Raw genomic sequence first — 119,744 nt, forward strand, 5'->3', positions numbered from 1 at the left:
GGCAGTAGTGCTGCGATCCCTTGACACATTTAATGATAGCTCTGTAGCTAATAAGAAAACTTAGTGTGAATAAGGCACAGAACAGTGACAAAGGTCTGGTTTTTATCCTAGGTTACTATTTCATATAGGTCCTTTCATAAACTGATCAGGTTTCATCCTAAACATACCCTTCTGTTCTCTTTAGTCTCCTTAATTTGCTTTCCAGGGAGTTAAAAATTTTCCTAACTTAATTCTTTCATGAGGTCATTTCAGCTTTTTCACCAGTGTTGTCTTTCATTTTAAATCATCTTCACTCAGTGAATATTTTCTCCTTTCCCTGAGATGTGTGTCCTGATGTATTTACATGGAGCAGCTGTATTACTTGATAACTTTGGTTAGGAAGGATAAACAAGCCAAAGTCTTGCCAAATTCTTCTGCATTAGTAATATCAAAACAGGCTTGTGCTTGCCTTCCATTGCACAGATGTGCATGACCAAGTAAAAGAATGGCAGTTGAAAGTAAGAACCAAAAATACTGTGGAAAGGGGGAATCCACTCAAAGCCCTGTAAATAGGGGTGAAAATGTGGTTGATGGAAAAAACACAGTAGGAATTTGATCTGAATGGAAATATAAAAACATTTATATTCAAATGTTCTACAAAGAAAACTGAGACAAATAGTTTTAGTCTACATAGAAGTCACTTATTCAGTCCTAAATTAAGTGTTTAATTTAGTTGTCTTTTAAATTATTTGGTCTTCTTTTAGGCCTTGCTCTCTACTTTCTCTTTTAGAGAAGAACTCTGTAGGCTTCAGGTAGATAATGTCAAAACAAACAATTTAGCAATACCAAATATTTCATTCTGAAAATGTTAAAATTAAATGTTTTGACATTTCCCCAATTTATCCTCCTCTTTTGCAGTCTTAACTATTTAGTAGATTTGACATGACCTCACAGTTTACTTAACTAAGATGTCCATTTTTCTAAAAGTTACTGATATTCAGAACAGAAAATGGTCCATATCTACCTACTGGATCTGCCTCATCTTACTCTTCATCCTGTCAAAAAAGGTGGTTTATAGCAGAAGCAGCAAAGTGAATGGTAGAGGGTGAACAGGTTTCACTTATTATCTGCTTCTCCAAATACAAAAGCTAAGAAACATCAAATGTAGTAGCAGAGGGCAGATTAAAAAAAAAAAAGGTATTTTTACCACAGAGTTCATTTGTACAAAATATTACGAAGGCTAAGAAGTTTACAAGGAGCAGAGGGATAAATTTATGGAAAAGAAAGCTTAAGACGATGGCTGAAAACACAGACATCACCTGTGGCTCAGAAAGACGCCAAGCTGCAAACTGTTGAAGGCAGAAATAATGTTTTGGCAAATGGTTGTTGCATGCTCCCTCTGTTCCCTGTGGATGTACCTCTGGACATTTTCTGAGGAAGGATACTGAGCTAGACAAACCCTTGATCTGACCCACTCATCTGGTCTGAAGTGCATTCGTGCAAATAACGCAAAAGAACAGAATTAATGAAAGAACCAAGCTCGGCGCTCTGCCTGTTGAGCACAGCTGTGTTTCAATGGTACAAACCTTATTGAAAATGTCACATTTGATGTCTTCAATGCTCTTCTGAATTCCTATTGAAAAGTGAGCAGCTGCCCATCTAAGAAGATTTAACAACCTGGATATCACCTGTTTTATTTCCCTATTGGTAAGGTTATGATAGCTTGACCCATCAAACTGTTTACTGTGCCATACCAGTCTCCTTTACATCTTTCTGTCTTATGAAGGGATTCAGATATGTTGAAAACAGCAGTGTCAATAAATAAGCAGAAGGCATCTGGTAATGTCTTCTGCCAAGAAAAGGAGAGTGGAGAAACCAACATAATTTAATTTAGACATTTACTCAATAGCTTTAAGCCCATCAAACACCAATATTTTATAGTTCCCTTCACTTTACATAAACATTTAGCACAGCATAGGCATGAAGCTGCTCCTCAAACCCTGCTTTCCCCACTCAATGCTGATTTCATTGCATCCTTTAAGAAAAGGGCTGGCAGCATTACTCTGCTTTCTCTTCTGAAATGAGCAGAGAGAAAATTAAATTGATTAAGGGTTTGTTTTTTTTTTTTGAAGCCTCAGTCCTTTAGCTGGGTTCTTAAGCATCATGGTGACAGCTGTTGGTCTCAATTGAATATGTAACCTTGAAAAACTACTTGAAAATCTGTTCTGTGATTCATAAATAGCATGTTGAAATCTTTATCAGTGGAGTTGAAGAGCCAACATGTTGATCACTGGAAGAAGAGTCAGGTTACAAATAGGAAATACCTGGTTTTGTAACACCTGTAATAGCTTTTCCATTAATTACGCATCAAAAGAGTAATTGTTTTTGCCACTTTTAGAGACATAGGAAGTGTCTTCTCAAAGAAAAAGATGGTAATGCTACACTATGTTTAAAAGTTAAATTAATTCTTGAAGCCTTGATTAGGGATCACTTTCTAGAAGTTCATACACATTAATAAAAATACAGCTGGTATCTTCTGATTCCCAGCTGCATTAAAAATTGCAAATATTCAATATTGTCAAAATAGTATTTTGTCTGTCAACAGCTCCTGATTTCATTACTGGAATGGCATAATCCGATAACTGGGAGTTTATTATCCATGATGGTGAAGGGGGTGACAAATGTCACACAGCAAAAATCAGGGTAATGTTGCAAAAGAAACATTATGCGATGACTCACTGCTTAAGGACTATGTTAATTAAATATTAGTCAGGGCCTGAAGTGCCACATTGAGAGCTCACTTCAATTTGTGGCCCCAGTTACTGCTACAAACAGTTGGAAATGTGCCCAGTGAGACACAGAACACTGCTAAAGTACTTGGGCACAGCCCTTCAAGTTGGGCATGCTACTGCATGAAGGGAGAGAAGATGAGGAAGAAAAATGAGGGTGGAGAAAAACAGAGGAGCCATAAGCATTTGTGCCACAGGGAGACACTACTGTAAGAGGAATAGTGAGAGGCAGGTAGGTGTGGAGAAAAAAAGAGAGGAGGCCACTGCTGTTAGGGAAGGTGCCAAGAGAAATGGTGGGCTCAGGATGAAGTCCACCCCCTGCCTTGCACTGCAATAGTCTACCCTTGCCTCTACCCTAGTGCTCCCAATGCAGTGCCAGCCACTTTAGACTGGGCATTCCCCCAGTGAGGCTGGAATTCACTTTCAGACTAAAGAAGAGTTCTAAACGAAGTCAGCTGTTGGAGCTGCAACTGGGAAGCTGTCCCTGAGGGTTTTCTCTAAAGTGGGATGTAGTACGGATGCAGCACTGGTTGCTACGTGGGTGTTCAGGATGTCCCACCTGGGTTCCTTATTTCACCAGGGAAAGGTTTCATTTCTGTTTCTCAATTCTCATTCTTTAAAATGAGATTATCTTCCCTCCACCCTAAAGGATTTTTTGACAAGAAATACGTGCCTGGATATTCTGGTTATAAAAACCACATGGAAAGTTGCAAAAGGAAATTAGTATCTTTTTGTTTTCAGGGGAGGCTTTAAAGTTTTAAAGCAATATTGGTCTTTCACTGGATGAGGCAAAAGTTGATGGTAAAAGACAGCCTGCAGAAAAAGTATTTAATAATGCCTGTGATAATTAAAAAACATGTAATAATGCCGATGAACAAGATGTCTGTCTGACGTAGGATTGTGCAGTGCTAACCTTAAAATTTCAGCATTCATTTACTTCTGACTGGGTAGCACACACAAGAGATATCTCAGACCAACAAATGATAGAGTGAGCATACACCCCTAAATTGCTCTAAAATATGCGGTAGGTCTTTGCATGTAGTAAGATGAACTTTTCTGAAAGTATCTTTTTTCCAAGGTGCTCTCAAACAATTCAGGGATTGGAATCTCAGAAAGTACATAAGTAACTGAAATTACAAGTTGCTTCACTGTAGCTTTGCACACCAGCTAGCTCACAAGTACAGTGGTAGGGTTAATGAATCCATATAAACTTTTCTGATATGCAGTCATACATCTACAAATAGACACACACATGAACACCCCCACCTCTCTCAGTATAACTTTCCCTTTGTCTGAATCTCTCTCATTGAGGGCATTTTAGAGTTTCAAAACAACCTTATGTACTCCTGCACTGTATTTTTCATCAAAAATGTTTTCCAGTGTTTGCCATTTCCTCCTGGTTTGGTGGCCTCTGCAAATCTGACAAGAGGGCACATTCTCCTGTCCAGACTGTTGGTAAAGCCGCTAAATGGGACGGGTCACAGGACAGACTCATGCAGCATCCCATGTGCTAATGGCCTCCAAGGTAGAGTGTAACCCATTAAATGTGACCCTTTAAGCCCAACCATGCCACCAGTTTTCCTAATTTTGTTTTACCCTCCTGCAGCTCACAATGCCCTAACTTGAATCACACTTTTTTTATCCATTTTCCTGTCCACCACCCTATGTAACATCAAAACATCAAAAGTCTGGTGGTAACAAACGTTGATAAGGTGTATATAGGAATTTGTGTTCTCCTGTGAGACAAAGGAAGTTGCATCCTAATAAATGTCCTCACAATAACACTAAGCAGTCTTATTAATGCAATGATTATGAAAATGTCAGAAGGCAGACAATAATCTAGCTTTACATGGTGTAGGAACACAAGAAGACAACAGTCATTAGTAGAGATGTTGAAAAAAAAGAAGATGCTTTAGGAAAAAGGCACTGAATGCTAATTCTCTGCTGCTCATCATTATTTCAGGGAAACTGGACTCTTTCCAAAGTCAGGCACTTTATGCATTGCTGTGCAACAATGAAAGAGCCATTTGGGGTCAGCAGTAGCTGTAAAATGAATGGACAGCAAAGGAGTGCCTCATTACTCAGCTTGACTGAAGGCAGAAGAATATTTGATGATCACCTTTATATTCTGCCTCTGAAGCTGACCACAACTAAGCTGAGCCAAAATGTTGATGGCTAATGGGATGCCACTGAGATTCAAATGTTATGTAGAATCCCATGGTATGTGAAGTTAGAGCCAGTAACATATTTCTGTGTTCTAATTAAAAACAATTACAGAAACTTAATGAATACTATGTTAGTGCAAAACATTGTCCTAACAAGAGAAGATGGAACACTTGTGAGAGCTAAAAAAAGGCCCAGCTGGCCAAAGGATCAAAAGGTCAAACATATTTCACCATTGCTTTTAGTTTCCTGCAGGAATTATAAACAGAAGGATCTTCAAGAAATTTAAGCAAGAAAAATAGCTACAGCAGCAGCTGAAACTACAGTGGGCAGAGGAATTTCAATGGCATTCATTGTAGCCTGAAAGAAGAAATTGCTCACTTCACTGGGTGAAATGTATTAACCTCTAAAAGGCAGCAAGTCAATAAAAATAATTTAAGACTTCTTTCTGGCCTGTAATTCGTGAATCTATGAATATCAGATGACACCTGTGTACAGCCAACTGCTTATCATTCACACCATGATCTGCTTTGTTTCCTCAAGTATTAAAAGGACGATGTTCTTTTTCTATATCTGCCTTCTTGCACATCTTAAAGAGTTTGTGATCTTATACCAGAGACTCTAACTTGTTGCTGCCCTCTGTGTGACCTACTTGGAAGCTGTGAACTTGGGATACATGCACAGAATCACAGCTGTGCTGCCACCAGCATGTGATAAAAGTGAGACTATAACTAGGTCCCGGTTCTTTTAATTTTACCAAATTTTTCATTCCAAACTATGGATTTCCCGTAAGTCCCATAGTTCTCACAACACTACCAGGACAAAAACAGCAACAGTGACTTCAGACTGTGACCCCTGGTCTAGTCCCACCACAGGACACAGAAGAAGCCAAGGGCATCTTCAGGTGAAACAATGCCTTAGCCATCAAGCTTTGAAAAGATCTTCTGTGAGCTAAGGAAGAAAATGTAAGTGCCTCTTAGGGACATTGGGAGACTTAGGGAGAACAAATGGTTTTCCAGAAGTCAGACAGATGGGAAGGGTGACAGGCAGAGAGGGGGATGTTTGGGAATCCTCTCTTGGTGCTTAAGCTTTGGTGTTATGGAAAGCACTCTCTGTCTCTCTCCTGCTGCAGCAATCAGCTGCTTCCCTGGAAGATCAGAGCAGATTTTATTGCCCTGTGCCACAGCCCTATCAGAGGAGTCAGTTTGCAACTTGTGAAATTCCAAGGGTTTTCTGTTTTCACCTCTGCTGCTTTTCCCTCGCTTTTTCCACTGCAATCTGACAGTCACCTTCATGTGCAACTGTGCACCCTAATACCTCAAGGGCACTGGGACAGAGCTTTGTACCCCTCTATCCAATATGCTGTCGTCCTTCTGGCTTTGCACTCCATGCTCTGGACCACAGCCATGGCCATTGCATTGGATTTCTTATGAGAAGCAATTGCTACCACTGTGTGAACCACTCTTTTTGTCTTTCTCTTCCTCGTCACCCTTTGTATTGTGGCTTTTGATGCATAACACTATGTTGGGGAACATGAATTGCCTAGTAGCTGTCAATAGGAGACAGTCGTGATTTAGGTAGCCAACCAGCATTACCCAGTGATACATTTGCAAAAAGCCAAGGAAACCATTAGCATGGGCAATGTGTATGTAATCAAATCATGCTCTGAGCAGTATGATTAGCACAAGAAATAAGGATGATTGATAAAGAGGTGGAGTGCATCAGGGTGAAACCATGTAGTTACGTAGAAAGAATATCAGTGAGAGAAAACCAGACAAAACACCAGAGACAAAGACTCTTGGGGAATGCCCACTACTACCACCAGTACCAGAACAATCACGTTATCCCCAGATAGCTGACATGGAAGACTCCTTTTCTGTATCCCTTTCCCTTTCTTCTCCCTCGCATTCCATTGCTCCTCCCTTTTTTTCCCTTCCCATTTCCTTTTCCCTTTCTTAAATTTGTGTATCTTTCAATCTTTCCTTGAAAATAGCCATTCCTGCCAGAGCTGATGTCCCTCAGTTTTTTTATATCATCAGTCATATACAGACACTCTGTAAAACATCTCTGTGGATGTTGGATAAAACAGCTGGGTAATGAGCCACTTCAGTGACTCATTGCTGCTGCCTGGGGTGCATAGGGTTTCCACTTCGAACTTTTGTAACAATTTTCTGTGAATTAATACAAATTAGCACCTAACAAGCCTAAAAGATGTTGTTTCTTCTTGTCTGTTCTTTCTGCATAAAAAAACTCTTGTCCACAAAGTTCGGTATCTTTGTCTCTTGGCCAAACACTTCTTTCAAAGAACTGTGCTATCTGCCTCTCTCACTTTCCTCTAACAGCCTGTAAGAGTTCCTGCTGGATAGTTACTGTCTCAGGAGTACTACAGGTCGTCTCTGAAAACGGTTTTGTTACTCATTTGTGGGAGGCGGTAGGCACCAGCAGACAAGGCAGCATACAGAGTCTCAACTCTACTGTGATGTGCTCCTGTGCATGACTCCCTTTTCTGTGTTTTTTGGCAAGATACGCCACCTTTAGGCCTTAGTTTCTTTATCTGTGGTAAACAGAGCATTGATACAAGGTTCTTACAGTTCTCTGCAAAGTATCTTGACTCTAAAGATGAGCAGGGACTTAGATAAGTATGGGTGTTTTTGTTAGATTGAGCTTGTCAGCAATTTAATCTTCGTGAAAAAATAGGTCCTAAAATTAGACCATTGTGAGGTCAGCTTATTTTGTTTCACCAAATCTAGGAACTTGGTGACAAAGGACAAAGGAGCCTCCTGGAAAATGCATGGAGAAATTCCTGGTCAGATTCTTCTGCTGTTCTTTTATACAGTCTATTCTAATTCCCTCATTCGCAGTTAATTAATAGAAGTGTGACTTATTTAATCTGATTTATCCATATAGAAAGTAGGTATCTATTTCAGACATCTTATTTTCCACTATAGTTGAGAGGGAGACACTCCTGGATGAGCAGTCTCTCCAGCTGTTGGGGTACTACCATGCACAATGGTATCTTAATCTGGTATCTGTTTTTCTACTAAACCTACTATAACTGCAATGCCCTGGCATTATTTGTACAGTTTTGTAGTTGCATTTCTTTGGTTGCTCATTATCTTTTTGTGAAAAAGCAGTCTGCTGGAATCTCCCTTCTCAGTTTTTTTTCAAAATATGTCTTGTTCAGTGACTCCAGAAATTCTTTTTATTATTCCTTAAATTCATGATTTGACATGTTTTCCACATATGTGGATTTTTTTCCCATTTCAAGTACTTTGTATCTGAAGATCATCTATTTATTCCTTGTGTGATAGCCTGAACTTCTTCTAAATCAACCATGTTCCATAACACAGTGTCATAAGCAAGTTTTCTCAGCATGTTTTCACATTTAATCCTAAAAGAGTGAAAATAGTTAAGACATCACTCACTGGACTGCTCCTTAAGGAACTCCACTCCTGACTTTCTGCTGTATAGTGCATTCCCCTTCAAAGGCTGTCTCTCCTCTATCTAATTCCTATTCACCTGAAATTCTGCCACTAATTTGCATCTTTTCCAATTTCCCATACGGCTGGTAGGCCAGACAGATGACATCAATGCCATTTCTTTTGTCTAGAAAGTAAGTTAGCAAAGAAGGATGTCAGGCTATTCAAATGCGATTCACATTCAGTAAACCCAAGCTGCAATTTATCTCATTCTCCATTTTTTAATTGTCTTTAGTTTCTTCTTCCATGGAAATATGTGTCAGGGCCCTGAGGGCACTCATAGCACTTAATTGCCTGATCAGTCTTGCTGGAGGCCTCCTCCTACCCCTGCCAGCTCCTCCACAACTGCCAGCCCTGCTTGTTCTCTGACAGTATTTTCATAAACTTCTCATACCTTTGGGATCAGAATAATGGGCCTGTAGTTACATAAAGAACCATCCCTAATAGCATCGCTGGGTTTTTATAATTTCACTAACTTGAGATCTGCAGGGATGCACTGCTATTAGACCAATAGCTTTGTGCCTTCTCAGGTTTCTTTACAGAGAAATCTGTAAAGATCACACTCTGTCCCTGACCTGAACTCACCAATTTCACTGAAATTTTTGTGTGTGCCTCAGTTCTGTTAATTTTTACTTCAACATTCTTAATCACAGAGCTATCCTGCCTTTGCCCATATGTTGAGTATGATCATCTTTAGTAAAAAGTAAGAAGTTGTTAGTAAACAACAACAATGCTTCATCAGAAAACTTCCTGTAGACCCCCTGTCAGTCAGGTTGTTAGGTATATGCCAAACTTGGAGGCCATTGAGAAAATTTGAATGTTTAAACACTTCACTGTACTGGAAACCTGCACCCAGTTGCCAAGGTTGTCACAAGATTAGTGACATTCTGCACTTCAGTTCATATAATGTAGTCTTCAGGCATCTCAAGGAGCTGACACAGGTGTCAAGAGACACTTTCCAAGGCTAAATATTGGAGCTTGCATTTTAATACAGTACATTATTACCAGCAAATATTCTCATCTAGCAGCCATGCACCATATGGTTATCTAGTTCCAAGCAGATTGCTAACCTCAGACTGCCTTAATTCAAATAAATCATGGCATTCTCTTAATATATTGGAGACTGCATCTGTTATCCTGCACCTGTCACTGCTGCAGCAATAGAATGATTTATGGTTCTCAACTTCAGGGTGTTATGAAGTGGCAGATGGATAGACGCACATGCCACCATCAGTTTGGGGACAGATGGAAGTGTAGCAATGTCATAAACTTCAGACATCTCCTGATAATATCAAAGCTCTTTTTTCTTTTGGAAAACACACCTAGAAACTGGTTACTCACCAACATTCACATGATTGTTTGATAACTGCAACTGTACTTAACATCTGGTTTAACTCGTCATATATGACATGAAGTTCACTTTAAAAGTTTTTCCACATTGGAGAAATTAAGATAGTTTTGAAGTGCAAACAAGAAAAACCTCTCTAATTATCTGTTGTTTGCAACTCAATTTAAAGGTGATTATGGCAGAATTGAGTGAGTGTGTGTGTGTATGTATAATACACCTTAGAGAAAACAGACCTCCTACTTATTCGAAAACCAGCAATGAAAAATATTCAGAACTTGGCAAACAAAAACAACTGCAATCCTACTTTTAAGTTCCTCTTTCTTAAAGATAGGATTAATTTCACCTAGCCTTAAAAATCTAATAAAAAGGTGTGTCTCCTGTGGTCCTATGGACAATGAAGGCCAGTTCCACACAGGTTAAAAATATGTGTCAAAGAGAACTATCTTTTAAGTAAGTGCAGAATACTTTTTTGTTAATTGTATTCCAAAATTTCATCACTTAAAAGAAAGTCAACCCCAAGACTTTTCTAAACACTAAGGTTAGGAATATATTAAGGTTAGGACATAGCGTGACTTGCTCAGTTTAAATTACTAATTCATCTGCTTGCCCTATTTTTTTTTAACAAGGTCCTTGCCCTAGCTTTCATGTACCAGTTGACTGAATAATCATATATTACCAAGAACCTCTTGTTGATTCTGCTCTTTTAAAGGTAATTAAAGGTAGCTGTTAATATTTTTGATTATAGACTGTTTTAAACACCATGAAAATAATTCAAGTAGCTTGAAGTATTTCCAAACATCTCGAAGACATTTATTTTGAAGAGTCTTAATATTTTTCATTTTATGATTTAAACTTCCATAATTATCCCATTGTATGCTTGGAGACCAGCAGAACATGGTTTTCTCAATTATCACATAAGCATATTACCCAAGACAACAAGATGAGCTGGATTAGAAACACATTTCTATAAAGTCTTTCTTCTCTTTCATGATGAAATTGGAACAACTGAATTTCTAATGCCATGTAATGTTACACATTAGTACAGGCAGACTATTTTTGTATCTGCTTTTCCTTCATACCAAGAATCTGTAAATGACACATAAGCAGGTCCAAAATTTTCTGTAACAAATTGTTATACATGAGTCTTCCATTCACATTACTTTTTTGATTGTTGCTTACCTGGTTCCATTCCAATTTGCTTGCTTCCTCAGCAGCCACCAAGGGACCTCGAAAAATTTCAGATTCCTCAGCTTTTGAGCTCTGTGACTACAGAGGATTAGACACGACAGCTAAATTAACTGCTACTTCAGAAAATTATTGGCCAGCTAATGAAAGAGCACTTGATTAGTTACCTCTACATTTTGGTTCTTAAGAGCTTCATCTTATCCCAAACAAAAAAACCTGTTAGAGCTTCAACTGCAAAATTCCCATTCTCTTCTACAGGCCACCAACCAGCATACTGTGGAACAGGACACCTCTAGATCCCTGGAGTATATCTGCAACTAAATAGTAAGGAATTTTGACTCCATTAAAAGTTCTGGAGTATTAATTACTCAACTGTCTTCTCAAAACTATTTTTAAGATGCAGAATTTGCTTTTTCAGCAAGCTATGAACTAGACAACATGCACTAACAGATGTTACTATACATCTCAGTAGACACCTCACAGCTCACTAGAGTTTTCATATTTGTTTGATGCCATGCTGCAAGATTTTCAAGGTTTTTACATAGGCAAATTTGCATCTAGAGTACTTTAAAGGCTTTTCAGAATGGCCTACAGACATCTCATTCCAGTGATTTCAAACATGCTTTTGCATTCTGTGTAATGAAAACAAACATTTCCGAAATTATCAGCATTGCCTCTGTGGCAAATACTCTGCAACAGGAGACCACGCTCTGTAGAGTAGAAGTTTCTCTATAAATTACGTACAATACTGATGTTCTACACTTGGGCTTTAGAGCCTAGAAGGTATTCAAAATGCAAAATTATTGTCAAACTGTGAGCACATTAGCACTGTTTTCAAAAAATTGCATGTATGGATTTCCATTCCTAAATGCAAACTGGTCTTCAGTATAACATAAATAAACTTCAGGACAGCGGGACAAATTCTGCCTTGACAGAAACACAGTAAATTCTCTGTAGTTTCCTGACAATTAATAAATTGTAAATCAAGACAGATTTTCACCAGAACTGAGCAATGGAAAAGTACCAATCTTGGAGAAGATATAAGTTAATTTTTCTATTAAAATTGAGCTGGCTCAGACAAACCACAACTCCCAGGCAACAGCTTTACCCCTAAGAGAAACAAAAATACTATGGCAACCTTATGCTTTCAAGTGAAAATATATTCTCCATGTTATTAGTTATTTAAGGATGGATCCAAAACCTGTGGAAGCCTGCCATGTATTTTAATAGACTTTGGAAAGTCTTTCAGAATCATAAACAGATTCATAGCAAATAGAAAATACTACAGGGAAGCAATCTCAATGATCATTCATTATTTTAGAAAGCCTACCACTGGAAAACTACCTGTGGAAGTTACAAATGTATTTCTGATTTACAAAACCACATATGGAGAGAAGCCTGCACACAGAAATAAACATTCTTCATGTTTTATCTTCTGTTTTCTGCATTGTATACATAGGCTCTATCAACCTGAAACTCAGCTGCCTGAAGAAAGCACAAAGTTGGTAAAAATTATGAATAAAATAGAAAAGGCAAAGAGATCATGTCTGAAAATCTGAGAGAAAGCTTAGCTGTTTCAAATGTTTCTGTAGGTTGCCAACAATTATATACAAATGGACTTGTTTAAGAGATCAATGGTTGTCATATTGATATTCTTGATGGAAATTACTAATGTAATAAATTCTCTAAATTTAGTCATAATTTTTGTGATATTTAGCGATATTCTAATAGTTAGTTCTAGATTCTTTGAATACAGTAATAATGTTATAATTCCAGGCTTAATGAGAAGCTAAATTAAGTTTCTAATCCCTAGACCTAAAGAGAAAGCAGCATGCCAAGGCACAAAACCAGTAACTAACAAAAGGATCAATTAAATCTACAGGGGGGTTTTATCCCAAAGCATACTTTTTAGAACTACTAGGATTTAGCAGCTGTTAAGAACTACTGTTAAGAATATAAAAAATGCTAATCTTGCATAACCTGGGGTCTCATATACTCATTATATCATTATATGATTATATTCTCATTCAGGCCTTGTTAATCAATGTAATTTGGGGGCTGGAAGTAGGAATTTGTTCGTACACCAATTTTTTTTATGCTACTGGAAGTCCTTTTATTTCCCTCCTGAGATGTATACTTGTCTCAAAAGAAGACTGGAATCCCAGGCAGTGCCTCCAAAGGAGTCATTTGAGCAGTCAGTCAAAGAGAGAGCAGTAGCAAATGATAACACTTGGTTCAGACAATATGATCTGCTGGGACAAGTTGAAAGAATCAAGATTGTTTAGACTAAATGAAAGAAAAGACACCATATTTGTATGTTTTTTCACAAAATGTTGCCAAAAGCAGAAAAGACTAACTCATTTTGCATTCCTTTGATGGACAGGATGAGAAGTCCCAGCATTAAACTGCAAGAAGGCTCATTTAGGTTTGATATTTTGTCAATGTAATTTGACGTGGTTTCACAATAGCCCTTTAACATGTCCCTCACAAACCCTATCACTGAATGTGTGTTAGGGAAAAAGCAGACTTATGGAGAGGATATTCCTTATTTTACTGGTAACAGAAAAAAACATACCGCATTCAATTCTAAATATAAATAGCTTCCTAGTTTCTTTAAAATGTGAAAAGAAAAAAGACCAAGAAGGCAGAAGAGTAGGAATTTGGAGGTGACTTACAGATGCTTTTTCTGTAACCTTCAAGTGTACATTTTATCATTATGAATTCATAATTAGAATTATAGCCATAATAATGCAGGATTCCCCACATGCTAGAAGAATTGTTCCATCATTCCCAACCAATTAACAAAAATTAATCATTCTTTTCTTGAACCACACTAATCCAATCCCTTTTAAGACAGTAAGATCTAATATATACACTCAATCACAAGTTTCATATAGCAAGAGTTTAACATAAAGGCCTTATTATGCCAACCACTGAAATTATAAATAAACTTCTGCCAATTGCAACTTCTTTTTTTTTAATCCACTAGAAAAATTATGTAGTAACATTAATTTACTCTTTTTACTTGGAGATATCAAAATACTTGAGAAACTTTATCCTCACAACAATCTAATCAAAGACAGCAAAGTGTTAGTGTGACCTACTTAAATCATAACAAAATTGAATGACAAAGACTAAGTCACTTTTCTCAGATCATGCAGAAAATAAGTGGCTATCAATAGAAAAAAATCATTCTTCTTTTCTATTCACTAGATAGTGCTTCCTCTCTAGCCATGATAATGTCCTGATTGCTTATTTATGGCAGAATCGTGCATAAGTAATTCCACTACATTGCAATAACTGATGGAAATAAAATGAGAATCTGGTCCATCAGGTGTGGCATATCTACTTCTGCTGCCATTTGCTCTTTCTCTCAATTTTAACATACAAATTTGGTGTTCCATTAGAGCATCCGAACAGACCAAGCTTTCAGAACATCCAATTCTCTGAAGCTGAAAGTGGAATACTTCACTAGGGAGAGAACAGGCTCAATGCAAGTGGTTAAAGGTCAGCTGCAAGATATTCTGCTTTCTAAACTGCATGTGGAAATCGTATTACTTGTACAGTACAGTAATAAAATAGCTGTTAGACAAAAGTAGCAATGCAGAAACCTCATTGTGGTAATACCATCTTTCAGTAATGTAATTACTTCATTTATCTCTCACAGCTTCATTTAGGTTGGAAAAGATCGAGTCCACCCCTTAACCCAATACTGTAAGTTCACCATAAACCATGCCCCTAAACACGCCATCTACACATCTTACACACCTCCAGTGATGGTGATCCTACTACTTCCCTAGGCAGCCTGTTCCTGTCAGTGCCTGACAACCCTTTCAGTGAAGGCATTTCCATTTCTTCTCGTCCTGTTGTTTGCACCCAGGAGAAGAGACTGGTCCCAACCTCTCTACAACCTCCTTTCAGGCAACTGTAGACAGCTATGAAGTCCCCCCCAGTCTCCTTTTCCCCTGGTTAAGCATCCCCCCACTCTGAATTGAGCTTATGCTCCAGACCCTTCCCCAGCTCCATTGCCCTTCTCTGGACATGTTCCAGCACCTCAATGTCTTCCTTGCAGTGAGGGGCCCAGAACTGAGCACAGGATTGGAGCTGTGGCCTCAGCAGTGCCCAGCACAGGGGGACGGTCACTGCCCTGCTCCTGCTGCCCACACCACTGCTGATACAAGACAGGGTGCCACTGGCCTTCTTGGCCACCTAGACAACAAGCACTGGCTCGTACTGAGCCACTGTTGACCAGCACCCCAGGTCCTTTTCCACCAGGCAGTTTTCCAGCCATTCTGACCCAAACACGTAGCACTGCCTGCGGTTGTTGTGACCCAAGTGCAGGACGCAGCACCTGGGCTTGTTGAACCTCATACAATTGGCCTCAGCCCATCAATCCAGCCTGGGCAGATCCCTCTGCTGAACCTTCCAGCCCTCCAGCAGATCAAGTCTGCCACTGTCTCTGAACTTACTGAGGGGGCACTTTACCAAGATTTCGTTTTGGTGTATCCTAGTGAATTAGTCTTTGCTAAGTTTATATTTAGTTGTCTTCAGCATACTTTTGTCTCTTGAAGTTTTAAAACCATACTAGGTTCCTGAATTAGTGTTTCTAGGCTTCATCCATACCTATTATAGCATAGAAGCTAAAAAAAAAAAGCCTTACACTTTTCATTGACATTCAATAATTCCAATTTTTCCTTGTCATTCTGGAGTGATTCTTAGATGTTTTTGAATGCTTTGAGGACTCCAGTTTCAAATCATCCTAACAATGCCTGTATACCAACTCACGACATCTTCCACTACACCAGACTTCTCAGAGCCCTGTCCAGTCTCACCTTGAATCTTTCCAGGGATGGGTCATCAGCTCCAATCTGTGCAACCTTTTCAATGTTTCACAGCTCTCATAAAAATTACTTTCTTTTACCTACTCTGACCTGACCTCTTGCAATTTAAAAACATCACCCCTTGTACTATCACTTTCTACAGGTCCTGTTAAGAAGTCTCTCTCCATCTTTCTCCTTTTAAATACTGAAAGGCCTCAACGGGCTCTCCCTGGAGACTTCTTCAGGCTGAACAACCCTAAGTTCTCTCACCCTATCTTCATATGAGAGGTGCTTCACCCTCTGGTCATCTTCACATCCCTCTTACACACCTGCACCAACAGGTCCATGTCTTTCCCATACTAAGGACCCCAGAGGTGGATACAACACTGCAGGTATAATCTCATTAGAGTGGAGTAGAAGGGCAGAGTTGTCTGACTCAGCCTGCTGGCCATGCTGCTTCTGACTCAGCCCAGGATACATTTGGCTTTCTGGAATCCAAGCACACATTGCCAGGTCATGTCCTGCTTTTCATCCACCAGTAGGCCAAGTCCTTCTCTACAGGGCTGCTCTTGAACCAGTCATCCCCCAGCCTGTATTGATACTAGGGCTTGCCCCAGATCAGGTGCAGCACCTTGTACTTAGCTGCTGTACTTGTACTCTCATGAGATTCCCATGGGCACACTTCTTGAGCTTGTCCAAGTCCCTCTTGATGGCATCCTGTTTCTCAGGTGTGTCATCTGCACTACTCAGCTTGATGTCTGCAAAATTCCTGAGGGTGCACTCATTCCCACTGTCTGTGTCATCAATGAAGACATTAAATTGCACTGGTCCCAACACAGACCCCTGAGGGACACCATTCACCACCATCTAGACACTGAGACATTCTGCATTAACCCTCTGGATCAACTATCCAATCAATTCCTTTCCCCCTGAAAAATTCATCCATAGAATCCATCTCTCTCTTATTCTGACAGGAGGATGTTGTGGGGGACCATGTCCAAGGTTTAGCAGAAATCCAGGTAGATTACACCAGTAGCTCTTCCCTCGTCCACTGTTACAGTCACTCCATTGTAGAAGGACACTAGGTTACTCAGGCTCCTCCCTGTCCTCCATGTGCCCCTATGTGTCTTGCTGACACTTGAACCTTTATGCTTCATCCTATTAAGCCATTCAGATTACTTCAGATAGAAACAGATCTACAGCAGATGGAAACAGACTCTGGTTCCTCAAATGAATGGTTTTTGTTCACCTAGAAGAATAAATGCAATAGGTTTTGTCCAGCTCTGCTTTCCTTCTTCCGAATTACTGTGCAAAGTAGTTGTATAGAGTTGTATAAATAGCTCGGTGGCTTTCATTGAGTGCTCATTTAGCCATTTCTGCACTGCTTCTCAGAGGCCTACTTAATATGGTTAAGCAAATACTTTTGAAATGTCTTAAACTTCCTTCAGTGAAAAGCTTTCAACAGAATACCAGTATTATAAAAGTGGATCCATATATTCCTTTGAGAAAAAAATACCACAAATCAAACAAGAGAAGTGAGTTAGTTTTCTGTGATATTTTTCAAATAAAACTATATCTTTAAGAACACAAAGGTGTTTGTTATTTTATTTCTGAATTCTTCACAATGACTTGACTTTTTGATATTGAGCTGCCCATAACAGTTCATTGTTGTGACAGCCTCTTATTTCTAATAGCCCTTTAACATCTCTGTGAACTCCAGTCTCCCATATCTTTTCACAGTAGGATCTATATATTCTCCCAGCCCCAAGGGCACTAACGAGTCTGTAGTTCTCTTTTTCTCTTATTTTGCTTACTTCTTCCAGGAAGACAGTGTGATGAATGTCTCCCTGGAAAATGTCAGGCAGCATTCATTCCACTCTAAGTCAGCCAAACTAGTTCCCTTCCAGATTTATTAAATAAAGCAGTCCTTCTATTACTACCAGCACTATTATTACTCATTAGTTGTACTGAAAGAACACTGCAGCACCTCAGTTCATCTTAAGGCACTCCAGGAACATATAGCAAATAACTGAACCTGTTCTCATGAAAAATAAAAAAAAGGGAGAAACAACAGATATGACTAATACATGAGAGGAAATGCAAACTAACCATAGGAAACATTTTATATCAAATTTATTACCGAGGGGAAAATAGAGACAATGAATGGACTTCTGGTGACAGGTAGGCAAGCTATTCATTATATGTAATTTCAAACAAATGCTGTCTTTTTCAAAATATGAACATGCCAGTCTGAAAAAGGCAGTGCATCCTGGAGCAAAGGGAGAATCCTGTTTCTTTTCTCCAGGCACGATAGCTTACAGCAAAGCAGACACAGAACCTGCAACACATTTGTAAATTCCTTCCATCCTATATTGTGATTTTAATTACCAGATGTCCATGTTCTCCCAGCTCTTCACAAACAGCTAGGTATTTGGATACTGTGATGTCTTTAAGGGCATAAACAGACCCTTGAATCCTTAAAAGTCCCTGTTGAAACAGAACTTCACTGATATTACTTCTTTTCAGGAGTTCACATTTTTTTCATGTCCAATATAATCTGCCCTCTGGTGCATTCACAGTTCATCCCTGAACAGTGAGTACGGTCACAGTGTTTGAAGGGCAGTAATATTCTGAAAAATAATATTCTGAAAAGAAACCTCAAATGGCAGTGTATGGATGCAGATTTCACTTTCTCCTTGGTGCCTCTAGTGCAAGCTGTTTACTCTGGCATATTTGAAAGACCACACTGTTATTTGTCCTAAATCGTGCTACTGATTGATTTGATAATCACACCAAGTTCTTTCTGTTTCTTTCTGTCTTCAGTCCTAATAATTCAACTCATTTATCAATGGCAGTGAAAGAATGGAATGCCTCTTGCTGTGCAGCACTTGCAGAAGTACAAGTCAAAGAACTTTATGAATTTACGTGTACAGAAAATGCTATGAAACACTCAGCATGGTTCCTATATGTTGTATTTATGAATTCACTACAACTATTTACTGTAACTATTCTATTTTGCCCACTTTTCTGACTTTCACTGTATTTTCAGAGCAGTCCTTGACACAGATGCATTCAGCCTGCTGAGGACACCCTGCCCTAATATCCCCACTGAAAAGCAGATCACCAGAAATAAAAACGTTAGCTTCAATCCTTTGTCAATTATAAACTCATATTCTGTTGTTAAGAAATTAAATTTGAGGAACACAGAAGCGTGTGATCTAGAAATCTACCTGCACCTATTTCCTGCAACATTTAACTGAATTTTCAGTGAAATCATCACAAATGTAAATAAAAAGGATCAGTGTTCATCTGGAAAAACTCTGTTCATGGTAACCATTTGCATCCACTTTCAAACCTCACAGCTCCTTGAAGAATTACTCTTTATATTGCATTGGACACAGTCTGAACCAGTGTGACACATTTGCCTGTGCTGGAGATCTTGACATACCACAACACAAGAGTCCCTAATCTCAGACTCAATATACAGTTAATTTAGAAAAGGAACTCAGCTTGCCATGCAACAAACTTAATAGGAGGTGCAGATAAATTCTGAAGTGTCTCCAAGACCTGTAGAAAATAGCACTTGATCAACAAGGACAGCTGATTTGAAAAAAGGCGTGCAAAAATGAGCCACTAACACTGGAGGCTGTATTCATGGAATTTGATGTTGCAAGGACATAATTATTTTTTAAGTTAATTATAAGAGAAAATAGTTGGTTTACCACATGACAAAATAATGCAGCTAGCAAGGCAGCAAATGTACTTCTATAATTTGGCTGCCTTTATATAGGTCCTGCATCTTACAAACCTGTAAGATACCTCTGCTCTGCAGAGGTGTGGTAAAATCTGTGTGGTAAAATCTACAGCAAATACTTTTTTATTTTCTTTGCACCTTCAACAAAACCAAAAAACTGAGAGAAATATTGTAAATAATGCATAATTATCTTCATTTTGTATCTTATCTTATCTTACAAATACTTTATCTTTTTATCAAATAGGGGTAATGGATTTTTTCACTATAACCTTTTAAGTCTGTATGTTCATAAAATTGCAAACTGGATGCAAGTTTTACATTCCTCTTATTTTTACAGTGATTACTATGCATTTTGCCATAAGTATTTGTTCATTTTTTCCTTCCAGTCCTACTTCGGTACTGAAGAATCTCATGTACTGATATACAATTTGGTCCACTACAAACCAGTGAACAGGGCACTAACATATTTTGATCCTTTTAGTCTCAGAGAAGCAAAAATATTAATACATACTAAATTTATAGGCTTGAGTTTAGATGTTTCAAAGGAAAGGGAAGAAAAGAGGCACTATCTTAGACAGCAAGACAGCTGTTATGTTAAAGTACAGTGTCCCATAGGATAAGGACTGCCACAGCCCCTGTGTCCTTTGAGGAAATTCTCTCTCTTCACAAGTTCAGACTGTGCCTATTAATGCTACAAATGCCTTGTTTTCATCCTTCCTGTTGCACGCTGTTCATACTTTCTCCTGCAAATAAAGCATACCCTGTAATCTGCTTCTTGAGCAGAAGTAAAAGCAATATATTCAAGCCCTGTATCATCCTAGTTTCTTTGATCACAGCTGGGTGGCAATATAGACTATAAATACTAACGACTTATAACAAAAAAATATTCCCCACACATTCAAACACATTTACCTACCATTTGTATGCCTTCCCCAAGTTACATGAAGAAAGGCTTCTTGGACAAAACAGTCTTTTTGGATAAAACAGGAGTTAAAACCAGTGGGTACCAGATAGCCATGATACTAATTAGCTGTGATTTTATTTAAAGCTTTTGTCTACTTCAGCCATTTACATTGCAATCTATCATTAGATTGACTCTTCTTTTTATGGATATACTTACATTGCAGGCTCTGTAAACCAGTTATAACAATGTTTTTGAAAGTAATTTAGTCTTTAAGTGTATGAGGCAATGAAGACCAGGATGCAAGACTCTTTTCCTGTCATCAAAGCACATCCTCTTTCCACCAGTCTGTAGACTGTCTCTCTTTAGTTTTTCTCTCTGGTTTTGAATTCTTGTACACACAGTAGCTTGATCTAGCTCCAATAAAAGCAACAGAAAGTACATCCTAACAGAGACTCTCCACACTTTGGAGGGGCAGTTTACAACAACTATTTTTTTCTAAAATTTTCTAACCTCAAGGTTATGATGCAAGAAATATCTCACAGCATTAGTGCCAAACTCCAACATTTGGCCTTCTGATTTCTGAAAAATACAGAAATTAGACATAAAGATATACACTCTGGCAAAACCAGGTTCTGAGTCAAATATAGCTCTGCATCTTGTGTTTTCTATTGCTTTCTGCAGTTGGATACTACAGTGTGATATGCAAAGTCAGAACACTGTCAATGCAGTGTGAAGGGACAGTGTAAGAGAATTTTCATGTTAATTCTTCTGCAAATGGACAAAGGAAAGCAACAGTAACATTATGTAAACTGTGATAATTTATAAATACTTCTAAAATCCTTTAGTCATTATAACTATCAGTCTTTTTTAATTTGTCATCAAAAAGAGGAGACAATAAAGTGAATCAAAAGCTTCAAAATGTATTAAAAATGTGGCAGCCATTGAATACAATGTGAGACAATGGGAGAGGAAGAGGAGTCCAGAAAAGCTGGTGGTTATTCAAGGATCACCTCCTTCAGGCTCAAGAAAGATCCACCCCAACAACTTAGAAATCAAGCAAAGGTGGCAGGAGACCAGTACAGGTGAGAAAGGAACTCCTGAGAGAACTCAGATATAAAAAGAAGTGTACAAGAAGTGGAAGCAGAGGTGGGTTAGGAATGCCAAGACCAATCCAGAGTTGAATCTGGTGAGGGATATGCAGAGCAACAAGAAAGGTTTTCGCAAGTACATTTGCAGCACAAGAAAAACTAGGAAAAACATGATCCCACTGCTGAATGGGACAGGGGAACTGATGACAAATGACATGAGAAAGGATGAAGTTCTCAATGCCTCTGCCTCAGTCTCTACTGGTAAGCCTAGTCTTCAGGAATGCCAGCCATCACAGGCCAGATGAAAAGTCTGAGATCTGAGGGAAGACATACCTTCAGAAGAGGAGGATCAGATGAGGGACCCATTAAACAAACTGGAAGTCAATGAGGCTGATGGGCTGCCCTCACAAAGTACTGAAGGAGCCAGATGATGTCACTGCAAGGCTACCCTTAATTATCTCTGAAAGGTTAGGGTAGCTGAAAGAGGTTCCTGAAGACAGTAAGACAGCAAATGACACTTATCTTCACAAAGAGCACTGAGAAAGATTTTGATAACCAGGCAGGTTCATCTGAGTCGCAAATAAGATGATGGAGCAAATAATGCTGAAAAATATTTCAAAACTTATGAAGGACAAGAAAGTGACCAGGACTAGTCAGCATGGATTTACCAAGGGGAAGCCAACCTGAGAGTAACCTAACTTGATGGATGAGGCAAGAGAAGTGAATGTTGCTTAGCTCAACTTTCATATGGCTGTTGACACTGATTGTCTCCCTTAACATCCTCATCAACAACAAAGATTTGTCTTTTCTGTCTGTTTGTTAGACAAACAGACAGAAGAACGGATTGAAAACTGGCTGAACAGGTAGGTCCAGAGAGTTGTGATTAGCAGCAAGAAGTCCATTTGGAAGGAAGTCACTAGTGTTGTGCTCCAGAAGTCAATACAGGGACCTGTGTTTCTTTAACGACCTGGGTGCTAGGACAGAGTACACCTTCAGAGTTCAAAAATAATACAAAACTGGGAGGACTGGCTGCTAAACCAGACTGGTGTGCTGTCAGAACAGATTGGAGATGATGGATGAGAGTAACCTCCTGAAGTTCAACAGAGGGAAGAGCCAAGTCCTTCCCCTGGGGAGGAATAAGGCAGTGGACCAGTTCGTGCTGGGGGCTGACTGACAGACTGACTCACACACAGCTGACAAGGCAGACAAGGACCTGGGGGTCGCAGCAGACAACAGCGCTGACTGTCAGGCAGGAAATGTGTTGTGGCAAAAAGAGTCAGCAGCTTCTAGGGCTGCATTAGGAAAAGTGCTGCCAGCAGGTGGAGGGTCCACCAAGGGCTGGTGAGGCCAGATCTGGAGTACTGAGCCCAATGCTTCCCAGTACAAGACAGATATGGACTTATTGGTGTGAGTCCAGAGCAGGGCCACAAAACTGATTAAGGGAATGGAACCTGTTTCATAACAGGAGAGGCTGGGAAAGACAGGACTGTTCAGCATGGAGAAGAGATGCGTCAGGGAAATCTCATCAATCAATAAATATAAATACCTGGTGAGAGGGAATGAAGAAGAGGCAGTAAGACTTTTTACACTTATGCCTGCTGAGATGACGAGAGGTAATAGGCACAAATTAAAAAACATGAACTTCCATTTGCTTTTGTGCACCCTACTTGAACAGTGGGATTGGACTTGATCTAAGGACACTCTTTCCAAACTAAACAATTCTGTGGTTCTGTGACAAAACAACAATGAAAATCAACTGATTTATCCTGAAGTGACACTGTTCATAAATTAAGACACAGTAAAACATGCTGAATGCCTCATTCTCATTAAATAAAATAATAACTTGGTCTTACAGAAAACCTAGTATTTCAAATGACTGAAAGAAAAGCACAGTGTTTCTACAGAAACACTATGTAGCTCTGGAAACCAAAATCCTCTGTAGAATTATGAGTATCAGTCATTTCGAATTATATTAGAATACGTTATTGTAAGGAAAGATAGCAGAGTGCTAAATCAAAGGAAATACAAATGCTGCTCTCTTTAAAAGCCCTGCTTTTCTCATTAAAAGCCTTAAGAAAATTCAAAGCGTACAGAACTTGCTATTATTTAAGCACAAGATATCTAGTTGCAACTACCAAATGAAGATGGTCAGGTTGAACAGTCTGGCAAAAAAAGAATACATTTTTAATGTAACATACCTCCTATGGTGTTTGTCATATTCAAGCAAAGTGAAAAAAATAATCTGAATTTTGAACTGGGAATATAGTCCATGCCTTCTGTATCTGTTTTCTCTGTTTCTTGATTTAAGTTTTAGAAAAGGCATCTCTGTATAATGTCTGATAAATGAGGAGGCTTGAGATCCTGTGTACATTCCCAGGAGTCACTACAATGCAAATAAATATCATGGAGGGGACAAGGTGAAAAAGAGACAGAAACAAAGAAATAAATTTAAAGCATAGTTCCTGTTTCTGGTTGGAAAAGAATGGAAGACTGATGCCTGAGCTTTGGGAGAGTCATAGCATGCTGGAAAATCTAACTAAACCATGGATCCACAAAGTCATGAATCAGAAAGCCAGAATGATCTTTTACTCTCATTTCCAAAAGAGAAAAAAATCTGATGGTTCAGAGGTCAGGCAGAAGAAGGCAGAATTTGGATGCCTAAACACTGATGCCCGGTATTATAGTAGACACCATAAGGTAACTAAAATACCTAGCATGTATGAAACATAAAGGAAAATATTCAGGGAGCACAGGAACCCATACAGATGAGAAAGAAATCATTAAGGGGCACATACCATTGCATTATTCACAGTTGAAGAGCTTCAAAAGATAATAAAAGGCTCCCTATATTTCAATATACAGTCACAGAGAAATAATCACCTAAGAAAGCAGCACACACTCACATTAACTTTGTGCCTGAACTAAAAGCTAATCCATAGTATTGCACAAGATAATGACTGTTTAAGACGTTAGAGAAATACTCACATGTATTCACATGAATTCTTGAAAAAAGCCCTAAGGATTAGGACAGAATTATTTAAGCCACTGATTATTGGTACGACTGCAACCTTGGCAAAAGATCTGCCAGTAATAGAACAGAAAAAGCCTGGGAGAATTATTGTTGAAAATTCACAAGTTAAGACATATACATTACAATGAACTGTAGAAGTCTCAGATGGGTTTGTTTCCATACTTCCCTTCATCCAAAATTATAAAGTAAGAATTAAACCTTCAGCTTCCAAAGCAAAGTTTAATGAATAAAATAGCTGACAGTTATTTTTACTTGAAGAGGAAATGTGCCTCTCCCAGTCTGAAATCACTGTTCTCTGAGAAAAAAATGGTATTCTAGAACCAGTGTTGTCTGAGTATGATCTATGCAATCCAAAGCAACGAATACCAAGTTTGCCAAACACTTCACAGATAACTAGCTACAATTTCTAAAAGCATCAGAAAAGAGAATGAAAATAAGGGAATGTAAGAAAATCAAAAAAGCCACACAACCCTAACTGCAGTACTATCTTCTTAATCAAAATTAGTTATGTGTAACTCATGTAAAAAAACAGTAACTTCCAAGGGAAGAAACCTTCTCCTTCCTTAACTGCTGTTTAGAAACACCCCATTTAGATCTCAAAATAAAATGTTCACAAATACACTGTCAATATTAATCTGGCTTTGGGGTTCTCTGAGAGGTTGCAGCTCTCTATAGGCAAACCAAATAAACAACACTTGAATAACTACTCTTAGAAAAATGTCACTTTTCAAACAGGTGTTAAGTACATATCACTTCCCAGTCCCCCACATTCAAAACTGTATTCAAAAAGCAGTCTTTTCGAAAAGAAAACAGCAAGTCAAGGAATCAAAATTCTATTAAATAACATCTTTCTCTTTCTGAGACATTGTTTTGACAAGCTTCTCTATATCATTTCATTAGCAGCAGCATTTTTAAAGAAAGAAATGTCACATTAAGTAATAGGACTACATATTCAAGTTACCTGTGTATTTTCTGCTATACTAATTTCTCAACATGGTGGAAAGTATCACATTGATGTGGAAAGTGTTTCCTGAGTCTGAGATTCAGTTCACTTAGCTTTAGACATGTAATATACAGTTTTCTATGTAAACTAGGCATCATATCTTTCCTTTACAGTCACTGGACAGAAATAAGGAATTTGAAGGCAATTTTCAACAACCTCATTTTAGTTGTAAACATAGGAACAGACTAATTGGGCCTAGGATGCTTATCTCTGTTCACAGACAGAAAGAAATTTCAGCTGTAGACAACAACTATGTAGATCTTTCCAGGCCTTGAGACTTAGTTTAACTTCATTTGACCTAAAATAATAGAAAATCAGCATGATTTATAAACAGATTTTGAGGAATATGTTGCTACCTAAATGACATCTAGATCTTTATGTTAATTGTTTGTTTAAAGGTACAGATACCTTAAAAACACGTACCTACCACACACATTTTTATGGAATACATATATTATAAAACTGATACAATGTAAGTGAAAAAATGGCACCCAGTTTGTCTGTTTTCTATTTCACTTCCTACATATCCTTTATCTCATGTTAAAAACATAGTGAAAAAATTATGGAATATAAAGCATGCCTTTTATTATTGCAATCTTTTTTTTGTCTATTCTTCATCTGTATCTTCACCTTTGTCTTGACCTAGTTTAAGACATCCCTGCTCCTTCAGGAAGGAAGGTTGGACTCAGCGACCTTCAAAGATCCCTCCCATCTCAAACTATTCTATGATTCATCCCCTTATATTATAAACTTCCTATGTGAAGAGTCTCTTACCAGAAGCTTCCTTAATTGGGCTTGAGGCCTAAACCAGCCTCAGTTACTTGCCATGTGTATTGATGTGGACACCAATAACAGAAACATGTGAAATCGCTCTAGAACTGTTGACATACTATGAGCCAGCTGCTAGACAATAACTTCTTAAAAACTCTAGAACACAATTCAGCATCCAGAACCGACTTCTAGAGAAAAGATATTTCAGGAAATAAAAAGAATGCAATTGAACTTGACTAAAATAAAAAATGTTCATACAATTGGCTCCGAAGAACTATAAAACATTACTAAAATCTATGCTTGTCCTTGGGTAGACAGGTGCAAGGAGTTATTGAGGTACAAAGAATGAGGCCTGGGAAAAATCATTAACAGCCACAGGTAAGCAAGAAAAAAAGTAAATTCTTAGTAATAGCAGGGAACGTCTTTAGTGAAGCTAATAGAAGTTGTATGTGCAAAATGAAAGATAACAAAAAGGGAGTTGTAACAGGAAACTGCTCAATATGGAAATAATCTACTCTCAATTGACCACTGATTCATTTAGGAATTTTGCAAATGTAGTTGAGAGAAATCCACTGCTTGATTCAAAGGTTTAATCTTAGGCTACATCACTCCATGTTCCACCAATTATTCACTTGGCCTTCCCCAAACTATGCACATACGAAACATATACCAACAATAACTCACTTTCCAGACAGTGAGAAAGATGCAGAATTATAAGCCTGAGTGCACACTAAAAATGATAGAAGATATTTCCAAATTCACCATTTGCATAACAACATGTCAAGTTTCATAACTAAGAAAAATAACCTACTATACCCTGAAAAAATGCAGAAGGCAGAAGCAGAAACGTTCGCAGGTTTGGCTCCGTGTGGAACTAACAGATGACTGGCCATGTGGCTTGGAAAGGCTCTTAGGGAAGAAAAAAAACCAAAAAAACGGAGTAACATTCCCTTCCCAAACCTTAAGGAAAGGACAGCAATGTTGTGAATCTGTTTAGACAGAGCTCTCTGATGCTGCAAATATGGTTACTCTTTCTGCACTGATAGAGTTCGACACCTCACAAGAACACATGCTTTTTTTTCTCTTTTTTTTGCAAGAAGAACATAAAAAAATCTTTATCAGCATGTCAGCTGGTGCTTTGATCTATGGAATTCTTTTCAGCAGAAAACTCAGTGGGAAAAATCCTTTACAGTCTGTAACAAGAACCATCAGAGCAGCTTCATTTTAAATGGTCAGAACTGGCTGATTTTTAGCACAAAGATGCTTAACTGCAACAAAGACATTCACAATGTTTCTACACAAATAATCTATTATTTAAATAAATATATTTTAAAGTGTATTAAAGATCTAATTTTCAGATGTGGTTGTGCTTAAAGGCCATATAAAAATTCTAATATCCAACTGATTCTGAAAATCTGAATGCAACCCCTCTGATTTCAATGGAACTCTAACAGTCATTTTGTAAAATAATCAATGATATGTGTTGAACTATACTGGAAAGCAGGATGAAAATGCAAAACACCTTTTCATTACAGCATATTAACAGAAACATTAGTTTGGCTTAGATTTATCTTTCTCTGTCAGGCAGGATGAAATTGCATTAAAATACTTTTACCTAAAGTAAGAAGGACAATCCATGAATGAAGAATGCATATGAATAATTAACGCCATGGCCACTGAGGTATTAAATCCCAGACAAGAAAATTATTGGATGAGATGACTTGTTAACCAAGCCAAGACTGTTTCTTTCATATTCCATGCACAATAAACAGGAAATGGTCACTGCTGCGACAGCTGAAGATAAAGGATAGATGAACAAATGAAAATACAATTAATAGTATCTCAAATTTCTCTATCTGGAAATTAATCCAAATAGTTTGCTGAAAAGTGTATGAAGCCTATGATAAATTTCAGAGTTGAGAGCAGAACTCATGAGTTCAAAGAACCCCCTTCTTCTCTAATTGTTAAAAGTTACCATCATAAAATTTGGGCTACATAGTTTCTTTTTTTTTTTGCAGTAACCATACATAAAATGGCCAAAAATCCATTGCTCTCAAGCATCCTCAGATACTTCAGGTGATTTTTTTTTTGTCTTACTGAATAGCCACATTGACCTAAGTGAATGGTTATGGCAGGAAGCATGAAATGTTACAGAAAAATTGCTACATGTAAGTGTGGCTGGCCCTATCTAACTGGTCTATATACTCTGTAGAAATAGGAATTTTAGGCATTGGAGAAATGAAACTAAGAAAATATTGGACACCACCAATGGTGATGTAATCTAGATACAGATGACTGGAAGCTGGCCAATGTGATGCCCATTCATAAAAAGGGTAGGAAGGAGGATATTGAGTATATGTCCTAGTTTGAAAGACAGGTGTTTGCCAAGGAGAGCAGAAGCTTCCCTTTGGACTGAAAAAAAAATGTGATTCTTCCGATTATTATAATTTTGGAATTAAGAGAGCTCTCAGGCAAAGATATGGGGGTAGGAATAACAGTTCTTTACTAGTTTATCTAACAAGACAAACAAGAACAACAGCTATGAAATTACCCACAAACAGAACAGTAACTCAGTCCCAGTGTTTTTTGGCTGCAGGCACCTTTTCCCTGAGCTGCAGTTCCCGGTGCTGGGGGCGGGCGGGTCCCGCAGAGCCGCAGGAGGGCTGGGGGTGATGGCAGAGCTGTCCCAGGGGGAGAGAGGGATGGAGAGAGAGCTCTCCGCTCACGGTGTGGGTCCTGGTGCTCAGCAGAGTGATGGATGGTGGTAGTTCACAGTGAGAAGACAGCCGGGCAGGTCCGACAGCAGTGAGGATGGTTTCCCGACGCTGGGATGGCAGGGATGGACACAGGCGGCGATCGTCCTTCTCGTCCCAACTCCACGGGGGAAATGGGCCGAGCCAGAGCCTTCCGCTTCCTCTTCTGGCTGTTTGAATCTCGCGGGGTTCCCTCTTCCCTCCCGTCCCCTCCCCCTTGTCACCAGGGCCCAGTCAACAGGTATCTTAGCATGACAATGGGGAAAATTCCACAGAGGGAAAAGGGAGAGAACTAACCCCCAACAGTATACAATAGGTAATATTTAGTATATAATAGGTAATTTTAAGCCAGTTAGCATGACCTCAGTAGCGAGTAAGGCAATGGAAGAGTTTATATTGAGTGTCATCACACAGCACTTACAGAATGGCCAGGGTATCAAACCCAGCCAGCATGGGTTTAGGAATGGTAGGTTGTGTTTGACCAACCTGATCTCCTTTCATGACCAGGTGACCCGCCTGGTGGATGCAGGAAAGGCCTTGGGTGTTGTGTACCTGGACTTCAGCAAGGCCTTTGTTGCTGTCTCCCACAGCACCCTCCCGGAAAAGCTGTCAGCCCGTGGCTTGGACAGGAGCACTCTGTGCTGGGTTAAGAACTGGGTGGATGGCCGGGCACGCAGAGTGGTGGTGAACGGTGCTGCATCCAGCTGGGGACCAGTCACCAGTGGTGTCCCCCAGGGGTCTGCGCTGGGGCCAGTCCTGTTCAATGTTTTTATTGACGACATGGATGAGGGTACTGAGTCTTTCATTAGTAAATTTGCAGATGACACTAAGCTGGGAGCGTGTGTCCATCTGTTGAAAGGTAGGAGGGCTCTGCAGAGACCTGGAACAGCTGGATGGATGGGCAGAGTCCAATAGGTGAAGTTTAAGAAGTCCAAGTGCCAAGTCCTGCATTTTGGCCACAATAACCCCTGCAGTGCTATAGGCTGGGGACGGTGTGGCTGGACAGTGCCTAGGCTGAAAGGGACCTGGGGGTTCTGGTCGACAGCTGACTGAACATGAGCCAGCACTGTGCCCTGGTGGCCAAGAAGGCCAATGGCATCCTGGCCTGGATCAGGAATAGTGTGGCCAGCAGGAACAGGGAGGTCATTCTTCCCCTGTGCTCAGCACTGGTGAGGTCACACCTTGAGTGCTGTGTCCAGTTCTGTCCCCTCAGTTTGGGAAGGACATTGAGATGCTTTAGCGTATCCAGAGGAGGGAACAAGGCTGGTAAGGGGCTTGGAACACAAACCCTGTGAGGAACAGCTGAGGGAGCTGGGGTTGGTTAGCCTGGAGAAAAGGACACTCAGAGGTGACATCATCACTCTGTATAACTCCCTGGAGGGTGGCTGTACTCAGGTGGGGTTGGTCTTTTTCTCCAGGCAGCAACTGACAGAATGAGAGGACACAGTCTCAACCTGTGCCAAGGGAAATATAGGTTGGATATTAGGAAAAAGTTATTTATGGAAAGAGTGATAAAGTACTGGAATGATCTGCCTGGGGAGGTGGTGGAGTCACCATCCCTGGATATGTTTAAAAAAGGACTGGATGTGGCACTTAGTGCCATGGTTTAGTTGATGTGTTAGGGTACAGGTTGGACTCCATGATCCTGAAGGTCTCTTCCACCCCGTGATTCTGTGATTCTGTGAAATAACCAAAAATCACACCAGTGAGGTCTATCTGCCTATTGAAAAAAACCTCCTAAAGAATGATGCTGTTTCAGTCAGCAGAATCTAGACTGGATATGATGATGATTAGAATTGGCCTTTAAAGATTACTATGGCTTTGAGAGAAGTAGGTAAAGTAGAAGGTTCTTTATAATACCGTGAATTGAGTGGGGGAAGCTATTTTTAGTCCTCAATTTTATATTTGGGTTTTCAATTTAAACTAGTGGGAATGTGGAGAGCTGAAAATATTGCTTTAATATCTCCCCAGCTGTGAACTTTCTCTGATAAGATGGAAAATACTAATATCACCTTATATGTATGCAGCTGCCTTTGTCCCAGAAGATCCTAGGACATCAACAAGCTATTCATAAAGAAAAGTATATTCACTCAATCATAGATTGCAGCAATCAGGTATTAGTTAAGAATACAAAACAAGTTAGAATAGGAGACCAAACAAGGATATTTTGAGCACTGATCTCACACAAATCCCTGTGCTTACAGCTCATGATTAGACAACCCTCTAAGATAATAACTTAATTATTCAGCAGTTGAATTTGAAACGTAAGCAGCATCAGAAAGGGAACAAAAATTGAGCCTTTCCTGAGATGTAGAGGATGCAGAATACAGCATTTTTAGTCAAAGGTAATTTTTTATCTCAGTGTTCCTAAACATGTGCAAAGATGTGCGAGGTTAACAGTGGAGGATATGGAAAGTTTTAAAAGAGATAGAACTGGAATTGTTTTAAGGCAAAGAAAATATTCAAGATTGTGAAAGGATCACTATAGAATAGATCCATGGTGGCTCTAACAGTACTAAATAGCCATGTTATTTAACAAGGTAATAACCATGTTATTTAGTAGTTAGTAATAAGTAATTAGCAATTACAAACTAATAATAATTTCATTATTAGTAATAACCACCTTATTCAATTATTTCAAAAACAATTAAGTTCTTACTTAACCACGATCTTTTCTGCACACCTCTGTCAACAGTATATATGTTTTTATGCAACATTATGAGAGTAGCTAATGAAGTTCGGGAAATTCTATTCAAATGCTCTCCTTCATAACTGGGGAAAAAGTCTGAAAGGAGGATTGATTCTTCATTTAGTATTTGTTCAGTTCTCTGTTTCAGATAACCTGTAAGCCTTTCCTGCTCCAGTAGCTAGGCAGTGCTCCATGAAACGGAGTTTGCTTATATCCACAAGGGACTTGACAATTAACACAGGTAAATCATTAAATTGCACCAAAAATCATAAACATTGTGTAATAGATACGATTTCTCCTTCAAATTCTCCTTTTCCCAGCAACAGTGTGTGTACAGCTAGCAACTAACATCCCAAACAGCTCCCAGTACACAAAGGTGATTTGAGTCCTTACTGGCAGAATCTCATTCCTCCTACTTTAAAAACTACTGCTGTCCAACTCCCTTCCTCCTGTGCTCCATACCTTCCTTGTCTTTCATCTACTCAGTCCTTCCTCAGGCTCTCTTGGCTTCACCCTTAATCCTGGTGTTTCTCAAGCACCACACTGATATCTGTGAGGACTGCTACAGGACCATCTTCATTCTCAAATCTTGTGCTTCAGATAGGACAAAGCAAGCAGATCTCATTGCTCAAAGGCCAGAGACACTATTAAAACCAGGGCTGATTTCTTTCCTTTTTTCTTGTTTACCACTTTACAGCAATGGTAGCAACGTCTGAAGTATGCACACACATGCAAAAACACACAGAAAATCCTGATCTAACTGCTATTTCCTAGAAAGAGCAATGGAAAAGGTAACCTGTCAGAAGCTGAAGTTCATGATATTCAACAGTGATGTTTCCCATTTCCTTGTTTCAAAAGCAGGCTAAAACCCTGGCAAATTATTCATGAGAAAAACATAAAATTTGAAAATGTCCAGTAGCCTGAAGAAACCATTCCCTGAATATACACTTTGCTGTTGCTATCTTCATTGCTTTGCCCTAAGACCTGATGGAGGTCAGGTTGAAGATAGCAAGTAGCAGAAGGCAGGTTTGAATGTACCAGTGAGGAAAAACACAGCCCCTACCCTAGTTGGCTCAGTCAAGCTGGGGCAGGGAAGTCAGCAAGACCAGCTGCTTTGAGGAGAACTGTGCCTTATGCCCCAGAAATGCCAATCAAAAACTTGGCCAAGCAACCCTCAAGCCATGAAGGGGCAAAGGCCTGAGTCAGCTGTAGCATTCTGATTGCCTCTCCTACTGTGTTGGAAGAGGGAATACTTCAAGGATACCTGCCAAAAATCTTTTTCTCTAGACAGTCAAACTCCCAAAACAAGTGTAAGATTCAGACATCTGTGTTTGTGCATGTTTGCACACCCATGTGTCTGTGTCTTTCTCCATGGGTCCTGCACATTTTTCCCCACTAATTTGATTAGCTACCCTAAATAAAAAAATAAACTGACCATGGTTTGTATCTGTTTGGCCAGTTAACCTTTTGGATAATAGCATAGTGCTTATAATATAATAATTAGTTATGCCTGCAGTAAAGTTTCAATGTAGTCTTATGAGATGGTGGTGTTCAGTTTGGGAGGGAAAATCAAGGATTAAGGCTCCACCCTTAGAAGTAATTGGGTTACTCTGATGACCAATCCTCATTTTCAGCTTGTAGAAAATGTAGAATATTTCTGTTAGCTCAAGTTTTCTAGGAAAGCGTTGCATGCCTTTGCCTTTTTTACCAGCAAGGTGAAGCGAAGTTTCCATTGCTGCTGGTGGTGTCATACCTTTGGATGCAGTTGGCCCGCGAGGAGCACTCACACTAACTCAAGTCTCATCACTGTGAGCTGCCAACTGTTAAGCAGAAGAGCATGTTCAAGCAGATGCAGTGTTTGCTCAGCCCAGACTCAGCCTTGAGGGTGTAAATGCTCAGAGCAAGCATCTGCAGAAGGCAGAGACAGCCAGCAAATACTCTGCTACTGTTATTTGCTCTATGACTAGAATTATGGCTCTCAAGGTCAGAAGGGTGAGTTTAGATGTTAGGTTGATAAAAAGGTCTTTTCTGTTTCTAGAGAAAAGCAAGAGAATGACAAAGCCAATATCCTCCATGCCTGCCTCAGAGTCCCCAGCCAAATAACTCTTTATAGTCAAGTTAAATGGGAGCTTAACTTTTCCAGGCAAGCCAAACAGCTCAGGCCTCATAATGCACTTCTATGGAAGGCAACACAGCAATACTTTTTAATTGCTCTACCATTCTACCCCAGTACTAATTCTGAAAATAATGACATTCAGATAATTAGAAAGCTAAACCATGACTCCAAAGATGAAATAAATAAAATTAGTTAAGGCAGAGCACCTGATCACCCAAGCATAACCTGAAAATATCATCTTAACATAACCAATATAGCACAGTATTCCATAGGAATACATTCTTACGCAAGTGAGCAACGTGAACTCCCTTGGTATCTCCTCAACTGCTATCTCTGAAACCCCAAACGACAACTTAAATGTCAGCACTGTTAATTATTTCTCTACAAGGCATTTCAATGGAATATTCACATAATGTGCTTGAATCAAAAAATAAAAACTTGTATCTATGCAACATTACAAAACTTGCAATTATCTACTCTTAGGCCATTAAATTTAAAAATGACCAAAAATATTTAAATATGACCAGCTTGTAAAATTGTTAGCATAGCTGTGCCATTGAAAACTAAAACCATCAAACCATCATAAAATAATTGAAATTCAGGATGAAAACAAACCACAGTTTGTTTCCACAGTTTGTTACATGGTTTGTAATCCCCTCAGACAGTACAAAGTCAAATTTATGCTTCTAGAGTGTTTATTATTTTTCTATAATTTGCTTATCTTAACCAGAATAATTTTTAATCAGTTCTTATGTCAGCATGGCACAATATAGAAACTGAGGAATCTGTGGTAGGATATATAGCAACACATGAAATGTACAGTCTCAAGTTTAACAGTCTTTTTTTTTAATTGCAAGATCACAGACAACACACTATTTCATTTGATAAGTAAAAACAAGTTAACCAAGAAGTATTTTTGTCTACAGAGGTAGAAACCATCCACATGCTGTCAAGCCATAAAGTATTTTTATATTTTTATGTTTCAGTAGGAATAACTACAAAGGAAAGACTATGCCATCCTAAAAGATGTTGCAGTGATGCTAAACACTGTTATGAGTTTCCAGAAAAATAATAGGAGCAAGCTTTAAACAAGCAATTGTTCTTTTGTGCAGACAATATCTAGCATTACACAGATAAAATTCAACAAAGATCTTAGGTCAAAACAATGTCATGCGATGCTCCAGGCTTGGGTCAGAATGGCTGGGAAGCTGTCCAGTAGAAAAGGACGTGGGAGTGCTGGTCAATGAGTGGCTGAACATGATCCAGGGTGTGCCCAGGTGTCCAAGAAGGCCATTGTCATCCTGGCCTGGATCAGCAGTGGTGTGGGCAGCAGGAGCAGGGCAGTGACCGTCCCCCTGTGCTGGGCACTGCTGAGGCCACAGCTCCAATCCTGTGCTCAGTTCTGGGCCCCTCACTGCAAGAAAGACATTGAGGGGCTGGAGCGTGTCCAGAGAAGGGCAATGGAGCTGGGGAAGGGTCTGGAGCACAAGTCCTGTGAGGAGCAGCTGAGGGAGCTGGGGGTGTTCATCCTGGAGAAAAGGAGGCTGGGGCGGGGGGGGGTGCTTATTGATCTCTACAACTCTCTGAAAGGAGGGAGCAGCCAGGGGGGGTTCAGTCTCTTTGCCCAAATAACAAGGGATCGGACAGGAAGAAATGGCCTCAGAGTTACAGCAGGTGAGGTTTAGATCCTACATTCAGAAAAATTTCCTCACTGAAAGGTTTGTCAAGCACTGGAACAGGCTGGCCAGTGTAGTGGCAGGGTCACTATTCCTGGAGGTTTGTAAGAGATGTGTAGATGTGGTGCTTGGGGCCATGTGGTGGACTTGGCAGTGCTGGGTTAAAGGTTGAACTCCATGATCTTCGAGGGTCTTTTGTGATTCCATCCTATGTGATTCTAACTTTATTTTCTGTCATCCTTAGAGACTGACACAGAAAGACTAATTTTTAATTATCACAAAAACAGGCCTAATAGTACCTTTATCTCCTGTCTGCATTCTCCCAGAGCACTACCCTCAGTTTTCAGGTTTCCTCTTACAAGACAAAGTCTTACAATTCTCCACTCCAAGGTTTCAGCCTACAGTAGGACATATCAATTGGTTTACTTGGCAAATCCTACTAAATCCAAACTCTTTCTGTTCCTTCCTTCAGTGATTTCATAAGCTGCTTAAGAAAAGAGTAGTTTTCAATTTAAACTAGAAACAAAATATTTAGAAACAGTACTCTTCATCTATGTCTGTATTATGTCAGGATTTATCAGCTCCTGCCAGTAAGAAATCCCTCTTGCAAAGGTTCTTTTTTAAATGTCATTCTTCTGTTACTGCTTACGTCTTAAGGATCTTTTTCATAGATTTTATTGTATCTCAATGACTCCTGCATAGTTGTTGATGGATGGCTTATACTCAGCTATTCCTTCTCTTTTGTAAATTAAGTGGGGGTGTCCATATGCATTCAAACTAATATATAGAATGCAATTAATAAACTTTTATAGAGCTGCTATGAATCTATCACATAAATATCACTAAAATAATGTGGTTTCTATGCTAAAGAAATGAATTTGTTTCTTATGAGAACAATGCTGAGTTTACTGGAAAAAATATTCAATCAAATCTGCAATCTGAGATTGCAAAGAAAGTTGTGAATATATCCTGTAAATACAATCTGTATTTAAATACACAAATGCACTTAGTTTTTACATGTTGTAACATACTGCGCTACAAACCCAACATGCGTTGAAGAACTCAAGTGATAAATGCCTAGGAAGGATAACTAGTAGGTATATAATAATTTACCACTGGAATTACATCTAAATTATGCTACTCCTTTAACACCACCGTTTTCATTCTACTCTGGAAATATTCTATGTTGAATTGCGTGTTATTTCTTTAGTATTAGAAACTCTCACCCCCCAGGAACAGAATCCAACATCTTGACTCATTAAATTTCATTCCATTAATCATTGCCTAATGCTCCAATCTGAGATCCCTCTGCAAGGCAGCTTCCCAGCTAATGCCTAGTCCCACTTGTTTTTTTAAACAGACCAGTGTTGTACCTTGCCTTGTTTGACATTTGTTCACACTCCGTTGTGTACCTGCCCTGATCTACTCTCTTTTTTTTCTGCAGAAATGCGCTTACATATTTCCATGAATTTTAATCTAAAAGCCTAAAAGCTGATTTGAAAATAGCTTTTTTTTTTGCTTTTGCTTTTTTTTTCTGGCTGGCTGGCTGGCTGGCTGTCACAATTTGTAAGGCATGTTCTTTAAAGTCAACAAGTAACAGTTTTGAGTCTCATAAGACAAGCTCTAGTCAAGAGACAATGTGGATGAGCAAAAGCAAATAGAAAAGGTCAGCAATTTGATATGGAATTTTTTTTTAATATAGGGGAGTGGTATTTGGATATACATAAGAGAGTTAGAAAAACACCTCCAGCTATTGGCAGTGGAATTGTCAATCTAAAAAGCTTTGAAAATGTAGCTAAGTAATTTAAAAATTATTTTTCTGTATTTTTTTAAGTTGCCCCCCTCCCAATTCTATTTAGGCATGACAGATGGAAGTTAAATTTCTGAATAGCTGATTACCACTGGGAGAGGGTAAGACAGGGAGGAAATTAAAACATAGACACTGGGAATATGGCTGAAACGTTCATTTCAGTTGAGCAGATGAAAAAATGGAAATTTGCTGGCAGTTGCATTAGAAATTACTTTTCGTATATAATACCTTAGCTAATCTTAAACTTCAGTATTTAAAATAAATAAATAACCCCAAATTTCACTATTTACTCTCAAAACCATTAAAATTATAAGAATTTAATTATATTTGAAACATTAACTCAATTGCAGTAAGTAAACAATGAAGAAAAGTGTAATGAAGTATTAAAAGTGTAATGAAGAAAACTTTTTCAGGGCTTGGAGTGCAGCATCTGGTCCCACAGCTTTCTCCTGTCATCCTGAGGGACTTGGCTACAAGGGAAAACTCTTATTTTCTAGAATGAATAGGCAAACCTTATTAGGGAGTTCCTATCACGTGTGCTAGGTGACCCTGCCTTGGCAGGGAAGTCAGACAAAATGATTTCCTGAGATGATCTCCAGAGGTCCATTCCAGTCCTAATAATTTAGTCATTCGGTGACTTTCCTGAAACTCTGCATATAATTTTATTTAAGTCTCTTATTGGAAAAAAAAAATTGTATTTCATAGCTTGAAACAGGATTTCTGCTGACACGAAAACCATCTGCCACAGCACAGTATGTACAAACCCAGTGAAACAGATTATTCCTTAGAACTGGTACTAAAACTGCTGTTCACTTGCCTAATTTCAGTAAACATATTAAGAAAAACAACGCCAAAGCTGGACACTTAGTGCACAGAAATAGACTACCAGGTTCTGAAACTGTGAAATTTCAGGACAATACTTACAAAGTGAATGGTACCACCCTGGTAGAAAAACTCACTGGTGTTTGAAGAGATGTAAACTCCCCCAAATTATTACTATAAAGAGCTGAAACAGCTGTGATTCCTAAAAGCATTTTGTTGTTCAGTAAGACAGATTGAAGGCCACAAGAATGGAAAGACATCAGGCCAAGGTCCTTAGCAAAATAATCTGAAAATCATTTGAAGCCCTTTGACAAAAGCATAGCCAGTCATTGAGGGAGGAAAGGGTGATGTTCAACCTTTTCACTATCTAGTAATAACAGTGTTTTAAGGGGAAAAAAAATAAAAAAGAAAAAAACACCTTGCCTACTGATTTCTTAAATTATGTTAAAGGAAAAGTACATGTTCTTTACGCCGGGTGAAATTTTCCAGTGGTGAAATTCACTCCAATTTCCTGGATCGACGGAGGGAAGCGGGCAGTGACCGCGGATGCCCGCGCCGCTCTCCCTGCGCCCCTCGGGGCCGGTGTCCGGCCTGTCCCGGCCCATCCCTGTCCCGGCCCATCCCTGTCCCGGCCGCCTTCCCGCCTCTCCTGCCGCCCTCCGCGTTTCCGCGGCGACGGGCGGGAGCCGCGGCGGGCCGGGGGTGGCCAGGCTGCGGGGCTCGTACCGCGGCCACAGCGGCAGCGGGGGCGGCAGGAGCGGAGCGGGGAGCACGGCAGGTAACGGGAGGGGAGGGGCGGCCGCGGAAGCCCGGGGGGTGCTGTGCGTGCCCCGTTCTCCTCAGGTGCCCGGCAGAGCCAAGGCTGTCCTTCTGCCGGCGCCACCTCAAGTGTCGATTTCCTGTGGCTGTTCCTGTGGCAGCATCGCCTCTGGTGCGTGGTCCTTTTTCAGCCAGTGCCCCTCTGGCAGTGTCGTCCCCTGTGGAGACGGCGGCCTTTTGGCAGTGTCGCCTCAGGTGCCTGCTCCCTGTGGAGCCTGCAGTGCCATGTGTTGTTTCCCTGCAGTGCCATGTGTTGTTTCCCTGCAGTGCCATGTGTTTCCTTGCAGTGCCATGTGTTGTTGCCCACACGCCCGTGGGTACTGCTACCCGTGCGCCTGAGAGCCCCACTGCCCTTCCCCACGGGGAATTCGGGCTGTTTCTTGCTCCCCCGTCACCCATAATGTTCCTGCATGCAGGCAGGCATGCCCCCACGTCCTCGTGTCCTGATGGACCCACGGAACCGGACTGGTCTCAGCAACAGCGTGGTTCTGATCTTCCTGACGAGGTATTGGAGGGCTGCCCGTCTCAGACTGCATCTCCAGGCAAGGGAGTGACTAGTCCATAGGAATCCGAAATTGTGTTTGAGAGCAGCTTTAGCCTGGGTGGAGGTTAATCACGGTGTGCAAAGGTACAAGTGTTTGATGAACGCAGCCACGGATCTATGGCAGATTCAGATTCGTGTGCTTCAGAGCGTCTTCGCAAATCATTGACATCACACAACAGGGAGTGATCGGCACCAAATTTCCGTATGGAGACCCAGGGCTAGGTTCAGGCTAAGCACCACCACTGGTAATCTCAGTGCTGCACCAAGGGCGAGAATTGCTGTCAGAGAGTTGATTTTACTCCCGAAGTTTTTGTCTCGCCCATTCCACCCGTAATTAGAGCTGCACTCCTTGTTTGCAGTGAAAAAATTGCATAGTATGAAAGGGAAGTGTAGAGCTATCCAGTTTGCACTACTTGGCAATGTAGATGAATGCATTTAAGAATCTGAATTACTTCATTTTTGGTGTTTTAACAGATTAAAACGACAATCAGTGTTATGGAGGAGGACTTAGAAGTGTTCCAGGAACAAGATGTGACTAAGTATGTAATGACTTACTGTTTTGGGAGTTGAATATATATTATGGAATTGTATTATGTAGATTTATTAAAAATGTGAAACAAAAAAATATTAATGATTTTGGAAGGAAACTTGATTCTCTATTTCTTCTGCTTTCCATGCAAACTGGAGAAGTTGCTGCTAATTAAGACGGCATCTTATTGCTTCGGCTAATACTCTCCTCACTGTTTCTGTTAGTTATGTGAATGTTTAAATATTCATACCTGAACCAAGGGGGGGTGGGTGGAAATGAAAGCTATGTGGGGTTTTATTAAGATGTTAAGAAATGTTATTTCAAACTTTTTTTTAAAAGTACTTGAAGTTGCTAGGCTACAGCAGTATAAACTTACATATCACTGCTCTTAAAACATTAAGATTCTTGAAAACAAGATTCATTGCTAAAGCCCAAGCCTTATTTTGCACAGATAATAACTACAACTGTTCTCCCCAAGCATTAAGTGCACTTTTCATAAGAGCACATAATTTTTTATTTTTGCATAATGTAAGTTTAGTTCTTTTAATCTTAATAAAAAAAAAGTTAGTATTAGTCAATCTAAAAAACATGTTATCACAAAATCTTTCTAAAGAAATGAGAACCTGAGTAAGATTTCATGTAGGACCTCATCCCATTCAGCATCCTCAAGGAACACACAAATATAAGAAGTACTTTGCACTTAATGACTTAAACAGAATGTTTATCCATCATAATTTTGTAAGTAAGCTTGCTAACTACTTTTCAAATAAACCAGTTTATTCTGTCATTATTGCCAAGAAACAACACAACATGATATGGTTCGCATTAAGCGTAAAAGTATTTTTTAAAATAAAAGAGACATGATCTATTATACCTTATTCTAGCCCAGGAAAGTTTTTAATTGGATTTAAAAGTGTGCTGTATCATACTGAAGAATAATGCATACACTTTTCATGATAGCTATAAATTGCTGCAGCAAAATATTCTGATCAGTGTGCCCCCCCCTTTTTTTTTTCCTTTGAGGGAATTCTTTTTTCATATCATAGTTATATGATTTGTAAAAGTAGCCATATAAAAACTTGAATTAGAAAACCCCAAAGGTATTGCTACTCTTTATCTACAAGTCAGAAGCCTATTTCAAAAATTCAAGATTCTGCCTTGCCTTTAATGAATATATGAAATTTCAGGCTATTGCAGATGAAGCATAAACCATAATTCTTGCTAGCTAGTTATTTCCATTAACTATACAAAGAATCTGGAAGAGTAGTTTAGGATATACCTTCACTGAAGGGAAACTATTTCAGTCTATGCTGACAGTATTCCAGGGATAATGCAGAGCCTTTTAAATTTGGGAAAATGGCTGAGTAATGGTGGTGAAAATCATGACTATTACATTGCAGCTGCAAAGACTCATAAATCACAAATTGTCTATCCATAGAGGTGTATGATTCAGTATGGCTGAAAGTTGTTAAGTTAGTTGTAGTTCTTATAATGGAACTTTGGGGTAGAAGATTCTGTCACAACTGGTTTGTGTATTTCCTATTTTTAGAGCAAGGCTTGCAATAATAAAATGAATATTGACTGTAGAAGCTGTGGTAAATATCCAAACATAATGAATCTACTATGCAAGATTGAATAAGTTCTGCTTGTGTTTGCCTAAATATGGCCATACTTATTTTTCTACTTGTGAGCAAATGTAAGTAATAAGGGAAGAAAGTATAAAGTCAAGACAGACAGTATGAACCAAACATTTCTTAAGTCATCTGTTTTTAAATGACAACTATTCTATAGTGTATGGACAATACCATTGTTTCTAGGTCTCATAGGAAACAATCAGAAAAATGCAGACCTGTGCAGAAGTCCAAAGCAAAAGTTAGATAAATAGAGCTAGAAAGGTCTAACTAGTGCAAAAATTGTTCGTGATAAAGAAAAAGGCCTGGAGGTGGTAAAATCTTCTATCTGGATTTTTGTCTAAATTTGGAAACATTTTGTTTTACATGAAGATAGTTATTAATGACAGTACAATATGACTCATGTCTATTTTCACTTACATGGAGACAGAATAAAAGAAGACTAAGAGTTTGCCTATACCACTTTAAAATGAGATAACTTGAAATGTTATGAGCTGTTTCAAAGTAAATGAACCAAAAAAAGTAGCTGCCACTTGCTGAAGTACAAGTCTTTACTTCCCTGTGTGACGAATCCATTCGATGCATGCGTTCAGCGAACTGGGAATGCTGAATCTGCATGGGTAAAAAAACCCATGCACACTTCTTTACTTAAAAGAAAATTTGTTCTTTGTGTGTTTGCTTACATTATGGCTTTTTAAACAAAAGAAACCACTGCATTCTACATCCAGTAATCAAAATAAATTCTCATGACTGTGGTGCCATATAATCATCCATATTCTGAGGGGGCTAATTAGCATTCTTCAAAACATTAGTGGACTAAAGTAATAATTCCTGCAGCAAGCAGCACCTCTCTTCTAGTGGGTGGTGATGACTGCAGGTCTGTGTTCAATACCAGAGCCTTGGTACAGAGTAGTTTTGATAGCAGAGCAGCAGCAGTAATGTACAACTTCACGTACGTATTTCCTTTTGCAGCTACAAGTGTGCTTAGAGGATCCAGGTAAGGAATTAGAGAAAGTGAAGATAGACTGAGATGCTCTTGGCTCTTTCAGAAGGGATTTTTCTGTCAACAGCTCCCTTTTATATAATGGTGGCCCTAGGTTAAAGAAGCATGCAAGAACTGTTAAGAGAAAAATCTTTAGCAACAAATGCAGTATTTGCTGTGTGCAGGAAGATATGAAACAGGCAGGTGAAATTTAATAGTGGAGGGTGTCAGCCATGGTGGAACTAACTGAAAGGGTAATCTGATGATCTAGGCTAGAAGATGTATTCTTACTGTCATAACAATATTTAGATTATCCATGTGGTGCATAATAAAGCTAGTACCTGTTTCTGAAGGCGGAAATCGCATACCTGAGTCATTGCTGGGGGTTCACCAAAGTGTTGCCATGTGACATTAGAGGAGGCTAGAAGTGCAGAGGTCTTTACAGCAGTATCAAGGAAAAGGTAGTCTTGATGTAGCAGGTAGACCTGATTAAGCAGTATTGCTTTATCTTCTGTTTTCAAAATCCCTTTTTATATTCCTCCCAGAGGCAATCAAAGTTCACCCATCATTAATGCTTCTTCTGAGATGGTTTCCAGGCACTTGGGGGGTGGGTGTTTTTCTTTTGAGAGATATGTATTGCTTGCTTGCACTTTGGTTGTTGTCATCCTAGGATTAGTATTAAATTCCAGAACTGCATTACCAACAGTTTTAGCATTAAAAAGTCATTAAATTTATGTGTGCATTTAAAAAGCCCTTCCAAGCTTAACATTGATACAATTACAGTTTCAAGGATTTGTGGATGTAACAGAAGTTTTAAAGAACTTTACTTTAAAAAATCATGCTGAGTTTTAATTATTATATAAATCTAACAAATTCGCTCAAATTTCTTGTAGTAATTAGCTAAACAAGGGATGTGCACAATTTAAGCACCAAATAAAAGATTTGTGATAAACCCATATCCACATTAAGGAGCTGGATTTTTCAGTTTAATGCAGTCAGAAATTGAGCATGCAGGCAGACTCAGGATGGATGAATTGATATTCCACCTACATTTGAAGGCATCATTTAACTTCATTTTTTTCTTCCTGTTGTTGGAAAATGGTTCGTTTGATCATAGTTAAAATAGAATTGTAGCAGTGTAAATAAATGTTTGTTTTTTCCCATATTCTTTATTTGAAAAAATAATTCTCCTTATGTTTTTAGAGCTTCTCCATGTGAAGCTGAACTTCAGGAATTAGTGCATCAAATTGACATCATGGTAAACAGAAAGCAAGTAGAATGGGAAAGAAAGATGAGAGCTTTGGAAGCAAAGATGGATATCCAGGATCAAGAATTAGCAAGTACCCAAAGCAAACTGGATCAAAAAGGTCAAGAGGTATTTAAGAATATCACATTCTATTAAAAAAGTATTTATTTTGGTAGTTTCTTGTTAGTATGCTTTAAATTCTCTGTAAGGAGACTGTTCTATCATGTTAAAATACCAAACACTCCTTAAAGGTCACTAGTTATCCTTAGTGTTTTGTTTTAAAGTATGCTTCTGTTCTGAAAAGTGATTGTAAAAATGTCATTGAAAAATCTCATATTTCTTCTATTTCCCTAAAGTCCACGTCAAATATTCTTGGGATAGCTGTAAAAATATAATTTGATGTTTTTTTCTAAATGCCAGCACTTATCATTTAATCAAAAATTTTAAATGGAAGAATGCAGTTCAAAAAGGTTCCCAAAATTATGTCTTTGTTACTCCTATTTATACCTGATTTTTAACATTTTACATTATAAACTGTATTTGTATGATAATTTTTATTCATTGTGTCAAGACTTGAAATGTGTTACTACTTAGACTTTATTACAAAACTTAAAGCCCCAGCGTACCTGATGTTGACTGTACTTCACAGTCGTTTCTGCTGAATAATTATTCAGAAGCATCAAGAAATCTTTGCACAGCATTCAGTTCTAGCTCAAGCCTGCTGAATTTAGGTGTTTACATGAGGGTATACTTGTGTGAGCTAGGTGGTTAAATTGCCTGTGGGAGTTTTGAAAATAGAGTGACTCTCCCTAATGAGCAATTAAGAGCTTGCCCTTAGTCCCTTGCAGAACCAAGAGAGTAACTCAGGTAGCCCATCTTCAACGCATCAGTTTATTTGCTGTACAGAGACATTATCTGAAATACTTAAGCATATTCTACCAAGCTTCCAACTTTCCCTCCAGAAAAGCACAGGTGCCATGTATGCTGTCTGTCACATTTCTCAGGTCTCTGTGAAAGTCAGTAATAATTCATAATATTGCAAATGGCACTGCACTTAGGGAGCTGAAATGAGTCTAGAGTATCTTCTGGTAGTTTGTACATAAATACTGGGTGGTGATTTGTATCATTTTATAAGCCATGTAAGGAAAATTTTCACAACGGGGAACAGCATAGTTGGGTTAAAAAAGCTTTCAGAAATGGTCTTTCATGACAGACGTACAATATTATGATTAAATCATAACATCAGCGTGCAATTAGATTTTTTAGTATAAAATCCCTAATTTGATGTTGATACAATCTGGGTCTGTGGTATGCAGTTTTATTATCAAGTTACTGAATTAATACTTACTTTTAATATCTCTCCTTAAAGCAGTGGTCTTCTTTCAAAGTTTCAAATTACTTTCCCAAAAATTATGTATTTTGAAAAATGTCAGAAAAGGTACATGTGAATGCTTATTTTAACTGTAGGTGGGACTACTTCAACAAGAATTGGAAAACTTACAGATAACTAAAAATGAAATGATTCAGAGTTATGAAACTCAGCTTCAAGCACTGAAATCTCAAGTAAGAAAAATGTCAGTTTCATTATTTTGTGATTGCAGTACAAAAAACTTACACATGCCAGATTGTATAGATGTGCCATTACGGATTTGGGAAAGATGAATTGTGTCATACAAATGATGATGACTACAGCTTTCTACCAGGCTCTGTTATAATTTATATACTGTCGTGTCAAAACTCTTTGGATGGATTTTGATGTGGATGTGAGATCTGTTATGAAGACAGATACTTGATTTTCTAGCTTCAGACTAATAAACTAAAGCCTTGGTGAATGAATAAAATAGGTAATTGGATTCATGCTAATATGAGTCTGATGCACGTTAGGGATTTAAAAATTTATACTGTGCTTATAATGTATTTGCTATACTTTTTTCTGGCTTTAGTTTCTCTGACTTACTCAACTGTTAAAGTGTCCTGATAGTTTTCCAGAAGGTATAGATTTCCATTGTATCAAAACTGGAGTAACCCACATTATGATGTTGGGAGTTTGTTCTTTATTTATTTCAGAATGTTCTTGCAGCCCAGAAAGCCAGTTGTATCCTGGGCTGCATAAGAAATGTGGCCAGCAGATTAAGGGAGGTAGTTCTCCCCTTCTTTTCTGCACTGGTGAGGCCCCACCTGCAGTGCTGTGTTCAGCTCTGGGATCCCCAGAATGAGAAACACTTGGATCTGTTGGAGCGAGTCAAGAGGAGGCCACAAAGAAGATCAGAGGGGTCTGGACCATCTCTCTGGTGAAGACAGGCTGAGAGAAAGGACAAGGGTTTTAAGCTGAATGAGAGCATATTTAGATTGTACCTGAGAAACAATTCATTATTTTTTTCAATGAGGGTGATGAGACATTGGAACAGGTTGCCCAGAGAAGTTGTGGATGCCCCATTCCTGGACATGTTCAAGGCCAGACTGGATGGGGTTTAGAGTAAGATGGTCTAATGGAAGGTGTCCCTGTTGATGGCAGGGGAGTTGGACCAGATGATCTTGTAAAGGTCCCTTTCAACCCAAACCATTCTGTGGTTTTCTGATTCATTTTGTCTGTGTTTGCTCTGCACCTGTGTTTTTCTTTCTTCAGTATTTTCTACTTCAATTATGAACCTAAATTCTTAAAAAACTTGAGTTGATTCTATTTCTCAGATTTTAACAACTAAGGTACACAACTCTGCATTGTTTTTCCTGCTACTTTTCTGTTCCCTTCACTGGATTCTCCTACCAGAGACATAGAGTTATAATTCAGAATTTCCAGTCACCACACTTATTACATAGTGATATCAGATTGCATAAATTTGATATAATTATTTTCATTTAGAAGTCATAGTACACCTGAGTCTATAAAATAAATAAATGTATTACTTATTTTTGATGTTACTTTGTCTTTAATTTTTTTTTTACATATGAAAATGAATTTGGAAATCAGCTCTGTAAGTAGGCAGTGAATGCTTTGTACAAAACAATGGCTGTTTTGTAATTAACACTTTTAATCATTTGGGAAAGTAGATAGAAATAAAAGCTGGTTCATAATTTACAAAATTACAGAAAAGTATCATCTTAGCATGATTATTGAGAAGATAAACATCACACTATGAAAAAGAGTATGACATTTTATGCATAAGTAGTAAGGTATCTTTAGCAATGCAGAACTATCTTCAAAAATATGGTAAAGCTCTCTTTTCTTTATAACATTTGCTGCAGTATTTTTTCACTTCTTAATTTTCTTTTATTCCATGAGAAAAATGCTTAGGTTTATGTTACAGCTTGTTGCTGGTATCTTCACTGAAATAGAACCTTCTGAAACAGAAAGTCCAGGCCATTTTTCATAAAGACTTTTATTTTTGAGTTTTTAATTACCCTGCAAGTCCTTTAGATGGACAAATACAACCTGTTTTCTCTTTTATTTTTTTAAAGAACCTGATATTTTCTAATCTGCAAGCTTTTCTCTTTGAACCTGGTTATGTTTCTTGCCCAAATTCTCCTTTTTATTTACCACTCAGACCACTTAACCTTTCTTTGAGTTTCTTGATTGCCTTTTCTTCTGTCTTTATGCAAGAACTTAGGATTTCTAGCTCTTAAGAACATACATTGCCTTCCCAATCCATGTCTCTAAACATTTCATTCTCTCTCAGTCATCCTATTTATTTTTCTAAAGGTTCCAGCACTGATGCTGTTTGCTTGTTATTTTTCAGTCCCCATTCCTCTCCTTGACCAAACCATACTTCTTCATGAACTATCCACCTCATTCACCTTGACTGAAAAAGAAGATTGTTCAATGCCTATGTTAAGTGGCCTGCCTTGATTCTCTGTGTGATAAACAGAAGTCTGCCTGTCAAAACAATTCCTAGCACCTATGCTAGACAGTAGGACTGTCCCACTCTGCTCCTCTAGTTTTTGCCACATCTCCTTACTTTCTTTCCTGAATTACAGTGCTGCAGTGTGTGCAATGGAATGGTTTTCATGTCCCAGATTCTCAGCTACACAAACCCACATCTAAAGTATAGACCATCTGTGACAATACTAATCTTCACCTTACCTCCTTTGATTCCCTTCTTTTGGTTTTTATTCTCACTTGGAAGTTTTACCAACTTCTAAACTGTAGAATCCTACAAGCTACAATTTAGTTTTGCACAAATCGTGTGTTACTATCGACCAATAGCATTGTATCTTTCTCTACAGACTTATTCTTAAAATACTTCCCAAGATTTATTCCTTCCTAATCTTGATAGAAATAGTAAGGATCACTTTTTGTAGCTATCAGAATGCTGGGCTATTCAGAATGAATTTCTTTCCTGTGGTCCTGTGTGCTTTTTACCCTTGATACTGCTCAACCAGCTATTTAATGAGCAGTATTCCCTCTGAATTGATTGTGTGCCTGTTGAATGCAGTGAAATCTATGTTTTTCTTGTATTAGGGAAATAATTCCTCATATGTAACCTGAAACTCCTAGGCCACACTGTTGCATTCATTCAAACATGCAGCATTTTGTTGTAACTAAATAGCAAAAACTTTTGAGGTTCATCTGCATTACTTTGAACCTTCTTTTTTTATTCTTTTCTTTTCTTTTTTTAATTAATGTCTAGTAGTTATTCTCACATTGAAAGTGATGGAAATCTCTCAGCAAAAGAATGAGGATCCATTCTTGCTCTAAGAGGTTTGCAACTAATTTCCTCGCCTAGACATGTGAAAGCTGTGTCTGAACTATCCCAGGCTCCCTTTAGAATCACCAGAAAGAAATGGACACCCCCAGAACACAATTCATGTTAGTGTAGGACACGAATTTAAGATAGCTGAAATGACTAAGCATTTACAGACAGCTTTTTCTGATGCAGAGTATCTCAGGCTTGTATGTCTTACTTTCAGAAATCTAAACTAAGGTGGGTTCTACCCCAGAACTCATTAAAATGCCTCTTTTTGTTTTTTTTTAATATGTACAACATGCAAATAGAACAACTTTTTATTTTTTAAAGCAAATACCTGGTCTTAAATTGAAGGATTTTTGGCTCTTAGTCTAATTTGCAGTCATCATAACGTCCAGACTATAATTGGTCTTTAATATCCTACTGTCATTAAATATCTAAGACTCAAACTAAATTTTCTCATTTTGGCCACTCTGTTCCATTTTAGACTGATTTGCTGAACTGTTGGATCCTGTACTTCCTAGCCTTTTTAGCATAAACATTCCAATACCTGTCTTATCTGAATTTAGTCTTCCCAGGCAGTTCACATATGCCATAATATATTCAAGAGACAAACTGTTATTTGAAAAAGGATATCTTTCTTCCAAGGTCAATGAGTTCCATGTTGTTTGAGCCTGGATACTCTCACTCATTTTAAATATTTTATCTTAACTCTGTTCTCTGGCAAAGTCAATTTCAAACATAGGCAGCTTCACTGCAAGACTTCTGATTTGGTTTTGAAGGTGATAACTCAGCTCTCTATGCCCATGTTACAGAATTGCTATTCAGACATTTGAAGTTGGTGAAATCTAATCTGGGCCTTTTCATATCATGAAACTTTCTAATCCAGGACAATCTGTCTTCTAGTCATCTTTTCAATTAATTTTTGCTATCCCATATTAAGATTCTCAGGTTCATTTCAAATGTGTCTAGGCAGTTTCCAGACTATTTTTTAATACATTTTGGTTCTGTATCTTATACATGTGAGAGTCAGATTTCTTTAAAGTCATATATACTTAAATGCAAAGGAACTAAACAACAAAAGGCATCACCAGTATTTATTGTAAGCTTCTTTTCTGCACAATATTCAAAAGTTCTTTCACTCAACTTTACTTGAGACCATATTTTTAGTGTTTCCTTTATCGATATCCTTGGGTTTGCTTTTTTTTTTCAAAGGCAAATGTACATATTCTTACTAAACAGTATCACTTTTCTGTATCAAACCTGTTGACAGGGGCTAGACAGGCCCTTTGTTTTGTGCAGTGTAGTGAACTGATGTGAAAACTGGCTGTTTTTGTGGAGAGGCTGGTCCTTCTCCTGGTACCTTTTCTTCTGTGCCTCTCACTCTTAAGCCAGGCTTTCATGGTGACATCAGCAGGCAGTGTCTGTTGTCTGTTTAGTGTCTAATTCTGAGACCCACACAGCAGTACCAGAAGATTGCAATCATCCCACACATAACATTTCAACAATTTTCATCATAAGAAAGGAACGCACGAGTTCAGAGTGTATTAATGATCTTTCATTCTGACTAGTGAGGCACCCTTTAAAAATGTCAACACAAGATGGCAGTAAACAAGTATAGAACATTCCGTATGAACAATGTAGAGGAAATGACTCTGTGAGTAACAGTTCCATGGAGAACTGCAGTAGAATTAAGTAGCTGAACTCATTTGATTGGTTAGTTAACATTTCTATGAGAGCTTAGTCTTGTTCATCTGTGATAACTTTTAAAATTGATTTTAAGTTTATTAATTGATTTTTGTTACATTGATTAAACATTTAGAATGCTAAAGCTGCAGTTGGTGATTCTAAAGAAAATTCGGCCATGCGGTCATCCTTGATAGATTCTGCATATTCAACTCTACTTTTGTTTTTAGTTCTCGAAGTTGACACATAGTTACGAAAAGCTACAGTCACATCAGTTGAAACAAAAAAAGCTCAAAAGTAGGGAAAAATATGAGGAAAACTTGGAGACATCATCTAACCCAGGGAATTATTACATGAAACTGGAGGTAAGAATAATTTATTATTATACTTTGATTTTAATATGCTTCTAGATCTAATTTTTGATTTAAAATCGTAAGCTTTATTTCGCTCATAATTCTATAGAAATTATATAATTGTCTTGCTTTGGCAAGAATGGTTCTTAGTTTTAATATTATTTAATACCAGTATTTTTTGTAAGTGTCACTATAAATAAATGTTGCTGTTTTCCTGATGAACAGATGTGTACTGGATAACACAATCTCTTGAGGCATGAGGGCTTGTACATATGCAGGATACTGTCACATAATACCTACCATTAATTCAAGTTTTATAGACCTCAGGACAACCTTGACCACATTGAGCTACATAGAAAAAAGAATTGGAAAACTGCTTTTTACACATACATCTTGTCAGCACCCATTTGCCTGAGGCAATCCATGACCTTGACCTCAGTGCCTGATTTCCCTAGGCAATGTATGAGGAAGGATTAGGCACTTAAAAATACATCTTCCAGAATCCAGCATACTGACTGGGGACTAGATAATAGATGCTGGGGACAAAATTCAGTCATATTCCCTTTATATTTGGACACAGGCTGGATTTTAGTGGACTTACTTAATACAGGAAGACACTGATTTTTGTTCATAATTCCCAGCCTTGACTTCTCAGAGGTTATTTTATGACCTGTGGAGTAATGAGGTATTTATTGGACCAACAGGAAAGTTAGGCAAGACAGAGAACTTGTAGAGAGTGTGCCCACAAGTGGTGTCTTCTCTCCAAATACTCCTCTGGCTGCGTTCTCTGGGGCAGAATCCGATACCCAGTATTATTTCTTTTAACTGAGCAATAGGATCTGCTAATTTTTGATGCTTCTATTTTACCTATCCAGTAAATCTCCTGATATGCTGAGCTAAATGAAACAACTTCAAAAGGAAGAATTCCAGACCTTGTTGAAAAATAACATTTGTCTGTTAGGTAGAAAACTGACATGGGAAGATTATAATTTCAGGTTCTGTATTGAAAGATTTTTACACCGAGTCCTCTACTTATGGGAAGAACAGTCTAAACAGTAATCTGATGAAGCATAGGATAATCACAAAATTTGTATTTTCTCTGTCCATCCTTTATCAAGAGCATAATGAAATACTGTGTGCTCCACATGCTTACTGGGCTGGGTGCTGTAGGCAGAACAAGGGGAGTTGTACCAGCTGATAAGGGAGCTGCTTGCCCAGCTGCTAAGCATTGGGAGGATGCAAACATTTGTGATGTAGATTTATGATGTAAATGATTTGGACACTTTGAGGATTTTGCAATCAAGAAATTCAGCTCTAGTAGATGCTAAGTAATTTCCTACTTTTAACTCAAATTAAGCAGGGTCTTAGGATCTGTATTTTGGACTTGCCTTTTGTGTTATTCCATAAAATACATGACTAACTTCTGCAGCCTCCAGGTTCCTGTATCTACATAGACACCTCTCAACTCTACATGATGTTGGCTCTCTTCCACATGGAAGTTCTCACCATCAGGAAAGCTACAATGCTTTGGACTGCAGCATAGCCGCCAACATCAGCTACTACCAGAATAATAAATGGGTTGTACATCTATCAGTGATATATCACTACTGTCAGCTAATTTGAGAATAACCTTACTCAAGATTAAAATGTGAAAATAATGTAAGACAATGCTATAATTTGATTAATTATGCAGTATGAAAAATGAGTGCTTGGAATATATTCAGAAAATTTGAGTATTCAGGAAATAATTACTGTGGTGAAAATTTACTAAGCTCAGCGGTGCTTTAGTAAGGCCTTGAACCTGCAGTCCTCATTAAGTAGTCTGAAATTCCATTTGTATCATGTTTTATAAAACAGGAAAATGTTCGTTGTTTTAAATGCCAAAGCAGATATTAGGAAAGCAATGAAAGAAGATTTGTATTAATCTATTTTGAGAAATAATCAGGCTTTTTCAGTAGGAAAAAAAAAAACGTATTGTTTTAAATTTGGGGAATATGCCAGTTTAGCTTAATTATAAAATATCATCTGTTTTTTGGAACAACATTTCCATTAGTTTTCAATATAAAATCAGTGTACTGTTATTTTGCTAAAAAAGAGCAACAACTCTAGTAACTGAAGTTCTGCTTATTTTTCGGATACTGCCTTTAAAATGTGTTTGTGAACATATAACGTTTGGCATGAGTTTAAAGCAAATTCAAATACATTATAAATATGAATGTAAGTGCAAATACAAAAGCAATATTAGATAAAATCTAATATCGTAGAAATTCTTAAACATTTTTTTGTTTAAATAGGTGAATTCAGAACCTGAAGCAGCAATTTTAAAGAGAGCAAGCAGTAAAATATATTCAATGTAGATGCTGTCCCATTAAAAACAAAGGTGAAAAGTGAGCACTTTGTGTCTGAATATCAAGGGTTTGATTCCCTGCTGATTCCCCTGCTCAACACTGATTCAGCTTTAAAGTCACAGGAACTGCTACCCAATAAAATGTGTGAATCATAATAATAACTCTAATGTCTTTTTTTACAGTTTTTTTTCAATTATTATGTTTACACTCATTGTTCTCAGATCAATAGCCCTTAAGACTGGTCTTTCTCTGGTGGGGATGACTGGATGGCTGGTTTATAGAATTGTTCTTTTTAAAATTTATTTCCAAAATTATGGAAAGATTATATATTAATTTAAAAATACATATTTCTTAGAACAATACAAATTACAAAATTCTTTAGATTCAGGAAAATAGATATTTTCTCTATGTTTACTAGCCCTGTTTTTTCTGTCTTTCAGGAATTTAAGCCAAAATCACAAGAATCAGAGAAGAATGGGACAACCTGTGTAAATAGCTCTGTTTATGTAGATATGCAAGCAAAATTACTGTCTGAGAAATGTAATTTATTTCAGGTAAAATTCCTACCTTCTTACTCGAGGAAGAAAATGAACTCTGCTCAGCTAGAGCTTACTTTAACTTGATTTTTAAAAACTAAGCTTGCAGCGAATCTTTCAGTGCATGTCTATATTGGTAGTGGATATATACTGGAAGATGTAATGAAACATGCAGTTATTTTAATTTAATTTTTCTCTTGGAAATGAGAAAATTAATAAGGATCACGATGAAAATGATAACATTTCTTAAAAAAAAAACCCAAACAATTACAAAAACCAGTGAATGCTCCTTTTTACTTTTTAAACATATTATGGATATAACTTTTCCATGCTATTTACTAACATGCAATTAATTGTGACAAGTTATTAAAAAGTATCTTACCAAGTAAAGAGTGCATGCCATTAGGGTGTTGACACAAGTATAAAGTTCCTTCAAATCTGATTGCCTTCATTTTTTTGAAGATCATAAATACGCACTAGTATCATTTATGCAGAAAAATGAATTTTCATATGCTACTCCAGAATCACTGTTGGAGTTGTCTCTTGGATCACTTAGCCATTTTATTTTTCTTATTTTCAGCCTTCTAGTTACCATGCGGTTCCTTGGTTGACTTTATAATTGTTTTATGTGCCAATTTGCTTATTGCTTTTTTAAAATATTTTTTTTAATTTCTTCTAATCCAGAAAAGAATGTTATTTAATGATGTCATGATAATGTATCCTTCTCTTAAAAAGAACCACAGAAAATAACTTACAAATTGACTGGGCCACAAGACAGCTTGAAAATTAAGTAAGGAGAAGCCAATTATGTTGCTCACTGGTAATTCCCTTTTCCACTGTTTCTAAGCTCATTGGATCTTAAGCTAGTGAAATGCTTTCTTAACAATTCCTATGAGACTCTTTACACATATCCAGAGTTTCCACGGATGACAGTTATCTTTTGGGTTTAGCTGCTGAGAGCATTATATTTCAGCAATTGAACTTCCATACAAATGTGCTAAAAAAGCAAATCTGTGACTAGACAAAACTATTGACTGATGATGTGTTGATTGTACAGATAGACGAGTCAAAATAGAGTACTCAGGGTGATCATTCACATTTTTCTGTTGAAGCTTTCATTGCCATCAGTGAACTTGCTTTGAAGACAATTTCCTTCACAACTTTAACATAATACCAACTGCTTTTTGATATACAAGTCTGAATAACTGTTACCTGTAGCTGTTTCAAAAGTGTTAATTGTTCCTGCATCTTTGCCTCAAATTCATCTTTCATGAGACCTTTGCTTTACAGTTGAAGTCTAGCACTGTATTTTTCACAGGATGCGTTGACACGTTGGTATATCAGAGTCTATAACTTGGATGTCAAATGGACCTTAATTTTTTACCTATAGAAATGAAACTAAACCTGCAAATTTTTTTTTTGCTTTTTATTTGATAGGCAGCCAGTGGTCCATTCTACTTAGGTCCTCAGCTAACACAAATTATGGGGACATAGTCAATAACATAAAAAACTGTCTGAAGTATGACTTTTTGCAGTCCTGGTAAATGAAATATAGTATTTGTAACCCTATTTGTATTTATTTTATTTTTTCTTGCCCAGCTTGATCTCTGTACATGATACACGATTTCCAGGTCATATTTTGTTGTAATTTTTCAAGTAATTCTCAGTCTTCTGAACGATTAGCACTGCTTATTAATCTCCCAGTAGTGGGATCCATGTGGATAATTTTTTAAACAGCAAAAACAGTTGCCATAGCAATTATGCTTCTTCACAATGCCTGTGGATTCAGAAATACTGGCAATACCAGTTTTCTGAAGTTTTGTGTTTAGGATTTTAATTGGTAGAAGAACCTGCATGGGGTGTAGGACTCTGCCAAATGTATGAATGATTCTTCCCCAAGTTTAAGGATAATGATCTCAAAGAAGTACAGTTCCTGTAGTAACTGAGCTGTTTGTACATGACCTATGTAATGGTGGCCCTCTAGTCAAAGGTTAATATCTATCCTGAGGCACACACACACACAGCTCCTACTGAGTTCAATGAATCATAGAGGAACATTTCTCTCAAATTATTTCTCAAAGGTAGCTGCTTTGAGTAGGTCATCATAATCACCTTTTTCACATTTGAGGTTCATTAACATTAAGTAATAGGAAAATACACAGCACAGGAGAAAAAGAAATCCTTGAAAACTCCTGTGCCCTTGAAGGTTCTTGGAACATTTTTTTATTTTTTTTTACTGCGGGCAAGTAAGTCAAATTGTTTGAATTGTGCCATCTTTTCGAAGCAAATCCAGGTGAAGATGGGAATAGCCTTATGATTTCAGCAGTAATGAATTGGTCCTAGCAATTTATATACAATTACTGAGTTTAATTAAAAATACTTTCTTGTTTTACAGAAGCAGACACAGAATTATCAACTCCAAATACGCAATAAGAAACAAAACCAAGAAGAGCTAATTACCTATACCCAGCCCAAAAGTGAAAACGATGATTTGATTATTGAAAAGCTAAAGGAAATTGTGAATGAAATAGCAAGAAACAAGAATAAGCTGGTAGAGGAAAATATGAAACTCCATGAGGATCTAAAAATGTACCAAAATCAGTGTCAGGTAGTAATAGTTTTTTATGATGAACTCTGGAATTGATGTTGGAAAATCAAGGTGACATGCCTACATAAATGTACATTAGGTCTATTCTGTGCATGAACACAATAATCTGGGAACAGTATGGGTTGGTTTTTTTAGTAAAACAGGAATAAGTTTGATTTGTAGTAGTATATTTTTTTCTCTTGTCTGTGTATCTAGGGTTTTATAAGTCTCCTATATCCACAGCATCTACATGAACTTCCCCTAGTTTGGTTCCTTGTATATAAAAAACTTCTGTGAAATCTCTTTATGTGATTTACACCTTGTTCATTGTGCTGTATAGCTAGTAAATAAGTATATACAAACATATATGGTATGCTATGTTAGTTTTGAAAGGAGATTATGCAGTCAATTTTAAAAATTGTTAAGTGTATGGCCATGTAGAGAACCATCAGGATTTATCTTATACCTAGTTCACTGGTTTTCAGCATAGCACTGATCTATGAAGACAGCCATTTGCTCCTCTTCTTTTGGTCATGGTATATAAGTTCTGACAAGATTGAGACCATACAAGAGCTTTACAACCTTTTTTATTATCTGCATTTGAAACATATCAGGAATGAGATTCTTGTTGATATTTTTTTCTGGTGACATATGCCAGTTATGCTCTTGCTTATTAATGTAAGCACTTCTATGTTCAGTAATATATTGAATGGCCTATAGTAACTTCAAGTCTTTTTGGAGAAAGATTTGTTTCTGTTTGTAGACAGTCTTGCAGAATGCTAACAGCATATACAATATACTTTATAGAAATGAGCGTATATGTGGCAGAGGATAATTTCAGGTTGTGTTGTCAGAAGAGCCAAGTCCATACATGCCATTTGCACATTGGTTCACTGAGTCTTGCCTGTATACAAGTTACCAGTGTGCAAGCAAAGCTTCTGTTTTGTTAAATGGCCTGTTAAAAAGCCTGTCAATAAAAGCAGTGGGACTAGAATATGCAGAGGAACAAATCATGGCACACATGGATACAGACTGTACGAAAGAGAGATTGTGCTGTAGCCTTGAAGAAAATCTTCAAGCAGGAAGAATTTTGCAGTCATATATTCAAGAGAATATAGGAGCCGTAGGAAGCTTGAAGACACTTTAAGTAGAGGTGGAGCTAGATGTGCATAACAGTGTCATCTAAAAGGCAGAAAGTTGCAGAATAACTGTGTTGGTGGTATGGAATGCTGCTATGTTAGAAAAGCTCCATTTGGAAATAGCTGCATAAGGGAAACACTGATGTCAATGTATGGTGAAAAGGGGTAGCTCAGGAGAACTATTTTTTAAGACTGTCTGGATGAGAGAAGAAAGTACAAGGCCTGTTGTCAGCCAGAAAATGTAAGCAGGCTTACATGAAGGACAATTAGGTGGAGGATGGCAATAGCTGGACGTGGTATGGCTAAAGGAGGAAGGACTAGATGGGAATCTTGGTGTGGAGAACTGATGGCAATGAAAGCAAGAATTGTTATGCCTCATATATTCCTTTATGCCTGTGATAATTTCATGTGTGCTTCTAATTATTTCACTTACACTATTAATTAGCAAATAATAAAGTGAAATGGAAGAGCAGTTTGTTGACTTTACAGAATGTACTAAGTTTATACAATCTAAATGTAGACTGTAATCTATTTCTCTACCCATGAATTATCTGACAAATTTATCTGCAGCCATAACATGAGAGGTGACATGAAATCATCGCACAAGGGGCTTGGTTCCTGAAAAGTCAGCATTAGGTTCAGCTGCTAGACACTGATTTATGTAAAAATACACCATATAATTGTATTTAGAAGGTTGAACAGTGTATTGAGTTTGTGTTGGGAAGGTTTTGGTAATGGGGGCTCTCCAGGAATGGCCTCTGTGAGAAGCTGCTGGAAGCTTCCCCCATGTCTGACAGAGCCAATGCCAGCTGGTTCCATGATGGGCCCACTGCTGGGCAAGGCTGAACCCATCAGCAGTGATGGGGGCCCCTTGGGGGTTAATGTATTTAAGAGGAGGGCAAAAATAACCCCGTGCAGTGGGGAGAGAAGAGTGAGAATATGTGACAGGAACAGCCCCACAGACACCAAGGTCAGTGCAGAGGGAAGGGCAGGAGATGCTCCAGGCACCAGAGCTGAGATTCCCCTGCAGCCCCTGGCGCAGCCCCTGGTGAGGCAGCTGTGCCCCTGCAGCCCATGGAGGTGCAGGGTGGAGCAGAGATCCACCTGCAGCTCCTGGAGCATCCCAGCCAGAGCAGGGGGATGTCTGAAGGAGACTGTGGGAAGCTGTGCTGGAGCGAGCTCATGACAAGATCTGTGGCTCTGTGGAGAGGGGAGCCCACACTGGTGCAGGTTTGCTGGCAGGACTTGTGACCCCACTGGGGACCCACCCTGGAGCAGCCTGTTCCTGAAAGACTGGGCCCCATGGAATGAAGCCACACTGGAGGAGTTAATGAAGAACTTCAGCGTATGGGAAGGACTCACCATGAGTGGGTTCATGGAGGACTATCTCCTATGGGAGGGACCCACACTGGAGCTGGGGAAGAGTGTGAGGGTCCCCCGGAGAAGGACGGAGCAGCAGAGACAAGGTGTGATGAACTGACCACAGCCCCTATTCCTCATACCCTACAGCACTGGAGGACAGGAGGTAGAGAACTGAGAAGTGAAGTTGAGCCTGGGAAGAAAGGAGGCATGAGGAGGTGTTCTAGGATTTAGTTTTTGTTTCTCATTAACATGCTCTAATTTGATTAGCAATAAATTAACTTCTCTGAGTTGAGTCTGTTCTGCTCTTAGCAGTAAACGGTGAGTGATCTCTCCCTGTCCTTATCTCAAGAAACATAGAGCATTTCTCCTGTTTCTTTGCCCTGTCCAGCTGGGAAAGGCAGTGACAATGTGGCTGTGGTGGGTACTTGGGATCCAGTAAGGGTCAACCCACCACAAACAGCTTTCAGCAGAATTAGAACAAGAGCTGATCAGGAAATTTTTGGGACTTTGTTTTGGTTGGCAAGCTAGTAGAAGCAAAACCTTTCACAAAAGGAAAGAAATAATGATTTTTTTCAACTTGAAACAGACTCTTTACATATATAGAGAGATATTTTCTAAACAAATTCTAAAGTTTTCTGCTTAAAAATTAATTTCAATTTTAACCAGATGCAATATATATTTTCTAAAATAATAAGTGATGCATATCTATTTTTTTTCACTGATGTGTGAAACTGTGAAACTCTTGACCTGAAGTTCTGTTTCAATTATTATTGCAGCTGCTGCTGTCGCTGTTGTTGTTCCTGCTACTATTTTAATTCACAAGAAAAAACAATTTATGTAAATATGTGTGATAACTTCAGTCTATCACAGAAAATATTACTTCTGCCACACAGTTGTGCAGAATTTATTTCCCTTAGCCACCCCTAAAATGAAATCAGAGGGGTAACAATTTCCCAAATTCATATGTTGTAAAACAATTGTGGGTATTTCTTGAATGTTGGAGTCATGAAGATGAGAATAAGCAAGGCTTACCAACAACTTTAACAGTTCATTAAGCTTTATTTCACTCAAATATACCCCAAATTGCATTTTGGTGTTTAAAAAAGCTCTCTTGGCCTTAATGTAACAAAGGATAACATTAATGCATCCATACATGCAGCCTCCCCCCAAAAAAAAACCCAAAAAAATGCAAAAGCACTTCATATCTGTCTTCAGCAATCCTTTCAGCCAGAGGTAGACCACAGGCTTCTTGGAAGGAGGGTCATTCTTATAGGAGGCTCTAAGGGAGATAAATCTTTGAAGTTCTTTGCAGTGCAGTTTCTGGAATGCAGTTCTCTTTTGAAATGTTCAAGGCTTTATTTTTGCTCTTAAAGATGGAAGGTATATTCAAATAAAATGAAGAAATTTTGAAAAATGTGAATGTTTTTAATGTAATAATTTGAAAGGTAAAGGATCAATATCCTTGGAAAAAATCTTACTTTTTTTTAATCTGAAACATGCTTTTGGATCTTAGATGAGAAGAAATACATATTCTCTGGATATTACTATTGCAAGCACTGATTATTATTGTTACTCTTGTTATTTGTGAGTTATATTTCCAATTTCATATATTTAGTATATTTCCAGTATATTTTTGTGAAATTCTGATTTTTTTAAATTCATGTTTTATCATGCCAAATGTACTATGTCGTCAGGTTGTCTAACACACTCTAAGTCAGAAATTAAAGATTAAACAGAATAAGATTTGTCAAATCCCTAAGAAAAATCTTTTTTGATGGTTTGAAAATTTTGTGATGTTCATTTAAATAAGCAATTAACTCCATGCAGATGGAACTAGTTTTGAAAAAGATTTATGCAGCCCTGTAGTTTCTAAAGTTTATAAATTTGGAAATGCTGTTAGAAAAATAGAAAATGGAAGCCACTTATTGGCACCAATTCTGGCATGTGAAACATGTTCCAGGATGCAGAACCTGTTAAAACAAGCAAGCTATATATTTTAGATGCATTTAGTACAATAAAGAACTTCTGAATTATGTTTCCTATGATAATTTCAGAGGCAGATGCATTGGAACATTGCAAGGGTTAAAGAATATTCAGAATCTTATTTTTAGACAAGAGGTGCTGACATGGAAGCAATATGTTTTTCAGAATTTAAAATCTTGTATGTACAGGTATTGAATATGATGTGTTAAAAACCAGCATTTTAAGCCGTCTAATTTTATTTGTTTGTGCATTTACTTGTTTCTTTAGAATATGGAGGCAGATGTCTCAGTAATGAGAAATGAGCTGCAATCAAGGGATGGTCTCTGGAGAAGGATACAACTGGAATGCCAAAAGTTGTATACAGAATTATTGAAAATCAAAGACTATGGAGATACACAGGGAATTCAAATAAAGTATGTATGGTGAAGACATATTTAAATTAACAAGTACTTCTGAGCCAATAACTTTTTCCTTAGTTTTAAATTAAGTGGTTTTGAGATGATACTCTGGATTCAAACATCAGCTTCTGAATTTTAGACTGGATATTTTCACTGACAATTATATAAGACAATTTCAAGCAATAGATGCAGACTGTTAAAAGACTTTAATGGTACCTAGATTTTTACAAATCAACGCATTTCAGGTGTTTCTGCCTATATCTTGACAGTCTTTCATTTTCTCAGCATTAGAACACTTTGGAAACAATGCAATTAAGATTCTTCCTTACCTCCTTTGAATAAAATCATCATGGTTTTATGGCTTGTCTTAATCTGCTGTAGCCATTTCAAATTATACAAAGTAGCAGTTTATAAGAGCTTTCAGGATTCTTTCTGCACATAGTTGTATTGTCCTTATTTCCTAGACATCTCCCAAAATCCAGCCTGGTTTCGGCCAAATGTTGATTATGTTTGGGAGTATTTTTTCATCAGCAAGTAGGTGTTCTACAGTTTTACACTGTGGAGAGGATACTGCGAGGTAAAGGGTATTGAATGTTCTGGTTGTTTCATCTTTTGTTTATTTCTTACTTAAAGGCATCAATCATCTCCTGTTCAGCTTACTGAGCAACTAGAAAATAAAAACACTGAGTTATTGCTATTTGCAGAAAGTCAAGAGCTCCAAGAAGAAGAGCTGAACAAGGTATTTAATATGATTTCCAGATCTTAACTGCAGTATAGGATTTTTAGTACAGAGTACTGGACTTGGGTATGTGCATATACTGTAGAGAGCAGGAGGATGCATTGTAGGTTCAGGAGAGCATGAAATTTTTTATATGAGAAAGATTTTGTATATGGCTGCATTTAGTTGTGCAGCTGTAAAATTGACGTTCTGATTCTGTGCCTACCTGCTTCATTGAAGTAATGGAAGAGACCATGCCTATGCATTACTGTGATTCACATAACACCGTGCAACTAAGAAAGCCTGCAAAGCTCTGATTAATTATTAGTCTGTAGAGCTAAGCTGTAATTTGTAGGTGGTCTCAGAGGTAGGATATGGAAACAGATCAACTGATACAAGTCGCTGTGGCAGGTACTCACACAAGGCTAAGTTTAATCAGGTACCTGCTGCATGGTCTAGGGCAGAGCTCTCTCTTTGGAACTGTGCATCACATTGCGTTGCACATTTCAAAAGTGCTGTGAGCGAGCAGCAGTGGCATGGCACTGTGGAATGGGGTACGGCTTGGCAGGCTGAAATACTTCGGAAGTAGAGGATGCACAGAACTTGTCGTACAAGCATGTTGTGGTTTTGCCAAGTAGCAAGCAGAAATCACAGAACTGATAGGGTTGGAAGGGTCTAACCCCCCTGCCACCTAGAGCAGGTTACAGGAATGCTTGCCAAGTGAATTTTGAATATCTCTATTTGACTGCATCTGACTTGGGTTCATCAATTTTGGCATGACAGTCATGATCTACTTCTTAGGTTTTTTCATCTACACCTATTTTTTTACAATTCTAGTATTTCTATGCTGTTTGCATAAATAAAAAAGAAATGCACTCTGTTACTCATGTATATTACGCAGGAATTGTTTAAATTGTTTCAGAGGTTGTTATGCTGGGTTTTGTTGTTTTGTTTCTTACAAAATAAAGAATCTGTCAGTACTAAATTGTTGGTTATAGTAGAAAGATGAGGGAAACAATTTTTGTGTGGATTCTTTAGAGAACTCTTCATGGGAGGTATTGAAGAAAGTTTGACCTTAAACTTTTACATGTAATGGCAGGAGCAATTCTCATAAAGTGATTTGCCGTATATATCCTTTATTTCTAACATAGTTTCTTATTAAAGAGCCTCTAGATTGATTTATTTATATTGCTCCTAAGTTAATTGAAACTTCATCAAACTTCTTTTAAACCTATCTGAAGTGCAGTATAAATAAATCATACTTAAATTTATTGAATGGCTATTCTTTATCTTGTATTGCAATTCTATACATGATTTTTATTACTTTCTTTTAAAAGGTCAATTGAAGTGTATTGTACTTTGTTCATTTCTAATATTAAATAGGCAAATAAAAGTACAAGAGAAGTGTTGAAAAAAGATGTGAAAATAAACAAAGCTCTGTGCACTGACTTCCAAAGACATTTTATTTTACGATCTCAGAATCTCTGATTCCGTTAGAAGAGTTGGTGTCTTGGAAGCAACAGCAGAAAAAGTCACCGATAAGTAGCAAGTGATGCAATCATATTTACTGCACAGCATTTTTTCTTTTTGAAATGTATTTGCTACAGATAAGAAACCATGTTTATCGAGAGGAGCAGTCCCATTGCTCTGAGCAGGAAAGAATGAAGACAAAAATCTCTGACCTGACAGAGGAGCTTCATCAGAAGGAGATCACTATAGCAACTATCATGGAGAAAGCTAGTCTTCTGGAAAGACAGTTAAAAATGGAATTAGAGACAAAACACAAATTGTTAACAAAACAACAGGTATGCAAGTAGGCAGAAGCAGCCCATATCATCTTACTCCACGCTATTGATAATGATATTCATTATCTGTGGAAAAAAAAGACATCACATTTCTTGCTGTAATTTTTATCAGTGGTGCTGTAATATCTGTGAAGTATTACAAAAGCAGCCAGATTGATAGTGGAACAAGTAAATGTCAACTGTGCATCTAAATTGAAATTCATTCTGACCATCACATCTATTTATCATTTTAACGTGCAAAAGATCTTGAAAAATTCCAGTTTATGGTTATTACATATGCTTTAAGTTTGTTGTTTTTCAGTGTTTTCTAAAGCTTTTTGACAAATGTTACAAATCTGCATAGAAAATTCTAGTAATTTTATAGCTGGAAACTGGAAGGTACCAGTGGGGATTTTTATGGCAAATTTTTGTTTTAAAAACAATTTTTCCATCTTTGTTACTTAGTTTGTAAAGCAATAGAACCATCATATTTAGAGGTTTCTAGGTATCTCTGTGTTTCGTGAGAGGGTCATTACACATGGAAAACTGTGATTGAAGTAATACTTTACTTTTGACAATAGCAAAGTTAGTGTTTGGGGAAAATGAGAGATATCTCCTGCTGTTTAGTGTTCTTTACCAGATATTTCCATATCACAAAAAGAATAGATAAAATTTCTAGACGTCATGAATAGGATTTCATCAAGTTTCAGTGGCCTGTCAAATCTGTTCCTCATTCTATATAGTAACTGCACGTGAGCTTCCTGTTTTCCTAAGTCATTACTTCTTTCAAAAAGGTCAATAAAATCAGAGGTGTTGTATTTGTATATATTTTATAGATGGTTTAATACTTCTTCCTACTTTGGTATTGCTATATTTAAAAATATTATAGTAAATTTTGTAATTCTTAGCATACGTTTTGTAAAATTAAGCTTAAATATATAGATACTCAGTGTTATTCCAGTTGAGAGTAATATTCTTGCTTTTTAACTAAGAACTTAATCTTTCCCTAGCTCTTGGAATTCCATTACCAAGTTATCAAATCTGAAAACACACATCTAAAAGAAATGGTAGAAAACCAGGAGTGTGAATGTTGCATGGTAATTTTTTTTTAATCTATGAAGTATGCAGAATAGTTGCTTATATTTGTTGTAAATGTAGGTTAAAATCATGGCAGATTTAGAGATTTCTGGCTTGCATAGATTAAATAAATAAAAATAAGGTGTGCATCATAAAACCAAGAGGTATTCACACACAGCCTGAAGATGAGTATAGATAAGAGTAATTTTTACCTTAACTGTATGAAACTACAAGTAAGCTAAATTTTTCAGTAACTGTCTAGACACTAAACTATTTCTGTGAGCTTATTTTTTTGTAAGTGATATAACTTACTTAAGTTTAAACAGTCATCATTCTCACTGACAAAAATATGTGCCTTTTTTAATATCTTACCCCTTTGTTCACATGGTATTTAAATAGCAGTGTAAAAAACGGACATATTTTGCTCCCACCCAGCGTATTTTCAGAGTTCGGTACTTATATCTCTCCAAATGGCAGAGTTTTAAAATTTAATTGATAAAAAGTGTGCCATAAGATTATCTAGACCTATGGTTTATGAAGGTATAATAAATAGAATATATGCTGTTTTCCACAAAAAGCTTCAAAACATCGCTTGCTTACAGAATATATGCTGTAAGTTACTGTATCTGTCACTAAAAAAAGCACACTGGAATGTTGTTTGGAAATACTGATGTAGATACATTTTGGGGAGATTTGTAGCCTTTTAATTGTCATGACAGAACATCATGTTTATCCACACCCTTAAAAGAGCATAGATGTCCATCAGTGATATCTTACCTACACATACATACACACTGTTATGGATAACTGTATGTGTGTATATGGTCCATTTTTGTGGAAGCATAGATGGATGTGTGTGTGCATGTCTATCTCTTCTTTGCAGTGACACTTTTCCTGAAGATTGAGAAGAGCTGCCTGACAAAGGTCCTTGGAGACGTCACATGTTTGTTATATTTTAACAGTAAAATCCAGTTAACACATATTCCAAGGTCAATACATATTTCAGTAGATTTGTGGACTTAAAAATTCTTTCCTGCTTTACTAATGTATTGTGAGGATCTAAACAGTAGAGATTGTGATGTATTTGATATTATGATTCCAGGGATTGGAGAGATTTTTATGGTCGTGTTTGTGCTGTACAGTGGAGCACTACACAGACCTCTGAGACCATGCCAGCCTAAGTCAGTATGGTGTAATGCCTCATCAGGCAGGGTTACTTTCAGGGTTTAGATGCCAAAAGCAATGTAGCTGGGCCAGCTCAGTTTTGGGGCTCATGCCATTATGACTTTACTGCTGATTCTAGAGCTATTAGTGGTAGGATGACTTAGCACTTTCCTTCTCCTCGTTCCTCCTCCCACTTGTGAGATGTAGCTGAGCCCCTGCTCCCCCATAGTTGCACAAAATACTACATTTTATTATACCTTCTGGCATTTCCATGCCAGCTTGGCTCATAAATTCCCCCTAAAACTAAGCAAGGCAAGGTTTACAGGAAGAGATGGCATCAAATCAGTGCAAGGAATAGACAAGTTTTCAAATGCAGGAGCACCGATGTGCCAGGAGTGTACTAAGAACCAAATCTGTAATGGGTTACTGAGTTCCAAGAGAATGAGGTAAATCTAGGAATATATGAAAGCACAACTTAATGAAATGCATGGAGTTTTAGTCTTTTGTGTGTAATCTGATAAACTTTTTGAGAATTTCCTGGTGATGACAGTATATTGTTATTGCAAATACATTACACAATGCCGTGCAGTACTCTGCAGAGAGACAGTTCCAAAATAGCTGTCTCAGGTGTGCAGCATAGGCTTTGTGGATTAAGTGATACAAGAAGAAAAGGAATATAGTATCCTGGCTAGACAACTTCCAGAGCTAATCTCCATCTTCCCTTCTTGAAATCCTAGCAGATGGAGCTCTTTAGCCCCTGATCACAATGCATGTGTGGCTTGCACTTTCAGTATTTTGCTTTGCATACCATGTGGGCTAAGCCAGCTGAGAAGCAGGGTTTAGTGACATGGACAGAGAGCACTGTGCTGATGTAGCTTTACTCTCTGCTTCTGAAACTGAAGGTGACTGTCTCAACACACATATTAAACTGTGCCTGTACACATACTCTGTATCTAGTATAGTAATGAACTCCTATTATTCTGCTTGTTATTTTTGGAGGAATTGTTACTGGAGGGAGCAATACAGTCTGCAGCTATAGCTGTTATGGTTGCTTTTATATCATCAGTTTTACAAAGCAAGCAATAAATTTACAACAATAATATTTTGAATGCATGTTTGCAGAGAAATTTTAATTTGTTCTATTGTGTAATAGAGGCTGTTATCCCTTCTTTTCCATTTATCCACTGTGATTTTTTTTTTTCCGGAGGCAATTCTCTTGGTTGGCCCTAAATGTTGCATGATTATATATGGTAGCTAGGTCTTTTCTTCAGCACAGAACATTGTTTTGTGTTTGCTTGTTAAAAATATACCCATTTACTGTGGAAAAAATAACTACTTAATGATGGTATTATCTCCTTTCACAGTGCTTAGATTTATGTAACAAAGAACATGGAAATTTCACAGCTTCTGTTCACAAAATGAAACATGAGAATTTGAGACTACAAAATAGCCTCGTTAAACTACAAAATGACACAGAAACATCCATACTGGGTTGCATGGATACATATAAAGAAACAGAGCACAGCTACCAAACCCATTCAAAGATGCAAGGAAAGGAAGAGAGGTAATCTTTAGATTGTACACGTTTATGAAACTTCTTGTAAGTGTTTTGGAAGGTCAGACTGGGCCAAACTGTCATGTTTTTTGCTGCTTCTGTTCATTCAGAGCTCCCACCAATATAAATATCAGACCTAGTTACTACATTTTTAAGGACTTCCTACATTTTTCTGGATGGCTAACAGAAATTGGCAATAAAAGAAGTCCCTGAAGTGTATATTCGTTTTAGTATTTAGCACATGAAACTTTAAAAACCTTTTATGTGCTGCTCAAGCTCTTCTTAGTTCCAGGTTTTGCAAAATACAGCATACTGTACTTTTACTACCTAATAAAAACAAGACAAGGAAAGGATAGAAAAATCAACAAGAGAGGTAAACTTCTTGATGGGAGGTACTCTTAATAAGCAATCTGAACTATGGGGCCCTGCTGAAAAGCTTTGTGTCCTCCAGTTTCATTTGTTGGAAGTTTCATTAAATGTATTTTAATGCCTTTCTGATTTCATTGTTCTTGGGTGACCTGATTTTTAAAGGAAACATAATTTCAGATGCCCTAAGTAAGTCATTCCTAAAATAAACTCCTTCTTAGGGAAAAATAATGAGACTTGAGAATAGTCAGACTCATAGAAAGGATTGTAGTGATGACTTTCTTCTTATTTCCCTGTGCTCAGTGAGCCATTGAATTGCCTTCAAATATATTATAATCATGGCATTGCAATTAAGAAAACAAAACAAAATGAAACAAAAATCAACAAACTCCCTGCTAAACAGTATTTCACAATACAGGAAAATAAAAATTAATAGGAAGCTAAATATGTTGATTATTTGTAATGAAGAATTGACATGATAGAACTAAAACAGTTCTGTGAAGTTAAAATAGCTGGAGCCAGATTGGACATGTTAAGATTTCAAAGTCATACATTTAGATTTTGGCAAAATGTTAAATTGTTTTCTTTCTCCAAAATAGAGAGACATCCCAGGATATGTAGCCCTGTTTTTGCCTAAAATTTCTTTTTAAAGAGCATTGTTTTGTGTTGGAGATAGTATTCATGTGTATATAAAAAATGATATATTATATACACACATATATATATATATATATATGCGTATACATTTTGCATGCAGAACTGTTTCATGTTAGTGCTATCATGTCAATTCTTCATTACAAATAAACAACATATTTAGCTTCCTATTAATTTTTATCTTCCTGTATATACACACACATACATACACCTAACTTTGGAAGTGGCAGGTATGCCTGATTTCCTATGAAGTTTCAAATTATGTTGAAGATGTTGCTGAGACAAATACTTGTAAACTGGGATACAGATTACTCTGAACAGTAGAATAATCTTTCTGCACAAAATTGGTCAGTGCAACTTTTGCTTGTGCTTCAACTCCTCACAAGTGAGGAAAAATGAAGATTTTTTTCCCATTTTCTGAGGATTTACACTTGCTGTACATAAGAGACTGTGAAATTTAATTTATGAGAACATAAATATTTGAGACAATAGAACTATGCATGTAATTTGCAGTATTGTGATTTCATAGTTGTTGGAAGATCAATCAAAGCTGTGGGACACCTGTGAGAGTTGACCTTCTCAGCAGAAATCTCAGCCAGACTACTGAACACAATATAAATTACTATTATTATTATTATTATTATTATTGTTATAGTAATTAATATGATGAAACAGATATATTGAGCCTGGATTTCACTATCTAAATCAGGCATTAGAATTCCTAAATGAAAACTATTCAGATAAATAAGTACACAGGTTTTAAAACATGCAAATTTGACATATACTGTGTATGCACATCACCTAGCCAGTGTTTTTATGACTTGGCCCTTTCTGTACTATCAGTTCTCTGTTCCCAAGCCAGAAACTACCTCAGGATTTTTCCAGAAAACTAAAATTAAATTTTCAACCGTCAAATGTATGCAGATAAACTCGGAAGTTGATGTTGGTTAAGTTAAAATCTGGGGTATGTTTATTTTATTCTGAGTGTAAACCCTGTTATTTCTGGTTTAATTTGCAGTTCTGTTTCCATGGAAATTATGGCACTGGAGAAAGGGCACAAAATACTTTTTTATATGGTAAAAAATTAGAAAACGTGTTTGTGTAAAGGATGGGTGTCTATTCTACAGTATTTTTCAGTTGTGTCTCTCAATCAGTACTGGAACCCTGGGCACAGGCACCATCATGTCTTAGAGAGGAGACCTCTAGAGAAAACACAGGAAATTGCAGGAAGCTATACTAGCAGTCCAAAAAGCGGAATGATTTCTTCTTTCTTTCAGTATACACTGAATTTCCAAATATTAGAAATTAATATATGCAGAAATAGCATATTTTTGCTAAAAAAGGTCTGTGCCCTCATTCTACCTATAACCACCTTAATTAATTACTGTTTTCTTATGTAATTATTTTACTTCTAATTGCCATTTACATAAGCTTTCCCTACCATCAAGATTTCAGTCCTTTAGTTAGACCTTGACCATATGCAGTTGATTTAAATTTGGGCATGGTCAAAGAGGACTTTCTCTGATGAAGCTGATTGTGTTCAGTTTGTTTCTTCCAAAATTAAAACACACCTGTGAGTTCCGAAATAAAAAGCTATTTATTTATCACAGAAATACACAGAAAAATGGGTAACTGATCAAGCCAAAGTGCACTTTGTGGGAAAAGTAAGACTTAATTCCTGCTAAGGTAGCTGGGGATCTCTTAATGGATGTGTGTTTGCAGTGAATATCTGTGTTAAGAAGGTTTTCACTACTCCTTGGAGATCATACAACTCTTAGTCACACTCACTATTGTATCAGTTATTGCAATAGATAAAGTGGAAGCAGTGAAAACAGCTCTTCAGGAAAAGGCTGTTTATCAATTTTAAAATCAAACTAGCCATTATGCTTTCCAGGTAAAAGCAACAGCACAAATTCTTGAAGACATTCTGGTCATTAAAGGTCTGCAGTTTTCTTTCTCAAGATTGGTTATGTCAAACAGCAAAACTGTGTAAGGAATTTGGGGTTTTTTGCATCACTGAAGTCATTGGCCACACAAGGACCAGGCAGATTTTATCTATGCGTCAGGAAAAGTAAATCCTGTCTATATAAATTTCCTTTGTGAGGAGACTGTTCTTTCACTACATATCCCCTATGTCACCAAGTCAACAATGATATTATTTGTGTGGTATGTGTACATGTTAAATACTATATGACAGTAATCACACAGAAAGCATAAGTTGTTCAGCTGCAGTAGTAGTGTCACAGTAGTAGTGTCATTGCATTGGTAGTGTTAACAAATGGACAGCTTTTTACAAATTTGCAGATTTTATTTAAAGTAGATCTGTGTTCTTCAATATTATTTTGCACATCAACTGTTAGAAGTTTAAACCACAAATGTGAAAACCATCCAGAGTAAAGGCCGAGTATCCATATCAAAGCAGCCCTAGAAATTCCTATGGATCACACTAGGAATGGGAGAGTGGGAGTTCCTTTTAAAGAAATCTTTCTTTTTTTTCTTTTTTTTTTGGGGGGGGGGGGAGGGGAGGTGTTTTTATTATCTAAAGGCTACCATAACGTAAGTCAAGTAGCCACTCAAGCACTCAAGTCTGAAAATTCTGTTCGCAGAGAAGTTATAACACAACAGTAATAATTGTTATTAAATACACAGAGAAGCAGTTCTGGGGGAAAAAAAGAACACAGAGCACATAGACTTTACTATGGGTTTAGAGAGAAAATTACTTCCAGAAAGGTCAGAACAAGAGATTTAAAAAAAAAAAAAACCCTGTGATTTTATTATTCATGCCATCTATCTTCAGTTGTGGTAGGCTTTTTTTCACAGTGCCCTTCATCCAAACCATAGATGGAATGGATTTCAAAACAGGAAGAAAAATAAATAAAAAAGGTATTCTCCTGCACCCAAAGATCAGAGTATATTTATGTAAAGAAAAGCATGAAAGAAAGGAGAAAACTCTGCCTCCATAAAAGTAAACATTTTAGTTGATTTAGAGAACTGGAAGGTTTGGTGAACAGTCTCAGTTTTATGTCAGCATGTATAAATAATACTATTATTATAGTAAAAATAAAATTATAGTAACAAATAATAATACAGCATCATGCTTATAATTTGCTTTTCTGTAGAATTCATAGTATCTTAATCACAGCTTCTTTTATTATCAAAGAAAAAAACTATGTTTTTCATTCGTCCTCTGAGTTGTTCTGCACAGTCCATGAATACTCAGTTTCATGTTTTAGGGCTGTTGTGGTTTAACCTGGCAGGTAAACAGTACACAGCCACTTGCTCACTCCCCTACTCACAAGGAAAGAATTGGAATTTTAAAAAAAGTACCATTCATGTGTTGAGATGCCATTTAATAGGACAGAAAAGAAAGGTAGTAGTAATAACAACAATAACAATAATAATAATAATAATAGTGATGCTGTAATTAGAATATACGGAACAAGTGATGCCCCGTGACAGCAGTGCAATTGCTCACCACCTGTCATGTGATGCCCAAGCAACCTTCCCCCAACTTTTTATTGCTGAGCATGCTCCCATATGGTCTGGAATATCTCTGTGATCAACTGGGATCAGCTGTCCCAGCTGTGTCCCCTCCCAAATCCTCATGCACCCCCAGCCTTCTCTCCAGTGGGGTGGGGTGAGGAGTGGAAGAGCCTTGGCCCTGTATAAGTGCTGCTCAGCAGTGACTAAAACATCCCTGTGTTACCAACATTATTTCCAGCACAAATCCAAAACACAGCCCCATAGGAAATACTGTGAAGAAAATCAAATCCATCCCCGTGAAAACCAGAAGGGCTCATGTAAAAGCAGGTCCATCAAGGCTCCACAGCCAGTCTCCCAACACCAAATACTTAAATTAAGATTAGAAAGTGGTGGTGTGATCTTTCTGCAGAAAACAGTCTTTTCCCTGCACTTGGCAAGGTTCTTCTATTTAAAAAGATAAAAAAATAATGAGTAGCACTGCATACTCTTGAATATTTATTAAATTATATTTTAGTGGCAGAGAAAATGCTCTTTAAAAGCTTTTATAGCTGCATTTCAAATTAGTAGACTGTTTTAGGATATTTGCAATGATAGAATTTGTTCAGAACACTATCATTTTTTAGTAGTTACCTCCCAAGAATAAAATTTCATCATAAGCACAGACCTCAATACAGTGGAAATTTTCATCTCAGCTAGAAACACTGTAAGATAAAATTAATAGAATCTGACATACTTTTTTTGCATGTTTTGGTAGATAACACAAGGAATGATGCAATTGAAAATTAGTGTCATTTCACAGACATCTGGCCAAGCCAGTCTCAAAATTTTTCTCCTTTTACCAATACGGTATCAGAATTGTTCAGTTAACTATTTTGAATGGGAAGAAAATGGCTTTCTTTTTTTTATGTTGATATTAACCCTAATCGTTTTTGCTTTACATAAATATAAATTATTAGAAATATGTAGTCACACACCAATTCTGATCACTGAGATACAAGCATTTTGGAACATCATAATAAAATGCTAAAAGATTATTTTTTGGTCTTGAAGATTTCATTTATTGTTACAAAAGCATGGTATTGTACAATTTTTTTTAAAAGTGTATTTTAAAAATCTAATTTTTTTAATATTAATATCCAAACTATTATCACTAAATCAGTGGGAAAATTATCCTTGCAGTAAAAATGCAGAACCAAGGATTCCTGTGCTGTTTTTTGTTTAAGTTTTTATTCTAAATTCCAGCCACTTGAACATAGTTAAGATAATTTTAGATCAAAATTGACTAATTATCCAACCACTAATAAAAGCTTTTTTCTCTCCTCTCAAACTTTCCTATTTCATTTCTTCTGTTTGTTTGGCTAAATTCACTCTGGTTCCTAGACATGGCCAAAGGGTGCTTGCATTGCTTTTCCCACTGGAAAGCCAAAGGCATGCTAGCCATTATTAAAGGATGGGTAACAAACACTTAAGGAGCATTGGTGTCTTCAGTTCCTGAAGTGAGTTTGTGTTTTAGCAGATTCTGCCACAGTTAGAGCAACCAAGACAAGGTTCTCAACCTAAGCTCCAGTGAAAGGGTTTAAATTAGGGTGGTTTAATTCATAGCTGAAGCAGACAAGAGAAAGCACACTCAGACTTTTACAGTAACCTAGGTGGAAATTGCTAAATTGCTGCAATTTGGTAATGCTGAATCTTATGCCCCTAACTCCATGCATGAAGCAGTTTGAACAGCTAAGTAATTGAAATTATGTAAACAAATAAATTTTAAAAACCCTTGGCTTTTCTGTGATAGCTTATGAGTTTTAGCCGGGTTTCATATTTATTTTTTTTTTCTTTTAGATCTTTCCAAAATAAAGATTCATGGAAAGTGGAATGTCAACAGACTACTATGCTTGCTGCTGGTGGATGCCACGGAAACTGCAGTCCTGCTTTGTATGGCCAAGGCAGTATCACTGGTTCAAAAACTGATAACACTTTATCTTCTCATCCACTTCACAGAGGTCATGAAAAGAAAACATTTTATAAATCTCCATTACCACCAGTAGGGTATCCTTTGGGCTTTCCTGGGCCATTCCCTGAAGTGAGCAGAAAAGGCAGCATTCAGAGCCCTGCTTACAATGCAGAAGGAATAAAATTATCGGTAAGTAACTATTTTCCTATGACACATATATTCTCAAAAATCCATCTGTGGACCAAATGCAGCCTTGGAGGAGCCAAAAATTAGATCACTCTTGTTGTTATTTATACAGTGCCAGTCCAGCAAAAATGGATATACTTTATCCTAACAGTAATGCTGTTTTTCCAGAGATTAAGCATCCCCTACTGAGCCATACCTCTGTTCTAATAACGATGGTGATAATTACCTGCCATTATGTGACTGTGAGAAAGATTTCTACATTTCAGCTTACTGGCTTCTATATTGGGGCACTTTACATTGTGTTGCCTACGTAAGAGCAATCTGCTTCAAGTATTTCCATAATACCTGCAAACTTGCTGCCTTAAGTGCCATTAGACAAATCAAGTTCCTGTTTGGTCTACATCTCTTTGATTGATGGATGAAATCAGAAAAATCACAGCAACAATTTTCCATATGTTAGCTGTTGTATTTGAAAAGAAACAAATTATTAATGTGATCCTTATTTTTCTTGAAGTGCAAGAGTAATAGGACAGCATTCTTTCTTTTAGTTTTCATAGGCTGGAGACTACACCCTTCATGACAAATGGGACAAATCCCACTTTGCCTAGGACAACTTAAGAAAATCTTGCCATAATTATTTGGCTTTAGCACTCCCTTTGAATTTGAGCTTTATCCTCTTCCTTAGTTTCTTCTCCCTTAGGCCTCCACCACATGTCACTATTGTTTTGCACTTGACAAATCAGCACTTTCCTGACCCTCAACCATGAACCATACCGTCAGTAAGCAGCAGAATTAAGAATGTAAGTGAGGAATGAACTACAGGCCTCCCTCTGGCGAGCTGTGATACACGGATCTTTGTAACCAGGAGATCCTCAGCTGCAGGTTGAAACTATAGAGGGAGAAGAAGGAAGACTTCAGCATTAACTAGGTGGGATTGACTGGCAGTGGTACCTGTGGTTGTTGTACCCCAGTTCTGCTGTTCACTTCAGAAACAAATGCACATTTTTTCCTATCAGAGACATGGCTGCTGCAGAACTATCTCCATAGTCCAGAATCCCACTGTTGATAGGAAGAACCATAATGGTGGAATGCCTGGGAAGCAGGGATTGCAGTGCACCCCTTCAGTGACTGTCGTCCCCTGAGTTCTGTCCCAGTAGTCTGAGAACAGTGAGACCCATGTAATCCCAGATGTTTGACCTCACTTTCACTTTAATATTCTTCTCTTTCACAGAATTTTAAGTAAATGGCTTTTGGTTTCTCACAGCTTGAGACATTTCCTTTTAAACTGCAAATCATTAAAAGAGTCATTTGGAGTTTTCCAGACGAGTCTGATAAACACCAGTTCTTCTCTCTTCTGTCAGAAGTGTCAGACAGAGACACCAAATCACAAAGCTTCTGTTTCCAGAAAGCCTGGGAAAAATGTCCATTTTGAGGCACTTCTGCAAGCTGCAGGGAAACTATTTCCCAGCTGGCAATCAGGTCAGGGTCAATGCCAAGACTTCCACCAAGACTTGGTGTGTGGGCAAAGTACGTAACAAAACCATTAAGCAAGAGATATTTCTCACACAGAGTCTAGATCCAAATCAGTGGCATTGAAGCAGGTACAAGTTTAGACCACTGAAATTAAATTGTCACTCAGGCTGACATTGGATACCACAGCTTTAGTACAGAAATCATTCAACAGTCTGTTACTCCAGAGTTCTGAATTCAAATGCAAAGCTGTTGCATTGAGGAGAAGGAGGGGGGGGGAAATATGTTATGTTATGTTATGTTATGTTATGTTATGTTATGTTATGTTATGTTATGTTATGTTATGTTATGTTATATCAGAGTTCTTTGACAGAGTTCTGAGGTCTTCAGGGGTATAGAACACAGGAACAGGGCCGATGTGAAATCTCCAGTATGTTCAAAACTTCAGAAAATGTTATAAGGCACTACTTTCCTAAAGAATACTTGTAGCACAAATAGAAAACACCAGATTTCCAGGTGATGTCTTGATACCTACCAAAATTACTCTCTTGTTACTGAGGGAAGAGAGAAAATAGTCTGTAGGCCTTTAGACAGTGACTTACATCACTCCTCCTGGTAGAGAATCTTCAGACAAAGATTAAGTGTTCTTCTTGAAACTCTGCCCTTTCACATTCTTACTTAGAGGTTACATGTATAGAGAGAGCCATTCTTTCCTTAAATAAGCTAGAAAGCTCAGCTGGGATTCACTGGAAATTCTCATAACCCCAAAAATTCTCGTTTCAAGGGTTTTCAAATCTAGGGAAGTACTTTTTCTCTGAACAATACTTTATGCTGTGCTCTCTTTCTCAAATGAGCAACTTCAGAAAATGATTGCCTGATCTTTTAGTCATAAATACTTTCTCATGTTTCTCTTCAGATGATAGACAGTTGTGGTTTGTTCTAGCTTTCAAGACTTGGAAATAAAAGACTTCATCTGTAATAATTAAAATTTAAATTAGGCATTAGGGAATTTTCTAACAGTAGTATGGAAACTTGCTTAATAAACAGATTGCAATGGAAAGCTGTGGAAATTCTACCATTGGACATCATTAGGAATTATTTTGGCAGTCTTGATCCTACCCTGAGGCATGCTATAGTCCATGTCTCTCACTCCTAGGTATTACTATTACCTAGCTAGGTAGGCCCTCTAAAAATCTTCAATGTCACTCAGCAATTTTCCAGGCATCTCAAATTTAATTTTCATCTATGAGAAGAAGCAACTTTAAGACGGGCATCTGTACCTGCTGCCTAAGATGTATTGCAGTGTAGAGTTAGAGGAAACAACTCCCAAAACACCCCAGATTTAGTCACTATGAGACTAAAATTAGCCAGACCAATTTCTGCTCTCGGTATTATAAAACATTCCCTGGAAAGCAGAAGCAGCTAAGCATGAGAAGACTCTAACACTGTGGTTTGGCCGCTCATTATTTGACCAGTAAATGTTAAGATATCCCACAAGTTAAAGCTTTCTTGCTGCCCTGCTGAAGGTGCATCCAAGAATGCTCGGACAACTCATGGGGCAATTAAGAGATTACTTCTAGGCAAATTAATTAGGCAGATCTGTCTCTCTCTGTGTGACAGCTATAGCTTCCTGAAAGACTCCTCCCCAGCAACCCAGAATTAATTCTTAACCACTTTGGGTAGTTATTATTTAAGGAGAATACCTACTTAGCACATATTTCATCTATAAAATATGCATCTCTGTCAGGTGCACTCCTTCATTTCCAGCAAATGATGAGGAAGAAAGGTGATTCTCATTACTGGTATATACCAAAGAATTATGAGATCAGCTAGCACTGTAGAAATGAAAGAGTAAAGGCCTTGTTGCCTTATTACCCAAACAAGCTAGATGGAAAGCTTATGAGGAACCCATCCCTATTCAGTTTCAGTTAGAAAACCAAAAGACATAAAAGCAGTAATATCTGAGAAAAAGAAATTCAAAACCAAGGACCATGAATCTCATCTGAGACATGGATTAAAGCACTTTCTTTGTAGTTTTTCTTCCTCAGAGGCCAAAAGTAAAGACAATAAAGAACATAATGAAAGAACAGACCAGAGGCTTGGAAAGCAAAGTGCTGCTAACAAGGAATGTTGCCTTTTAGACTTGCTTAGATAAAACCTTGTCACAAAGTGCATGAAAAACAATGCATTAGGGACCTATCTAAAATCATAGTCTGTGATGTCTGACCCTCAGGTAAGGAGCTCTGGGGAGCCATGACCTGCTTATGCTAAGTGATAAACATCCTTCTCTCCACTCTAAGGAAATTCAGAAATGTCTCATTTGGAGTTTACAGTGCATTCCAAGAAGGAACACATCAAAGTACTAGTTGAAGCAAAGGACATTAAACAGTTTGGGAAGACAGCTTGATTGTGAGGCCAGTCTTTTTCCAGTGACAAGTCAGTAACTATAAGCACTTGTTGTCCTGAATCTCTAAGAATCTTTTATAACTTGTTGTGAAGTTTCTGAGACTGACATCTGTGTAAATCTGCAGTCCATGAGGAAAAGTCTGACATGACATTTTTCTCTAGGTGATGACTCCTATTAAATTTGTAATTCAGATTCAGATTTTCCTAGTTTCTCATGCTTCTCAATGCAAGTATTTTATTTGCTCAGCATTGAATCAGAGATTTCATAGCTGGTATTCAGTAAGGGAAACACACGATGATTCCTTAAGTGAAGCCTCCAAATCCACTGTATTCTTCATAATACAAAAGCCTTCTTCAAATAATTTAAAATAGTACTAACAATTCTGTCGTTGAATCTTGACATCACAAGATGTATTTGTGATCTAGCCCATGAAGGAATAAATGGCATGTAGCCATGGCATTCAGAATGTCAGGAAAAACTCTTCATATGGGAACAGTGATAATTTGTGAATGGGAAATCATGCACGTGTTTATGAAGAAAATTAAAGGCAGGGGATGTCCCTCCATTTTCTAAACTTTAGAGGAAGTACATTCTTTCTTATTCTTGCTAGTACAAGGATTGAGAGAGGGGTGTTATGGTACAAAGTGTTCCAATACCTTTAGGTTTCTTATTCATACATGTCAAATTAAATCACTTTTTCTTGCCCATCATTTTAAAACATTAATTTGGAGAGATTGAGAAAAGGAAGATTCTGCTTTTTCTGTGAATTTCATTTTAGAAGCCGTGTACATTAGGAAGCCTCTCTCACTCAAGAAGGATGGTATTAAACTCAGAATTTATTTCCAACTATCACTTCTGTACTTTGAAAAGGAAAGGGGTTTCCTATAGGAAATCTCTGAATTTCATCTCAGAGTCTGCTGCAAAGAGTTTGGATGGATTGGTGCTTTAGAGCATTTTTCTAATTAGTATATTTTAGCCTTAAAAGCTGCTAAATAGCAGTTTTCAGTGAAGTTGAAAACAAAGTCCAAATCTGTCTCTAGTTGCTGTGGAAATAGGGAATACCCCATTCTGATACAGTGGAGCCTGGAGTAAAAATTTATGGATATAACACAATTGGCCTTTACCACAGACCATCTGAACATTTGAATTCCTATTTGATGTGATGACATATAAACTTCAAACATTTTTGAATTCTAGAAAAGACCCCTGAAATTCTAGACTAATACTTTAATTAGTAACTAAAACTATTTAATGTTGTCTTTAAGATTAAACATGTCAATCATTTTTCCCACTATATGACAATATAAAGATAGTTACCTTTCTTTTCATATTAAAGCTCCTATAATAAGTTTATTTCCTCAGCCATATCTTAAAAATTCATGTCATCAGATTACATTTATCTCTACAAAAAAGCATTGAATGTATGTAAACAGGCATAGTATCTTCAGGAAAAAAAAAATATATTTCATATTTCTTTTGATAAAGATATTCCAATGAATGCATCTTATGTATTAGCAAGAAAATTAACAAAAATTGGTGCTTAAAAATTTAGAACTTGTTCCAGCAAAGATTCACACGTCCTTCGCTTTATACAACTCTGCATCCCATGACAACCATCTAAAGGCTGATTATTGGTAAGGTTTGTGTCTGAGTCTACTAAATGCTCATTAAATGGAAAGAAGATTTTTCTTTTCTTAAGTAATTAAGTTAATTACTTACAGCGAACAAAAATTTAGTACATTCTTCAGAATGTCAGGACTTGGACTTAATAGTACTGAAATGAGCACAGGTTTTCTTCCTTTCTTTAGAAAGCATCATATCACAGAAGCAAAGAGCTAAAATTCCAGGAGAACATCAGCAGTATCCAATACTAATTATACTCCCTAATTCCAAAAAATATTATTGTCCTCTGCCCTAGTCTAGATTATACAAATAATTCTGTCTAGTTGGAATATTTAAATTTTTAATGGCCAAGCTACATCCTAATGCTATGAATATGAGAGGTAATCAAATACAACGTTCAGTTCATGTCATTTAGGCACATGGATGCCTTTTAAAATATATTGCTTTTAAAAAGGTGCTTTCTTGAGGAGGTGTAAAGCATTATAGTATTATTAGCTACTATAGGTCAAGATGTTTTTCACATCTAGAATTTGATAATGCAAACACATTGTAGCACTTGTTGGTTTTTCCTAACCATGATTTTATATTCATTGCTCAGTCTCCCCCTGAGATGTCCTTCCTTGCAACAAAAGAAAAGTTCCTTCAAGAGGAAGAGAAACATGCAAGAGAATTTGAAGAACGTTTAAATTTACACCTTGAAGAGCTGCAAAGATATTTTGAAAATACTCTAAAAAAATATGCCAGGATGCAGCAAAGCAGGCATACTTAAGCCAGTCACACAATTAAGAAAAGCAAACCAAGTAATCACCCATGAGTTTCTCAGAACTAAAATCTGCAACTAGCTGCTTAATGTATTTAGGCACATTGCCAATAGTATGTATTTGTAACACCAAGTTTTCAAGAAAATTATCATTACCCTACAGATTTAAGTATATTGTAACTTGACTATATTACAAAATAAACTCAAAACATATTCTAAAATGTATAGGTGGGTTTTGCACAGTTAAATTGTGTGCAGAAGAGACCCTGTTGCGGCACTAACATACTTACAATTCTGTAATGTACAGAGGGCTAATAAGTGGAATTATTCCACTGAAATTAGAATCAACCAAGAGAAATTCTCTAGATTGTACAGAAATATAATACAGCCTTTAACCATGTCTCAGCTCCTGGCATGAAAAGCTTATCTACGCTCTGGTGATTCTTGGCTGTGGAAATAGCCCCTGGGCCTCTGGAAATGCTGCTCTGTAAGAAGAACATTAAAAGGCCAAGCGCATGTTTTAAAGCCACCCATATTGCCCCTTTTACCAGACCTGTAGACTTCAGCAGGGGCAGAACCTGATCTCAGGCACTTCACATTGAGATTTTGAAATTTTTAAAACCTGTATTCAAAAGCACCTATTTTGGATTGAAGTTTTTTTACCATGTTGGTTCATTGTTTAACTATATTGGAACATTGAAGAAAAACTTTAACTTCAGACATGTGATCAAACTTAGGTAAGGGCCTAAATTCTTTACATTTTCCTACATCATGGGAAAACATTATATAACTGCGCAGAGTTAATTCAACTCCATGTGCCAAAAATCTGCATAATATTGAGATTCTTTTTATTTGCAATTCATACTGAATTCTATTGCTGTGCAAGCGAAACAGAAATTACAGACACTGTTGATGAACCACCAATTTCAGTGAATGAGATATTGAAGAACTACTTTCCACCACATACTGTTGCCAACTTCCTGGGAAAATCTGGATAAAAATAATACCAGGCTGTCAAACTGCTCCAGTTTATGAGTAAAAGAAGTCTCATTAATATTCAGGACCATGGCTAAAATGTAAATTGTTTTTTGATGCTATATTTCCACTAAGGCAAAATACTCTACATCATACTTACACAAAATACCAAGATTTTAAATACCAGTTTGGCTCAGCTTGCAATAAAATGAGCAGTGAAGATGAGGACATCAGAGAACCTTTTACAGGAAAATTCAGGAAAATTACTAGACTCAGCTGGAGGAACAAGGACTGAATAAAAAGATGACGGAAGGACATCTGAACAAACTAAATATATACATATCCTTGGCTTAGGGGGAGATGAAGTTTAAAATAATTAATAAAGAAATTCAGAAACCTCTGAAAATAAAGCTAAATTTTAAGATCTGTAGAAGCAAAAAGACAGCAAAATACTGTCTTTCAGAAGAGCAAAATAAATAGCCAGTTAGCCAGAGTCTTTTGCCACTCTCAGATTCAAACATACAAGATGACAGTCTGCTCCAGATCTTCAAAGAAGTGTATGTGTCTGCCTCCACTTCAGGTCTGAGAAAATCTCTCAAGGTATAGGTCTGTGCAATGATGCAGAATGAGTGAATGAAATTGTCAAAAAATGGGTACAATGGGTTTTTTTCCTAAAGCTTTTAAAGATCTGGGCAAGCTACTGATTTTGGCTGATAAAATTTTAGGTTTCAGCTTGACTTTTGTGAAGTGCCATATAAACAACTGCCTGTGAGAAGCACTGAAAACTGGGAAGTACCTGTATCTGAGCAGCCTGCTTGCTGCTGTTGTTGCCCGCTCAGAGAGCATTGTGTCACAAATGTGCTGAGACACAATGGATCAAGGTGCCATTTTTTTAACACCTACTTACCAGAAAGGTTGTCCTTCCCTTTCTCAACCAAACAGCAAAAGTTGCTCATGTGACAATCCCCAATTTAAATAAGCCCATTGCTACCACAGTATAGCTGGAGCCACAGCCACTGGTTTGAATACTTTAGTTGCATTAAAAAGCAGAAGCTCAACTGAACTGGTGAGAGGTTTCTGAAGGAAGATGCATGTTCCTGATGTTATCATGCCACAAAAACTTTAAAGAATGATGGACAGCAGAAATAATAAAGTCTGAGAATTATTCATTTATGAACAGGGGTTGGACATGGGTGTATACTGTTAGAAAAGGAATAATCAGAAGGGTCCAAGGCTATAAATTCCTGAAAACACCAATAAAAATGAAAAAAAGAGAAGTATTAATCATTGGGCTCATTTGACAGGACAAGGTACAATCTTCGGGAGCTACAAATTGCCAGAAAAATACAGAAAATTTATATTCGACTTTGTGAAGAGTGAAGCAATGGAAAAATTTTTTAAGCTGTTGAACTTTGATGATTTTTCAAAGCTGTACTGAAAAGCAATTTTTTGGCTCCCAATTGAAAGACTTGTTTTAAATACAAAGAACAGTGGTTCAGGCTGCCACCAGCTTTTTTTTTTTTTGGCTGAAGGAAAAACAGAGGTCAAATGCACGCAGTTGCCAACATGTTTCATCGAGATGTAATTTTGAAATAGTTGGTGGAATAAGAGCTGCCAGAGTATTGTTGTCCAATTCACTCCCCAAACTTACTCTGAGGGAGTTGAAACAGCAGTTACTGAATACTAAATAGCCATTTAAAAGTGGCTCACATGAAAGTTGGATATTTAGCACATTTTCTTCCATTTCATACTCTCTCCTTTTTTGTAAAGGAAATATAGGAGTATAAGAATGGAAGAGTGTGCGACAGTGGGTACTCTGAGCCAATGTAGAGAGGAATGCAAACTAGCAGCAAAACACAGTGCCAGATGAACACAAAAATGAACAATTACAGGCATGGCTCTCTTGCTTTTACGATGGGTAGACTTAAACAACGGCCAATAAATCTCTGCTGTGAACAGAGATAGTAGAGGAAGTGCCTAACCCCCAGTGTCACTGTCACTGGCTTTATTGTCCTGTAACTGGTTCTAATTCCTGGTCTAACAGCAGTGCAACAGCACACAGAATCAAGCCCACCAGCACTTAATTCAAAGCTCGAGTAAACACCAGTGGTGGGAATGAGAAGGAAGCTGTCAACAGAGAATGGTGAATGCATGAGCCCCAGGTGACTTCACATCTACGGGCTGTCATGCCAGTCATCAAAGCCTGGATTACACAGCCAGCTCAGGTACGTGCTGAACTCCACTCACTCCTGCTGCTCTCTGCTCCTGCGTCTCCCACAGACTCAACAGCTGGGACAGTGCACTGGGGAGAAGGTCTGTAGCTTGTATCATTCCCCTCTGGCTTTACAACCTACAACAGCCAATTATGTAATTCACAGTCCTTTTTCTCTCCCATTTAATTCCATTCAAAATAGCTATCCACTAGATTTTACACACCAACTGCCTTCTGCTAGGGAAGTTTGGTTTTTTTTCTTCTCACACACAGCTTCTGCTGAGAAAATGCTAGGGCTAACCAGTGTGGGAACTGTGTGTTGTTTTTCCCTCACTGTGGGGATTAGATTTCAAAGTTCACTGTGTTGGAGTTACTGTTTAATCACAGGGACACCCTCAAATCCATAAATAGGCTTTAATATAATGTACTGCATCTAAGTTTCTGCTAGTGGATTGAGCAATGCCCCTAGACTGTGATAATGCTGCATTCCTGTGTCCCTTCCTAAACCAACAGAATTATCTGTTTCTTTCACCTCTTCCACAGCTACAGGAGTGTTCAAAGTTGTACATGAACCATCTGGGCACTGAACATAAACAGTCTGAAAACGGAACAGTGCGTCTTTTCTATTGTGTGCATTTGAACTGAACATCAGCAAATAAGTAAATATTTTCTTATGGATGGATTGAAATATGAGACCAGAAGCCAATCTCTGAACTCTTAAAAGACATGTAGTTCTTCCTTCAGACCACAGGCAATGCCACTGGCTTTTCTCACTTGGCTTTGGGGAGCTGGGGCCATGTGTAACACAGCTGGGCATTTACCCCACTGCAAGAATACTTGACACGATCGCTTTTGTTTTCTTAGCACTTCGCAGACATTTATAAAACTCCCTTCAAACCTTGATGTTTAAGTATTTGACTCCGATTTGATTTATGCTTTGAAAAACCGAGTTTAAAAAACTGCTTCTATAACTTAATTTATCAGAAGGTAATGGCAGGTTTTTAATGACTTCACCTGATAATGAGCACTCTTGGAAACCGTAAGACACTGCAGAAGAAGTGTCTCAGCATGAGTTTTCTGGAAAATGCTTGTAATAAATCATTCAATTTTGCCCACAAGCTACTGTATGCTGGGAAAAGGTTTGAAACCCTATTTCTAAAATATTTTTGAAGGCAACTGACAGTTGGAGTAATATATACAGTTAAAAAAACAGAGGCACAGTTACACCTTCGGCTGAGAAGCTCATACAACTTGACATTTGGGCAACCACCATTCATTTACTTCCCCATTATTACTCAGTGATTTTTGACAGTTTCTGTCTGCAGAGGCTTCATACCTTTTTTCCAAATCCCCATTCTCATATTCAATACTAGTAAAAGGGAATTTGGTAGAAAATGTCAGAATCCAACTTCATTGTTTACTAGAGAGAAGTTTTTTTAAGTTGAACTGTGAAATCAATTCCAGCTTCTACATAAGGAGCCATTTGGAAAGTGTAACATTATTTTCCTCTGAATTAGCACTCAGTAAAACTGCACATTCCAGAGAACTGAAATACACAAATTAGCTATAGGTTCATATTAATAGACATTTGTCTCTGAAAAATTATTACTATGACCCAAAGAATTTACAGATGACAAGAGATAAAGGAAGGGCATAAGAAAAAGCAGCAGAAACATTAACATCTCATTAGAGGAGTAATCATAAATGTTATCTAACCCAACTGACCTTCTACCTATTTAGTTGTTATCAATCCAGTACATCAGTTCATCGCTTTTATGTCACAGACTGAAGTCTTGCAGAAAAGGAAGGTGGGGCAAAACTACCTAAGGACTCTGAAAAATTTCAGGGAAGGCTCTCTGAATTATAAAATCATTACCTGGGCTCATAAAAAAGCCCTGCAGGAAGAAAGGACTGAAATAAGCTGCTACTCAGAGATGGAAAAGTCATAGGCACTTCATTAGAGCCATCATAAAGTATTACAGAGTAAGAAGAATCAGAAAAACCCTGGTTGAGAATCCATGGAAGAGGATGATGAGGAATCTATGCAAGAGGTTATCAGAAACTGCACTTCTATTCCAGACACCAAAGACACCAAGTACCCTGCAGGACACGTATATTTAAATTGCATACACTTTTGGTCACTTGCTCAGACACAAATTTTATTCAAGCTGAACAGCTCAGTTGAAAAAGGTGCAAACTACTAGAGCTCCATTGCAGCCATCCCTGACTGAGGATACAATCAAAATAGGACATGGATTTGGTGCCGGGAAGAACAGAAACAGCTGGGAGATGACAGACTAAGCAATTACCTTTACAGATTGATCATTTCAGAGCTCCCCAGCTGAAGGAAGCGGTTGTCAGTGCAAAGCACAGATAATTCCAGTGTCAGCACACAGCTCGCTGAGCACAGGGGTTTGCCAGCAGACTCCCTGCTGGTCACTCAGTGCATAAAATGCTCTTGCAGTCAGACCACGCTGGCCATGCTGTCTGTGCAGTTCGTTGTGCAGATATCCCAACTATGATGCACGCTGCAGGGGGGAACAACCTCACAGTTCATCCAAACTCTTTTCTTTATGTTTTAGTAAACTTTGTATTTCAAAAACATCTTGGTCTTCAGGGCCACTTTTATTCTAGACACTCCTGACAGCACTAGCACAACATCAGGAGCCATGGCCACCCTCGCACAATCAGGTACTGCATCATTCCCAGTGGAGCTGGTTAATAGCCAGCCATGGGCTCACCCTGCTCTGGGAACATGGGCCTTAGGGCAAAGTATATTGCAAGGATCTGCATTTGTCCACCTGAGTGAGCTTTTCTTTTTGTAAAGCAGCTTTGGCTGGCAGCAGCATTCTGCACAGGAGCAGTACATGGGGGTGATGCAAGAAACACAACACCCTTTCACTGGCACCTCAGTGAAGAGTCCTACTGACTTCACTGGCACTATCTCCAAGCCAAAAGACTACACATGAGGGAAAGACTCAAGGGGTCTTTAACTTTCACTACAGAAATATTTCTTGCCATGCACCAGTGCACCATAGCATCACATTCTTCCTTGCTTGGCCTGCATTTAAGCAGCAGTTTTCAATCTCCTTCCCCAAAATCTTCTGAAGGTTAATGACTATTGAGTGCCTTAAAATACTTGGATGAGAAAGGGTTGTAGTAGAATAGAGCGTCATTGACATATTTTGATGAGAAGTAGCTTAATTTCCTAGAATTAAACTGCCCAAGCTGTGGTCACAGCTTCATTCCAATGAGAAGATGGGGGGCATGCCACAGGACAGTAGCTCACTTCAGCAAACAGATCAGAGACCAAAGTTATGCTATTAGTTTTCCATTTTTAATAGAAGAAATAATCAAGAGCTATATGCAAAACCACCTTTTTATTGCCACTTACACAGTTTCAAATACTGAACATTCAGATAAGCAACCATCTGTGTTTATGTAGTTTATTAGTTACTTCACCGTAACCTGGCAGAATCTCCCTGGCCAAGTTCTGTAAGATTCCATCCAACAGATCCTGAAGTACTCACTGTGCATGTTGATATCTTGCACCAAAAAGAAATCCTTTTTGAGTGAACTATATAGTAGTTGATGAAAAAATTATTACACAATATAGGCTTTCACAATGTCACATTTTTGTTCAAAATAATTTGAAGATTCCAAGTAAGACTTCTTTTATTCAAAAAATAAATATATCCTTTCTGAATCAAAGCACTTCATATGACATTAAGTACAAAGAAGAAATGTACTTCTTTGGAAGTTCTGAAATAGACATACAAGAGCTCATGGGAGCAACATTATCCGTAACAGTGATAAAAGCTGAAAGCTGATTTTTTACAAATTTATAGCAGAACACGATTTCATTTTACAATATAGAGCTTCAAACAGCTTTAAGAAAAACACCATTTTTAAAAGTCTGAAAGGCACATAACTGGGCCATAAAACGTACTGGCACATTCACTAATACGTTTTATGTTACATTCCTAAAGAGAATCCATGGGACTCTAGCCAAGAGAAAGACTGAAAATACCAGCAAGATCCTTTGCAAAGTACTAAAAGAGTAGCAGAGTTCCTTTTGGCTCTTGGTAAAATTAATATCCCAAAGCTAGAGAGTCTGAAAAGCTGCATCATTCAGTTGTATTTGGACGAGTCGCTACATAAACAAACACGACAATCAGCAGCACTACGACAGCCAGTGTGGGGAGCACCACGGTGGTGATCTGTTGCCGTGCCTCTTGCATTGCCTGTTTTCTCTCCTTTTTATCTTTGGAGGTCTCTTTTTTGGGTTTTCCTCTCAGCTGCCTCATCCTCCTCTTTGGATCTTTTTTTTTGCTGAAATGTGGCACCAAAGAGTGTGGAACAGCAGAAAATTGTTCAAGGTCTTTTGAAACAAGAGGCTGAAGAATTCTGTCGAGTGGTTGGCTGCGCAAGAAACTGCAAAAGAAAGAAGACAATTCTTTTGAGCAAGATCTATGCATATTCCAGTAATTAAAAACATCTGCAGCTCTACTTGGTAAATCTCTCATCCAATGGACACCAATGCAGTCTCTTTCAAGGAAACAATCATGGAATTCAGCTCATCCACATAACACTTTGCCCATAAAAAACAAAGCAGCCCATCATGGTGTGCATCCATCCAAGAACCCTGAACCTGTTCTCTGTTAAGCCAGAAACAAAGCCCAGCACCATACATTTTATCCTCCAAGGCAAACACGGTAGCACAGCTAAAGACTTAATGAAAATAATCCGAGTTATTCTTCCATCAACAGGGTTCCAGCTGCCCCTTCTTGAAACAGCAGGAGGCTCATTGCTCAGGGGCTGTGGCTCCAACAAACCTGCAGAACAGGGAGGGGCAAGCATACACCCTGCCACAAGCATTTATCATCAACAACAGGTATTTATTGGCATAAAGGGTACTCCAGCAGGAAGAAATGGGGAGAAAGAGCTGCTTAATTTAATACCTCTGGTTCTGCTGCCACACAACTAAGTCTAAATCAGAACATGACTCAGTGCTGTTACTGTTACTGCAGCTGTCATTGACCATAGAAAAGAAGCCCAAGCGGTAACAAGTCTGCTAACAAACCACTGCTGAAGACAAGCAGTCATCAATAAAGTAGAACGTAGTTGTTCTAAAGCACCTCCTAGACAATTATTAAATACAGAAATATCTACAAAGTGAGATTAACAAAAACACAGCACAGTACCAAAGCCTCTTTGAAATGAGAGTTAGTAGGCGCTTAGTATTTCTATACCCAAAGTTTTTTGCCCCTGAACTGCCTGGGGCTGTGCAATTCCCTGACTGCACAGTGAGGGTCGATGCCAGCCATTGGTTATATTCTTCTCCACCACATCCCCCAGCAGTTCTGCCATGGCACAACAGCTGGACACAGGTCACATGTAAATAAACAAAGACTGGAAGGGTAATAATTACTGGTGTCAAATACTAAGTTGAATTGAAGTAAATTATGAACTCAGGTTCTTACATCACTCTAATATACTCAGAATAAAATGTATGAAGACATAAGTGGGTTACTGCAACTTCCTCTTTTCTTTCTCTCTTCTTTATATCAAAATGTGAAGATAATTTTAATGTGCTGCTGTAGGTGAGGACCATATGGCAACAAGCAAAGGTGCAAAGCTCAGTTCACCTCAGACAAAATTTCCTCTTGATGTGTCATCTCTGGTTGATGCTACAAGTTGTCTTATGACTACTTTTTTTCGAAAAGAAGAGGTTTCACTGAGAGTGAGATGCTTTCTTTTGGTGTTACTGCACAATCTCATTCATCAACCTGATCACAAAAGCAAAACGGAACTAAAAAACACTCACAGACAAAACAAGAGTCTTCACTTAGAGGTTATGTGCAGTTACAAAGGACTTTTCATCCTTTCTCACAGTAACAACCTGCCTGCTGTGAATCTCATCTAGGCAATTACTTTGCATCATTTAAGGTACAATGTGAAATAACTCTGCTAAACTTTAACTGTCTATCGTAGCAAGCCAGAAAACCAGCAACAAGGCAAAGAATCAATACTTCTGGCTTTATATGGTCCATCCTGGATGTAATCTAAACAAATAAACAAAACCAAAACAAAAATAAAAAACTCCACTCCCAACAAAAAGAAGCTCAAGCATGACAGGATCTCAGTGTTCAGGTGGATTCATCAATTCTGTATCTCCTGCCTGTAGATCTTTCAGGAAGTTGTTTTTTGATCATAAACTTAGCAAATTCAGCTTGCACTCTGAGGCAAACCCTTCATTTCGGTTTTGATAAAGTACAAAAGGGGAATTTTGGTGCCTAGGATATTTTTCAAAAGAGGAAACAATACAATTCAAGTCTTAAAAAGAATCAATTCCTTCTGCACAGTACAGCTTTAGAATCAAAATACGTAACATTTAGAAACCAATGAACTTTGTGATGGGGAGGTAAACAGGAATTGGATGGTGCAACTGAGCAACTACGTACAACACCCTGTCCCCATCTTTAATCAAATGGGCTATGTGATTTCTAAACTTCCATAACTTTCTTCTCAGCAAATCCTCAACTCTCCCTGACTCAGGGCAGAGCTTTTGGTACTACACCACCTGCAAGCCATGGGTTTCTGGTTTGGTGGTGCTGTTTATCACTTCTCTAATTTGCTTCTGAATTTTCTCTGAGGCAAAACAAATTTTTTACCCCTTCTATTTCCATTCCCTCTCCTGCTCTGCTTGCAAGATTTATTACCAAAATCTAGAAAAACTATTATGCAGAATAAAGTTTTACACTTGTCCTTTGGGATAATTAGCCAACCAGACCATTTCAAGCTGTATTTTGGTATTGTTTTCTGTTTTCACTGTTAATGTATGTCTATGGGATTTGTATCTGGATTACCCACAAGACCCAAGAAGTGATGGACAGTAAAAGCCTCTGGGACTTTCTGTGTACCACAGTAACAAAAGAAGAGTTGCCATGAAACCAATCTCTCTAACAATAAATGTATGCCTTGCTCTGTGCAGCATCACTTACTATCCAGACATTAAAAACATCAGGATGTTTTTTTTAAAGTTTCTTTTGAATGAATATTTCATTCTGAAGCAGAATTTTACCAAGTTAATTACATACACTGGCTAACATCTGACAGCTTAGAACAGAAAGCCTTCTTGCAAACGTCAGCACCACTTGAATTGCAAGCTGACACTCTCCAGTTTGGGAATCTGGCTTCAATCTGCAAATACATTTCCAGTAGACTGTGTTACTTGGCTTTGCTACTGGCTGAGATGGACTAGCACAGAAACTGACCCAGAGTTTTCAGAAAAATGAGCTGTAGGGTTCATCTTAACTGAACTATAAAATGGAAGTGGTGAATCTCTTCAAGTGGCTGCCAGGGTCCTGCTGCCACCAGATGCCCAGCCATGACTGCCAGGATTGGACAGTTGCTGCAAGAAACAACACTTTTCCACAGGAAAAGTCCAGGATGTTGTAGATTCTGCTATGTTCATCCTGGAATGAAACAGCCCTGAAAAACCAGATGGATACGAGGAAACTCTACAGCCCATGCTGTACAAGCACATTCAGAGTGCTTTACACTGCCAAGCCTCTTACCAGCCCCCGTGGACTTCACTGACTACTAAAAATTATGGGAAGAAAGAAACAGATCCATAAAGCACATCAATGCAGTGACAGGGGCAGGATTACAACATTAGGGTCTTGTTCTTTGTGGCATGCACAGTCCATGAGAACAAATTATCTGACATTACTGAGCTACATCCTCTCTGAGCCAGCAACCACCCTGCTTGTGCTCTGAGAAGGCTGAATGCCAGTGAAGAGAGGAAAGAAGTAATACAGCATTGGGATGGGTGTAATTAACAGTCTCATTAGCACTGGTCATTTAAAACAACTCAGAGCAAGCCACTATCAAAAGGTCAGTGAGAAAGTGATGTCCCACAGGTACTTCAGTCTTGTGCTAACTCAAACCTTGGACGAGCTGCAAAAGAACTGGAAGCTCACCTTTCCTCCTCAGACAGAAACTGAGTCTCTTTTCCATGCAAGTCTTCCCTGGTGGGGGGGGGGGAAACTCACTGCCACAGGCTGCACACATCCCATCCTCCTAAGGCTACTTCCCACGGGTATTAACTGCTCGACTGGCCCAAACATCTGCCTAGGGGGAAAACTATCACCAAACTGGTTCAACTACTGCCTTAACTGGAAAACCAGCAACTCCCTCAACTGGGACACAACTAGAACACCAACAGAAGGGATTAACACTCTAGCAAAAGTGGCGTACTGTAGTCCACATGACAGCAGCCTGGCACTAGCCAGACATAGTAACTTCACCTTTTATCAATCTTGAAATCTAAAATGCATGCGGTAATGAGGTTATTTTTAAGTTCACTACAGCAAAGTTTCCCCCAAAAGCAGAAACCTGCTGTCTAGAAATAAAGAATTTTGATTGCCAAGTCAAGAAAATGAGTGTTGACTTGGTAAAGTTGTTTGAAATGCTCATCGCACAAAGCCTACAGCAGCTTGATAGTGAAGAGCTAAGGTTTACAGGAGAAAAAAAAACAGTAAAAAAATCAGGCTACTGAAGAGAAATCTAAAGACATCATTCTTCAATGTAATACAAATTCACTAATTTAGTATTCTGGGTTGCCTACTAGAGCAATCACATTCCTCCTTGCCCATCATCAGCATTGTTTTTTATATACAAAAAGTGTTCTTCATTCTATCTTCTGGGTTAAGTCACTCTGAGCTGTTTCTGCAGAGCTAACGTCAAAACCTAAAAACATGAATTGGTGGAATGAGTCACTGAAGTCACTCATACCAATGCTGAAGCATTTGCCAGCATCTTAGACCAAGTCAATTGTGGCTAAGCAGGCATAATTTTATACCAGAGGTCTATAGTGGAACCTGTAGGGACTGATATCCTTCAAAATATACCAACAGTCTTCCAACCACATCTATGCCAGTCTGTTATCTCCTTTTTTTGGTAAAATTAACCATGACCTTCAGTAATCTGCAGTCAAAAGCTCCTCACACCACACAAGACTACTCCTGCAACTGTTAAACAGCAGCCTTGACTCAGGCTACACCAGTGCTTATGGAGTATTGCAAATTTGCATATCCTTCCACATGCAACACATGCACAAAAGATTTTGTTTATCTTCACTTAGGATAACTGCATGCCTTGATGTCTGAAGAACTTATTATCACCAACCTTATAGCATGAATGTATTAACCATGTTAAACTGACTAATTTTTCTCCAAATCTAAAATTACAAGTGTATGCAAGCCAATTTGGCTCAACCTGGCTTCATGATCCTGCTACTGACACTGCAACATTCCTGGAACAGCAAAACAACTTCAAATTCAAACAATCTGACAGGAATTAATTTTTATAATTTAAATTTTCCCTTAGGGGGATGTATGTTACTGAGACATTAAAAATAAACAACAAACCAGCAGACAATGCACACAGACATTATTCAGACTGCCTGCCAGCAGTTGGAAAAAAGTACACAAGACATCTAAGCAGACAATACTCTTCAGATTATTTGAGCATTAAAAAATCCCCCCAAACCAGTAGTACCCAATCACCAAGACACACTAGCATAAGAGTTGAGAAGAACCCAAACCAACAAACTTACCAGCTTGTTACTTATTTTTCTTGCTGGGCTGATTACTTCAGGGTCACACAGTCAGAGCTGCTGCATTGGAGGCTGGAAGAACCATTGGGCCCAATAACTGGAAGGAGGAGGAAGTAGGGACCCAAAGGGCAAGAAGCAGCTTGGCCAGCAGGGAACCACTGCTCAGCGCTGTGTGGTCATTAAAACAGGAGCACTCCCCATCCTCGTGACAAAGACCATCCTTCCCACCAGGGAAGGATTGTTCCTTGAGTGCTGCTGAAGGCCCAGGCCACGGCAGAGCATCCTCTCCTTGCACAGCCCCAGCAGAACAGACACAGGGGCTGTGTGCAGCCAGAGCAGCAGTGTAGGGCCTCCTACACACAAAGCTTTAGTCTCCCTTACCTCACGGAACTTCAGCTCCCTGCAGCCAAGGTGGTGACTGCTGCAAGGAGATGGCAGCTCCTGACAGAGCAGAAGGATCCCTGATGTGCTGCCCCAGCCAGCATGGAGCCCAGAACCCACAAGTTAGCTGAAGTAATACCATTCTTATTTCCATCTTTAATAGAAGTGGGGTCTAAGCAACAGAGATCCTTTATTTCCTAGCTTCGAAACCACGCAAATGTTTTGGGGTTTTTAAATGAATGACTGAACTGCGTGTAATTCTCTTGCACAAACCATGGGTACTATTTTAATAAGGGATAAGTCTTCTTTTAGGCTACCCCACAGAATCACAGAATTACACAATCAAATGGATTGGAAAAGGTGTCTGAGATCAAGTCCAACCTGTGACCAGACATCACCATGTCAAACAGATCATAGCACTAAGTGCCACATCCAGTCTTATCTTAAACAACTCCAGGAACTGACTCCACCTCCCCGGGAAGCCCATTCGAATGTCTAATCACCCTTTCAGTGAAGAAATTCTTCCTACTGTCCAGCATGAACCTCTCCAGGTGTAGCTTAACATTGTGTCCGCTTGTCCTGTCACTGGTTGGAAGAAGAGACCAACCCCCAACCTGGCTGCAGCCTCTTTTCAGGTAATTGTAGAGAGTGATAAGGTCACCCCTGAGCCTCCTCTTCTCCAGGCTTCTTCTCCATGAAATACAGATTTATTTTTTTTATCATTACTTTGTAATTGATTTTACCTTGAGGTGACATACCACATTTTGGATGGGGGATTTGCCTTCCTGAAACTCTTAAGGTTTGACTATTGCAGGAATAGCATCAGCAAGGTCACCAATTTCTAAGGTGTTTTGGCCAGATTAGACATGCAGCTAAACAGGAATTTTGAAAAGTATTTCAGTGGGAGTCTGGAACATATGTACAAGCAGGAATACCGGTGCAACTCTGTTTTACCTCACATTTTAGTTCTGGCAGATACGTAAAAAATAACATAACCCTTACATCTTCTCTGGAGAACATGGTCATCACTTTGTCTGGCTATTACCCAGGTAGAACTTGCAGCAGCACTTGAACCAGTTTGCACCCATCTCCCATGCAGAGACAAAAGCTAAATCTGCCCCTGTGTTTGTGCCAGACCCATTAGGCACCCAGCACCTTGCAAGCCTGGCTCTTTGCAGGAAGCTTTTGGGGAGAAAAAAAGGCAAAAAAGCTTGACTAACAGTTTTTAGGCAACTGCAGTAGTAAATGTCCAGCAGTATTTCCATCGCATTCAAGCACAATTATTACACCTCATTCTTACCACTAAATGTAAAATTGTTAAAAAAATCTTCATTATTTGACTGGTTCTATGTAATCACTTATGTGAGTGACAGGGCAAAGATCTGCCAATTTGACTATGAGTTCTGAACCCTAAAGACTAGGCCTGCCCAAAAGATTAGCAAAATACTTCAATCCTAGTCACATCCTCCATCCCTCTCCCAAACCTCCCCAGACAACCCACTCTGAGCAACACAAAAGCAGCTCCATGATAAGGTGAATGTTCCAGCTACAGGAGAGTTTCTTATGGTACTGGAACAGAGTTCTGTACAAACACTAAAGAGGAGAACTTATTAATTGCTTTTAAAAAACGCTGATTTTTAATTTGTACAAGCCATCTCCTAACAAAACAAGCAATGACTGCAACAACAGCCAAAAAAATAACTTTCCTTCTCCATGATCAAAATGCTTCTGGTCACCCATTCCTTTTAAATTGAAGCTGCACAGCAGAATTCATGCATACCTGAAGATAACGCTTGCAATGCTAAATTTGAGATCTTCTCTTTCAGTGACACTGTCATGATTTCAGAGTCTGCTAAAATGAAGAAAAGCATTAAGAGAAAAATTTTTGCTCTGTGAAAAATGGATTTTCACATAACAGCAGTTCTTAATATCATAAAAATTTACCTCAGTCTATTTGACTGTAGCAAGGAATTATAATTAGCAAATAAAAAGAACCCTGTTTTCAAGGGTGAAAGCTTTTAATTATACATGTAGCAATATGGTACTATTAAGATTCTGTTTGAAGTCAGTTTAACATCATTTTTTAGTGAGAGGTGGTGGCTTTTTTTCTAAAGCTGAATTGACCCATCATTACTGCAACATCACATTTACTGTAAATGCAGCTTTGAGAGTCTCCAAACTACTCACAGCATTTGGAAAATGAAAGCCATCACTGAATGCTGCCAGAAAGTCAGAGAGAGCAAGGCCACCAAAGCAGAAAGCTATTTCCATATGATTCTCACAATTCTAAGGACTTGGGTATAGCAAGCAATCTCCATCAGAAACAAAGAGCTGTGGATCTCTGCATTTGGGGAGACATATTTAAACAGAGGCCAGGCGACCTGCAGTGCCATCCTATCTGCCCTGAATGCAGCAAAGAAACTGAGAAGAAAGCAATTAAAGCAAAATAAATAAAAAGGCAAGCTCCTTTGCTCCATGAACAGGTGGATAAATAACCTGTATTTTTCCTGGTAGAGAACCACCAACATCAAGACAACTTTTCCAACAGGCAGTCCAGTGAAGAAATACAACTAATGTTTACTGAAAACACAAGAAAAATAAACATGCAATTTCTACCACTGCATGAATTAAATTCCTAGGGGAGGCTGCAAAAGAAGAGCTTGCCATTCTGCATCTCTACAGCTACAGATGATCTTGCACATAAATGTAGTAAACCACAACATCTAGCATATGACTTGGTATTATGTGTTTGCTCAGCTGTTTTTATAAAGGGTAATTTTCTCAGCTGTTCCTGACAAGGCTCCTTTGGATACAAAATATTTATCTTTCCAGTGTATTTACAGAAATTCAGTCAGTTTCTAAACAGCTACACTAAATAAATAACAAACTATCACTGGTGTCAGAGCTCCTCAAAATTTAAGTTCTGTTTTCCCAGACCAACCTATGGCATTTGCCAGAAGGGGCAGCAACAGGAATCTGGTGTGAAAACTTTCTGTTTTCCAGTCCAGCTGTGTCAGCCCACCCGGATCTCATGTGTCACCAGTCACACCTTAAGCTGAACTGTCACCAGAGGGTAGTAGCACTCATCTTCTGACATGATGATGACCTGGATGGGAAACACACTTTTCCTACATGAGGTCTGGTTGTTGCTTCCCCTGTTCAAACAAAGTTGTTCCCAACACAGTCATTCTGTGAGACAGCGTCACTATAAACGCCTTTGAGACAGATCCCTGAGGCATGTGCCAGGCACAATGCCAGCATGACCGAAACCTGATGTTACAGTTCTGTAAGGCAAACAGAAGAGTTGAGGGACTGTCACTGCTTTTCATTTCAATTCTACTGTCTTTAGAACTTTGGCACTGAATTTTCAGTGCAGGCTAAAGACTGGCAGGCAGAAAATCCTTGCCCAGAGCAAGCAAGGATGGAATGTTAAATCTAAAACCACACAAACCACAGAGGCAAGAGCTGAGCCTCAGTGGAAGGGGTGTGTGTGTACACACCCATGTGTGCACTGGAGAGGGAAAGGATGAAGAGTGAGAGAAAAGCTGGAAGAACAGTCCAAGATAGCATAAATCTAGAACATCTCGAAATGTGTACTTCCTGACCACAAGACAATCTGGATCAAAACTATTTGCGAAACTGTTTCTTCAGAAGGCACAAAGGGAAATCTCACTCTTCTAGCTCAAACATACAGAACTATCTGACACAGGAATAAGCAAGATGAATGTGCACCTGGGCTCCTGAAATCCCCCCCGAGAGTCCCACAGGAGAAAATGGACAGGAGTGCACTAACAGCACTTACCATCTCATTCTATACAGTATCTTAGAGGTATTCACAGATTTAAAGCAAGCCTGCTTTTATCTCGGAACATACTGAATAAGGGGTTCAGATCTCAATCTCATCCCCTTTGGGGATTGTCTGAAGTTCTGGTTTTTCAAGCTTTTCTTGGCACAGATAGTTTTCAGTAGGAGGCTGAGGAAAGACTGCTGGCAACAAGCCTGTCTCTCCCTGCTTTTACATGTGCCAGGGAAGGACTGTATGACACTAGAGAGTAACTAAATCACACAAAAATCGACCTAAATACAATCAATGAAGTGGGTACCTGTTACTCCCCTACTTACTCACTTTCCAAACTTTATTTTAGAATTTATGCAGTGCTCCATTTGGCAGATTTCATTCCCACCTCTGTTGCATTCTACACACTCTCATTTGATCTGGATAATCAAGTTATCAATGAACGAAATAAAAGCCTCCACCTTACACTGGAAGAGCACTACAGGTTTAGGCTAGAGCTCTTCCTCCAGCAGCCAGAAATAGACACCTTTCCCAAATTCCTTACAGTTACAGTAATGTTCTCAACATCAGTGTGAAAACAATGCCATCAGGACACCTTTTTTTGAAGGGGGTGGGGGAAGATAAGAACTGAGACTTGCAACACAGGATGGGTGGGGAAGTTTTTCTTCCTACTACTGGCCTCAGTAAAATCTCATTCTGTTTACTCCCCGGCTTAAATCTGAAGTCTTATTACATTTCACTAAACAATCCCACATTATAATAAAGCAGTTGGCTGTTCCTGCCGTGATTGATAGACTCTTTGCAATTATTTAAGGGGAAGGCACATAATTACATACAGCTGGATTAGGCTGATCAAATCCCTGTTAGCGTCTGTCAATATACACATAATAAGACAGTGTGACATTAATGTAAACTAATTTAAATGCAGAAAGTTTAATTAAGACTTAATAAAATTACAAACAGAACAAAGAAGGTTTTGCACAGTCCAACTAAAGGGAATTGCTCAGCAAAGCCACCCTATAAACACAAACCTGTTTTGCCTCATCAGCTCTGCAACACTGGTTCTTGCACCACCTATTTATATATTCCTATTTACAGTTCTACTGCCAAGACTTTCCCTCAGCTCAAAAACTTGGAAGCAAAAGCAAATGCTGTGGAGCCATGTGTCTAACAGAGTCCTGAGCAAGCCCAGGTAGGCAGAGAAGGATGTCTCAGAAGCTCCTCTACAACACTCAGCAAACATCCATTGATTAGTACCACAGTTCAACACAGTACAGTACAAGTAACCTCCTTTTAAAGCACTTAATAAAACAGAAATATCACCTCCCCCTTTGCAACACTAGTCACATTCACCCGTCTCATTTAATCCTGTACAGTCTTCCTTCTAGTCCTCCTTTTCCACTCAGGTTGTTTTTAAAGCAATCTGTTACACTCACAGGTCTCTCATTATCCAGTGATACAGGATACTGCATTAACCCCAGTAAGTTTAGTGCAAGTCTAAGCTTCACTCCCTGCTGCATTTTTCTAAGGGTAGTCATGCTCGTGCACTGCCTGCGTTGTCCTTTTCCTGCAGCTCCTAAGGACATGGTTGCAACTGATGTCCTAATGACAGCTAAAATACATTGAATGGTTGGTATGGCATAGCAGCCCTTTGTGTAAGCCCATGTGTGCAGGGCCAGGGAGATCTGGCTACGGATGCCAGAAGTCCAGTTGTCTACACTTGTTCCCTTTCCCCCTTCACTCAGTGATAATGCCTCATTCTGCATATGCACATATTATCACCATTTCCAACCTAGATGCCCTTGCTGTTTCTGTGCCAGGCATTTTCCAAGACAGTGACTCAAGGGTGCAGGAGCAACACTGTGCCACTGAAGACCTTCTCTCCACCATCCAAGGATGTCTGTGCTTTCTTATTATAAAGTAGGATAGATCTTACACAGAGCGATTTGCTCCTCCCCAACACACTCATCTTCCCATGCTAAGATTTCCTGGTATGCTCCCTGCCAAATTAAATCAATTTGAGTATCTCGTTGAAGAAAAAAAACATTGCTGATTTTGATCTGTTTTTATTAGCCTGCCAGTTGAGCCTATTGCTCTGATCTGGTTTACTTGACAATTCCTTAGCTTCTATGCACAGCCACTTCTCTGTGGAGGCCCTACAGTGTTTAAAGAACATTAGAAAGTTCACAGGATCCTCACCATGGCTTTATCCAAAAAGGCCGCAAAAATTCTGAACTATTCCACTTCACAAACACAAACATTTCCTGCAGAATCAGGTCTTGTCAGCTGGGGGAAGAGGGAAACAATGAAAAACCTGAGAAACATAAGTGCTAGAAAGGATTACAGACAGGGCAATCTCCTGGAAAATATATTAAAACTCAATACCATATTAAAACTTATGAAAAAAATTAAGCCGTCCTGTGTTCAGTCACATCTCTGCAAAGCACTTGGCCAACATCTCCATGTTACAGACAAATCACTGTTAGATAACCTTTTCTGAACAAGTCTATCAGTTATTCTAGTTTATGTTCTGTTTCCTTTGGCAGCACAGCTACTTAAGTCATCCTTCTAATCCAGAGCCTCTGGTAATTTTTCTTTTCTGTTCTAGGGCAATTCTTCAAAGCATCATAAAGGCAAATTTAATAAGCACCTCATTTTTTGCTTTCTACTTATAATACTGCAAGCACCTGCTGCTGCTGAGATCTAAGCACGTATCTATCTATCTTACTCTGCATAGACTGATTCAGATTAATCTTAATAGTTTCATATTTTAAAGCAATTTAAAGAAATATTGCTCCAAGATGCTGGGTGGATTGGCTGTGGGTTTTTTCTCTTAGGGGTATTGCTTTTTTGTTAGGTTTGGGGTTTGGTTTTTTTTTTTTCCTTCAGTGTTTTGTTTGGGTTTTTGGTTTTTTTTGTTTGTATTGTGATACAGTTAGTTCTCCCCACCCCCCTGTTTTTATTAAGATACTGCTAACCAGCTCTTAAAAATACAACTCATTTTGCTTCCTTGTTTAAACCAGCCACATTTGGGTGTATATATATATTTTTTTTTTTCTTTTAATTAGTGGAGTATTCAGTAGATCTCTCTTGTCAATCTAACAGCAGGCACTCAACAATCAAACCAAGCTGCTCCTGGAACCTAAACAGGGGAAGTCAAGTCAGCACTGGCGCTCGTAGATTTTTTTTGGGGAAGCTGTGCATGTGCAGGGAATGGGTGTTCTAGAGGTTCCTGTCATGATCCAGTACACGTAGGTTTTGAAGCACGTATTATTTGACCTTCTCTCAAAGGAGGGATATATTAGTTCTTAATCTTATCCAAGTGCTTGCAAACACCAAATGACAGCTAAGGCTACACAGTAGAGAAGTTAAGTCCTACATCTGACCTTTCAAGAGGGGCTGAGGAATCATGTCCTTAGGCACCTCTTCAGAGCCTGTCTTCCACAGCTTACAGACCGAATATTAATGGCTGCACCCTAGGCTATGGACATCCTGGTACCTACAACAGCAACACTGACCACTCATGCTGTTATTTCATTTGACAAGATGACAAATAGGAAGTTTAATGCAGTGGGGGGAAAGGAAGAAAAAAGTTATGATGCAGTGCAAGTAGGTGAGCAAGATAATGAAGCCCAGACCGAAAGTGCAGGAGAGACCCCTTACTGTGCAGGAAAAAAGAAACTGAAACAAAGACAAACCAGCAAACAGAAGAAAAGCTGCATGGAAGTAAAATAAAGACTGAAAGAAGTGGATGGAAGGGTCCATCCATCAGAGAAGACAGACATCAGTGATGGGTCTCACCTGTGCACTGTCTTTGCTTTTTTTTTTTTTTTTTTTTTTTTTTTTCTTTTTTTTTTTTTTTTTTTTAAGAGGCTGACAGCTGAGGTTCATACTCATCATCAGTCTCCTGCCTAGGTATTTAGGTGTGATGGAGCAGTCTCCTCCACAACCAGTCAGGAGACCTCATGAAGACTTCACAGGATACTCTGCAGATAATTTAATATCAAGAGTGACTCTCATTCCCAACTTCTACTCCAGAGGGGCTGTGCTATTTGATTCCCTGCAGTATACAACATGGGCTTTATAAGGTAGGATTTTAAGTATTGCCATTAAAAACACACCTCTTTCTCAACAAAAGAGTCTGATTGCTGCTTTTATTCACCCCAATCATGGCAAGATTGCTGTTAACTTCATGACAAAAGCCTGCTCATGAATCTGTAAAACAAAGTTTCCAAAACTGTTTTTAACTGCATGTGTTGGAAAATTAAGCAAATGGAAAGGCTCAGAGACAGGAAACATCACTTAAGATAATCACTAGCATGCCCTCCTCTTACTTATCAGCAACAAAAGCCAATGCAGACATTATCTTGGGAATCCATGGATTTTTAAATTTTCTCTTAACATAAGAACATGACGATACAGATTTCCTCAGAAAATAAACAAGGCACAGGGAGACCTTGCTATCATTTATAAAGAGGAGATGCCATGTATCCTTCATCTTCTGGCTGTGGATTCCAAATTAGTGTCCCAAAGCATCTGTAACCTTCATGTGTTCTCATCTTCTTTCATAATTACTTCTTATCATGTGGAGGTCTTGAACTTTTGCAACAGCTATACCGAGTAAATCAGCTATAAACAGACATGCTATTGATACTCCAAGCCAACAGCTAATCATGATTTCTAGTCTTTCAAGCGAATAGGACAACTTAAAATGGCAAACATTTCTCTATCTACTCATCCATAAATTAGGAGTGACAATTGCAGATTATTACTCATTCACTCAGAGCGTTTGTTTGGCCCTGAGAGAACTGGCTTTATTCCAAGAGCTGGCAAACATTGGTTAATATACATGTAAATGTTTTATTTCTCTTGGAGTAGGCAATTTCACAAAATGAAATACCAAATTAAAGATGACCTCAGTTCTTCTGCTGATGCCTGTCTCAGATGCAGTGCTGCTGGAAGCCTTTGCAAGCTTTTTCACACCAAGTCAACAGGGAGAAAGACACCTTTTCTTTTCAAAGTGAGACGATTTCACTGTGGAAACATGAAAGCTTTTATATAAATATTAATCACCACATTTGTCCTGGAGTTAAGTGGATGGAGACAGGCTTATATAAGGTTGCAGTACTGACTCAAAAACAGTGAGTGAGATGTACTGAAATGATTCTGCAAATACTGTTCCAAACAAGCTGTTCCTCTATACAAGAACTGTGGTGCAAGAAGTAGATTAGCAACCCCAGTATTTAATCTGAGGGTACTATAAAATAGCACTTCACTCCTGAGAGTGAAGAAGGTGAATTTTGTCCTTTGAATTTCTGATGTAAGTGTAAAGAAAAGGAAAATGTTAATTTCCTCCAAAATTGCAATTCATTTGAACTGGGAAGAAGAGATGAGACTAAGAAAAGGAATGGAGGTTCAACACAGATGGGGAAATAAACTAAATATCTGAGCAGAAAACCAGGCAGTGGTTTAATAGAGCCTCATACTAACCAGACTATAAACCTAAATATTCTAAATAATACCAAGTGTACTGTACCCATACTCCTGAGCATGGGTCTGCAAAACACAATAGAATCAACAAGCAGTTCCTGTGCACTTTGAGGAGAGGACAGTATGCACCACCTCCAGCAGGACTCTGAGAACTATCTTTTTCTTACAAAAGGCTGGAAGTATCAGATCTGCTTATTCCTCCTATGATACAAGCCATCAGCCTTTGCTTACCCCTCTTTCCTACAGAGAAGTGAGATTTCTTTTCACAAATGAACCAAGATTTGAAATTAGAATTACAACTACACAGCAGATTCCTGAGAAAAAAAGAAAGACAGAAGCATAACCTCTTATCTACTTTGCTGTACCATAGGTATCACCTCACTTTCCTTGAGGGCACAAGGAAGTTTCAATCAGCTGAGGATGCTAAAAACACTTCAAAATAAACCTAAACAGAAATGACATAGTATTATATTTCACAACAGCAAGTACAGAATGAAATGCAAAAAAAGGTACAAAACATGGCTGAGATCACAGTAACTCGATGGAACCCACAAGCAAAGAGCATATAGTGACTAAGAAACCCCCAACTATCAAGACAGCTGCAATCTAAATTCACCTCCTCTGAGTGAAAGGAATAGAAGATGAACAAACACTGACGGGAAGCAACTACTAGCAACAGATGACACCTTCGAAAGATTCAGGATATATTTATGTGACAAGAGCTGATGAAAAGCTCAGCTCCCATTTGGCAACTCATCTTAACTGCTATTGCAGTGCTCACAGGTTTCAGCCAGGTCTGTCCATGGACACGAACATTTATGCATACAGAAGGGACACCAGATCTGTATTTTCTAGAGACAAATACATCAAAAACTGCAGGCATTAGAACTGCTCTTCATATTCTGCATTTTAACAGTAAAACAATTTAGACTTTACAGGGTACTACATTAACTAAAGCTACTTTTGAAATATTTTCCATTACTTATTCCTGGAATGGTATGTTCCTTTTTCTTCTCACATGTAGAAAACTAACTACTTCTTGACATTGCTTTGAAACTTGAACTTAATGCTGCACTTTTCCATGCTGCTTTCCCACAAAGCACACTATCCCCCCTCTTGTGTGCTACCATTTACATGGCACCTGGAGATCTCAAAAGGAAACCTGCTGGAACAAAGGGCAACACAACAGAACATGACAGTGCCCACCTCAGCTCTGAAGAGGATTTTAAAATTTATAACAGGGTCTCACTTGGCCGCTCGGTGTTCTACGTGGCCAAAATGAATACACAAGCCAGGCAGAACTGCACGAGAGGCGCCTATAAAAGTTGACAGCACTATTACCAGATAAGCCACCAGTTAGACATCACTGATTACCACACTGGACAGAGATTTTAACTCACCTAGAGAACAGACAGCTAATCGGATTTCTTAATGGGCTTCTCTCAGTTTCACTGGGGCTGATGCATGCTGCATACAGGATTTAGAACGAGATTTTTCCCTGAATAGCACACACTGCTTTACTACAGCATTCTGTTATCATCTTGGCTTACACTTATATAAAATACCAGATGGAAGTTACATGAACAGTCATTAAGAGGTTAATCATTAAATTCAAGCTATGTCAGGGCAGCAACAAAGCTGACCTCTTGAATAAATTGAGCTTGGATACAGGTTACACTGATTCTCCTAAAGAGGTTTCATTACTTAACTCTAGATTTGTGATTTCTTTTGAGAGTAGGAAGTTAAGAGCTAATCCAAATTTACTATTTATTTTCTATCAAAGAGAAAGCAGCCCATTTAAAATGCAGACAATATGACAGATCTCCCTCCCTTTCATTGTTCTCTCCCCTTTGAGAGAAACAACTTCACAGGACTTCAAACCTCATGGAGAAACCCACTAAAAAAAAAAAAACAAAACAAAAACCACCTTTTAAAAAACCCAGTTCATCTTTATTCTACAAGCTTTTCCTCCAGCACTGAAAACCCAATGTGTATTTTCTCCCAACTACTTTTGTCCCTGTATTGTTCTAAATGCTTTCCTAGAAATTATGGGTTTTTAGCACCCAAGTGTAAGAACTTTCATTTGATGAAGGGATGGGGACTGTTTGGAGTCCAGAGTCTGTAAAAAGGCATGAAGAAAACATTTGGACATGCTACAGGATACTGAGTCTTTCTGCTATATTTTCTCCTTTCCAACTCTGATCTTCGTGTTTTCGTTTTTAAACAGGTATCAGAATCAACAAGGTGACAAGCTACATCATTAAATCGAAGAGCTGCTTCTTCACCTCCTTCAAGTATGATGAAGATCATCCATAAAAACAAAGTCATCTGAGTTCCCCATTTCCCACAGGTATGCTGTAATGCTTACTCAATAATGGCAATTATGTCTGTGAAAAATGGCGTGTGTTACAAACTTGGGGTTTCCTAACTTTCTGAAATTACTATTTCGACTACTCACATCTTTGGGAATGCAAAACTTAAATCTAAGAAAAAGATCTAACAAAAACCAAGGAAGATACAAAGTTATTCAGAAAAGAAAAAATATGCAAAACCACCAGAACACACATCTTTTACAAGGGGCAATTTCTTACTCTCCTGTTTTGAGAGCCTTGCCTCTTTCATACTTAAGCAAAGTTTTCCCAAAGCAGGCATCACCAATTGCCTTTGTTTGGAGCTTTTACGTAAACAATGTTGAAGTAAGAAGCAGAAAGCCAAAAAAGAATATTAATTCATGGGACAGACAGATCCCAGAATCTTGTATGTATCTCTTCCAAGAGAGGAATAACAAAAAAAAATTGGACATGGAAAAGAAGTAATAGCAGGCAAGAATGTAGAACAAAAAAGGCTTTTTTCTTAAGGTCCCTCATGTCTTAAGAATTTATTAAAAGATTATGTTAGAGCACCTGAATTACAGTGAATTGCTTCTCAGATGGCTTCTGCTGCAGCAGGTTCTGCTGGAATATTTCACCCTGGCTGTCAGCCAAATCTTTGCTATGCTGATGCCAAATAAACGATACCCAATTTCAACGACAGATGCTGTTGTGTTGACATATAATTGATACGTTTATATTCAGGGCTCCCTGGAATTCTGAAACACTTTATTCACAAGAAATATAACTGACAGCAGAATTCAAAGTGACTTGCACATAGCTGGTACCACTGCACTGCTGGTATTGTGAGACTGGAAGGAGGAGATTGCCAACTGTCCAGGGTGGTCAGGAACAGTGGAGACCAATAACTTTCCAGGCCAAAGGGAAATATGGAGAGACATGGCCCAGCAGTAAAGGTTAACCCGCTCAGCCAGAAACCTACATGTCCAGAGAAACAGGAAATCTGAACGTTTTCAACACAAGTCACATACCCCTTTCCTGCAGAGTTTCTAACTGTGTAGGAGATGGAACTCAGAGAAACAACACAGCAGTGAATAACAAATATGGCCATAATCTCCTTTTCACCTTGACTTCTTTGGTTTCCTAGGCAGGAAACAGATTAGCAACCGTTAAAAATATATTTACCCAAGGTAAGTTCCAAAGAAAACCCTGATATATACCATGATCCTTGCATGTTCACTCTCCTGTAGATAATTTGTAATAAACTTTCATAAATAGCATTTATTGTTGAAAGCAACTATATCCCTCCTTAAGGTAAACACACCTTTGCATCCACTATCATTCTTATAGGAAAAAAATGCCAATGATATATAGGCCTACAAACTGAGGATTTGTTGGTTTTGGTAACAGAGCATCATATTATTTTCACACAGTGAATAAAAACATAGATGGAAATATTCAGCAAAAGGCTTGTACCCACTCATTTCACAAGAAAAAAATAGCAAAAAATAGAATTTGGCATAAAGGAGTAAATAAATGTCATGTAGCAAAGTTTTTAGTCATTTATCCATTTATCCAGATAGTACATGCTGTTCAGCAAACATGCAATGCAGTATACTCTACTGTGGTGCCTCTTTTTAATTAAAATAAGGTTAGGCTTAAGAATACTTTCGAATTGCACTATATGGGGATTATCAAATACATTTCAAGTTTGCATATGAACTAACTGAATACATATTTTGTTGCCTGTTTGTTAAATTGCATTTTAGAACACTGATTACAGCCCAGAAAGCTTCTGCAGTGTGATATACTTCTGCTGCTTGTGAGGCCTTAGGTCTCAAATATTGTCTGTACTTCTCTACTAGTACCACAGGAAAGATTTCTTCCTCCAGTCAACTCTTTTCTTTCCACTGTATGAAAAAGGGACTGATGTTAATTCTTCAGACTTTGCACACTGCAGCTCTTTAATTCTTCCTCTCCTGTGCTTCTAAGGGTCGCTAAGGGCAAAACTGTCACAAAACCTCTCTTCACACTGAATTTCTCCTTCAGGAGTGCCCAGCACAGAGAACACAGATAAAATTTTACAAGGGAAAAATGAATTTATCATCAGAGCTCCTATCTCTCAAACCCCCTAATTTTCCAGTTAGTTCAGCAATACAGAATATATAAAATATCCAGGTTTATATCCTTGCAAAAACACAAAGTGCTTAAAAAGGTAAGGAAGCAGAAAAGCTTTAGGGGTCAGGGGTTCTTTTTTTACTGTTCTGTGAGGCTTTGGGGGGAAAAAAAAAAAATTGCCAAAACATATCCAACATATCCAGAAGTTAAAAGTTTAGCAACAATTGCACAGGTACCTTCTTCCCAAAACACCCCATAACAACCAACTAAAAAAACAAAACAAAACAGAAAAACAAAACAAACAAACAAAAAATCCACAGAACAAAAAATTTAAAAATCCCAGAGAAATCATATCCCTCCCCAAACCACATAGAAATTTTGTCACTCACAAAGGATAGCTGGGGCTAACCTCCCACTGGCATTTGGACATTTCAGGAACATACACTGAGAATCATAAAATGGTTTGGGTTGAAAGGGACCTTAAAGATCATCTTGTTCCAAAGAGAACATGAAAAAACCAGCTAAGTCAGCTATCAACACCTTTGATTTACCAGAACCAGATGGGGGTATGGCAGGGAGCTACACCACAGGCAGACCAAATCCTCCTCACTCTTGTTTAGAGGGGATCAGATGCAAAGCAGCTCCAGATGCCCTGCCTAAGCCAAAGAAGGCCAGTCTCCCAGCACTGCATTTTACACTGAGCACAGCACGGAAATAACAAAGCTCAAAGGCTTACACAGAAGATCCTGCTCCTGTCTAATTACCTGGAAGGGTGTGCAGAAAAGTGTAGGTCAGACAGCAAGGCACTGTACAGCTACACCACGTGTGTTTTAGGAGGGGTGTGATTAGTTCAGGAGGAGATCAATGCTAAGATGCACAAACCTACTCGAATATTTCTACTTGTGACTGAAATTGCTCCTCAGATTTATTTCTACAGCTCTTTTTTTCTACAGGGTGAGTCTGAAAACTCCCCTTCCTCCTCCCTTAAGCACATACTAAAGTCAGTAACTCCTTTTCTTAAACAAATACATCTTATTCAATAGTAACAACCCATCTTGTTATTAAAAAAGGCAAGAATTTAAAAATTCAAATGGATTCTCACTTCTACTTCTACTATTGGCTTTTGCATTTTGATCTGTTTGGCCAAAGAACAGAAAGGTTTCACTTTCTCCCAACTCAGGAAGGCAGTGCTATAGCAGGAAGACATGGGGAAAAAAACAGTAAAATTATTGTATACAAATATTTGTTTCTCTTCCTCAATTTAAAAGAAAAGCAAAGGTGTGTTTGATGGAGATTACGGTACAAGGAGTTTAATATGCTAAGTAAATTATCAACAGAAAGAACTACATCATCTTCAACTTTCAGAAGTGTAAAAGACTTAGAAATAGTTCAGGCAAACAGATTTCAGATCAAATCTTACTTTTACAGACACCATTTCCTGTACTCTTTAGTATTTTTCTTACAACTGTTGTGGGAAAGACTTAAAACAATGGAGGGAAACTGTTTGCTCTGCAGACTGAAATAATAATTCAGCAGCAAGAACCAGCATTGAGACTTTTGAGTAATGGTATCAAACCCTAACATTAAAGCAAAAAGTTGGCATGCAGCCTTTTCCTTTATGCTAAAATACTTCATCACAAGTAACTCTAAGACTCCAAGCCTTCAAATGTACTTCCCAGGTTGTAACAGTATAAACACAAGCCTCTCCTGTAACAGTTATGAATTCAGAAAACTCAAGTTTTTCTGATGCTGTGCAGCATAAACCTCTCAAGCCACTTCAGACACATTTATCCTGCAGTTTTTGTCCTAAACTACGCTAGACTTTAACTGTATGTTTTTCCATTCAAAGTAGGCTGTGGAGATTGAGTTGATGGCCAGACCCATCACAGTAAGTGCACAGGTTTCTGAGCAGACCTGAATTTGCAAAGACAACTAACCACAGATGAACTTCCTGAGCCTTTTTGTGGCATGACTGCAGACTCAGAGCTATATTTTATACTGGCACCAGTAAGTCTAATAAAAGGCTCTGGGATCTCATATCTCATTTGTATGAGACATCATTGACAGCCATGCACCTAATCTGTGTTGGAGGGTGCACTTTTATAACTAAAAACTCCATCCTGCAGCTTCCTTCTTTTGGTTGTGCTTCTAGCTGGGTGTCAAAGTCAAGTAGAAGATCCATCCTGATGCAATGATGCTACTGACATATAATTTCCAGTAATGCTAAGAACAAGCAACTGAGAGGCAAAGCACTACAGTGAGTTTTAGCAACAAATTTATATAAACACACCTCCCCCTCCAGACCTAACACTAAGCACTGTACCACGGTCAGATAACTCCTTTTCAAATATACAAGCAAAGCCAAGGTGTCAAACCAAACTAACACTGAGTGAAAAAGCAGTGAGATCAATTTATAAACCAAAAGCAGTCTGAGAAGGAGATAGGATATACACCCTGTGGTGTACTACATCCAAACCCTGATTATCCAAACCTCTAGCATGATACAAAGCCCAAAATCAACATGACCTAAACACAAGGGTTTTATGCTTAGCAACTAATAAGGCTTGAGAAGCCTTATTAGAGACTCTTCTCAAAAGAGCCTATCTGAAGGCAGATGGTACTTTGAGTGTTAAAGCCTACCCAGCCACCTCCTGTCACTTAATGTTTTTTCCCCAAGTTTACCATCATACAGTTCTTCAACTCTTTAACTGCAGTATATCTTTATTCTTCATACACTTTTTAGACCAGTCTATGGGACAAAAAAAAATTTAAAAAATCACAGCAGTACCAAGGTAGAACACAGTCACAACCAAAATGGATTGTGACTGCCAGAGTCAAAGGGGTCCATCTAAGTAAACACAAGGCCACGTCATTCTGCACTCCCCCTCATCACACCAGCTCATTTCAGCCTGAAAAAGTCATTTGTGCCTGCAGCAGGGCAGGCCACATTTCTACTCTTCATGTGACAAAGACACAAACACATTGGTTTAAGCAGAAGCAGCTTTTGCACTGATGTTTCTCATTATTTTCCACTCTTTTTGTGAAATACAGAGACAATTTCTAAGCAAAGCCTTTCGGGAAAGAGCTTTACTCAAAATCACTAGTCCTCTGTCTAGCAAAATAAGAGCAGAGAATGCAAATTAGTTTCAATAAAAGCAGCTGGCAATCAATAAAAAAGGGCTGGTCTCTAAGAGTAAAACTGGTTCCTCTAAGGAGAAGAGTTAAAAGGAGAAAAATGTAAGAAGATGAATAAAGAAAGAATAAATGTAAACAACATAGGTCATGCACAGGAGAAAAATCTAACATTGCAATTTTAAAAATCAGACAAACTGTCAAAGAATAGATGGGGGTAAATAGAAATGAAAATACCAGAGCAAATAAAAGGACCATGAGAAAAAGTCTAATGGAAAACATGTGCAATCCAAACAAGATAAAATAAAAATCATAAAAGGGATCAGAAAAGAGGTTAGCTGGCACTAAGGCTTAGGGCACCAGTCACGAGTTCACATTCTAGCCTGGTTCACAGGCTTTGTTAAGTCCAATAATCAGTTTCAGCATTCCTGCTTCCACACATCAGGCCATTTCACAGAACCTTGTAAACCTGTCTCCTCTGACCCTCTGCCATAACAAAGACAATCAATACTCACCTGAGCAGATCAGAACCCACCCACTCTGCATGCAGTCAGACTCCTCTGCTAAATCCCTTTACCTTCAGATCCACAGCCACCTGCAGAGGACTGGGAAAAGCCTAGCACTATTGTTACTACCTACTTAAATAAAAAAAATTAAAAAACAAACACTCAAGACTGACACTTTCACTGAATTTCAATATCATTGTGTCTCATTTTTGAAAGTCAGTGAGAGACTCCATTATGATCACAGAAAGATGGGGGGAAATACAAGCATGGCACTGTTAGCAAACTCCACTCAAGAGAAACCTAACAATCAAATGCCATGCATACCGCAAAAGTCAGTATCACAAATCACTGACCCTCCATCTTCCACCTACAAATCCAGCTCCAGTTTCTGGTTTTATCAACATCTCCCACCAAACCTTGGTTAACATGAAAGTAAGGTCCCTATCTTGCACAAGCCTTTAATACAGCACTGGAGCAAAAGGGAAGGCAGGCGGGTACTTAGCAGCTTTTTATCCCCAAAGAATCTCACCACAAAACTACACAAGGTAATTCCTCTACCTCCAAGAATGCAGTCCCCATCAATGAAGTAGCTACTTAAATAGCACACATGAATTGCAAAAAATGGTGTTTTACACACTCACCGGAAACTGCAGTGGAAAGTTCACCACACTGCTCACTATTTCATTAAGTTTTGACCAGCATACTGATGGACTAGGAAGATAATCCCTCTGACAAGTCACTCATTTACTTAAGATGATGCTTGTACTTTCAGAACTTTAATGCAGAGTAATTTGATTGGGGCATGCCCAACATTTTGAGAAATTCTACAAGATTTCAAATGACAACAGTGGTCAGAAACTTGTAGGTACATAGACACCCAAAACTCACACTTTTAAAAAGGTAGGAAGTGACTAACTTCTTGGAATTTAAAATGGATGTACAAGAAGGGAGGATAAAGACCAAAAAAAAAACCCCATCCTGAAACTAAACTAGTGACAGGGCAAAAGACAACAGAGAGAATACTATCCACACATTCTCATCCCCTCAAGATACATACACATGTGCTCAAAGGGCGCACAAATATCTCTGGCTGCTTCCCCCATTCAATACACAAAGCTTGGCTCCTCTATTACCTACAGAAATTATTTTACGGTTTATCCTAACAAGTAAAAATCTCTCTCTCAAAAAACCTAAACAAGCAACCAGAAGGAGGAGAAGAGGAAAAAAAAGGAAAAAAAAAAAGAAAAAAAAAGAAAATAAAAGGGCCGGGGAGATGGTCTGCACTGTTGCAGGATTTTATATCTACAACTTCATGGCCTGTATGTCTGCAACTACTGATAAAACAATTAAAGCATTTTAACAGCACATTTCCCTAAGGTGGCTAGCAGTTAAGACCTTTATATACTGAAAGAGATGCCCTTCCATATTTGCATGGCCTATCAACCACAAACAGATGCCCTTCCATATTTGCATGGCCTATCAGCCACAAACAGTATTAAGAGCTCAGCAAAACCTCACACAGGCCACACCTGCCAACATAACACTTTCCCATAATGAGCAGAAAGGAAGGTAACTTCTCAGCTGTATGCAGGACTTAGTGGGAAGCTGTTACTGCTATACTTTAAGAAATTTTTAAAAAACAACAAAAAAACAAAACAAACCAAAAAAAAGAAGCAATCCAAAATGGCATCACAGACACCTCAGGATCTTTTACCTGCTAAAAAACAATCTCACCTTGTCACAGAACTTGTGGGCTTACAGTCCTGCCATTGCTCTGGTGGCCCTGTACAGCTATCAGCCTTGGGGATCTCCAGAGAAGACAAGCAAGATCTCTTTGCAGGACAACTTCTCCAAGAATGATGACAACATTTCCATAATGACTCAAAAGCTAGAGAAATCTATATTGGCATGCAATACAAATTGCTATTGCATGTCATGGATGTCAATCCACCCAGGGATGCTTCTTGCAGTGCATGATGGAGAGATTAGTATGGAGACAGAGATCATTTAATTCTGAGGCACCCGGACCTGAACAAGATGCCAGATCCATTCTCAAAGGGCTCCAACGGCTTTGGGAGCAGCTGAAGCACAGTAAAAGCAAAGCCCAGCCCAACTCAGCAGAGAGAATGCGTGGTTAGTTCCTTCAAACTCTGATAGTATTGCAAAAGATCAATGTATGTCTCTGAGCACAGTCCCCATGACAGCAGTGATGCCTGCTGCATCAGGACCCATCTCCTGTGACTTCATGCAGGAGTTCATTCAGCTTCTCCACACCACTGCTTCTTGGTGGAACACCACCACTGGGACAAGCCTTGCTGATCTTCCAAGTAGAAGGAAAGGGAGAAAGATGATGGAGAAGAAATTTGTGAAAACGAACAAGGAAATTGCACTACATTGCCATCATCAAAGATACCTACCATCCAATAAGATAAGTCATATCACATAATCAGTACTTGTCTCTTTTATATCTGTATTTATATATACATGCAAAAGCATTTCTGTGTTTATTTAACACATAGAAAAATATAATTAGATTTTTAAAAATACTGCAATTATTTTGCTAGCATACAGATCTAGCAGCGACCAGTGAGCACAGTCCACTCTCTCACTGCTACTGCACCCACACACCCCTCCAAACAAGCAGCAATGAGCCAGTGATCAGCTAGGGAGCATTACTGAGGGGTGTCACCTCACACAGGCCCATTTCCACCCCATGCTCCGGGGTAGCTACAAAGCTCAGATGGTGTTCCACAGATACGAGGTGTGGGCATGCAGTCACTAGGGAACATTTGATGTCTCACACAAACCAGTCCCACCGGACTGTGAACACCAATCATATCCCAAAGAGGTGTAATGTGTGCCCAGGACTCCTCCCTAGGAGAGCTTTCCAGTGCCCACTCTGGCAGCATCTGAAGCTGCCCAGCTCTGCAAATCGCTTGTCTTTATCTCTGTAAGTCTGCCAGTGCTGGCCATGCTCTTCTGTGCTGCCCTGCATTTGTGGCCAACAGCTCTGCCAAAACCCTCTCGAGGAGCAGAAGAGAGACCTATGCAAGTCCAGACTGGAAAATGCACTAAAGAAACAGATAGTTCCTACTTCTCCCAAAATACTGGGCAGTATTTGATAGCTTCACCTAAACTTCCTGTTGATAGATGTCCCTTCTATGTTTCCCACAAAGCATGAGGGAAACCAGCAGCTAAAACTGCTGTGCAAGGAGCAGTGTTTGTCTGACAAAAATCAGTGAAATCAACAAAAGGTGAGAACAGTTTTCTTCTTAGCTTCATCTTAGGAGGTCTGTAGGTTATAAATAGGCCACTAAAAAGGCAATTAAGAGAGCGAGGGAGAGCAAAAAGTTATTAAAAATGTACCAACGAGAGACTCATTTCACTTTTTTCAACAGGGCATCAGGGAATTCCTGTAAGACTTCTAGTTCATTTCAAGGAGGAAATTTTGAACTAAGCTAAAAATAACTGACAATCAAATTTTCAAAACAGAGAAACACGGACACCCCCAGAGGCTCGACCCAGGGGCCACCACCCCCCAGACCGATAAAAATATGATACAATGTCAGGCAGGATAGGGACTATGGAATCAAAATCATTCTGACAAGAGGACATTTAAAACAGTCGGGAAAATAAGAGAAAGCGTTTAGAAACACAGAAAAAAAAATTTAAGGCAACCAACAATAAGGAGAACCACAAAACTGCACCGAACTCATGACAGCTCATCTCAGGCACAAAACACGCACAAAAAAAGCCACGGTGCTTTAAAAAAACAGACAAACCCCACGTTTTTACATTCACAACAGACTGTTTTCTTTCTTTCTTGGGTCACCTTTAATGCTTTCCTGTGATTTTTTTTTTTCCCCCAACAGGCTGCTTAAACACGGGTCTCGGTCGTTTCCCGGCACAACTGTATTCGCGACTGGGAATCAAAATTGATTAAAAAAAAAAAAAAAAAAAAAAGAAACAAAAAGCAACAACACACAAACCCCGAAAGTCTTCTGCGAGTCTTTGGAGCAGTTATTCTCCTCTCCAGCCTCTGAGCTGAGCTTCCCGGGGGCTGCCACCCAGCCCCGGCAGCGTGGCCGGCGGCGGCTCCCTGCCGCCCATCCCGGCCGGCTCCCGGCTCCCCGCCCGCCCTCCGCCTTCGCTAACTTTCCGGGCTTATCCACGGCGCCCCGGCCGCGGGACGGAGCGCTCGGAGCCCAAGTCCGCAGGAAGTTGTCCGGCCCGGGAGCCGATCCCGCTGCCCCGCGGGACACCGCGGGCTCGCCCCGTGCCCCGTCACGGCGCTGCCCGCCGCCCCCTTCCCAGCGCCTCCCGCACCCACCGGCCTGCCCCGGGACACCGGGCGGGAGCGGGGCCGCCGCGCGCCCTTACTTGGAGTTGCGTTCTCCCGAGGGACGGGAAGGGCCGGGCAGCGGCGGGAGAGGAGCAGAGTCCGCAGCGCCGGCAACTTCCCCGCTCCGCCGCCACACGTGGGGCTGAGGCGCGGGCTGCGCTCCCCGCCCGCCGCTCGCCGCCGAGGACGTGGCAGCTCCGGCCCTCCCCCCGGCCCTCCCCGGCCGCGCCGGAGGCTCCTCCCGGCCCCGCTCTGCGGAACGCGGGGCGCCCTCTGCCGCCCGCCCGGGGACCGCCGGCTCCAGCCGCGCCCGGCCCCGCCGCCCCGGGGAGCTCGGTGCCGGTGCCGGTGCCGGTCCCGCCCGGAGGGTGCCCGTGTGCGGCACGCCCGGCCCCCTCAGGTGCGGCCTGCTGGGCGTGCGGGGCGGGCGCGCAGGACGGGGCAGAGAGAGAGGTTTGTAAGGGAGAGCGCTAAAATAGGTGGGACCAGGACGGCAATTCCTTAATTTAATTTTATTTCCGCGTACCAGCAGAAGGGAAGCGCCTGTTGAGTTGATCGAACTCTGCGATAATGGGCCGAAAATAAAAATGGAGGGCAGGCTGCAAGTCCTCGGGGATCAGGGGCTGTGTGGGCAGGGCGGCGGGACTGGGTGTGCTGGGGAGCCCTGTCACAGGCAGCCTGAGCTGCTGTCATCTCTGCACAGCGACACCCCAGAACACCTGCAGCTGCTGCCCAGCTCCAGTGGCTTAGCATGACTGCCACAGAGGCGCTCTGCTTTCTTACTGCCGGGAAGAGACCTCTCACCGCTTTCCTAAACAGACGGTAGCTGTAACTGGTGGAAAATAGAATTTGTCTCTTCTTCTTGTCGGGATTACACATTTTGAAAACAAAAGACATCTCTTGGGCTTGCAGCGGTTGCAGTGTGCCTGACACACAGCTGTCTGCTGGCAGGAATCTTGCCCTTCTTCCAGGTTAATAACAGCTACAAAACTCTTTCCAGGCTTAGTGGTTTCATCCTTTTCCTCATGCCTTTCTTAAAGTGTTTCCTGTGAGAGTGTTCATGACCGGCACCTTAGTGTAACCTTAATAAACCTAATTGAGTGGTCTTAGACTGCTGTGTTGTTACCTCCTGTTGCTCTTCTTTCTGCTGAAAACATCCATTTCTCAGTGCCGGGCACAGTTTTAATCTCGAGGTGCACTGCCAATTTGAGGTTAGGTTCTGACTTTGAAGTCATAAAGAAGTGCTGTTGCTGATGTTCAAATAATGCTGAACCGCTTAGGGCTAAAGCAGAGAAGAAATAAAATTGTGCTTTTCTAAAACACCTCTCGCACTGTAGTTATCTCAAAGGGCTTTATTAAGTAATGTCAAGTAAAGGGGCACCTTTAAGCATAGCAGCAATTCCATGCACAAACGTACTTTTGGACGGGGAAAATTTTGGCAATAGAGTTATCTACTCATTAGTAGGGCTATTATGTATGTTTAATGATCGCTTGCAGTGCCATGAGAAATATGCAATAATGGTCATCACTTAAAACCATTATGGAAAGATAAATTATGTGTATATATTAAATTCCTCCTTGGGCTGACTCTAAGTAAAAAAAATGCAGCCAAGTCGATTTAAGGTTAAAGAGAATGTGTGAATTTTTGCTACATATTCCAGGAAAGCTGTAAAACTTACAAAGTACATAATTTGGTGGTTTTTAAGTTACATATTTATGCTAAAGTACTCCAACAACAAACTATACTAGAACTTAAAAGTTCGTGCAGTAGATCTGTCTAATGCTGGCTAGCTGGCACACAATTATTTGCTACTGTGATTGCTCCAGCTTCAGCGATGCCCAGCAACAGGATGTTGCCATTTAGGAAACACAGATTGCTGTCTGAGATTTAAGCAGAAGACAATGCATGGGCCATATAGGTTTTCCAACCTGCATCTGTCCAAAACAGATATGATTAAGTGCACTTCTGTTTAGCTATTGATTTATTCACCTGGCTTCCTCAAATATAGGATATATGTATGTCTCTTGTCCAAGAAAAATAGGGCTCTTTGGAGAATATATTGATTGCAGCAGTGGAGTCTGCAGTACACCTCAGTAAAAGGTTTGGTTCACATTTTAAGACATTTTACTGTTCTAGGTAGTAGGTAATAGTAGGTAATAAACTTGCACGTCTTTTGGATGTAGGTGTAAAATCTGCTGCCAGGATTATAATCTTTATTATTTATCCTTAATGCAGAAAAAAAAAGGTATTTTCAGGTTGAGCTATCAGTGTGCAGTAATCTCCCCCAAACCTGCTCAGAATTTATAGATTTGTTTTATGCAGTACTGAAAAAGCATAGGAAATGCTATTGCCAAATTCAGTGTTTTGTACTTTTGCTGTATTCTACTTCTGTGACAGTAGCAGCTTAGTCTTTTAATAAATACATATGGTTTTACATATGTGCATGTATGGAGAGAACAAGGAAAAAAATCACACATAAAGTGCAACTGAAGTGCAGGAAGTGTGGTGTTCATTACAAGTTCTGATACAAAATATAATCAAATGGGCTCATACACATAAACACTTACAAGACCCTTTCCCTTGAATATTATTTCCTTTCCTGGGAACTTACAGTGGCAAAACCTTACAGATTATATCCTTCCCAACTGGCAAAATATTTTGTGACAATAAGAAACAGATGTTGCTTGCCAAGACTTTGGATTTTGGATTTTTCACAGTCTCTGGCAGTTTTGGACTTTTTCTCCAACAAGTGGCGGAAGCACAGCAGATACTTTCCACCTCTGTGCAGTTGCACCCCTGGGTTTTGCTCATGTCTTTGCCTTCCAGGAACTCTTTTGCCTTTCTTCTGATTTCTTTTTGGTCCCACACTTTCTTCAGATTCACTCTCGGTTCTTGTTTTCCTTATTTTCTGTTCATACTAACCTCCTGTGACACTTCCCCTAAATCTCATCATCAGAGTCTTCTTCATAAGATTCAACATGGAAATCTCACAGTTGCCTCCAGCGCTCAGACTAGATAATATGTCAAGATTTGTGTCGGACAAAGGTGCCATGGAAGTGCCTATTTAGCTTTTTCTATGAAAAGTACATAAGAAGTAGATCAGATTTAGACATTTGAAGTGGGGTGAGATGAATTCCATCTTATGATACTTCTCTATTGCCAGTGAAGTCAAAGACAAACTGAGTCATTTCAGTACTGAAAGATAAGAACATTTTATGTCCTGGTAACAGCAGTAGCTGACGTGTTGGATAATTAATGCTTTATTTTCTAACTCAGCAGCTACCTCAAAACATAAGTGACCATTAGTTTTTTTTATTAGAAAGTAGTTTGGTAGTCTTGAACAAATGAGAAATCCACATGGCTTTTAATCTCTGTTTTCAGTGGTTGCTTCATGATAGATATCACTCGCTGAACTGTCTCAGAGACTATAATGCTCCTTCTCCTCTGGAGAGGAGATCTTTGGAGCTCAGTCTGTGTTAGAACAAGTATATCAAAAAGGTGCTTTAAGGAGCTCAGCAACTCAAGGCTGGAAGTAAGTATGAATGGAACAAGATCCTGGCAATAGACTGTTTAACTTAAGATAAAAGCTTAACATTTTCACACTAAGAATGAGATTAAAAACATTAAAGGAAATAAAAAGGGAAAGTAATATACATCCTGAAAAATTGTCAATAATGTCTAAATTGAGGCAGGATTCCTTCCTGATTTGAGCCCAGAAATTATGATGACCTCTCTATATATAGAAAGCCAAAGTAAATGATCACAGTGCTTTCTTCTGGCTTTACAAATTACAGAAAAAGCTCTTCAAACAGAAAGCTGGGCTATATTGACAAGGTAGAAGAAGCTGGTTGTACTGTCACCATCCTGCAGAAATCCTTTCTCTGAAACCTGAATAACACTCATAGTCACAACAGTTTGCCCAGCATAGAGCCTAAAATAACATTTAGAAGATGTGAGTTTTGATACAAAAGAAAAGACTGGATGCATCTGTTGGTGTTAACTTGGCATAGGTCCATTGAAGTCAGTAGAATTATATTGATTTACAAAAGGAGCAAATCTGATCTATAAACATTTGAAGCTAAGACTAAGACACACAAAGACACTATCCTATATTCCTAGTACTCCAGGTCGCATCAGAACTTTTGGACTTTGCCATTTCTTTTTCAGCAGAACACGATATTAATATTCTGTGAGATATTATACAAATGTGACATCACCAGAACTTTGGGTGTTCTTACTTGAAAACCATAAAAATATTTTTCAGAAACTTATGAGAGATATTTTCTTATATTTTGTGTGTTGGATACACGCCAGTATATTTTGCAGGCTAATTCTGTAGTGCAAGTTCAGTATTTTTATATTTCATCTGCTGTCAGAAGTTATCAAATGACACCAAAAAAAATTTACTTGATAATAATTGAGTATGTCATCTGCTTTCAAAGGCTCACAATTCCAAAACTGGGAAAGACCGAACAAGGAGAAATGTATAGTGTCTCATTATACTTTACCTTTCAGGTAGCTAAATATTGTGACTAAAAGTCAGACTAGACAGTTACATCTGTACCATGTTTTACAGAAGTGGAAAGATAAGTCACAGACGTTGACAAGGCTTTCTTCAGTACGTTCTCTTGAAAAAAAT

The 119,744-nt window shown here is 38.6% G+C and overlaps 2 protein-coding genes across 5 annotated transcripts; one reads left to right on the plus strand and one right to left on the minus strand.

Moving 5' to 3' along the window:
• The first annotated feature begins 40,038 nt into the window (after positions 1 to 40,038).
• Positions 40,039 to 80,209, plus strand: DEUP1 (deuterosome assembly protein 1). The gene is made up of 14 exons (XM_062487542.1): positions 40,039 to 40,082; positions 43,889 to 44,060; positions 45,399 to 45,494; positions 50,530 to 50,664; positions 53,441 to 53,554; positions 55,932 to 56,144; positions 60,875 to 61,020; positions 61,639 to 61,744; positions 63,331 to 63,528; positions 64,518 to 64,604; positions 67,113 to 67,312; positions 73,802 to 73,943; positions 78,596 to 78,637; positions 80,039 to 80,209. The coding sequence occupies exons 1-14, from the start codon at positions 40,039 to 40,041 to the stop codon at positions 80,207 to 80,209; spliced, it is 1,866 nt and encodes a 621-aa protein (XP_062343526.1).
• Positions 80,210 to 86,708: 6,499 nt separating this feature from the next.
• SMCO4 (single-pass membrane protein with coiled-coil domains 4) lies at positions 86,709 to 115,404 on the minus strand. 4 transcript variants are annotated; one of them, XM_062487544.1, is made up of 4 exons: positions 96,332 to 96,348; positions 95,171 to 95,239; positions 93,010 to 93,081; positions 86,709 to 87,821 (listed from the first exon to the last, which is right to left on the minus strand). In XM_062487544.1, exon 4 carries the CDS (start codon positions 87,692 to 87,694, stop codon positions 87,515 to 87,517), a length of 180 nt encoding a protein of 59 aa, XP_062343528.1. In that variant the 5' UTR covers positions 87,695 to 87,821; positions 93,010 to 93,081; positions 95,171 to 95,239; positions 96,332 to 96,348; the 3' UTR covers positions 86,709 to 87,514. The 4 variants fall into 4 exon arrangements, with proteins under 4 accessions (XP_062343528.1, XP_062343530.1, XP_062343527.1 ...); XM_062487546.1 differs by lacking the exons at positions 93,010 to 93,081; positions 95,171 to 95,239; positions 96,332 to 96,348 and adding an exon at positions 115,143 to 115,404; XM_062487543.1 differs by lacking the exons at positions 93,010 to 93,081; positions 95,171 to 95,239; positions 96,332 to 96,348 and adding an exon at positions 114,752 to 115,096.
• Between the last annotated feature and the right edge of the window lie 4,340 nt (positions 115,405 to 119,744).

Source organism: Cinclus cinclus, chromosome 2 (assembly GCF_963662255.1).
Source record: "Cinclus cinclus chromosome 2, bCinCin1.1, whole genome shotgun sequence".
Taxonomy (NCBI): domain Eukaryota; kingdom Metazoa; phylum Chordata; class Aves; order Passeriformes; family Cinclidae; genus Cinclus; species Cinclus cinclus.

Bases quoted from the DNA above. Each gene is read 5' to 3' on its own strand.
- DEUP1 (XM_062487542.1), top strand. From the start codon at position 40,039: ATGGAGGAGGACTTAGAAGTGTTCCAGGAACAAGATGTGACTAA. The intron at 61,021-61,638 runs GTATGTATGGTG...TCTTACTTAAAG, and splicing joins ACACAGGGAATTCAAATAAA to GCATCAATCATCTCCTGTTC. The intron at 67,313-73,801 runs GTAATCTTTAGA...TCCACTTCACAG, and splicing joins ATGCAAGGAAAGGAAGAGAG to AGGTCATGAAAAGAAAACAT.
- SMCO4 (XM_062487546.1), bottom strand. From the start codon at position 87,694: ATGAGGCAGCTGAGAGGAAAACCCAAAAAAGAGACCTCCAAAGATAAA.